This window comes from Choloepus didactylus, chromosome 18, assembly GCF_015220235.1.
Source record: "Choloepus didactylus isolate mChoDid1 chromosome 18, mChoDid1.pri, whole genome shotgun sequence".
Taxonomy (NCBI): domain Eukaryota; kingdom Metazoa; phylum Chordata; class Mammalia; order Pilosa; family Megalonychidae; genus Choloepus; species Choloepus didactylus.
Window position 1 is genome coordinate 47078567 of NC_051324.1, and position 132472 is coordinate 47211038.

At 51.9% G+C, this 132472-nt stretch overlaps 9 protein-coding genes and 2 long non-coding RNA genes across 20 annotated transcripts; 9 read left to right on the forward strand and 2 right to left on the reverse strand.

Moving 5' to 3' along the window:
• Nucleotides 1–23260: 23260 nt before the first annotated feature.
• Nucleotides 23261–26740, forward strand: HOXB9 (homeobox B9). The gene is made up of 2 exons (XM_037809292.1): nucleotides 23261–23777; nucleotides 26487–26740. Exons 1-2 carry the CDS (start codon nucleotides 23261–23263, stop codon nucleotides 26720–26722), a joined length of 753 nt encoding a protein of 250 aa, XP_037665220.1. The 3' UTR covers nucleotides 26723–26740.
• Nucleotides 26741–34851: 8111 nt separating this feature from the next.
• HOXB8 (homeobox B8) lies at nucleotides 34852–37314 on the forward strand. 2 transcript variants are annotated; one of them, XM_037809128.1, is made up of 2 exons: nucleotides 34852–35343; nucleotides 36200–37314. In XM_037809128.1, exons 1-2 carry the CDS (start codon nucleotides 34920–34922, stop codon nucleotides 36505–36507), a joined length of 732 nt encoding a protein of 243 aa, XP_037665056.1. In that variant the 5' UTR covers nucleotides 34852–34919; the 3' UTR covers nucleotides 36508–37314. The 2 variants fall into 2 exon arrangements, with proteins under 2 accessions (XP_037665056.1, XP_037665057.1); XM_037809129.1 differs by having other exon boundaries at nucleotides 36203–37314.
• A 1464-nt stretch (nucleotides 37315–38778) lies between these two features.
• On the forward strand, nucleotides 38779–41901 carry HOXB7 (homeobox B7). The gene is made up of 2 exons (XM_037810162.1): nucleotides 38779–39231; nucleotides 41405–41901. The coding sequence occupies exons 1-2, from the start codon at nucleotides 38832–38834 to the stop codon at nucleotides 41656–41658; spliced, it is 654 nt and encodes a 217-aa protein (XP_037666090.1). The 5' UTR covers nucleotides 38779–38831; the 3' UTR covers nucleotides 41659–41901.
• A 2819-nt stretch (nucleotides 41902–44720) lies between these two features.
• On the forward strand, nucleotides 44721–53412 carry HOXB6 (homeobox B6). 2 transcript variants are annotated; one of them, XM_037810159.1, is made up of 3 exons: nucleotides 44721–44923; nucleotides 51012–51504; nucleotides 52526–52918. In XM_037810159.1, exons 1-3 carry the CDS (start codon nucleotides 44747–44749, stop codon nucleotides 52783–52785), a joined length of 930 nt encoding a protein of 309 aa, XP_037666087.1. In that variant the 5' UTR covers nucleotides 44721–44746; the 3' UTR covers nucleotides 52786–52918. The 2 variants fall into 2 exon arrangements, with proteins under 2 accessions (XP_037666087.1, XP_037666086.1); XM_037810158.1 differs by lacking the exon at nucleotides 44721–44923 and adding an exon at nucleotides 51690–51864 and having other exon boundaries at nucleotides 50775–51504; nucleotides 52526–53412.
• HOXB3 (homeobox B3) lies at nucleotides 44795–100364 on the forward strand. Of its 7 annotated transcripts, XM_037810151.1 has the most exons (6): nucleotides 44795–44923; nucleotides 45351–45645; nucleotides 75235–75412; nucleotides 93548–93635; nucleotides 96580–97176; nucleotides 98005–100364. In XM_037810151.1, exons 5-6 carry the CDS (start codon nucleotides 96729–96731, stop codon nucleotides 98847–98849), a joined length of 1293 nt encoding a protein of 430 aa, XP_037666079.1. In that variant the 5' UTR covers nucleotides 44795–44923; nucleotides 45351–45645; nucleotides 75235–75412; nucleotides 93548–93635; nucleotides 96580–96728; the 3' UTR covers nucleotides 98850–100364. The 7 variants fall into 7 exon arrangements, with proteins under 7 accessions (XP_037666079.1, XP_037666083.1, XP_037666078.1 ...); XM_037810155.1 differs by lacking the exon at nucleotides 45351–45645 and having other exon boundaries at nucleotides 44802–44923; XM_037810150.1 differs by having other exon boundaries at nucleotides 44878–45645.
• HOXB5 (homeobox B5) lies at nucleotides 55015–57930 on the forward strand. The gene is made up of 2 exons (XM_037810160.1): nucleotides 55015–56053; nucleotides 56730–57930. The coding sequence occupies exons 1-2, from the start codon at nucleotides 55492–55494 to the stop codon at nucleotides 56975–56977; spliced, it is 810 nt and encodes a 269-aa protein (XP_037666088.1). The 5' UTR covers nucleotides 55015–55491; the 3' UTR covers nucleotides 56978–57930.
• Nucleotides 70753–72573, forward strand: HOXB4 (homeobox B4). Its single transcript, XM_037810161.1, has 2 exons — nucleotides 70753–71352; nucleotides 72265–72573. Exons 1-2 carry the CDS (start codon nucleotides 70896–70898, stop codon nucleotides 72552–72554), a joined length of 747 nt encoding a protein of 248 aa, XP_037666089.1. The 5' UTR covers nucleotides 70753–70895; the 3' UTR covers nucleotides 72555–72573.
• LOC119514416 lies at nucleotides 95506–103702 on the reverse strand. Of its 2 annotated transcripts, XR_005212819.1 has the most exons (4): nucleotides 102573–103702; nucleotides 100183–100848; nucleotides 98844–98937; nucleotides 95506–96450 (listed from the first exon to the last, which is right to left on the reverse strand). It is a non-coding gene; the product is annotated as an uncharacterized LOC119514416 (long non-coding RNA). The 2 variants fall into 2 exon arrangements; XR_005212818.1 differs by lacking the exon at nucleotides 95506–96450 and having other exon boundaries at nucleotides 97997–98937.
• A 486-nt stretch (nucleotides 103703–104188) lies between these two features.
• Nucleotides 104189–106569, forward strand: HOXB2 (homeobox B2). Its single transcript, XM_037810157.1, has 2 exons — nucleotides 104189–104706; nucleotides 105459–106569. The coding sequence occupies exons 1-2, from the start codon at nucleotides 104322–104324 to the stop codon at nucleotides 106139–106141; spliced, it is 1068 nt and encodes a 355-aa protein (XP_037666085.1). The 5' UTR covers nucleotides 104189–104321; the 3' UTR covers nucleotides 106142–106569.
• Nucleotides 106570–106959: 390 nt separating this feature from the next.
• LOC119514417 lies at nucleotides 106960–114290 on the reverse strand. Its single transcript, XR_005212820.1, has 3 exons — nucleotides 114215–114290; nucleotides 109932–109972; nucleotides 106960–108015 (listed from the first exon to the last, which is right to left on the reverse strand). It is a non-coding gene; the product is annotated as an uncharacterized LOC119514417 (long non-coding RNA).
• Nucleotides 114291–115943: 1653 nt separating this feature from the next.
• On the forward strand, nucleotides 115944–117267 carry HOXB1 (homeobox B1). Its single transcript, XM_037809439.1, has 2 exons — nucleotides 115944–116520; nucleotides 116939–117267. Exons 1-2 carry the CDS (start codon nucleotides 115944–115946, stop codon nucleotides 117265–117267), a joined length of 906 nt encoding a protein of 301 aa, XP_037665367.1.
• The last annotated feature ends 15205 nt before the right edge of the window (nucleotides 117268–132472 follow it).

Genomic DNA, 132472 nt, shown 5'->3' on the forward strand with positions numbered 1-132472 from the left:
AGCATCCTTGATCTTTAAAAAAAAAAAATACAGAAAACCTACCATACACAAAATCAATAATTACACATTGGGGGAAACATTTGCAATGCAGGTAACTGATAAAGAGCTAATACTTAAAATACTCAAGGATATTTTTGCAATTTTCTAAGAAAGATACAAACAGCTTTGTACAAAATAGGGAATTTTTTAAAAGAAAATATGCAAAGAGCACATTCAAATGGTCAATAAATGTATGAAAAGATGCATAGCCTTTCCAATATTTGGGTAAAGGCAAATGAAACAAAGAGAGATAATTTTTGTCTGTTATACTGGCACATACAATAAAAAATAATGGAAATGAGAATTATTGAGCCTTCTGAGAAAGTTATCTGGTAACTGCTGTTGAAAATTTAAATGTGAATACTATTTGACCAACTCCTAAAAATAAGTTGGCTATAAAGTAATGTAGATCAGATTTTTCTATCTCTATAAAAACAGACAAGAAAAAAAATTCTATGTATGTCTATGTGTGCATATGTTTGTTACAGAAAGAATATGAAAAAACACACCAAGCAGCTAGCAGTGGTTACCTATGAGAAGTGAATATGGATTAGCTTAACTTTTATTCATCTTTTATGTTTTTTTTTGTTTTCACTTGTTATAACATTAATTATATAACTTGAGAAAAGAATAAAGGATTTTTTAAATAACACACATGCAAACTTTAAAAACTTTAAAAAGGCATTATGTATAATGTAGCAGATGTTCAATAAATCTGTGTTGAAATAATAAATATATTTTGAATGAATGAACAACTCCCTTCTCCTGCCCCTCCCCCAGGTAAAGACCCTCCCCCAGGTCCTTAAATATGTTCCTGATACTTTTCACAGTGTTTTCTGGCTTCCTCTCTGTCTTCTCCAGAGTTGTGTTCTCCTAGGTAGACCCTGCCGAAGTCTTACTCACTTCTATACTTCCAGAACCTAGCAGTTAATAATTTCTGAATGAATGATTTCTTTAATGAAAAAAGAGGATATCCAAACAGACAATAAACGTATGAAAAGATGCTCAAGTTCACTAGTCATCAAGGAAATACAAATTAAAACTAAATCGTGAGAATCCTATACACCCACCAAAATGGCTAAAATAAAAAAAAGACAGATGATACAAGGTGTTGGAAGGGATAAGGAGCAACTGGATCTCTCCTGCATTGTTGGTGAGAGTGAAATTTGGTCAAGCACTTTGGGAAACTGTTAGTATCAAAAAGATAAATATTTCCCTACCCTATGACCCAGCATCTCTACTCCTAGGTGTCCATCAAAAGACGCATACAAGAATATTCATGGAAACTTTCACAATAACCACAAACTGGAAACAACCCAAAGTTCCCCAAAAGCCTAATATTTAAATACATCTGTGAGATAATCACCCAATGAAATATTAAGCAGGAATAAAATAAAACGAACTACTGCCACACAAGGCAGATGAATCCCACACATGTAACATTGAGCAGATGAAGCCAAACACAAAAGAATAAATACTTCTCACTTCATTTATATGACATTCAAGGACACACAAAATTTATCTATGGTGACAGAAGACAGAATAATGGTTATTTCTGTGGTGGTATTGACTAGAGGGTTATTGCCTGGAAGGAGTTACAAGGGAGCCTTCTGGTATACTGGAAATATCTTGACCTAGGTAGTGGTTACCGCTATGTAGATAACACAAAAATACATTGAGCCATACACTTAAAGTGCCCTTTACTGAATATATGCTACACACTGATAAAAAGTAAAGAAAAGGAAAATAGACTGAAGAGACTCATCTGTGAAAGTAAAATTCAACATTGTCATATTTCTATATTCATTTCAGCGGATATAGAATAAAATCACCCTTTGGGTGTCTTTGTCTCTCAGCAGAGCAGCACAGGCTCACCAGGACCTGGAAATGGGAGGAGGTTACAGAGGTGAATCACAATCACCCAGCCTGCCCCTCCCATTTTACAGAGGGAAAAACTGAGACCCAGAGAGGGGAATGGTGGCCTGAAGTCCACTTAGTGGCAGAGCCAGGCCTCGGACTTAGATCTCAGACACACCCGGGTCTCTGTCCTAGTCAAGGACTTGCAGCAGAGGGCCGGCCGGACGAGTCTTTCCCCAGCCGGGTGCTGGCTGAAAGGGAAGGGGCTCAGGTGTCAGATCTCAGAGCAGTGGGGGAACTCCTGGAGACCAACCGGCTGGCAGTCTAGAATGCTGGAACTCAGACTGGCTTTCTGCCTTTCCACTGATTTTAGAAAATTGAGAAATCTGTTTGGGTCTCTGCAGAAAACACAGAGAAGCACCTTCGGTTTTAGGGTGACACTCTAATAACCCTAAGGGCCAAAAGGCAAAAGGGTCCTGAGGGCTGGGTTGGAAAGAGAAGCGTCTAAGCTCTTCCTTTGATCTTGGCCAAGGTCGTTCCCTCTGATCTCACTTGTCCAATTCATTCAATGGGGAGAACTCCATTTAAGGCCCAGGAGAGAAAGAGGGCGGGTAGAGAGGCAGCGTTCAAGCCCTTGGTGCCGCCCCCCCCAGGCGGGTCAGAGCTCCAGTCGGGCGGGGCAGCAGGAAAGGAGTACATCTGCGGTGGAGGGCGGGAAGTCTCCCGGTTTGCAGCGCCGAGCGGGAGAGCTAACCGCTGGGGGAGGCGGTGAGGAACGCGGCAGAGGGGGTCCCGCGAGCTCTCCTTCGCAACGGCTCGGTCATAAAGGCCGGACGGGGTCACCTACAGGCTCCAGCCCGGCTGAAGGTCTGCATGCCCCCTCCTCTTCTCAGATTCCTCCATCTCGCCCCTCCCTCTCACAATCCCAACTTCCAAGGACAACTTGTCGCTCGCTTCAGACGCCCGAGGCTTCTTTCTGGTCCCTTCGGACTCCACTTTCTCCCTTATATTCTTTTGTCTATTTCTCCTTTCGTTTTACCATCTGTTCGTATCTCCTCTACGAGACTCTTCTGCGAGATTCTCGTGGTCATGTTTCTAAATCTAATTTTAAACAAACACTCTATCTCTCTACTTCTTCCCTCTCTCTCTCCCCTATCCTCTCTCCCTCCCTCTCTCTCTCTCTCTCCCTCCCTCCCTCTCTCTCTCCCTCTCTCTCTCTCTTTTCTCTCTCCCGGCCGTATTGGCGCCTTTCCTCCGCGGTTTTGGCCTTCAGAAGGGCCACAGGCCCATTCTTGGACCCGCTGTGTCTTGATCCGACGGCGCCCAGGCCGGGGCAGGTGAGGTTGGCGCGGGCCCCGCACGGCGCATGTGGGGGAACGAGACGCGCGCTCCACTCCGCCGCGGCTCTGTCCTCGCCCCCGCGCCTCCGCGGGCGCCAGGGCCACAGAGGACACGTGAGAGCCCCTTGGTGCCCCCAGCGCCGTCGGCGCCGCCGCCCCAGACGCGCACACATGGTGCCGAGGGGCCGCAAAGGGGCGGGAACAGCGTCCTGGAGCCGCCTCGCCCCGGGCGCCATCACCTCGGTCCCTGGACTGCGTCGCGGCTGACGCCCGGGCTTCCTGCAGCCGAAGAGGACGCGCGGGGCACAGCGCGGGACCGAGAGGTAGGTAAGGTGCTCCCCGCCCTGCCTTTCGCCGCTGGGACCGCGACTACGCAGATCAGAGCCGCGGCATGAAAGGCCTCTCTTGGGGCTGGGCATTCCTGGGGCCTGCGCTTTGAGGACTGGCCGGGCCATGGCGGTCGTCGACTACCTGGAGTCAGCAGCTTAACCTTGAGCTCCGAACCGATTCAGGCCCCCGGGTGGGGCCTTGAGGCGCGCCCGCAAGGTCTTGTCCTCCCGGCCCGCTCCAGGCGGATCCTCCAAGGGAAGGTGTGTGTATGGGGTCAGTGGGCCGCCACCCCTCGTTCCACCTGGAATTCTGGCTCCCTAGAGCCCGGTGCTGGCTATCCCAGCCTCAGGCCCTCTACTCCGGGTCTCCCACTCCCAACTCCGGATCCCATGGCCAGAGACACAGACCAGCTGCCTCTTGTTGGGGGGTGGCTGGGTGGGTGTGTGCTCGGAAAGGGACGGAAGCCCGTTCTTCCCGAGGGGAATTAGAAATTGGTCTGGAATTCTGGGTCTAGACGAGAATCCCCAGGCGCTCCAGGTGCAAAATCCGCCCTCTGTAGCTGCCCCCTGGAGGAGGGGGGTGGGCCAGAATGCTTAGGGAAGCCTCTTGCTTCAGAACCCTTTTCGTGCAACAAGAGAATCTAGGTTTCTTGCCCCCCAGACTGTGCTAGAACTCCAGCGGCCTCCCGCCTGAGAGAGAATGTATCTGAATCCGAAGGAGGCCAGGCGCCGCCATCTTACTGCCAACTCACAAAAAGGCTGCATGCGCGTTTTTGCAGTGGGGCTTGTTTAAGGGACGGAGGAAGAAGGCAGGGAAAGAATCTCCACCTGCATTTATGGACTGAAGCCATGAGTCAATACAAAAATTACTCCTTTAAAATAGCATGGAGAGGGCAGGTATGCCTCTCAGAATATTTCGGCACTGTGCAAAGATTGAGGATTCATGCAAACATGCAAAAAAGACATGAAATTATGTGCTCCCAATTCTGTTCTATAATAAAGGTAGCTGATGGGAAATTCACAGCTGCACCTATGTCGACCCTCCGTCTCCCCTCTCGGGAAGTAGACCAGTATACAGTGTATTTCACACAGTCTACAAATGCTAAATGTTGCAATGTACTGCACAGAGTTGTACTTCTTAGTATAAACAGAAGCACAAAGACCTATAATGGAGAGGAGGTACTCCTGAAAGTGCATTTTTTAGGACTCTTCCCTGATCCTGATATGGTTTCACGTCCCCCTTCGGAGCTGCAGCTCCTCTGCTCCCCCAGAGTCTAGAGCACTTGGCTCCAAGTACAGAGAGATCTCCCCACTCCCCCAGCACCATAGGGGTGAAGTCTCCCTCCACTCCTAGCCAGCTCTCCACTCCCAAACATATCGCCCTTGACCACCTTCGCTTTGGTTTAGAAATAGTCCCCACATCCCCAGCACCACCACAAACACATACACACTGCACCAAAAGAAATGTAGCAATAGACAGTACTTGCCCTAGGCAAAGTGCTGTCCGGAGACCTCAGAGGCTCGCAGGAAGAGCCTGCACCTCCACACTGCAATTCCCAATGCCAGACTCCCACCACCACCCGGGGCCCAACAGTTGGTTGACTGTTCTACCTCCTCTGAAGGGACTGGCCCCATGAGCGGAGCAGTCAATGGGACTGGGAACTTCGTCTCCCACCCACCCTGCCTCCAACTTCTCTTCCCAGCTGGATTTAAATGGGCTTCAAATGTTGTTGGATTAGAAAGAGAGTTTGATTAATTTAAATTATTGGATTTCTCTCCCTCTTTTTCTCCTTCTTCATTCTCTTTCTTTCAGGTTTTGTCCTCATTTTCTCTCTCTTTCTCCAAACATAAAAAGACAGAAAATCTGTGACTTTTCTGGGCTTGGAGAGAGGGAATAGAGAGGGAGGAAAAAGACAGAATACTTTGACCCATCCAGGCATCCGCCAGAACTGTAATTGAAACCACCCAGTCACTAGTGGGACCCTGCCCTCCCAGTTTGAGAAGTTATTTGTTTCCATCAATGGCCCAGTGGCACCGTCTTCCTCAAGAGGAACTAAGGATTTGGGGCTTCTATAGTTTTCTGTAGTTTTCCAAAACAGGAAGAAGAAAAAATGCCTCAGGTATTCAGGCAGCCAGATATGGAGAGAGCCTGTAGTTTGACCAAGAAATTAGTCCTGAAGGGCTGAGGGGGCTGGGGCAAGGCCCACCTTGGGCTGAGCCTTGGACCCCATTGGCAGGGAACCTTCGGCTGTTCTCCAAGGGCCCCAGGTCCTACTCTGGGCCAAAAATCAGGAATAGTTGAAACACTTGAAAACATCCAGATTTGTAATCTACTTAGACACCCAGACCCATCCGGAGAGTGGTAAAGAAAATCTGTCTCCTTGACGTGCTTGCACCTTCCCCTTCTTCAACGTGCCAAAATGTGGATGGTTCAGCTTAGGTTTCAGATCTCAGACTTCAGAACTCAGTATCTAGGGAGTGAGAGAACAGGGTTTTGGGCATCTCACCTTTCCTTGCACCTCCCCTAGCTTCCTTTCTCTCCCAGGGCTTCACAGAAGGTGGCCTCTGACTTTCTTGTGAAATTATGAATTCCCACAAAAATTCTAAATTTCAGAGGGTTTCAGACTCTTTGAACCCAGATTAAGAACTCTTGTTGGGATTGACAGGAGAAGTTGGTGTGTGTAAAATGCTGAGGCCAAATAAGGTCGGTTGATGTAGGTCTTCACTATTTTCCCTTTGGCTGATATCTTGGTTCTTGCCAGGTCAACCGTCACCTTTAAAAGTCCCCGGCTGCGGCAGGGTTCCTCTTCCCACCACTGCCTGTAAAGCAAAGGGCAGAAGCCATGGACTGAGCCTGGGTCTCAAAGGCCTGCCGCATCTTTCTGAAGAAGATGTGAGTGGTCACTCTCATCCCATCTACCATCCTTAGAGCCCCCCTCCCACCCAATATCAGTTACTGAAGTGACAGCCTTTACCTTGAAAGGATAATTGAGACAAAAAGGCATTCTTGCCCCACCACCACCCCACTGCATGGCTTGGGACCCATCTGAGTCCCTCCTTCCCAGTTTCCAGCTTTCTGCACGCTCCCTGGCTACTGTTTAAAGCCACATTCCCGCTGGAGTGAGGTGGAGGCTTAGTCTGAAATAACCTGGGTGTCAAATACGAAGAAAAATAACCATGAACTTCCAAACCCCAACAATCCAAAAACGTTCGCCCTTAAACTATATCCAGGGCTAGTGCTGAGGCCCAGACCCGAAGCGACTGTCCAGAACGCTGGAAACTTATTTAGAGAGAAAAAGGCAAAACCCGGAGACCTCGCACTTTCAAAAAAATAAAAAGGTCCAATTTCTACTCATTAAACCTCCTCTTACCTCTTCATCAGTCTGTCCATCCGCTCATTGGCCGGAGGACCGGAGCTCCTGGTCTCCGACGGGAACCGAAGGGTAGGGGACTCCCCGCAGAAACCTTCTTCCCCTAGGGTCCCCCCCCACACACACATACACACACGGGGCTGACAGGTCTATGCCTTGCGGCTCCTGGGAAAGATCGTGCCGCCACCGTGGGACCAAGTTGCGGTTGCACAGGGGTCGGGGTAGTCGGGAAAGACCTGAGTGTTGGAGTCCGCTGGGCCTTTTGGGTCCCGGACTTCGAACCTCCTAGAAGCTGCGCGGAATATACTCAGTTCTCAGTCCAGGATTCCCTTGCGCTGGGCCTGCGCGGCGGACCCCGACGGCGCGCATGCCGCATTACGGCTTTACGGCTGGGCCCCTTCGCCTGGGACAGGGCACCTAGTGAAGATCTCGGCGCCAGCCACTGGCCTGCCCCGCGATGGCCTCCCGGCTGCGGACTGGAGACGGGAGTGGCGCCCCAGCAGGGAGTCAGAGCTCAGAGGTGGCGTCCAGAGACTCAGGGGCACGTTTGCATTCCGCACGCTCCAGCCCCTTCCACAGACAGCCCCGTGGCAGGTTGGCGCAGCAGGGGTGGAATCTGGAAGTCCAGGGCCTAGCTCAGAGCCAAGCCCCAGCAGCCAGGAGAAGGGAGCCTGGCAGAGGGATTAGAAAAGGGGGCTTTCAGCTCGTCTGGATGTCGGAATTTAGAGGGGAAGGGAGGTTGCAACTACACTCACAAGTGGGCCCTCAGACGCGGCAACGCCAAGGGCCTCTCCACCCACAGCCTCCCCCTTCACGATTGGGATGGGATGGGGAGGCTCTGCCCAGCCATCAGCGCAATGAGCGACTGTAAACGCTGGTCCTTCGCCCTTTCCGAGTGAGCTGAGTTCTAGTCTGTGAGTCTTGGGGCCCCACACTACTCTTGGCTGCCCCTAATGAGCAGTTCATTTCTCCCTCCCCGGCCACTGGCGTTGGCACCGCTCTCGCCCATTTCTCAGCCCCGGATTTCCCCTCCCTGGATTGACCCACCTTCCACCAGATAAACGATCTACTGACACCTCGCAAGGTCCCCGGAAGAGGGGCACCTCCATCCACCCGAACCTGTCAATTAACCAGGCAGCATTAAAGAGGCTGAGGAGTCGTAATCGGGCGGTTTGGAACGAGGGGACGCTGACAAGGTCATACCCAGGGTAAAGATGGAAAACGGAGACGCACCTGCAGCAGCGGCTGTCCTGGACCTTTCTCAGCACGCGGGTTTTGGCCGCTCCACCTGCCCTCTGCGCCCCAGCTCCCGCCTCCTGCCTGGCTATTTCGCTTCTTCCTTTGCCATTCTCTGTCATCTCTCTGGCCGCCGTTGAGGGCCCCTTTCTCTGTAACTGCTGCTGTCTGCCTTTCCAGCTGTCTCTTAACAAGCTTTCCAAGTCCATCCGGGGCCACGAGAACTTTAAAGTCCCAACGAGCGGCGGGGCTTCGGGGCGTCCTGTCAGATGCTGCCTGGAAGGGCTGACTGGTACTGAGGGCGCTGGAAATCTGCAAATATCTCCCTCCCCCAAGAGTGAGGTGGTCGGGCATTTACACAGGGAAACGGTTCCTGAGACTTTCGGTTCTTCTCTATGGAGCAGCTCAGGATTGGGCTGCAAATCGCAGAGAAGATCTAGGCCACAGTGGAGAAAGCCCGTTTCTTTTAGATTAGAAACACAGAGACCTTGCAAATTCCCCCGCGTGGGCAAGTGGGTTGTGGGCTCCATTGTTTAAGTTCTGGATCCTCCGTGCCTCTGAGCAGGTGCGGGGGGGGGGGGGTGGGTGGAGTGGAATTGAGGGGACAAGGGTCATCGTATCCACTAGACCTTGTGGTATACACAATTGTTTATCATCTCTTTTTTGTCCTGTCGAATGCCCGAGTCCATTTTGTTGCTTCCCTCGCATCACATTTGCACTGTTTGTTTGTATGTGAATGGGAGGTGAGAGGTTCTTAACATTGTTATGTCCCTCACTGATGTTTTAAAATCTGGTGAAAGTTATTGGTTCCTCCCTGCTCCAGAAATAAAAAAAAAAAAAAAAAAAAAAGCACTTCGTAGGACTCACTAAATCCTATATTTTCAGAGGGTTTCAAACCCTTTGAACTCCGGGTTAAAAACTCCTAATTGGATTGATCAAAGAAGTTGGTGTTTGAAAAATGCTGAGACCAAATGCAATCAGTTAATATAGTCTCCCTTTTTTTTCCTTTGACTGATAGATATCTTGGTGCTTACCAGGCACCCAGGCAGCAGTGTTCCTCTCCCCATTATTGCCTGTGGGGTCTGGGCTTCCAGTGGGAGACAGTCTTTCCTCTCTGGGACCTGAGGACCTGAGAAAGTTCGAAAAGCTTTGCTGGGGAAAGCTGATCTTGGACTGAGCAGGGGTGGAACGAGCCGCTGGAAGGTAGTTGGGCTCCAGCAGCCTCCGGAGAATAAAAAACCATACTGACTCCTGCAAAAAGAAGCAATAGCCCTCCTAGATAATGCTGTCTGTGAACCAAGCAAACTTGAGTGGGGCTATGGAATGCTCCTTTGTGACCCTTATAAATCCATTTATTCAGTTTCCTTGGGGACTGCAAGTCTGCTTGGTCTGAGGACCCAGACAAGGTTAGAGGCTGGATAATACCTAACTCTGAGCTAGAGGGGGGAGGATTTCCTCCCAAAGATTTTTTCATTCTTGTGTGTTGGAGCCAAATAGCAGGTGGCCCCTGACCAGCCTGGAGAACATCCTGTTTTCACCCAGCCTCATGTTTGTGGCTTGTTTAGACACAGAAAGTGAAGAAGGACTTAATTTCGGGATTAACACTCCCTCCTCTACTAGTGAAATCTCCCTGGTCTTCTCTCCACCCATGTGAACTGACTGCTCTGAATATAGATCTCCCAGGAGAAAAGCCAGACTTCTTTGGGGTCTCAAAAGTGAACAAACTTCCTTTCTTTCTAGGACTGTTCAGACAAATTATAGGAACTGGAAATTATCTGACTTATTGCATACACACCCTCAAATACAAACACTCCAGGCCTCTCCTGGCTGCTCCTCAATTGCCAACATATTTCAAACAAATGTGACTTTGAGCATGAAAGACCCCAAACCATTCTTGGTTGCCCATCTCTGCGCTGGCACACCTACCACCCACTAGCTTCAGCAATTCTGGGCTGTGACAAGAAGCCAATGATTTGGTTAATAGTATTCAGATCCCTGCCTGAAAAGAAAGAGGAAAAAAAATAAACAATTTTCTGCTTGGGACAGCTTAGACTGAATAATTCTGACTGTGAACACCTGACCTAAATGCCTTTAATCAGAGCAGAAGAAATATATGCCCATTTGCTTCCTACTTGACTAATTAAAGAAAGCTAATTGGTGTTCTCAGGAACTTCCGACTGAGGGTCAGGAGCCTGGAGTCATCTCTTCACCCCTCTTTGCTCCTCCACAGCCCACCTCCTCCCCCCAGAGCCCTCCCCCCACCGTGGAGTTGCTCTCTTTCTGACAGACAATGGTGGGTGGTTGCCTGCTGACCCTCCAGCTCCACCCCTGCACCAGGGCTTTGGCCCTGAAAAGGCAATGCTGTCATTGGCCAGAAGTTCCTGCCCGGCAGGGTCATCCCCCTTTCCCCGACCCTGGACTTGTTCTGGGAGCAGAGAACTCTCACTGGCTGCCAAGTCAGCACTGCCAACTGGTGGAGTGCCGCTCCTGCTGGAGCCCCGGAGCTGGGCCCTATGCGAAAGGCGCTCTGGAAACATTTGTTGAATGCTGAAGCAAAGGTCTCTGGCCAGGTGCCCAGGAAATAGGCAAGATCTAGTTGTTCTCTAGTGTTTCTCAGATGCTTTCTGAGGCCCCATTTCCTTTCTACCCATTCACTAAAGCAGGTCCTTGCTCAGCCCAGCAAAGGGAGAGGGTTCATTGAGAAGTCGAATGAGAATGTGCCACCACTTTGCCCCAGACCTTTCCCCCAACAAGATCCAGATACTGCAGGTTAAAGGGAGTTTGAAACTGAAATGAGCCAGATAATTGCCCCAATTCTCTGTTTCTTATTGAAGAGGTAGTTACAGGCCAAGGGCTTCAAGGGGCCTCACTTTTATGGACATTGCTCTAAGTCAAAAGAATACATTATACATATACAGGCTGAGACCCCTCCCCCCCCCAAAAAAAACTACACTGGTTCTCTGAAAACAAAGCCCACTTCCTCTTCCCTTTCCCCCTTCTCCTCCCTTACCTCTTTCCCCTCTTCCTCCACTGCAGCTTTCTCCTCTCCTCACTGTTATTAATACCAGTTACTATTTACTAAATGTTCCCTTTGTCCTAGGCATTGTATTTAATCCTGGACACACAGTATAGCAATTAGTCCTTACAACAACCCTTAGAGTTAAGACTTAGCTGATTTTTTTCAGATGAGGAAATCAGGAGTTGCTTTGGAAGCACGAAGCTTGTATGTGTGTGTTTGTTCAATAACGATGTGATAACGCAAATCTGAATACTCAAGTGGTACAGGCGGAGGCAGGAGTAGAAATAAAGAAAATTGAAACTAAAAAGATCTTAAAGAAAGTTTAAAAATATAGAATACTTTAATAGAACGCAGATAGTTTCTCCTGCCCTAAAGTGAACAAAGAAATGATGCAATTAGCTAGCTAATTCCAAGCCCCAAATGCTTTCCTTTGAAATGAGCGGATAATGAGGCCGTCAGTATGTTCCCAGTTGAAATCGCCTGATGTTGCTTCATTTTTTTTTCACTAACTTTTGCGAATCGATTGGGCCATCACAGTGAGACACACAGACGCCGGCAAGTTCGTGGCGCACACTCACACACACACACACACACACACACACACAGGAATGCTGACACTCACGGGCCCAGCTTTGCACTGCTTTACACTGCCTCCAGAGTCTTTATGACTCAGCCTCGGGAATGAAAATAGGGTTTGAAGAGGAATAGTCCGCCCGAGGCCGGGTAGGACGCAGCTGCTCCAGATGCGCGCACAGTAATTAGACGTCCGGGAGAGACCGTTCCCGGCTGGGAAACGCGCTGTCATTGCAGGGCCGCAGACCCGGGCAGGCGCCGCGCCAGTCTGTCCCATGGTAGGTGCGGGCCCTTTGCTGGCCCCGGGTCACGGCCCCCTGGACCCTCTTCTTCCGATCCTCCCCCGCAGAGGATTCTCTGGGATCTCCGTCCCAGGAATAACTTTGGAGAAACTCTCGCCGAGAGCTCCGCGGTAAAAAAATGTCTTCCCCGCCATGAGGAGAGGGGAAGAGGAACCCCAAGTCCCAGGACCGAGACGTCTCGGATCTCAGACTCAGAGGGGCTGGTCCCAAACAAGGCCTCTTTTTCCTGTTCCGCTCTGGGGAGTCAACAGAGAGGCCCATTCAGGCCAAGAAGAGTCCTGCCCTAACCTTCCCTCCCTTTTGGGTTTATGAAGCAGTGGTGTATCCGACGCCTTCTCTTTGTACCCGAGGCCTCTTGCGCAAAATGCTTAAACCTCACAAAATCCCTGTCCAGTAGGTTATTTTCATCAGGGCTTCTGATGGCCTGAGGAACTTTCCCACAGGCACACACACAGCTGGGGAGCTTATGATCTGGTGTGTTCTGGGAGGAAGGGGGAAAGGTGGACTTATCTTGGTTTCCAGTCCTCGCGGAGCTTCCCCTATATCTAGCTCCAGTTTCCTTATGCCACCCCACAAATCCTAAGTCCAAAGAACTTCTAAACTTCCAATATAGAAATCCCCCCTTCCCCCCCAAAAAAAAGCTGCTGTTCTGGAAATTAATTTGGCTAACAAGAATGACACTTGCTGGGGTGGATGGTCGTGGTAGTTTGGAGTAAGAACATTGGATTCTGAGTAGAAGACATCTTCACCACTGTTAATAGCTGCTCTGATTTTGAGCTAACCACTTTACTTCTGAGGGCGTCAGCCTCTTCTTTTGCAAGTTGGGGGAGGGGTCTAAAGATGCTGGCTCTGCTCTCGCCCGCTGCTAGGGAAGATCAAAGGAAATTAGGGCTGTGGAAGGCTCCTTCGAGTCGAGGGGGATGGGGGACGGGCCGGGGGCGGATCGATTCCTTTGCAGCGCACACTCATTTAACCGTGTTTCTCTTGCTTGGCAGAGGGCGCCAAAGGCGACGCGCCGGCTGCCTGCTCCCGGCCGAGCCCAGCGCGTCGGCAGGAACCGGCCTCTTCACCCAGCGCGAGACGCATTGCTGAGCGACGATCTTGTTCAGCGCGGACTCGACGCCAGGGCGCCGCCTAGAGGTCGGCCGTGGCCTCGGCCTCGCCGGCCCGCTGTGGCAGAGCTGCTTTGGTTGCCGCGGCCAGAAATTCAGTTCTGGTCTCAGGGACGCGGCTCCTGGTCTCAGGGACGCGGCTCCTGGCCCCTCTGATTTCACTGAGACTGCCCCTCCCGTAATTAATCCCGGGAAGGGAGAGGGGGCCAGGAGTACTCAAAAATCTTTGTTCTTGTGATCTCACTGAAATGGAAAAGGGTCTCCACGCGGATTTCTTTGAGGATCTTGTCTTCTGTGTCTACACTGCTTTCTCACCATACGAATTGTCCAGCCCCCTCCAATTATGCTAGAACTCTGCTTTATGTTCAAAGAGAAAAGGAAGTGAGAAGTTGCCCCTAAATCTTACAGCTTGGTGATCTACATGGTCCAACTTTCTGGATAATTTGGAGATAAATGTGCTTTTGGAAAAGTATTTGCAAAACTTTGGAAGGGTGGGTGGAAACAAAAATTGTTCAGATGGCATTTAACTGACTGAGTTACATCAATTCAACTAGTTATTTAAGTGACATTCTGGAGGGTGCTTGTTGGCACCAGCGCCCCTGTCGGTGGGTGTCTGTGCTGTGCATTTGAAAGTTGGCTTCTCTTTTGGGGGCAGGAGACCTCAAAATTACATGGCTGCATTCACGGGAATGGGTTTGAGGTCCAGGATTGAGGTGACCTTCAACCCCATGCTTTGTGCCTGGAGAGATTTTTAATTTTTTTAGGCTGAGATTTATGGCCTGGGTTCTGTAGGGAGGGGGCAGAGGAAGCCATGAACACCCTGAAAGTGTCATGCAAAATGTGTGTGCACAGGTGCATCATTCTAAGGCTGTGACCTTCTCAGGTTTTCCAAAGAGTCAAAGTCTCAAAAATGGTTCAAGCCCTTTTCTTTGTCTCAGGAAGAGCCCTATCCAGCAGTAGGCTGGAAGCCAGCACCTGGATGTGCCTCCTGGAGTAGATTCCTGGGGGATGGGATAGGGGGTGGGTAATAACAGTTTGGAATGGTCTGGAAACTGCTGACCCTTCCATCCCGCCAACAGCTCCCAGAGGCGAGTCCTCTCAGAAGGGGCAACTGCCAAAGGTGAGCATAACAGTATTTTTAATAAAACTATAGCGTGATAAAGAGCTAAAAGAGGGAGTTCGGGACCATAATGAGGAGGGGAGATGGAAGGGCCTCCTCTTGCTTATCATGGAATATGAATGTTGGAGCAGAAACAAGCTATTTCCTGTCCTTGGACTGTAAATGAGCTCCCCTTCCTCCCAATTAGTACCGAGGAGGGGACCAGAAGCACCCCCCTTCCTGGGACCGCCTTGGAGCACAGTTAGCCTCTCACAGTGTTTGGGAGGTGTAGACCGTAGCCTAATGGTTTCCCTGTTGGTTCCATTTTTTAAATCCATTTTTTCTTACCCCAGCATCGCTTTGGCACCTATTCCAGGAAGAGAGGGTGGAGTTGGCTGGGTCAGAGCTGCACCTGCGTGTGTCTAAGGGGGGCGGGGGGGGGGCTGCCGTCAGTGCCCCCACCCCTTCTGGGCCTGCAGCTGGGTGGCAAGGCTGTAGGAGCCCTGCACTAACCTTAACCTCCAGGCCAATGCCTCTCAGACACAATCCTAGCTTTTTTAAAAACATTTTTATTTTTGGTGAATAATTGTCAGGAACGTCTGAATCCCTAACCAGACCCTCCAGGGAAACAAAGGGAGCAGGACCCAGTTTTCCAGGTCCCAAAACAAAAAGAGATTTTTCTTCGTTTTTGTTCACAGTGGCATAATAGTGATTCTGAATCTCTATTTCACAAAGTTTTGGGGGGGAAAAAAAAGAAAAGAAAACGGCCCAGGGCAGATAAGAACTATGGAGAGAAAAGTGGAGGCCCAGGTAGTAATTGGTTCTATTTGATTTTGAGGTTCGTAAGGATCGGGTGGTTGAGCTCGGCAGAGGCGGATTTAGCCGTTGCTCAGCGCTGGCGGCCACTTCCACACCGGCGGAGACCGGCCCTCCGCCCCTCAGGTTTCTTCTCTGGGACCGGCTGACCCCATCAACCCTCTTGGGGCCCTGGCAGTTTTCCCGAATCTGACCCCCTCCCCTTCTCTTAAATACCTTCCAAGTAAACGGGTGGGGCAGGCCAAACGTCCGGCCGCTTGAGACGCGGAAAAGGGGGGGAAAAAAAAAACCCGCTTCCTGCGGAAAGGTGGAGAGAATGGAGGTGACGGGGGTGGTTGGCGGAGCCAGGACTTTAGCCAGGAAGGACCAGGGCGCCCAGCTCTGAGCGGAGCTGCGAGCCGAGCCGGTGGATGTGCGACGCGATTTGTGGCGTTTGGGTTAAACCGGAGCTTCCAGTCCCTGCCGGCGGCCGCCTGGACTGCAGCGCGGGCCGGGTCGGCGCCGACGATTCCTGGAAAAGAGAGCGCGCCCGGCGGTGGGGACCGCGGGGGCCAAGCCCCGAGGGCCGAGCCTGCTTCTCTCCACGCGGACGAAGTCTGTCTACGCAAAAGAAAGGGACCGAGGCGGGTGCTACTGCGGCTCAGCTCGTAAATTTGTTTCCCTTTCCTTTTAACCCGCCCCCCGGCCGTGTTTCTTTTCAGGACATGAGGGGATGTAAACCTTTTGAAGTTCATCAACACGGTGAAGTTTTATTGTATTTCCGGTCCCCGAGATTTATATGTCGGCCCCACCCCGGAGGGGGAGCGGGCGGCGGGCCCGGCTCCCTGCTTCCTCGGACTTCCCGGCAGGACACGTGGCCACTCGGACACTGGCCTCCGGGGCGAGGGCTGGAGGGCGCCGGACAGGAACGCTCGCTCCGCACCTTCCGACGGCCGCCGCCGTCCAGGTGAGTCCGCCGCCTGCTGCCCGCGGCCGCACGGTGTGTGTGGAGGGGTGAGGGGTGCGGTGCCCGATGTGTGCGCGAGCACGTGCGAGGATGCGGGGTGTCGGGAAGGGAGGAGGCCCGGGACTCAGGGCCCGGACTGAAGGTCAGGAAGGGAGAAGCAAATTTGTTCTCGGAACTTCACCCAAGCCAAGTCCTCAGCCTCCCGGTTCCAGTTGTGAATTCATAACGGATTGTTTTACCTGGGGCGGCTCAGCCTCGGTGAAGCCACCACCCCCGGACATTTCGGGCACGGTGGCTTCACGGGGATCATTCAGGTCAACCCGCGTGCCCCTCCGAATCACAGTTTGTTTGTTTGCTCCCCTAGTCTTCCTGATACTTTCTGACACTTTGCTTTCTGCGTCTTTCTGTCACTTTCTGTCTCCTCATTGCTCCCCGCTCTGTCTACACCCCACTCTCAAAGCTGGGGTTTGGTGTAGGGATTGAAGATTTGTCCTCCTAGAACTACCCTGGAAGGCTGGGTGACCCCGGAATTTAGGTGCTGTGGAGATGGTGAGTGTAGACGCACCATGATAACGGTTTGAAGTTGAAAAAACCTTGTCTGTGGAGACCTCCAGCTGCGGGAACCAGAGGCTAAGAGGCGGTGACCAAGTAGGTACATCAGTGAGGCCCTGCTCAGGCCTGGGGCTGGCCTAGGGTGTCCTCAGCCAGGATCCTGGAAAGGAAAAGATGTTCCTGGAATCCGAGCTGCCAGGACGAGCTCCAGAATGGTTTTGCCTGGAGTTCCGGCTCCAATTCTTTGGATAATGCTGTTTACTAGCAACTGGGCTCTGTTGGAGGAAGAAGTGAAGGAAAATGAAGCTAGCCTGCCGTTTGGGGAAGTTAAACTGCCGTTTTGGCCCTCGACATGGCTGCAGGGGCCTGGCCCCACTGAGCCTTGACCTGGAGCATGAACTGGAACTGCTGAGTGAATTAGGTAGTTTCGTGTTGTTGGGCCTGGGTTTCTGAACACAACGACATTAAACCACCCGGTTCATGGCAGTTACTGCTCCTTGCCTAGCAGGAGGAGTGGGGGGTTGGGGTGGGGGAGACAGGTGAAGCAGAATGAGGACTAGTGTATCACTCTTGGAAAAATGGTGGAGAGTTTTCAGGTCACTCACCCAGGAGCAGCAAAGATGTTCCCCAGAGAAGAGATCTGGGAAAGTGTGGAGTGTCTTCCCACTTCTGCATTTCTTTAAAGTGTGTGTTTGGGAAGGCAGGGGAGAACTGGGAGCATCCAACTCTCCAAAGGCACCATCTGGGCAGCTGTGGAGTGGCTCCGCCGAGCAGGAGGATAGCAATTAAGGCTTCAAGCTTCCTGCCTTTGGGCCTCAGGCTCCATGTCTACATTAAGAACCTTCCCGAGAAAGTCTTCCCAACTTACACCTTCACAAATGCTTGATTCCAACAGGGATGCAGGGGGTCCTTGAGGTCTTTGTAACCCTTTGGAGAACAGGGCTTCAGCTCAGCAGGAAGCTTAAGGTCCTTGAAGAGGGCTCAGTAGATCCCGTTCTGAGAGGGAAAGAAACATCAGAGTTCCTTGTTCTTTCAGCCTACAGCCTCCCAGGGTTGCTCCTAGGGTCCTGTAGTGGGGCAGAACTTCCTGAAGGAGTCAAAGAGCCCTCTGCTTTCCTAATTCCCCGTTGGCTTCTCCCACACAGACCCTGGGGCTGGGCTGCAGAGTGGGATGGGTTCTTAGGGCTACCCCCAGGGAGAGGGGCCTGACTGCTGGGCTAGCGGAAGCCCAGGCTGCTGAGCAGTTCCCTGGCTCAGCTTATGGAGAGGCAGGGGATGGAACAGGGGGGTGGGCAGCAGTAAGATCATGATACCCTCTCTGACCCCAGCCCTCTGCAGGCTGCTGGCGGTCTGCCCAGGAAAGAAATAACTAGAAGTGCTGGCGGAAGGAGGGGGGCATTCCGAAGCATAAGCTAACTTTTGTTCCCAATCTTTTTCCCCCTGCTTGAGGCAGAGGAAATGTGGAAAGGGGCCCAGGAACGGGGCCCCACAGGATGGGGCTCCGGCGCCGGGCTGACTTGGAGAGCAAGGGGGGTGTGTCTAAACAAGGAGCCTCCGCTAGGGTGGAGGAGCATTTGGGGAGACCCAACCCCAGCCCAGGAGAAATATAGCCTTCAACCCATGGTCCTGATGAGCAAAAGACAACAGTGCTGTCCCTTTGGGGTTTTCTTGTCCTCTTCTCTGGGTTAAGATGGTTTGGAGTGTCCCTACCTCCTTACCTTGCCTGGGCCCCTCAAAAACCTGCCCAGCCACTCAGAGCCCAACTGTCTTCCATCCCTGGCGTCCCTCGGCCACCCCCTCCCAGGAAAAGTACTGTAAAAAGAGAAAAGGGGGGGGTGTTAGAGAGAAAGGAGGAAATAAAGTCTTTGGAAAGCAGAGAGTTTTACAACAGCCACAGGTTTTATGGAAGCAATTCTGTAATAACCTTCTACCTGCTCAGCTCCTTTCCGCCCGCTTGCCGCCCACCCCATTTGGCCTCCTGGACGCCCCCTTCCAAGGAGTCAGCCACCCCCATTGCCTGATATCCCTGATGGCTGAGAGTTGGTAAGAAGATCCCGGGGTCTACTTGGGCCGCTGACCTCTCCGTCCTTCCTTTCACCTCTGACATCCTGGGAGGCAGATTTGGTAAAAGATTTCATCACTTTATAATTAAAACCCCCACTCAGGAAGTTTGAACTCATGTGAGCATGATTTGATTTGATGTAATCCCTGTTTTGGAGGCTGTTTGTGTAAAGGTTGAGAGTTCTGGGGACCTTGATTCTCTCTCCGTGAACAAGTGTCCCCACTCCTCACTCCTTTCCAGAGTGGGTCTGGATTCTCATCCTGGGTCAAAAGAAATACCTCTGGGTGCTTGGAGATGTAGATTTGGAGGTTTTTCTAATATTGTTGTACCCAGTGGTGCTTTTGCATGACTTCCACAGTTACTCGAGGGCTTTCACACCAGCTCGTCTCTATCCGTCTCCGGTCCACACTACCCTGAAATAAACATTACCCGATGCACACAGTCCCTGCAGTTTTGGGTAAGGATGTACAGAAAAAGATTGCACGTTTGGACAAAAAAAAGTCATCAAATTTCATGACCTCTTCTGGGCCAATATGAGGCATTTCCTTCACCATCTAGAGAAATGTTTTGGGAAGAAGTTGTAATCGAATCCAGCGTTGTCACATGCATTTGTCCAAGGTTACAGTGTATATTCCATTGATTATCAAGTCAAGGAGCAGATTTTCAAGTCAGGCTTCCAAATCAGCTAATATTTTAAAAGCGCAATCAAGTACGTGTATACCTAAGTTTTTGTCCCCTTTATAAGTGTGTGACGGTTATAAAAAATAGACACACAAGTCCTTTGGGTTGTAGATCATATATAAGCAGAATCTTAAACCAACATCACTTAAAGGGTTACATACATGATTAGGTCTCATATACGGATGCTCAAGCACATCCACTGTTGTAGTTGGGCATATTTATTTATTACATATTCTATACATAATATAGAACACAGCACCTTTGCACACTGGGTTCCCCATAAAGAAATAATGACTCGAAACATATGCACAGGATATACTCATCTATTCAAATATAGCATGCTTAAAATTCAGATTAGTTTATTAATTAAAAACTATTTTCTCTCTTTAGCCATTCATTTTTCTTTCTTTTCATTTTTCTTCTCTTTTTCATCTCCTCCCTTTCCTCTAGATTTTCTCTCTCTTCTCCCCAAGTATTGACAAGAACGCTTCCAAAAAGCCGCCCCAAAGCACAGTCACTCACCAGCTGGTCCTCTGCTCTCCCCACCTTGGCCTCGTTTTTGGTTGCTCTGGGCCCCAGTGAGACCAGGGAATGCCGCTTTTCCCTGCCTGCCCTTCCCGGAGCTACCAGCCCCAGTTGTGCTCAGGCACAGCTCCTGCGCAGGAAATGGCAAGAAGCTGCAAGGGGAGGAAAGGCAGAGTTTTCCTTCTCTCCTCTTTGGGACTGGCGGTGGGGTGGGGTGGGGTGGGGGTGGGGATGGGGTCGGGTATTGACCCCCACTGAAGTGACCCCTCAACTAAGCAACTTCAGAAGCCAGGCTTTAGGGTCTGCAACCCTATCCCCCCCCCCCCAATCATGATAGATACCTTTGTCTGGGGAGAAAACAATATCTTTGGGGAGGAGGGTCCACAGGCCCTCAGAGCGCCCAAGGAAGGGGCCCCCATCTCAGCCTATCCGTTAAACATTTGCCAGAGCTGAGGCTGAGCCCCAACTTGGGACAGCAATGCATTTTAGGAATCCCAGTTGGGCTGGACACATTACTTGGTGCATCTGCAACCCCACCTGGAGGGAGATGAGTTCTGGGGCAGACTCCAGGGCTTGGGGGCAGTTGATTCTCTTCCCTCCAGAGTCACCTCCCCTGAGAAGACTGAGACCTTCAAAACCTGTCATTTTGAAATTGTTTCCACCAGCCAGCTTCTTTGTGTGCAGAGACTAAGCTCTGGTCTCAGAATAGAGATCCGGGCTCCTTCCTCACCCAGCACACAGGGGCCACCAGAGGCAACTCTCCAGACAGTCAGCAACCCACAAAACTCTGTCTTCTGGGACATTTCTGCCTGGTAGGGCACAATCCTTAAGTCCAAATGTCCTTCTCTCCTAACCGCTTCCCTAAACTAAGAGTTCCTCTTGGCTTCCCTTATTGCAAAGAGAAGTGGCCAGAAAGCCAGGGTGGGGGAATGGGAACCTGAGGGGAGGCTGTTAGAGCCCAGTTTCTGCCCAGCCTTGGTCCTGAGAACAGCACAGCGCTGAGACTTTTCCATAAATAAAAAAGGGCCAGCCCACAGTTCACACGTCCTTTTGGGCCCTAATTTATATACTACAGAAAATCATATACTCAGCCAGCCATGCTTCATAATGCCGTTATTTATGGGGGGGGGGGTTCTTCCTAAAGGATATATTTATTACAGGTAATGCTGACAGCTGACTCCATGCGTCTGGCAAATCAAGAACAGGTGCTTTGCCTTAACTGTGATTCATTCGCTCTGCTCCCAGCTTTCTTGCTGGTGAGGCTGGGGAGCTCCCCCGACTTTCCCAAGCGTCCAACCACTTCTTAGAAGAATTTGCATGGATTTTTGTTTCCCCACTTGGGTCCCATGGAAAAAGCAGATCTTCACGCTGTTTGGTTCCGGATCTGCCGGGCTATCGCCCTCCGAGAGCGTGGGTGGAAAAGGAGGGAGCCGGCTGGGCGCCGGCATTGATCTTTAAAAAATCATTTTGAAATCGCCATAATGTGAAGAAATACGGCGCTTGGCCCTCGTATTTCACACATAATGACACGAGATGGCTTCATTTGGAAAGAAAAGCTGGCGGGAGTGCGTCTGTGCGTGTGAGGAGGTGATCTGCAGCCTTCTGCATGGCCGAGGGGTGCGTGGCCAAAAGGATACAGCCCCAAGTTAGAATGGCTCCTGGTTTTGTTAAAGGGAGAGGGCTGGGGTTGAGGCCGGGACTCTGGGAGCCGCCTGCCTTGTAACAACCCAGGGTCAAAGAAATACCGGAGATAATCGGCCCCAACCCGCCATTAAACCCAGCTGAGGAGAACTGGGTCTACCCAGGGACTGCGCCTCCCGTGCACCACTAATCATAAGAGGTGGTGCACCAGAGAAGGGGCTGGAAGAGAAAACGGCTGGGAGAGGAGCCACGAAGCCAGCCGGTGGCCCCCGTGGCTCCCAGAGCAGGGCCGCATAGTAGATGCCAATAAAACCCGTTATTTGGAAGCTCCACCACGGGGGTCCGCGGGAGGGCAGGCGGCAGGAGGGCAGAAACTGTGACCTAGCCATGCTCCTTGTCTACCGCCAGTGCCGTAAGTCGAAGGAGCTGCGATCCCCAGCGAGACAGACGGACCGAAAACTCGGCCTTCACTCCTTCCTCACTGGGTGGAGGTGGAGATAACTCGGGACCACTTCCCATGCTGGTTGGGGTCCCTTTCCCTGCCTCCGCTCTGGTGACACCTCAGAGAGGTTCCCTCAACCCTTTCTCACGTTCAGCTCCGCCATCTGGAAAATTTTCGGGTCTGGCGATTACTCAGTTGAGGAAAGGAGAAACGGCCGTGCCCTACCCCACCCCCCAACCAACCGTCTGTCCAGGGTCAGAGACCGGCCCAAGAGATTTAAAGGAGCCTTTGGCTAGTTGCATTAAACTCTTTGGGAGGCTCAAGTTTCCGGGCCTTCATGAATCCCTTTAACCTTACTCAAGTCCTAATTTCAGGATAAATGGTGGATCCTGGGCACCCATCCCTTTTTATTCCCTTTTCTCCTTCTCCCTCAGCTACTGAGGGGTCAGGGGAAGTGCTGAGAGCGAGGCCTGTAAACCTCCCAAAATAGTGCGCAGAGAGCTCCCTCCAAAGCCGATAACGTCCCATAGAATCCCAACTACTCCCCTATCCCCTTTACTTCATCTCTAGCGGATTGCTGCTGCTGTTGTTGTTTAATAAACATCTTATGTCAAGGGGACAGAAGAGAGGAAACGGGGGCTTGCGGGATGGAGGTGGAGGGGTACAAGACCACCTCCTCTTTAATTATCCTGTCGGGTCTCTCTAGCTGCTCCTCCGGCTCAGGCTCTCTCCCTCCCTCCAGCACTTGCTCTCCCTCCCTCCCTTCCTCCCTCCCCTACCCGCCTGGGGAGAGGGCTCCACAGCCAGCGTCCCTCCCGAGGCAGCCCGCTGCTTTCCCTCCGCCTCCCCTCCGCCCCCGCCGCCCCATGTCGAGAACTCTCCCCCTTCCTGGAAGGGGGGGGGGCGGTGACGACCGGGAGGCCGGCAGCTCGGGCTGGGGTTACGTGTCCGCCGGAGCCCTGACGTGATAGCACATTGCATCAGCATAAAACAATCCATCCTCGATATGGAATGCGGTGCGGACGGATGACAGCGAGAGCGCAGCCCCCTCGCCCGATTGATTTATGTCGGAGCTGACGCTTTATCAGGCAGTCGGAAAAACTTTGACCAATCATTTTGCAAGGAGCGCTGAGCCGGGCTGCTCCACTGTACTTTGTTGGCTGAGAAGTTGATCAGGGGGTGGGGGTGGGAGGGTGGGGGGCTGGGGGGGGTCGCGTCCGAAAGCCCTCACACCGGTCCGGGTGCCACCTCTCCCTGCTTGGGCGCCGCCGCGCGAGCGCTTCCCTTCCCCCTGCGAGCGTCCGGATAATGTCTGAGAATGTCCATTTCTGGGACGCTTAGCAGCTATTATGTCGACTCGATCATAAGTCACGAGAGTGAGGACGCGCCTCCAGCCAAGTTTCCTTCCGGCCAGTACGCAAGCCCCCGGCAGCCGGGCCACGCCGAGCACCTGGAGTTCCCCTCGTGCAGCTTCCAGCCCAAAGCGCCGGTGTTCGGCGCCTCCTGGGCGCCGCTGAGCCCGCACGCCTCCGGAAGCCTGCCGTCCGTCTACCACCCCTACATCCAGCCCCAGGGCGTCCCGCCGGCCGAGAGCAGGTACCTCCGCACCTGGCTGGAGCCGGCGCCGCGCGGCGAGGCTGCCCCGGGGCAGGGCCAGGCAGCTGTGAAGGCGGAGCCGCTGCTGGGCGCGCCTGGGGAGCTGCTCAAACAGGGCACACCCGAGTACAGTTTGGAAACTTCGGCGGGCAGGGAGGCCGTCCTGTCTAATCAAAGACCCAGCTACGGGGACAATAAAATTTGCGAAGGAAGCGAGGACAAAGAAAGGCCGGATCAAAGTAAGTTATAAAAAGTGAGGAAATGCCCAGGCCGAAGGCCAGGCAAGGGGGAGGGGAGGGGAGAGGCAATAAACTGCGGACAATGTGCAGGGAAAAGGCGGCGGTGGCCCGAGAGCGAGAGGGGGAGGAGGAAAATGGGGGGAAGGAAGGGAAGAAGGAAGGAAGGAAAGAAGGGAGGGAGGGAGGGGGGAGGAAGGAAAGAAAGAAGCGGGGAGGGAGAAAGCTGGGAGCCCCAGAAGGGAGACTGAGCCGCTTGAGGAGTACCGCCCCCACTATTCCAACTCCTGAAGGGAACTGGGGCGCCGGGACCAACTCGCGGCTCTCTCGCCCTCCCTTCCCCCTTTCTCCCGGAGGCCCCAGCTGAAAGCCGGGGAAGAGGCAGGCGACAGTCGCGAGAGGAGCTGGCGGGGGCCGGGGCGGTCGGCCAGCGAGGTCGAGAGCCCGCGCGGCCGGGGAAGGAGCACGGAAGCTACCCCGGACCGCGCTGCTGGCAGAGCTCGCTGCGCCACGCGCAGACAGTAAAAGCCGGCCAAGGGGAAGGGGGAGGGGGCTCATTAGGATTTTATTTGCGATGCAACAGCTTGGCTGAGGATTGTTCCTAGCAGATCTCGCGCAGTAGCCGAGAGGTCCCGAGCCGGCGCCGGGAGGGGCGGGGGCAACCCAGGACGCGGTGACTGAGCCCCCTCCCTGGATGCGCCGGCCCCTCCCCGGGAGCCTTCCCTACGGTCGCCCCCTCCCCTCCGTGGCATCCTCGCCGGGTGGCCGCTTCTTTTTCTGAGGCCCCCGCTGCTGTCCACCAGGCTTCCTAGCCCCAGCTGGAGCTGTCCGCTTTGCGGGGAGCCGGAGAATCGCTTCGGAACTCCGGGGTTGACCGCCCTACGGAATGAGGAGAGATCCCGAAGGGCCCCTGGGGAAAGGAGGAGTGAGGGGAAGAGGCTAAGCGGAGAGGCAGAGGCGGAGAACTTTACTCTCGGTCGGTAGTTCGGTAGTTTCTCGTCACCTCCCACTCAGCCAAGAGCACCCCTGCCGGGACCCCAAGTCTGACTAATTTCCAGGAGGTGGTGCTGGCAGAGGGGGCAATCTCGCTCCCCCCCCCCTTTTTTTTTTTAAGGCTAAGAAAGGCAAATCGGTTAGGGACTCAGCTCCAAACAATAAACCACAGGCTGGCGGGGACAAGTCCTCCCTTCTTACTCTTCTTAGGGAGTGAGAGTCAGGTTTTTTAGCCTCTGCTTGCCCTGCCTGATTTCCCACCAACACAGAGGCCTTCCCGCTCTTTGAGAAATCCTTGCCTGCTGGAGGGTAGTACTGCCCGGTTCCCTGAGGTCCCCACAGGGATCTACCACCTCACACCTGCTAGGTTGAATCACAAGAGCCGGCGTTTGAGGGGGACACGGCTCTTCCCAAACCCTCCCACACACACCGAACAGACCCCACACCTCAAACCCCGGAACTCTGCCTGGAAAGCCCATTATTGCAAGGCAACTGTTTGGCTAGGATCAATTATTAACAGTTTTTTCCCCCTCTTTCATATTTAATGCCACTGCGGGTCCCATCCCAGGCAATCACACTAAGGAAATAGTGCTGCAAATTGGTAAGACACGGTACTTAGTGTAGGATGATCCGGATTTTTTTTTTTTTTTTTAATGGTCAGTGTTTTTCATTTGGGGAGAAGAAAGCTAGCAGAGGGTGTCTGTTATTTTTAATTGGCTCAGTTTTTAATTGGAGAATATTCTGAGTTCCAAGGAGGGGAAGAAAGTAAGAAAAGAAGTCTGTATAAATTTTTGCTTCCTCCTTTCTTCCTCTCCTCCACTCAATTACCCCTTTCTCCCCCTCTCCACACTTGGGGCCAGTTAAGGCTAGGTGTGATGTGAAGGGCTGGCTCTCTTATCATCCCTGGCTCCCTACCTTGGGACTGGAGCAATCTTGCTCCCCAATTACCCTGAACTTGCGTTAACCAAACTACGAGTTGAGCAGGCGTGGAAGAGAAGAGACTATTGCAACCATAAGTTATCCATGAGCCTCCGGCGCTCCCCTGTCCATAGGCTGGAGTTGATAAATGGTTGCAATTGGGTTGCTTGTGAATTGGAGTGTGCTAGATGTTTGTGTCTCTAAGTGCGGACCCATATTTGTGATGTGTGTGTGTGTGGGGGTGTATCTACACAGACACACATGCCTGCTGCCATGTGGTCAAGAGATGGAAGCTTGTGATCTAAGCAAGTTTGTATGTGTACTGGAGGGCTTGGCAGACTTTGCTTGCGACTGAATGAAAGGCTCCCCTCAACCTCTCTGCTCCCCTCCCATACTTGGGGCTGGGATCCTTCAGGCCAGCCACTCACCCCTAGCCAGTCTGGTGGTGCTGGTGATGAGGCTTCAGCCATGCTGGGCTCTGATCTGAATCCTAACCAGTGAGGATCCAAGTGGAGAGGGGGATTGAGAGAGAATTTGAGGCAGACAAGGCTTTGGCAGTGCTGGGAAACCTGGGCACACATTTGGCTCCATCATCTCCAAATAACCCCTCATCTGGAGGTGTCTATACTGCTGGCCCATGTCTGGGAACTTTTCTGGGAGCTTGAAGGCCCAGGTGACCCTTTCTCCATTATGAGCTGGGGCATGGAGAACAGGGGTGCACCTTCTTGGAAAGAGAACACTGGGGCTGCTTCACACACACCCCCCTTCCTTTCTTTGATTCTATTGCTGCTTCTCTTTCAGCCAACCCCTCCGCCAACTGGCTACACGCTCGCTCTTCCCGGAAAAAGCGCTGCCCCTACACCAAATACCAGACGCTGGAGCTAGAGAAGGAGTTTCTGTTCAATATGTACCTCACCAGGGACCGTAGGCATGAAGTGGCCAGACTCCTCAATCTGAGTGAGAGACAAGTCAAAATCTGGTTTCAGAACCGGCGGATGAAAATGAAGAAAATGAATAAGGAACAGGGCAAAGAGTAAAGATTACCCCCAGCTCCCCCCTTCCTCACCTCACTCTTATTTATAAGTGATGGCTCCAAAGCCAGTGCTGTCTGGGATGTATTCAAGTGAGTGGGGAAGGGGGTCTTTCTCTTAAAAGTCCTTTTCTGCCCTAGAGCCTCCCTCCTTTCCTTTGCCTTCACTTGTCCCTCTTGCCTTCCCGGCCCCCAGGAGGAAGTTTTGTTGATTTAGAAGGTAGAAGTAGTTGGTTCCTTAAAAGATGACAGGCCACAAGGAAAGAGAGACCCTAGTCAAGCCCCTACCATCCCCTTAACTTTTCTGGGAAACCCTGACCCCTCACTTCCAGTCTGCCTGTTCCCTCTTTGCATTTATCTGAAAGTCACCTAGAGACAGACACTCAACTGCACACAGCCCAACTGACACCTGCATCCACAAAACCTGGGGCTCACATTGATAAAACGGAAGGCTCACAGCCAACACTTCAGACAAATGAAGTGACACCCCAAATGCAGACCTCGCACCCCAGAACAGCCCGCAGACCATCAGGCAAGTCCATCAGGCATCTACGCCTGATGCAAACACACACCAGGAAGATGTCTACAGACACACTGCTGAATGAGGAGACACAGCCCAAAGGGCTTGCCATCACAATACCATACCCGTGGAATGCCCAACTATACCCTGGCACAGGCCTATGGGCAGGTGGGGGCAAACCGAGCCCTCAGGCCAGGTGGACAAGGAAGGGCAAGGAAAGACAGGGCATGGTTTTGAAGGTATCTTAGGTGGAGCTCACACACACACATTTTGTTGCAGGAAATGTTTAATTATGCATGATGCTTTCCTCTCCCTCCGACAAAAGGAAGTCAAACCTGGGGTCTTAGAGCCTTGACAATGTCCTCCTCCTGTTCATCTGTGCCCCACTTGACAGACTGCAGCTTCCCTTGCTCTCCACTGGTCCTGCGTTCTTCGGCATCCTCCCCAGCTCTGAAATTAACTCTTTGTTCGACCAAATTCATCTTGCACCAACCAGTCGTTCACCCCTTGTAGAAAAACCCTTCCAGCCTCTGCTAGCTCGCTGGCGGCAGGAAGGTCGGGTCAGGAAAGTCCGATTGAGAATTTATTATGAATCGATTCCCGAGCGCTCTTTCCGGATAACTTCGGGACAGGAAGGAGCAGCAGCCCCAGCGCGCGGAGCCAGGCACGTTGCTCCCCGTCCCGCCCGCGGCTGGACCCACGCGGACGCGCCCCGGACTCAGCGGCCGCCCTCCCCAGCGCAGAAAGCGACCGACCCCAACGCTGGGCTCTGCCTTCCGCGACTCGCGCCTGAATGGCGAGCTGCGTGGCTGGTGTGCGCGCACCCTTCCAGGGAACAGTCCCGCATGCAAAGGAAAGAGACGGAGTGCCACCCAAGCATCAGGCTGAAGCTTACTCTCTGTTTCCCTTCCTCTCCCCTGCTCTCCCACCTCTCCAATCCCCTCCAGTTCCGTGGACTTTTGCCCCTGCTTCTCCAGACCCTGCAAAAGGGCATTACTGTAGAACTTTTTGCTTCGTCGGTGGCTGTCGTGAAATTGTGCTTGTGTTTTGTGATTTCTTTGAGGGTGATTGTCTCGCCTGTTCATATGTCGCTGATTTGGGTGGGTTGTGGGTGGGAGTGGGGAGGGTGAGTGATCTAGAGCTCAGATTGTTCGTTTTGGAAGAAAAGAAAAAAGACAAGAAAAAGAACAAAAAAATATATATCACTAGAAAATAAATCTCTCCTTGTGTCTTATTCTGTGTTGGCCATCCTTGCCTGGCCAGAGTAAAGATTCTGGTTGCCAGGAAGACAGCTAGGAATAAAAGAGGGAGGCTCCTTTGCCCGGATGGTTCCTCTTTAGACCTTGCAGAGCAGATTGAGAGCTGGTCCCGAGACCGCTGCTTAAACTATAAAACAGCCTGCCAGGACAAGAACCGGGAGACTGAGGCAGGCGTGGGAGGGTGGAAGGAAAGAGTAGCAGTTGGTAGAGGGGTCTGGGTCTCTCAGACGAACAAAGGGCCTTCCTGCAAAGAAAGTTGTGCGGGGCCCTCCTCACCGGCTCTGGAACCTGTTCTACCCTCAGTGGGCTGAGAACGTCCCTCAACTTTGTCTGGCCACCTTAAAATGCCACGGAAGCGAGGAAGGCAGCAACTTCCCTCGATCATTCCTGGCATTTGGTCTGCTGCTGTCGACAGAGGCCTCAGAAGGGACCTACTCTCCTTTCTTCCGCTCAAAGCGGGTAACCCCCTTGATGCTCTTGGCCCCCACCTGGGGTTTGAGACTCCAGTTTGAGCCACAAGGTCCCGCAGCCTTACCCCGAGGCACCTTGGGTTTGTCGGGGCTGAGGCCCAGGGAGGCAGCTCAAAGGTGGGGAGAGACGATTGCGTGTAGAACAGAAACGTCTCAGGAGAAAAAGTCCCCTTCCTAATCGGACCCCAGAACTAAAGTCGGTTTTGAGAGGCACCTTTCTGTCCCTCCCAGCCTGTGTGTCCCCACCAGAGCCTCCTTTCTCGGCGGCCCTGCCTTTCTCAGCCAGGCTTTGGGATTCTGCCTCTGTGGGGCGGGCGCTCCGGAGCGATGCTGCAGCCCGCGGGGACTCCGCGTGTTAGGGGAAATGTGGGGACAAAGCATGGCTCGACAGAGGAGCCTAGAGATAAAAACATAAGGCCTACCCCCCTGGAACAAAAGGATGGGTTGATCGGAGAGAGAGCAAGAGGCAGGAGAAAGCAAAGCTCGGGGGGGAAGGCAGGCTCTTGACCCGCACCTTCTAGGGAGGGTTCCGTTAGGGATACAAAATGCATCCCGCATTAGAGCTTGTGTAGACTAGGTTCTCTCTCTCCATCCTGGGTTCCCCGGGCCCAGCCGGGAACTGAGCGTGAGTAGAGAAGTGGATTCCACCAAAGGGAACCGTAAAAAGTGAGGCCGGGAAGGAGACCGAGCGCTGCCGCCTGGAGAGCGCGGGCTGCAGGAGGGGCCTCCGGTGGTGGCGTTTGGGTCCCGAGCCCCGGGGGGGCTTCTTTAAAGACAAACAAAGGCGACGATGCGGAGGCTGGGAAGCCGGAGATGGGGGCATCAGTTGTCATAAAAGAGAGGGCGATTCAGAAAGAGAGAGAGAGAGATCGCGAGAGTGCGAGACAGAGAGAAGCCGGGAGAGGAATTCAATGCCGTGTGCGCAGCAATAAAAGAATATGACCGCTATAAAAGTTTATAGCGTATAAATTTCTGAAGGTTAAGAAACTAAACAGCAGCAAAGCAAACAGTGAAAGGAAACTTTCCGGAGCTGAGAGAGCCGCAGCTGGGCGCGGGCTCCCGACCTGGCGGGGTATGGATAGGCCCCGGCTCCGGCCACCCCCACCTCACCCTCCGAGTACGCGGGGCTCGGGGCTTCCGGGAGCCCCAGGGGGCAGAGGGGGAGTAGAGGGAAGGAGGGGGAGACATTTTGTCGCAACAGCTTCAGAGACCGCAATTCGGACGGTTGTCTTTGTTCTTAATCCCCCCTCCAGAATCGGGCGTCATAAATAAGAAGGCCCCTGTGCATGCACACGCACACACGCGCGCACACACACATACACAGGTCCAACCGGGCCAGACGTCTGGGCGCGGGCAGCCTCTTTATCCTTTTACAGTCCCATCCCACCCTCTCAGGCCCCAGGCTCCCCCACACACACACACAAAAATTGTCTCTCCTCAGAATTTAAAACAATCGTGTGGGGTTTGAAAAGTACTCGTTTCCCCCTTTTACGGGCCATAAACGGCGCGCTGCTTGGCGGCTTCAGTAAGAAATTACGGACCGGGGGGAGGGAGGTGTAAATACGAAAGAAAAAAGCTAATGGCTCCTTTTTTCCTCCCCTTCCCCGCCCCCCTAATTTTTTGTAGCTTATCTGAAAATGTTCATGAACTGTTTCCTGATTCCGATGCCTTTTCTCTCACTCGCTGTCGTTTCCCTCCCCATTTTTTGCTAATAATGAAAGTTTCTCTCGCTTGTAGCGTTGGCGGCTCGCTGTTGGAGAACCTGGCCCGGCCAGGGACGGCAGCGCCTTTTCGTAGGGCGGCCGCTAGATGGCACCCTTGCTCCACGTGAAAATCCCCGGTGCGGCGGCTGTAGGCGCAAGCGGCTCCATGCCGCACCTTGATCGGCCCTTTATCTACGAACTGCGCGCCACCAAAAAATCATGAATAATTTGCACGTAGTAAAAATATAGGGTTCATTATGGCAGCTTTTCCCATTTTATAGATTGCAGATACAGTAGTGTTTCCCCCCTCCTCAAACGGTCAATTTTCTGAATTTCCCCACGAGGAGGGCTCAATGCTTCTCACCCAGTTGCTGTGTTCCATGAAGCAATAAATGCATGAAAACGGGGAATGATAATAATAATAGGATTATGGGTCCAAATAAAAGAGGAGCATTGATTCAGAAAAATGAGATTTTTCCGGGGAGGGGTCGACAGGAATGTCCTCCTATGCGCGTGGGTCAGGTGAGCGGGGCAAGCGGGCAGGAGGTCGGATGGAAAGGAAGTTGCCCCAAGACCGGCTACCGGGAACGGTTGGAGAAGGGAACCAGGGGAACAAGCCCAGAGGTCCCCAATTTTAGGGGAGTGGGGCGGTGGCTTTGTGGGGTTGCCTAAAGCCGGCGGAGCGGCTCTGCACTGGCGGAGGCTCCGGAGTCTTTGTACGTGCCTGGGTGCCCGGCTGAGCGCGCGCTGGGAGGTTTGAACCGTGCATGAAGCAGGGGCTCTCCAGAGTGGCGAGGTGCGGGAAGGTTCAGCAATCTCCTCCGGATGCGATGGGAGGCCCAATTTGGGCTGCCCCCACCCTCCAAAAATGCGCGTTTTCCGGATGGGTGCGGGGAACCGCCACGAAGGCAGGAGCTGGAGCAGGAGCTCGGTTCTCCCCGCGTTCGGCGACTCCAGGTGAGAGCTCCGATTTCCCGTGCGCTTCCGGCCCCGGGCCCGGGCCCCAGGCAAACCTGGGAGGCGCAGGTCCATTCGCAAATGAGTAGCTGGATGCCGGGACTCCGGATACTTTTGGTTCTGAGACCCGAGCGCTGTTCGGTTCACAGCTCCTGTGATTCCAAATCTCCATTTCCTCTCGGCCCAGCCAGATCTATGCCCCTATTCGGACAAACCTATGCAAGAAATAGACACCCCCCCCCCCAACTTACCCTCAAAATCACTCCCACTGCAGCCTCTCACCTCTTCCCCCAGGACCGGGTGCAAGAGGCAAGAGGAGTTTCTCCTCAACTTGAGTTTCTCTAATAAATCTGCGCTCCGCTGGGTATTTATAAATTACCTTCTGGCTCTTTCTTGTTTTTCTTATAATAGAAACATTTTCCTTCCATCAGAAATTTCTGGCACGGTGTAGGGATGATTTAGAACAAGCCGTTGAATTTCTACCTCGCCGGTGAGTCCTCAAATCATGACCATAAAATCCCCTGCACTTGATAAAAATGTTTGCTTCGCCAACAACCGAACTCTGCCTTCCGCGGCCTCACTGCCCGCTCAGCCACACGCTGAAAATTCAGGACCCTGGCTTCTCTCGCCTCCGTTTCTCCTTTCTTTCCCTCTCCCTTTTAGCCCCTTTCCCATCCTCCCGATTCACTTTTGCAGGGCCGAGTGGTCGATAGCGCGAGTGCTTCCCCTCGGAGATGATAATTTTATTTTTACAAAGGTTGGGGTCCCCAAAAATCTCCCCTCCAAAATCAAACCACCGTCCCCTGAATAAACAATGAATTGAACATATTTGTAAAGCCTCCACTTTTTTGCGAGAAATTTTCTTTCTTTTTCCCTTCCTCCCTCCCTTCTTTCCTTCTTTCCTTCCTCCCTCCCTTCCTTCCTTCCTTCCTTCCCTTGGCAGATCCACCCCTGCAGGATGCTGTTGGTTTTGTCTCTTAGACCGTGGCCTTCCATAGCCTGGTAGCCTGGCCTCCACCGTAGCTAGGCCTGTAGGCAGGGAAGGCAGCGGGCCTGCGGAAGGGGTGCCCAGTCAGCTCACTCCCGCCTTGTCTTTCAGGACTCAGGTCCCCAGGTCTGGAGGGAGAGCCAGGTTAACTAGCGTCTCCCCAAGGGGAGAGGAGAGAAAATGGGAGATGCAGAAGTCTTCCTCCACCTGAATCCCTTCCACCCCAAGGTCAGTTCAGGAGGTGCCAGTGATTCAAAGGGCCTTGTGGACACTGAGAACTAAAAGGCATCCCCTCCATATTACACACACCTTGCCCAAGGCAGGGAGGGTCCAGGGTGGTGGACACTCAGGCAAGGAGCCAGGGCCCTGGTGCCCAGCAGTGGCTTCCATGCCCTGCCCTCTATTTGATGAGTTGATGGAGTTGGCCTCTTCCCCCAGGGCTCAGTGGAAGGCAGCCAGGAAGGTTGGGAGTCAAGTGGGCTTGGCTACAGGGCCCAAAGGCTGGGACACTGGGTGGGGCAGCTAACTGGGTGTCAACCCACTGGTGGCATTAGATCCCTCTCCCTGCATACAAAGTTGTTCCCCCAAAGCGTTGACTGGGCTTGAGCACCTTCTGGAGACACCCCCTCCCCCATTCCATCCACAAGCCGAGACTGTGCAAAATTGCAGAATCTGCAGTTGCAGGGCGAACTTCGCTCCGTGCTTCACCACTGCCCATTAACCAGAAAGTTTCTCCCCCATCCCCCTCCAGTCGCCTCTCCACGCCCTTCTGGACCCCCTTCTCCATAGAAAATCCTTGCTTATTTGTTTAATGGGGGAAAGTTGAGTGAGTAGCTTGGGCGGGGCAGAGAGGGATGGTTTGGGGTCTTCGGGGAGGGGGGTGGGGGGCAGGTGCTTGCCACAGCTGAAGGAGGTGAAAATCTCGGAAAAGTCACCGTTTGCGCCGAAAAAAAAACCACAATCGCTCTCATTTCGGCTTCGTCACCCCCACCGTGCTGCAGTCGGGCAGCGGGGGCCGATCGAAGCCGCAGTTTTATAGCTGTAGAGGAAAGAACTCGTAAAATGCTAACAGCTTTTATGCGCTGCGGCATAAACAACAACAGACTCCGGCTTTATTGCGTTTTATAGTTTGTTAAAGAGTTTACAGCCGTTTTTGGGGGCCGGTTACCCAGCCAATTCCCTCCGCACGATAGTTAAACCTTTATCAATAATAAGGAAATTGATCATTAAAGCTTTAAATATGACTACCTCGTTTGTTAGAAAATATGTTTAGGAGAGAAAGCTGTATGATTTGATAACTTGTATTAAAATACCAATTACATTTATAGGACCTTTTAAAACTCGGTGCAATTAAACCGTGTTCTTTTACATTTTTCCGAAGCGACCCTGACATTTAGAAAGACTCCAACTGCCTCGTTAAAATCGCGAAATTAACAGCGTGCCTACGCCTGGCGCGTTGTGTATGTGTGTGCGTGTTCTCCCGTGACTCCCCCACATCAGTCTTTGGGGGTGGCCTACGAAGGTATTTGATTTGTTGTGAGGCGAGAGATATCTCATTAATGTAGGTAGTTAAGCAGATTTAATCTGTATTCATTCTCTCTCTCACCCCCCTCTCCCTCTCCCTCTCCCCCTTTCTCTCCTCCTCTCATTCTCTCCCTGGGTGTTTTTTTCTTCCCCTCCTTTTTTTTTTTTTTTTTCCCCGCTCTCTCCTCACTGCCTGGCGCTCTCTCGCTCTAGCTCTCTCGCTCGCTCTCTCTGCTCTCACCCTCGCTCTGCGTTCTGTCCGGGAGGAGTACGGAGAAGCCAATAGGATGCGGGGTCTCTAATGGATGCAAATGATCATGAAAAGACAGTGCAAAATATGAAACAACTCATTTGCAGGGAAGTAAATCACCGAAAACTGTTTATGAACTGGCATCCCTTCTTCGAAATGTAAAGCGAGGACCTCTTTAAGTGGCGGTATATTTTTGTTTGGGGGGTGGGGGGTGGGGGGAGGGCGAGGGAGCCGCGGCTGCCATGCAAGCTTAGACTTTTGGAGGCTTCTCTGTCCTTTTCTATTCCTGGAAATCACAAAAAGTGTGGCAGCTTCGAGATCTTCGCTTTTTCTTTCTTTTCTTTTCTTTTTTCCCCCCCTCCTCCCTTTCCCTCTCCTTTCCTGGCGAGGGTGACTAGGAGCCGGCGAATCCGCGTTTTTTTTTTTTCCTGTCTCTCTCTCTCTCTCCCTCCCTTTCCCCCTCCCCACCCCCTCCCCAACAGCCCCCAACTACAGCCGCCGCCGCCGCCGCCGCCGCCTCAAAATTCAATAAAATGAGCTCTTATTTCGTCAACTCACTGTTCTCCAAATACAAAACCGGGGAGTCCCTGCGCCCCAATTACTATGACTGCGGCTTCGCCCAGGACCTGGGCGGCCGACCCACCGTGGTGTACGGTCCCAGCAGCGGCGGCAGCTTCCAGCACCCGTCACAAATCCAGGAGTTCTACCACGGGCCGTCATCGCTGTCCACGGCTCCCTACCAGCAGAACCCGTGCGCCGTGGCGTGCCACGGAGACCCGGGCAACTTCTACAGCTACGATCCGCTGCAGCGCCAGAGCCTGTTTGGTGCGCAGGACCCAGACCTGGTGCAGTACGCCGACTGCAAGCTCGCCGCCGCTAGCGGCCTGGGCGAGGAGGCCGAGGGCTCGGAACAGAGCCCGTCGCCTACGCAGCTCTTTCCCTGGATGCGCCCGCAAGGTGAGCTCGCGGCGGGGCCGGCCGCTGCGGGAGGGGGCCGGGAGGGCCCGAGGCCCGACAAGGCTGGGCAGGCCAGAGCGCGTTTCCTCCAACTACCCCGAGACTTGCAGGCTGAGTTCCGATCGCCTCCCGCTTCCACCTTCCTTCCTTCCTTCTTTCTTTCTCTTTCTTCCTTCCTTCCTCCCTTCCTTTCTTCCTTTCTTCCTTTCCTTCATTGCTTCCTTCCTTCCTTCCTTCCTCCTTTGTGTCCCTGGAAGGGGGGGTCGCTCAGCGAGATTTCCTGAATCCATAAACCCCTCATTCTGTCTTACTGTTCTTCTTTTCCTCCTATTTTTCTTCTTTTAGTGTTTTATGGGGGGCTATGGAGAGAGGGTGGTGGGAGTGGGGACGCTCAACTTTTGCACTTCTCAATTGCTTTATAGTTTAATTACCCTGAAGAAACTTTTCTTCTGGGGCAGAGGCTCTGGGGTCTTTTCAAGGTGGGTCCATTCCTCCCCACCCCAGCTTTTTTTATTCTTTTTTCTCCCCTCGGTCACATCCTTCCTTCTAAAGTTTATGGCGCTTTTAATGAATTTGAACCACCCCACACCCAACTCTCTGGTGCTGTTTACCAGGGGAGGGGGCTCCCCCTTTCCTGCTGCCCTTAGATTCCGTGGTGTCTGATCCCCCCTCCTTCACCCCTCCCCTGCGCTGACCGCGGCCTCCCCGAGCCCCCGCCCCCGCGCGGGGGTAGAAGGTCCCCTGCCCTTATTACACTGGTCTTCTAAGCTGGTTCACGAATCTTCCAACCTTCTCTGTCTCGACCCCCTCCCCCATCCTCCCCTCCCTTCCGTCTCGCCCTTTCCCCCATTCCCAGCAGCCGCCGGACGCAGGCGAGGCCGACAGACCTACAGCCGCTACCAGACCCTGGAGCTGGAGAAAGAGTTTCTATTTAATCCCTATCTGACTCGCAAGCGGCGGATCGAGGTATCGCATGCGCTGGGACTGACAGAGAGACAGGTCAAAATCTGGTTCCAGAACCGGAGGATGAAGTGGAAAAAAGAAAATAACAAAGACAAGTTCCCCAGCAGCAAATGCGAGCAGGAGGAGCTGGAGAAACAGAAGCTGGAGCGGGCCCCGGAGGCGGCGGACGAGGGCGATGCGCAGAAGGGCGAAAAGAAGTAGGCTCCAGCCTGAGACTGCCAGGGCCGGGGCCCCCGGCCCATCCGCAGGTCCCCCGGCCGCGCCGCCGCCGCCGCCCGCCCCCGCCCGAGCGAGCTCTGGCCCCGCGAGCGGGGCAGAGAGCCGGGCCTCCCGCCGCAGCGTCCCCTGCCGCGCCAGTCCCCGCTAGTGGTAGTATCTCGTAATAGCTTCTGTGTGTGAGCTACCGTGGATCTCCTTCCCTTCTCTTGGGGGCTGGGGGGAAAGAAAAGGATTTTAAGCAAGGACTCCCTCGCCCAGCGAGGGTGAGCGCCCACGGCCGGGCTGAGACCCTCCCCCCCCCGCCCCCCTCGCCCCTTGTAAAAAGCTTCCTTGTGCAATGGTCTTTTTTCCTTTGAACGTGCTTCTTTGTAATGACCGAAGTACCGATTTCTGCTAAGTTCTCCCAACAACATGAAACTGCCTATTCACACCGTAATTCTTTCTGTCTCCCTTTCTCTCTCTCTCTCTCTCTCTCTCTCTCTCTCTTTCTCTCTCCCTCCCTCCCCCCCTTTCTCTCTCCCCCCCTCTCTCCCCCATCTCTCGCCGCGTCCTCATTTCCCCCTCCCAGGTCCTCTATCCCCGCTGCTCGCTGGTTTTCTCTCTCGCTTCTCTAGCCACCCCCCACTTTGGTTTGACAATTTCGTCTTAAGTGTTTCTCAAAAGAGATTACTTTAGTTAGCATGCGCGCTGTGGGCAATTGTTAAAAGTGTTCTTAGGTTTACTGTGAAGAGAATGTATCCTGTATCCGTGAATTGCTTTATGGGAGGGGGGAGGGGGGCTAATTATATATTTTGTTGTTCCTCTATACTTTGTTCGGTTGTCTGCGCCTGAAAAGGGCGGAAGAGTTACAATAAAGTTTACAAGCCAGAATCCGAGAGCGGCCGTCCCGCGCTGCCTCATTTGCTCCTGAGCGACTTGCAGGGCTGGGGGGAGCTGGTCGCCCGGCTCCTGGCGTCCTCCAAGGCCAGGCCCGGGAGAGGAGGGGGCGGGGGCTGGAGGCAGGTGGTGCGAGTCCCTCGGCCTAGGGGCGCAGGGGGTGAGGGAGGCGGCTGCGCGTGATTGGAGGAGAAGGAACGAGGGTGGGAGCCTAGAGAAACCCCCTCCTCTCAAATTCCGAGGCCGTCAGGCCGGGGAGACCCGGACGCCCAGCAGCGCGGGGAAGATGCGCTAGGGCTGGTGGCTCTATCCCCCGCCACCTCCCCCTTTGTTCCGTGTGTGTCCTCTCGTGGTGGGGGAGGGTGAATAAAGGTAGAATGCAGGGCTGCTGAACAAGCTTATGTTTTTATTTTTCCTGGACTCTGGTGGGGGTAGCAGGAGGAGGCAATGACTGTTCTCCGCTTCTCTTTCCCTGGGACCAGGCCACTTTCGCCCAGCTCCTAGGCCTCGCTCTCCGCCTTCCTTCCCTCGTTGCTTCTGCTTCTCCAGCAGCCACGGTCCGCGGAGGCAGCCGCGTCCCGGAACCAGGAGAGCGGTGTGCCCTGGACAGCCCTCCTCCCTTTCCTTTCCCTCCTCAGCCACCCCACCCCCTTCCTTTTTTTTTTTTTTTTTTTTTTTTTTTAATCTTCAAACCTTTTTTTGTAGCCACCAGAAGCCGCAGTGCCCAACACCGGTGGGCAGGATCCCGTCCGTGCCTCTGGGAGCACCGAGGCCAGCAGGGACTACGAAGCCTCGCTCCATCCCCGCCCTTATGTCTGGGGCAAGGAGAGAGACGGGTTCACCTCCTCCTTCACCTGGGGAGAACCTGAGTTCCCCCAAAAGTCCAGTCGAGATGAATTGGCCCGGGTTAATAAATACCTGACCAGCATCCCCTCCCCACAGAAACCCAGTTGCGCACATTCAGTCCCTGCATTTGTCTCTCGCTCCCTAACGGGCTGGGGAGGAAGGGTGTGCGAGTGTGTGTGTGTGTGTGGGGGGGGTGACAACACGGATCGCTCGGAGGTTATTTATTTTCCCTTCCACTCATTCCCTTCTTCCCCAAATTTCGCCTGCAAGCTGCCTCCAGCCCGCGGGGGTCAACAGAGGCCCTTGAGCCCCCAGCCCCAATCCACAGGGCTCGGCTTCCCCATTCATTATTGATCACATTTTATAAATCCAACGCCACACAATTTTTTCCACATTACCGGGAGCCGTGGGGAAGCTGCCGGGCAATTGGCGGAGGGGGCGTCACGTGGGCGGGGTCACGTGGTCCGGAGAGGAAAAAGGGGGTCCTTTTTGGTGTAAATCTGGACTCTAATTCTGTAATATATCAAGGAATCTCGTAAAACCGACACTAAAACGTCCCTGCCTACAAATCATCCGGCCAAATTATGAGTTCATTGTATTATGCGAATGCTTTATTTTCTAAATATCCAGCCGCAAGTTCGGTTTTCGCTACCGGAGCCTTCCCCGAACAAACTTCTTGCGCGTTTGCTTCCAACCCCCAGCGCCCCGGCTATGGAGCGGGTTCGGGCGCTTCCTTCGCCGCCTCGATGCAGGGCTTGTACCCCGGCGGGGGGGGCATGGCGGGCCAGAGCGCGGCCGGCGTCTACGCGGCCGGCTACGGGCTCGAGCCGAGTTCCTTCAACATGCACTGCGCGCCCTTTGAGCAGAACCTCTCCGGGGTGTGTCCCGGCGACTCCGCCAAGGCGGCGGGCGCCAAGGAGCAGAGGGACTCGGACTTGGCGGCCGAGAGTAACTTCCGGATCTACCCCTGGATGCGAAGCTCAGGTAACGCCGCGCACCGAGCGGTCCGGAGCCGCAACGGCCCGGGAGCATTCCCCAGAAGGCGCCCCCTTTCCCGCCGGACGTTCCTTCCTGTGTCCAGAGGGCTCTCGGCCGGAGGTCGGCCCTGGGAACGCGGCACCCTCTCGGCCGCGACCCGGCGCGCCGCCCCCACCCCGTTGTTGCTCGGTGCTCCCAAGCTCGCTCTTCTTCCCAGGCGGATCTCTCCCCGCCGACGCCGCAGCGCTCCAAACCCCCAGCCCGCTCCCCCACCTTTCCTCCAGGCCTTTTAGCTTTAAATATTTATCAGCCGCGCCAGCACGGGCTGGAGACGAGGCCGTTTGTCTTGCGGAGGAAGGCTGGGGTTTGTAGAGAATAGCCATTAGGGTCTCCCCCCTCCCTCCCTCCTTCCCCGCCGGGGATCTCAGCTCTGGGTGTGTCCCCCAGCCCCAGCTTGGATAGGGTCTGGGGGAGGGGGGGCTCAGCGCTGAGCAACACAGCCCTCCCCCTTCCTTCTCAGCCAACCCCGCTCCCCCATTATTCCCATCAGGACAATTAGAGGTGGGCTCTAGAGGCCAGGCGGTAGGAGGGGGTGCCAGAAGAGATGAGGACCCAGCCAGGGACACAGAGTGCAGAGAGACAGGTGGAAGGAAGGGGGGCAGAGGCCAAGAGAGATGAGGCTCCTGACCCCCCAATGAACTTGGGGGGCGGGCTGAGGGATAGAGAAAGGAGCAGAGGCCTCCTGGGAGTACAATTGGCCTTCTCAGGTACACCCTGCAAAGCTTCTAGGTGCCCCTGGAGAACTGGCCAACACGTTTGAAGTTGTCATTCTAGAAGGGTGAAGTGCCAGCTTGGGGAGAGGGGATAGGACTCCATGGAGCCAAATCAAGACTTAGAGAGTGCAGGCCTCCCAGGCAAGCTACTGCAGGAAGCCTAAGAGGCCAGGGACTGCATGGAGGTCTATCTCAAACCCAGGTCCAGACAGCCTTCTTGAAACTGACCCTGAGTGGACATGGGGGACAGCCCCAGGGTCCAAAAGGCTCCAGACTAGTGATCAGAGCCTCACAACCCAGCCAGGGTGGGGGGCCAGGGGGAACCCACTCCCACACCATCAGCATTGGTGGTCACAGTCCCTTTTACCTGCTCCATAGTTCAACCACCTTTCCAGTTGATTTATCAAAGTCCAAATTTTTCTGCTTGTAAACATTTCAGCTTGGCTTTTATCTGACTTGATATTGGGGCCCCTAACCCCGCCTCTCCCCTGTCTCCTTCCCAGGAGGCTGGCACCAGACCCTCCCTAGCACAACCCTCCCCCAAGCCTCCTCCTAATCTGGGCCTAACCTGAGACAGTCCCTTTGCTCTGCAGCCCCTACCACCTCCATACTTCATCTTCCACCCCAGTCCAGGCTGCTGTCTCCCCTCACCCCCTGCACCGTCCTGGAGGCTCAAAGATTGCTTTGGAGAGCTGAGCAGTCTGAGCAGGTGGGCAGGCAGGACAGCCTGGCTCTGTCTGAGCCCCGGCTACTCACTGGAAAAGAGTCATAAGAGGGCAGTTGCTCTCAGACCAACTCCAAGCCCCAAAGAAATCAGCATGCTCCTCATCTTCTTTTTTCACAATAGGCGTGGAGGGGTGGGGGGTTGGGGGAGGTTGGGGGAGAGTGGGCCCATGAGGCCTCTTTGTCTCTTTTTCTTCTAGGGAAATGCACCCAGGCCAGGCCCAGAGCCCCACTCCAGAGTTACTTGCATGGTTCCCTTGCCCCTACCCCAGAGATCATCAGGACCAGCACTCAAAAGTGAAGGCTTGGGGCTTCTGATCCCAGATGGTCACAGGAAGATTAACCTTCCCTCATCCCACATACAACCCTTAGGAGTAGAGGGAGGCTAGTAAGAGCCTTCAAGGGTCAGTGGGTTGGATCTTCCCGGGTTCAGAAACGTCGGAGTAAAAGAGACTTCCTGGATGGAAAATGGGGATGTTTGCCTTGGGAAGCCCGCAGAAAGGCCTGGGCATGGAGGGGTGAGGGCAGGATAGGCTGGGGTATGGAAAGACTTTGTTTTCAGTGGGAAAATGGACTTTTCTACTCCCCAAAAATCATACAACAGGGTCTAAGAGGGAGATAGTCTCTCTTCTGGCGTTTTCGAAACACGGTCACCGATTTTCCTCCCTGAATAACGTGCGCAGGGACCGACCGCAAGCGAGGCCGCCAGACCTACACCCGCTACCAGACGCTGGAGCTGGAGAAGGAGTTTCACTATAACCGCTACCTGACCCGGCGGCGGCGCATCGAGATCGCGCACGCGCTCTGCCTCACCGAAAGACAGATCAAGATTTGGTTCCAGAACCGGCGCATGAAGTGGAAAAAGGAGAACAAGACCTCCGGTCCCGGGCCCACCAGCCAGGACAAGGCCGAGGCCGAGGAGGAAGAGGAAGAGTGAGGGCAGAGAAAGGGCAGAGGAAGAGAGAGAGAGATGAGAGTGGGAGAGGGAGAGGGAGAAGCCCAGCTCTGGAGACTGAACCAGGAAACTTAATTAAATAGGGGGAAAAAAGCCTTTTTTAAATGGAAAGCGGTTAAAAATTTTTAAAGGAGAGAGGACGGTGAATTTTGGTTTCTTAACACTGAAAAAAAAAAACTACCTATAGGAAAGTCTGTTGGGTTGGTTTTTGTACAACATGGGAAGGACATTATCTACCTGCTGTGTAGCTTTCTGGAATTTGGCTCCCCTTTTCTATGTGGCTATTGTAAGGTCTTTGTAAATTTTTGCTGTTTTGTAACCCCCTTTTGACGCTGTCTTTGTGGACTGTGGGTCTGGACTAACTCGTGTGTGGTTCTCCGCCCTCCTAAGCCTCCGCCTCCCCGGTAGCGGCTGTCTAAGGGGCCTTAGCGAACCCCACCGACCGACCGAGTAGCTAGCGTGTCCTCACTGTGTGCCTGTCCGCTGCTCCTTGTTCCCGCCAGCCCCTGTGCTCCTCTTTACATTCTACGTACATATAAAGGATGGAAAAATAAAAATAAAAAACAATTAAAAATAAACAGATGCCCTATTTTCTGAGTCTTGGGAGGGGCCCAGGTTACGGATGGGGGGCAGTGTCCCAGAGCCTTCTCTCCGACTTCTGCCACAGGCTCTTTTTATTCTGTTTTTTGGGGTCTGCTTTTTTCTCAGGTGCTTCCTGCTCTAGGTGCTGCCAGCTAGTGAACCCCTACATCACACAAACCTTTTACACACATCTACACACACGAATACACACAATCCCACATATCAACAGGCTGATATCACACACAAATATACACAGAGTCACACACAAACACCCGTATTCATATGTTCACAAATAAACATACAGGCATTCACACACACCCACATATAAACACACATTCACACTCACTCACACATTTATACAGACAAATGTAGATTGAAACATTGACTTATAAACACACAGATTAACATTTGCCCCCAAGTAAACACATCCATGGGCCCACATGCTCAGTCACACACACTGGCAAAACAAAACAAAACAAAACAAAACAAAACAAATCTACAATTTCACAAACCCTCTTCCCCAGCCAGGTCTTCGGACCAGGCTGCTGGCGCTGAGAGCTCTGCTCTGCCGCCGGCGCACCAATACAGAGTCCAAATCCTAAACGCTCAGCCCCATAAGACAGAAGAGCGGAAGGAAAGGAAAGGTGAACACCCAAATACATCTCTGGCTCGCGGACGGCATTGGTTAGAGCAGGCCGGAGAGCAGAGGCCTCATGGCTCACCCAGAGTAGCCTCCCATGCTAGGGTTCTCGGGGCTTCCCGCTTGCTCTGCAAACATTTTCGGCAAGAGCTAGGTTCGGTTATTTTCTTCAATTTATTTTACTTCAATTTATTTTAATTTATCTCATTCTAAATTAACACTGATGACCCAAATAAAACTTAAAAATGGAAAAAAAATTGAGTCCCCAGAGCGAAAACCTGAGCGGAGCGAGTTTACCGGGCTAGTGTGGATGCGGACGGCTCTTAGCCGGGCTGTGCGCCCACCCGAAACTCCGCGGGTTTCCTCCGAGCCTTTCTTCCAGCTCTCCGCGTCACCGGCATCCGGGAACCTTCTCCGGAGCACAGAGAAAGAAAGGGGGAGAAAAAATATTTGGGGGGGGGGTATTTCGTTTCTTACACTCTGGCGCTAGCACCTGAACTCCAAGATATGAGGATATTTCAAGTAACTGGAAAACAAGGGATGATTTTTTTTTTTTTTTTTTTTTTTTTTTTACTCCCAAAGATCTCCTGATTGTGGGACAAAAACCTGGAGAACAGCGTCTACACTACTGGACCTACAGAGCCCAATTTTACTATTTATTCGAGGATAAGCCCTGGATTATTTAAATTTGAAGAACGGGCATCCGGATGAAAGCAGGAGGAGGGTTAGGAAGGGAAGCGCGTTTTATGAGAATCTGTTTAATCCGAATTTGCAAGTAAAAGGCCCCTAAACCTGCAGTCTCCCCCATTAAGGAGTGCAGTACCCCGTGGAGAGCGCATGGAGCTATCTTAGAGAACCTAGAAAGGTTTGGGCCAGAGATGCGGGGATCCGATTTTACCGCTCCCCCCCACCCCGATTTCTGGGGTGCGAAAGCGAGAATCGGGTTGCTAGACTGTCCGTCTTGGCCCCACCCAGGCCACCTGTCATCCTGGGGCAAAAGCTAGGCTTGAGGGCAGCAAGCCTCACAGGTGGGGGTTCCGCCAGTTGTAGGGCTGGGAAGAAGGGGGCTATTCAGTGGGGAAGAAGGTACACTGCAGCTTTTTTTCCCTGAGTGCTGCTTCCACCTCAAATGCCTGAGAACAGTCCCTATACTGAGAAATTGGGATGAATTTTTACTGTCAGTGGTAGACAGAGCTCCTGCAGGAAATAGGGAGGGTCCAAAAAAATCCCCTTCCCACCTGGCTCCTTATGGTTCCTCTGCCCTGATTCTCTGTACCCCAAATCTCACCCCTTCTCCAGATTGGGGTTTTCCCAAAAAGCGAGAAGGAGAAGAAAAGAAGATGGCGACTGAGAAAAGGACTGCTGGTGGAGCAGCCATGAAGAAATGCAATAAATTCCTTGTTGTTTTATGAAAATTTACAACTTTGTGATAGAAGTTTATGAGTGGTTGAACCCAGCGATTGGCCGGCGCCGGTCATGTGGCCAGGCGGTCGTGAACATGAACTTTTTATCATTTCCCTGGTGGTTATAATGCAGCATTCTTTTGGACACCACACCTAGGTCGGAGCACTGTCGTCCTTCAGGGCTCCAGCCTCTTGATATTTTTATACCTCAGTATCAGCTTGATAGAGGAAAGAGAGGAAGAGAGAGGGGGGAGAGGGGAGAAGAGAGAGGGAGAGAGAAGGAGGGGAGGGGATTACACAAAAGAGAGAACCAAAAATAATTTTAACTCGTAAGTTAATTTGCTTGCTGATCTGGGATTTTAGTCATCATGGAGGGTAAATGGAAAATCTGCCCAGGACCACAGCTTGATACCATTTTTCAAAGCCAGAGCTTACTCCATTTTCTATGCAAATGTCAGAAAAGCGAAACACTCTCTCTCCCAAGTCAGAGAAGGGGAAACGACGGCTCTCAGGTTGGGACAATATTATCTGGAAGCTAAAGAAGAAACGGAACGCTCTTTTTTTTTTCCCCTTCCCTCTCCACCTCTTTCACCAGAGGAAAAGAATTCCAAGGTCTGCAAAGGTAAGGGAGCTTCTACAATTCTTGTTCTTTTGCATCGATTTTGTAGGGGGGTGGGGCTTGGGCTTGTCTCCCCCCCCTCCAAGATGGGGCTGAACCCCACCTCTGGGCATTGCAGGGAGAGGCTTCCCATGAAATTCGGGGCAGAGAGAGGGGTGGCTGCTTCCTGGAGGGGGAGCAAAGGCACGGAAGACCGTAGGAGGAACCGAAAGGGGCCAAGGAAGCGAGCTCTAAGTCGCCTTTTAAAGCTGGGAGGACAGGCTCAGAGGAGGGGGGTGCGAAACGGAGGATGGGGGTGTCCGGGCTTCAGCGGCGCCCGCAGCAGCCGGCGCTGTGGCCTCGGTGGGTTTGGCCCCCTCCCCCTCCCACCATCCCTCCCTTGACTGGGCCTCCCCCAATTGTCCCCTTGCACTTCCCTTGCCGGGTGCAGCATTGGCACGAGGGGCGGTGGCGCTGAGCGACGCCCTGGTCTCTGGAGGGCCCGGAATCTCCGCAGAGGCCGGTGAGGCCGAGGAGGCTGCTAGAGAGACACAGAAAGAACAATTCACAGAGAAATGCTCACTATCTCCCTTCGGAGACATTTCTGAAATTAAAAGGTTGTGGGTGGAGGCACCCAAAGCCAGGGTGACCCCCGAGGAAGCCTTGCCAGAGAATGCCTACGTCTCTGCCACTCCCGGAGGAGGGAGCCTCGCTCTGCAGGGAGACAGTTTTGTGGTTTTAACGCGGTAGGTTCCAGCATGTTGCTTTCTGTACCATATTGATTCTATTACTTGTGTTTTCTTGGTACCGAATGTGTGGATTTCCGTGAAGGAGAAAAACGTCATGTGTGTGTCTGAGGTGGAAACATTTCAAACTTTCCTGGGTCCAAATGTGGGTCCAAATGTGAAGAATCTGTTTAGCATGTTGTTTTAGGCTTGTAAACAAAAACAAAACAAAACAAACAAAAAGACGAGGACGAAGGAGAAAATAAAAAGAAAACCCACTCAAGGTACCTGAGGTGTCCGGACTGGAAAACCGCTTGGTGCTGAGCTCACGTAGCTAGTCCCGTCCCTCTGGCGCCTGATTTCATTTTCCAGCCAGGCCTCCCGGGAGAGGTGGGATGGGGAGAAGAACCATGGAGCGGGAGACAGATTCTTAAAGTAGTAGTGGGATGGCGCGGTGGAAGGAGGTGCAAGCTGTGAGGCAACGGCTAAAAAATGGGATGAGAGGGCTTCTGCAGACGCTGCAAGCGGAAAGATAAGCGATGTTGCATGCGGAGGGCAGGAAAGACTGCAATTTAGTTTGATTTGCTCGAATATGTTATTGCTTTTCTCTTTCTTAAAGACCAAATGCAGGGCGTTCAGCCTCGGACCTCTAGTTTCCCCCAGGAATGCAGGGTGTGGGGTGTGTGTAGGGTATAGGTCCTCTCAATCCTGATCTGGACGGAGAGGGTCGTAGCCACTTGTGGCGTGGGAGGGGAGCCTCTGGGGGTCCAGGTAGATGTCCTACATGTAGGCCTGGCCTTGGTGCCCCAGGGACCCTCCGCTGCGTAGCCAGAGTTCTCGGCCAGCACCCATGGCAGTCGAGGCCTATTCTAAAAGGAAAAATTCCCCAAACCCACCCGCCCTAAAGGTCTTTTTCTCCTGTAGTCTTGGCGGGTTATAAATCGTCCCTTAGACAGTTTGCTCTGACCCAAATTATGCGGTTTGCTGCCATCTACCGTCGGTTCTGAGACACGCGGCTTCAGCGCCGCCAGCCTGAAACACAGCACAAGCCGTGCGCGGATCCTGGAGCCCCGGCCGCGCGGGTTGGGCGGGATTCGGGAGATTTCGGGCCCAGAGCTACGCTTTCCGCTGGAGTTTTGTTTCCCGCCGCGCGGGTGTGGATTAGAGCATGTGTCCAACCCCCCACCTCAGCTCCAAACCTGAAGGCTGAGCACGGGAAGTGGCTTTTTCTGACATATTTAAAGAGGGCCGACACTACATCCCACGGGTAGTGGTCCCTGAACCAAAGGGTTGGAGGAGAAGAGCCAAGGGGCCCGAGCGGCATGGAAAGGGGTCGGGGCCGCTGGAGAGATCCGAGGCCAAAGCTGTTCAAGGTTTATTTGGTTTTCTTCTCGACCAAGGGAGGGGGCCGACAGGGGAGGCGTCGCCCGGCAGTTCCACTTGGTTGTCAAAAGACAAACAGGGTCTCTGTTCTCTCGTTTGACTGGTGAGTCTTGCCAGTTCCTTGGTTGGTGGGTCCATGGTGAAGGAATTTAATCGAGTTTTCTAGAAATCGTTGGTGTCTGCAAGCGAACGCCCGGCCCTTCCCCCATTCTCTATGGTCTTAAGCGAAATCGACGCAAATGCGCTTATGGAAAAAAGGGGAGCGAGTGGGGATGAATCATTAAGGAACCCGACCACTATAATTTCTGCTCCTGCCAGACTCCTCACACTCGCTTAACCTGCCGGCTTTCGCAGAAGAGGGTAGCGAGGGCGGGGAGTGTGCGCCTCTGCTGCAGCGTTTGAATATTGGCCCGGGTCTCACGAGTTACTGATTAGCTCGGGCTTTCAAGCCTCAGGAGGAAGCTCTGGCCGCTCCTTTCAAGGTGCAGTGGCCCGGGCTCCTAGGCGGGGATTCCAGGAAATTGCCTGACGTTCCTGGCAGGCCGCGGTGTTCCGAGGGTCTGACGGGGAGCTGGAGTTGCTGCGGAGGTCGAGAGTCCCTGCAGTGTTGGGAGCAAGAGTGAACGGAGGCTGCGGCCCCTGCTCCCTCCTCTGCCTCTTGAGTCTGGGCCGCAGGAGCAGCCCTTTCTGTTTTTCGGCAGCGAGAGTGACTTTATGGCGGCTAGAAGGCTCAGCCCAGCGAGGCGCTCTGCGGGAAGCCCTGGGAGAGCCGGCTAGCAAGGTTTTGGGCCCCGCGGAGATTCTTTCTGGTGGACAATTGGCAGGGCAGGTGGGGAGAGGAGGCCTGAGTGGTATAGAGGTTGAAACACTGGAGGCCTCTTGGGGTATCCGGGGACCTGGGGGGGGGAGGGGGGGAGGGACAAGGAGAGCCGGCTAAGCGCCATCGCCCACTCCCCCGAAGATCACAGACGATGCTGGCCATTTGCATAATGGAAATGAGGTCTTTGTACAGCTCTTTAGACAGAACGATTTTAAGGGAAAGGGTTCCATCTAAAGAGCACCCCACCCCAATAAAAATTTTGGGAGTGGCTCACCGTGGTAACATAAATGTTCCCAAACCAAGAGAATTAGAGTCCAGGGCTTGAGATGTTTTAATCCAGTCAGAGTTGGGGGTGGGGGCTTTGTAGTCTAGAAGAAATGGGAAGCCTCTGCAGTGTCTCAATCCCCCTCCGCCAACCACACACATGTAAAGGCAAATATCCCCCCCTGCGGTTACCCTTACAGGAGAATTTACTCCTAAGAGGAACACAACTTAGGAGACATTTCCCTGGTGAGTTGGAATGTGCATGCCCACAGGACCGCAGACTCGCAGCACAGAAAATTACAATTATGAATTCTGCCTGTAGGGTATCTGTTGTGTACTCAAGACTCGGTACACCTTCATATTCACCTCTCCATACACACGCTTCCTCATGGAGGCAGGAAGAGAGAGCCCAGACGGGCAGGCGGCTGTGCCTGCTGTGTATTTACATATTCCCGGGTGGAGACAGACGGCAATGGACGGAACCACAGACAGATTCGTAGACCTCTGGCTCCAGAAGTCAGGCGGCCTCTGGTCTGGCCCTGCCTGCCTGCTCCTTCTCCCAAACAAACGGATCAGATGAATAAACGCTCATAAATACCTCTGGGCTTAGATAAGAGCGATGAGGCGCTATTTCCTTTCATGCCCGACTCCAGGCGCCCAGCTCTGCCGTAATGGCTCCATCTCACAACAGGCAACCTGCAGAGGTGAGGTTAATCTGGAGCTGTGATTTTTAGGATAAGGAGATTATTTTCATGCTTGTATCACAGGGAAAGGCCCCTTCCTTCCCAGAATCTTATTTTGCTCGGACCCTACAGGAAGCCTACATCATCCAGTCCTAGGATGGGAGCACTGTGGCCAGGGAGAAGGCAGAGAGGACCGAGGCCCAGGGCCCAGCCTTACTGTCAGGGAGGAAGGAGGTACACTCAGGAATTCTCACCCACCTTGATCTCCAGCCCAAATGGTCCCCATTCCTCTCTAGGTGTGGGCCCAACTACAGCTAGATTTATGGTTTTCCATCATTATGGGTTTCTTTTCTTAAAACCTTATCAAAACTCCACAAAGCCTGGCTAGGAAGTAGTGGAGGAACATCCAGGGGTGGTCACTTGGCCACAGAGGAGCAGTCTAGAAGTTGCCCTGAGCTCAGGGAGCCTGAGAGGCCACTTTGCAGACTACCAAGTTCTCACCCTTGGTCTCCCCAACCTCAGCGCTCTACTACCTTCTGTGTTGTTTTGCACCATCTTAGATGGGCAGAGCTGGCCATAAAAATGCAACCAAAGAATGAAGCAGAAATGGGGCAGAACTGGCCCACAGTGGGCTTTGCCCCACATCCCTCTTCTTGTCGCGTATTCAAAAGGCTATCATTCTGCAATGCTGGCCTCCAAGTGTGTATTAGACTATTGGAAATGCATCATCTCCAAGCCTAGCTACAATGTTCATTTTCCTGGGATGGGAGAGAGAGCCAGGGACATACACTCTCTCTCACACCCAAGCTTGTATAGCAGCAAACCTTGTGATACAAACATGGGAATATGAGGAGGAATTGTAGAGAGTCTGAGAGACAGAGAGAAGAGTTGTGAACGTCTGGAGAGGGGATGGGGGCTGATGGTTGGAGGCTGCCTGCAAGGTCCCCCAGGAGGACCCAAACACCCCTCCCTCCTTATAAAACTAAACCAAAACCAAGACTTGGGAAAGAATTCACTTGAAAAAGAACTGCCATATTCTAGAGAGACCTGGAAAAGGGGAGAGGACCACACATGTCTCCGTGGTTTCTGATAGCCTCAAATATCAGGAATGTTCAAAGACCTGGAATTGAAACAGGAACAATTTCTTCCATGTACCCAGACTTGCAGGAACATCTCTGGTTACTAAGAAACTGTAGCTCAGGATATTCCAGTCTTTTGGGGTAGGAAGAGGGAGAGTGGAGTGAGGAGAGCAGACAAGCTAGGCACCAGGCAAATAAAACCACCTAGGCAGGGGAACACTTCTCACTCCTCTCCTCCATATTCCAGAACAGGGAAAGGGCTAGTCCTTTCTCCCTATGCTCCTTCCCCTTTGAGAGTGGCTGCATACTAGAAGCAGGCGGTATGTCTTGGGCAGCCACAGAAGCAGCCCTCCCAGAGGCTTTCAGCCTAGCCACAGAACCCGAGGGGAAGGTGGGTTCAGACCCTCCAGTTTCCAAGTCCTGGGTCATCTGGGTAGTGCACTCTGGCCTGTCTCCCTCAGACCACAAGAATTATGGAGAAGCAGGAATAATAAGCTTGGGCTTGGGGAGGAGAACAGATCTGATAAACAGAATAAATAATTTTCAAAACCTGGGATAGAGGTTGTTTCCTCTTCTTCTTTGCCTCTGTCTTTCTGAAAGTGATGCTAAGTAGGCAGCAGAGAACTCTACTAGCCTTCTGCCAACACAAAAACCTAGGAGAAAAAAACCTTTTCCTTCAGTTCTATCTCAACGAGATTCGGGGACATTTACCATCCTTTCCTTGAGGGAATGGGGCCCAAGCAACGCAGGGGTTAACTTTTCTGAAAACACAATTAACTTTTCCCTATACTGCATTGGGGGGGGGGGGGAGAATATATTTATTTAATCACTGGGGGGTGGGGTGGTCTCAATCCAAATGCTCCCTCCTCCCGCAAAGGCACAGGCTCCTCTTTCGCAGACCCTACGTAGGTGGAAAAGGACTCGTTGTGTTATTGGGGGAGAGAGAGGGAAAACGAAGGAGAAGGAGGGAAAAAAAAGGTTGATAGGTTTGTGCGCGGGTCCCTCGTGCGGGCTGCGCTCCTCCTGGGTGCTATTTGACAATTCCTGCCTCTGCCATTGGTCAGTGTTGGATCAGATGGTTGTATTTCCTTCTGGCCCTCACTGGCACCTCGCCATCCCCCCTCAGCTAAAACCCAATCTCGGATATACTACTAATAGGCGCGGCGCTCGGACTATAAAACACAACAAATCATAAACCCGGCGGAGCAGCAGCGGCCGCGCGCACCTCCCCTCCCAATGAGTTCCTATTTCGTGAACTCCACCTTCCCCGTCACTCTGGCCAGCGGGCAGGAGTCCTTCCTGGGCCAGCTACCGCTCTACTCGTCCGGCTATGCGGACCCGCTGAGGCACTACCCGGCGCCCTACGGGCCGGGGCCGGGCCAGGACAAGGGCTTTGCTGCTTCCTCCTATTACCCGCCAGCCGGCGGCGGCTACGGCCGAGCGGCGCCCTGCGACTACGGGCCGGCGCCGCCCTTCTACCGCGAGAAGGAGTCGGCCTGCGCGCTCTCGGGCGCCGACGAGCCGTCCCCGTTCCACCCTGAGCCACGGAAGTCGGACTGCGCCCAGGACAAGAGCGTGTTCGGAGAGACGGAGGAGCAGAAATGCTCTACGCCGGTCTACCCGTGGATGCAGAGGATGAATTCGTGCAACAGTGAGTGAGACTTCATGCCGCCTCCCCGACCCCCTGAGCCCCCACCCCGGGGAAGCACAACTAGCGAGTCTCGCCACCCCCACCCCATTCCCCCACAGGGTGCCGAGTGGGCATCTCAGTTAGGAGATAAGGGAAGACGGGGGGCGCCTGCGCAGGGTCTCTTGCTCTGTCCTCTCGCCCCTCAGGAGTTGCAAAGTTTGCAAAGTCCCAGTCACACTCGGAGCCGGCGAAGCGCCAGGCCAGACCGCGGATTTCCGATCTGGGAAGGGAGCAGAGAACACAGTCACTGGCTTTGCTTTCCTTTGCACTCCCAATCCTGGTCGGGTCCTCCACCCAAAGATCTCTCCATGAAAAAATCGAGTGCGTCGTGGGGGGGGGGGGGCGTGTGACTCCGGCAAAGGAGGGTTGAATCTGTCCCGGGCTGTGCTTCCGGCGACTGGGAGGGGGGGGGGGAGATGAGGCACCAGAAAAAAAGGGTGATAGTCAGAGGAGGGAGGGAGAATAAGGGGAAGAGAGGGAGAGGGTGGAGGGGGAGAGAGGGAGAAGCAGGCGCCTGGGTCTCGTGTAGGATTATTTGTGGGCCTTAAATCCCAAATTGATGTCCATTAGCGGGACACGAAAGTGAGGAGCCGTTAATGCCGACTGTGGATCGATCCACGTCATTACGGATTAAGGGCCGGAATCTATCACTGGGTGGGCGGGGGAGAGCTAGATGGATGGAAAGGGAGGGGAAAAAAGATTCGGCTAGGAAGAAACACACCTGGCCAGCACCTCTCCAGCCCCTCCCTCTAAACTCAGATAGGTTTTCAAACTGCTCCTCCCCTCCCCCACCAATAGTCTAGACAGAGGCTCAGGCCTGGGAGACCCGGAGGGAATCTAGAGGGGGCGCTGGAGGAGTGGGGTGGGGGAGGGAGGTGGAGGGCATCCTGGGACAGGCTGGAGTCCCTGTTTGAGGATCGAGTGGAGGAGGGGGCTCTGAGTTGGTGACCCCAGGACTCAGTGTCTCCTCCTTGCGTAACAGGTTCCTCCTTTGGGCCCAGCGGCCGGCGAGGCCGCCAGACCTACACGCGCTACCAGACGCTGGAGCTGGAAAAGGAGTTTCACTACAATCGCTACCTGACGCGGCGGCGGCGCATCGAAATCGCGCACGCCCTGTGCCTGACGGAGAGGCAGATCAAGATATGGTTCCAGAACCGGCGCATGAAGTGGAAAAAAGAGAGCAAACTGCTCAGCGCGTCTCAGCTCAGTGCGGAGGAAGAAGAAGAAAAACCAGCCGAGTGAAGGCGCTGGAAAGGGAGGGGGCGCGCGAAGGGAGAGGCCTGTGGGGAGCCAAGGGCGTCAGTGAGTCCGAGAGGAGGCTTTGCGGGCGGGGGAGCCCCGGACTTGCTCCCCAGAGCACGACAGGCGGGGCCCAGCCGGACGACCCCGCCCGCAGAGCTCTCGCTGGGGACACCAAGGCCATGCCGCCCTAGCCCACCCAGCACCCCGCTCTTCCCCTCCCTCCTGGTGGAACCTTCTCGGCCGGATCCTGCTCCACCGTGAGAACTGAGGACCTGACTCACTTGATGTTTCCTGGAGGCAGAGCAAAATGCTCTTGTCCGTGTCGTGTCTCATTTCGCCCATGTCCCCCCTGCACGGTTCAATGGTAGATTCGCGGTCCCGTCAGTGGGGGCCTCGAAGACTCCCTGACCCCAGCCATGTCTCTCCCACACCCTCCCCAAAGCCACTGGAAGGAGCACATACTACCTAGAAGTAAGAAGAGGAGCCTCAGAAGAAAACAAAGTTCTATTTTATTAATTTTCTATGTGTTGTGTTTGTAGTCTTGTCTTAGTTCTGGACGTGAAATACTTCGGTAAAATATTATTAATATTATTAATAACGATAATAATAATAAAGACGTGAAAACTCGCCGCTCAGTCACCTCTGCTCCTCCCCTGCCACTTTTTTATCTCTCTCCCCCACCGCCACCCAATCGGTCCCGGTGCCGGAAACTCCGCAGCAAAGGCGGGGCCCCTGGTCGGCCCCGGGGCCTCCCCAGCGTGCCCGCCAGACATGACTCGGAAGTTACAGTTGAGATAAAGGCTGAAGCGGTCCCGCCCCGGCCGCAGCGCTGCGCCTCGCGTGTGCTAGGCTCGGAATGGCCTCTCCAGGTCCAGACTCGGGGGACGGAGAAGGAGACTTTTCCCTCGTACTCTCTAGGTTTTCCTCGTTTGTCCGCGGCACGAGGGACGCCGATGAGCACCCCCTAGCCCTGATCGCCTGCCGAGACAGAGGCGGGCGGATCCCTGCTTCTCCGCTACGCTTTTCTGTCTTCACTTGCTGCCGCCCAGGCCCCTGGCTTTGGCCCGCCCACATGGCCGGGCCTCCGCTGTCGCGGTCCTCGGCTCCCGGCCTGTGGCTCTGGAGACTGAGTCAGTCCGGGCTGCCAGAAATCCCCCGGCCCCTCAGTTGAAGGCTCTGGAGCCCCTTCCCTCCTCAAGCAGGAGCTCAACGACTAGTCGCGGTGTCTGAAGCCTCCAGCAAGCGCAGGGCGGAGGGCATGACTTTCCCCTGCTCCTCGCAGACCCGAGGGCAGGAGTCCAGGTGATGGGGCAGTTTGGCCTTATCCCCTCAAACCAAAATGGCCCATTTTCTTCCCACCCTCACCTTCACACTGGCGGCAAGCTGCGGACACTGTTTTCCTTTCTTCCTCCTCCCTCTCTCTCCCTTTTTTATTTTTAAAGAAAATAGCCACCCCAGCAGAAGGAGCCCAGCTGCGGCGGTCTCTGGCCGCCCAGCGCGCTCAGCAGGGCGCCCAGCATTCTTGGTACCCCTTCTCCAGGAAGGCGGTGGGCCGCCAGGCAAACTGCGCAACTGCCCAACCGCCGAGCAGAGGGCCGCGAGTGGGGTTTCCAACTACAGTAGCCGGCATCTGGAGAGGAAGCGAAGTCCCGCCTTGACTCCAAAATCTCAGACACATATTTCCACCAGAACCCCAGGCGCCGGCGCGGTCACAATCGCGGTCTTTCCCGCAACTAGGCCGCTTGGCCCCAGCAGGGCTTGTCCTCCTGGGTCCCTATCTTGTTTTGTCATTTCCCGGGCCTGGGCTAAGGACAGGGAGAAGATCTGAAAGTGTATTCCAAACTTGAGAGGGGCCCAGGAGAAGTGAATGCTGCTTCTTCTAAACCTCCGACTCTGTCCTGCCGGCTCGGCCTGGGCTGGGTGGACCCACGACTGCAGCTCCGCCAGGAATCACGCCCGCCCGAGCTCGCCGGGACAAGCCATTGCAATAATTGTTTTTCACACACATCTTCCAGCCCCCCTCCCCATTTCCGTCCCCAACTCAGAGACTCCCAAAGCCGAGTAAAGGAAAAGCAACTCATCTCATCCAGAGGTAAATACAATAATAAGGGTAGGACACAGATAAGGGGAAGGACGCAAATAGAATATCCCCCCCCCCCGCCCCGCAAGAAAGTGGATAAAAAGCTCAACCGAGTCCATTCTCTAAAGGGCTCAACACTGAGGGTGAACCTCGGTCGGGTTTTCTTTCTCGCGGCGGTTGCAGTGAGCCAGTGGCAGGGCGGCCGCCTCCGCCGCAGCCGCCATGGCGGTCTGCGGCCCGCGCTCCCGCCGATCGCCGGGAGGTGGCGCGCTCTGCTCAGAGGCCGCCGCCAACCTTCTCGCGGTTTCTCCCCCTTCTCCTTTTTTCCCCCTCTCTCCGAGGCTCGCATTGAATCGGTCCTAACGATTCTCGGATCGTCATTATTTGTAACCATAGAGCATGAATTACCTCTTGAGGTCATCAGCGAGAATTTACGACTGGTCAACAAAAGCACGTGATTCCCTAACGCCCCCCCATCCCCCTTCCAACCCCCCCCCCATATTTGGCCGCATACATAGCAAAACGAAGTACAGTGCATCGCTATAATTCATTAATACATCATAAATCGTGAAGCACAGGGTTATAACGACCACGATCCACAAATCAAGCCCTCCAAAATCACCCAAATGAGCTCGTACTTTGTAAACTCCTTCTCGGGGCGTTATCCAAATGGCCCGGACTATCAGTTGCTAAATTATGGCAGTGGCAGCTCTCTGAGCGGCTCTTACAGGGATCCCGCTGCCATGCACACCGGCTCTTACGGCTACAATTACAATGGGATGGACCTCAGCGTCAACCGCTCCTCGGCCTCTTCCAGCCACTTTGGGGCGGTGGGTGAGAGCTCGCGCGCCTTCCCCGCGCCTGCCCAGGAGCCCCGCTTCAGGCAAGCAGCGTCGAGCTGCTCCCTGTCCTCGCCCGAGTCTCTGCCCTGCTCCAACGGCGACGGCCACGGCGCCAAGCCCTCTGCTTCGTCCCCCTCCGACCAGGCGACCCCGGCCAGCTCCAGCGCCAATTTCACCGAAATAGACGAGACCAGTGCGTCCTCGGAGCCTGAGGAAGCGGCGAGCCAGCTAAGCAGCCCGAGCCTAGCTCGGGCGCAGCCAGAGCCCATGACCACCTCCACAGCCGCGCCCGAAGGGCAGACTCCGCAGATTTTCCCCTGGATGAGGAAGCTTCACATCAGCCATGGTAATTCTCGCTTTCTCTCTTTCTCTCTCTTTTTTTGTCTTCTCGGTTTTCCTTCTCTGCGTTTGGGGTGGGGGGAGGGCGAGGAGAGCTTGGCTTTTCCTCAAATACGGATTTCTTTTTTCCAGAGGGGGAGAAGTCTCTAAGAGGGTCCTCACAGCTCCAGGGAGAGAAACAGAGAAGGTCTTTAGCTGGTGTGTGTGTGTGTATTTTTAATAATTTGTTCCTAGGTCCGACTTAGGTTTTATTCGCCCAGCCTTACTAGCTTTAGGGTGAAGGACGATTTACACAATGTGGGGAAGGGTTCTTCCTTCCCCTGAAATTTTGTCACTGCCGCTGGCAAAGGAGGGATGAGCAGTAAAATGAGCTTTCCAGGGCAAAAGTGCTGTCGCTCTCCTCCCTCCCGAGGCGAGCGGCCGCCTGAGCCCCGCGAAAGGGTGAGGCATAGGGAGAGAACAAGAGACAAAGCCGGGCGCATTCGCTGCCGGGAGAAGTGGGGGCTGCAGGAGAAGGGGGTGCTGAAAGAGAGTCTGGATGAGGGCGTCTGGAGAGGGGAGGATTGGAGCTGCGGTGAGCTGGGTGCTGAGGGCGCCTGGGTCCTGCTCCCCACCCCCTCTCACCCAGTGCCCTCCCTTAACCGGAATAACGTTGCCTCATGGCTCTGCTCTATCTGCTGCAGATATGACCGGGCCGGACGGGAAAAGGGCCCGGACCGCGTACACCCGCTACCAGACCCTGGAGCTGGAGAAGGAGTTCCACTTCAATCGCTACCTGACACGGCGGCGGCGCATAGAGATCGCCCATGCGCTCTGTTTGTCCGAGCGCCAGATCAAGATCTGGTTCCAGAACCGGCGCATGAAGTGGAAGAAAGACAACAAACTGAAAAGTATGAGCCTGGCTACGGCCGGCAGCGCCTTCCAGCCCTGAGCCCGTCCAGAGTCCCGGCCCCTCCAAGTCTCCCTGCGCTGCCGCCATCCGCTGGGGACCGGTTCCCACCAGCCTGCCTCGCCCCAGCCTTGTGATACGATTTTTCGTTTGGTCTTAGATCTTCTTGTGACTTCCTCTCTCCTGGACTGGTTAATCTTGTTATTATTGTTAATAATAATGATGATAATTATTATTTTCCCTTCAATGCTCCCCACACCCCTGCTCATCCCAAATCTGCCAGTGTTTCTGAATGTTCGTGTCTGTGGTTGCACTCCTTCCCCCAGGAAAAAAAAAGAAAGAAACTCGCATGTTTAATATGAACTTTCCCCTCCCCATCTGTGTTCTAACTTATTTATAAAAGGGTGATGGCTGTATTTTGAGTTTCAGCTTGAAACTTCTCTAAGGGGCAGCAGTTGAGGTGGGGTGGTGCCGCAGCGCCGGGCCCAGCTGAGCTGGCCTCGGAGTAGATGCAAACCACGGCTGTGTCTTTTTGCTTCCTCTTCCTCTTCTCTCCCCACTCTCCAGGCCCAAGTCTGCCAGCGGCTTGGTCCTGGGGTGGGAAAGGGCCAGTGTGGACCAAAGGGGTGACGTTGAGAAGAGGAAAGGAGGTCTAGTGAGATATAAGTTCCTGCTGCCTGGGTAGGCCCCACAAGGCCTTGTCTGGGAGTGTACGGAAACAAAAATAATCCTCAGCTTAAAAATGTCTGGCGTGTTTGTCTCTGTGGATCCATGGGTCTGGCATAGAGGGCCCAAAGCTTGTAAATATGGGGACAGTCTGGTTCAGACCTATCCCCTCCCCCCTCCCCATTTCGCTTCCAACACCATTTGTAGTGAGCGAGTGGAAGCTGTGCTACGTGTGAAATCTGTCTTTGCCGGGCCTGTCTCAGTGATTTGCTTTTGGTAAATGTTTGTAGCTTTCCTTGAAGTCAAATAAATGTTTCCCCCACTCCACTGCCCTTCCAATTGTCTTTTCTCGGAAGGCCTGCCTCTCCCCTCATCAAAGCACACCCCAGACCGTTCTAGATAGATTTGGGGTAAAGGGAAGGGAAGCAGGGTGCCAATCAGCAGCTCCTCTCAGCCACTTAAGTGTCTGGTTTCATCAGTGGCTCTTGGACCAAGGGACAGGCTTCCAGGCCTGGGGGACTGAGAGGCCCAGAAACCCCACTTGAGGCTGGGGTGGAGGAAAGGCTGCTGCTGGGCTCCATCCTGACCTTCCACCAGCTGGCCAGGAAGGCCTCTTGAAACCTCTTCAGAGAAAGTAATTTGGGCCTAAGTCCTGAGTCCCAGGCTCCTGGCCTTTTGGGAGTGATAGAGGCCTGCCCAGCTCCCTGTCCCGGTGCCAAATCCCAGTTCAGCTCTGCCACCCACTAAGACAGAAAAAATCAGGTCGATTTCAAAGACTTCCTCTCACACTCAGCTTCTCTACACTTATCAAGGGCTCCTCCCTCTCTCCAGTGGCCCAACTGCCCTTCCCTTTTGATTAGGAGTTGGGGTCCCTCCTGGAAGACCCCTGGTCCCCCCATCCAGCTAGACTGGCCCAGGGCCAGGGCCCAGTCCTCCATCCAAATCAGCCTCCACCCTGAGCGCAAGAGTCAAGTCTGGACACTTACCGGGTCAATCCCTTCCAGCTTGGCCCAACTTCTTACAGGACTTGGGGGGAGAGGGAGCTGGCAAGGAGGCCGCCGAGGGTCGTGGAGGCTCTACTGGGCCCTCTTTCCCCCTCACCCCTTGACTTTGTCCCCTTTTGTCGATAGCAAACTATCCCAAAAGTCGCTATGACATTTAGATGTCAAATGGATAGGGGTTTTATCTCCAAGTTAGATCGTAAAAATCGCCGAGAAGTCAGACAGATACCCCTCACTGGCTCGAGAAAGTCACGTGAGGTCCATAAAGTTAGTTTTATGGTTTTGGGGAGTTGACACCGCGCGGTATATTTCACATTCTCTAGAATGTTAAGTGACACTTTAACTGCTCGCTGTGGCGGGGAAGGGGGCAGAGGTAGGTGAGCGCTCTTCCTTCCAGCCCAGAGCAGCCGGGCCAGCCAGGAGGCGGCGGCGCAGCCAGGCCCAGCACTCCCCGCAGTAAGTCGGCTCCGGCTTTCACTTTCTCCCCTTGAAATGTTGGGGCTTGAGACTAGGGGAAGGAAATCGCTTCTGGCAGGGTTGTGGGGCTGGCGATAGGTGGGAAAAATTTAGCCTCTATTTGCACACAGTTCTGACAAGCTGGGAGTCTGAAGGGGGGCACTCCGTTCCGTAAGGCCCTGGCAGTCCGTTTTTGTTTTGTTTTGTTTTGTTTTGTTTTGTTTTTTTGGGGGGCGTGCCTAGTTTTTATTTGCAGCAGCGTCTGATCCTGCGTGGGGAAAATGGGTCCGTGTGGAATCCACATCCCTTCCATACCCTTGGAAATTTAGGGGGCAAGAAGGAAGAGTGAGTACCGCTGAAAGAAGGGCCCCGTGTGCGTGTGGGGGGGGGGGCACTTCACTGCTGGATATCTTTAGACAGACATCTCCCCACCCCCAGGGAAAAAAAAAAACTTTATGACATTCATTTGTCAGGGGTGTGTGTGAGCGCACCGCTGGGCACTTTTATCTGGATAATTCTGAGTGGAGAAAAAATACTGGGAAGGGCGGTTGCTGTGGACTGTCTCACACTGGGGCACTCTCGGCTTTCAGAGCTTCAAACCCCATGAAAGGGGGTCCCCTCCAGTTCTCTACGGCCTCATCAGGGTCACCTAGGATGGAGAACGCAGTGCGTTTGCACCCAACTTCAGCCTGTTGGTCCCAAGCTATCCCTTCTGCTTGACTCTAAGTAGGGTCCTGAGGTCAGCGTGGAGGACCTGAACGGAATCCCCTTCAATATAAAACCTAATTCTTGACCAGAGTGGGGGAAGGGGAGAGCTTTTTCCATTGAGGAGAGGGAGAGGAGCTAGGCGTTTAAGTAGACCCCTAGCAACCCCTCCATAAACAAAACTTGCTGAAGAACACAGACCTCAGCTGTCAGGAAGGAAAAAAAGAGACCCTGGAGCTGGGAGATAAAATTGGAGAGATGCTCTTTTTTGCCCCTCCTCTTCTCTCTCCCTTCTCTCTCTGCCAGGACCTTAAAGGCCCCTTTGTTTTGTGGCACCACAAACCAGAGGGATCCAGGATTTGATCCCCAGGGGGCCTGCTGTTTTCTAAGGAAAAGTCACCCCTCTTCTAAAAGCCAGAGATCCCTTCCCTACCAAATTGCCCCCCAATTTTAAGACCCATGGGACCAACCACCCTCATTGTGCCTGCTTTGGCCAGCCTGCCATCTCTGGACTCAGCTCACCCATTCCCATGTATAGTCCTTGATATCGGACATGTGGCACCTTAATCTTTGGAAGAAGGAGGGGATCACAGAACTGTCTCCATTTCCCATTAAGGGATATCCAAACTCTTTCTCCATCTCCCCCTCTCTCCTGTAGTCCTTCTCCATTCCTGCACCAAGCCTGCATTACAGGAGACCCTTTCAGGCTGAGAGGGCAGTTAGAGGACAGACTGCTTGGGATCCTTGCTCCAATTTGAAGACACAGCTCCCCGAGAATAGTGGGACATTTGTGTCACTGGGAAAGAAGGAGACTCCTATCAGCTTCCAAGGGGTCATCTCCACCATTTAAAATATTAATAAATTGGGGGGGGGTATAGCTTTCACAGGCTAAAGATGGCTAAGGAATTGAGGGGCAGGGGCCTGACTGAGAGAGGGGCAGGGGCAGAAACCCACCTGGAGCCTCCAGGGGAGCCCCATTCTGACTGTGCCCCAGGCCATGCTCTAACACTGCCTCCCTCAGAGCCCTTCCAGGAGCCCAAAATCCCAGACCAGCAGGCCTGTCCCTGAAGATTTTTTTGGCCCCCCTCTCATGTCAGTTCTGCAAACCCTGATAAAGAATGCTTGGGGCCCATGGCCCAGGGACATCTGCCGGGCATATCTGGACAGATTTTCCGGAGCGGTGAAGAAAAGTCCCAGGCTGTGCTGCCCACTTCCACGGAGGAGGCCTCAGAGAAGCCAAACCCTTGGATGGTCTCCTCCCGCTCCAAGCAGATCCTAGAGAAGACGCCCCAGCTAGGCTTTCCTCTTCCTCATCTCCAGGCAATGGTACCCCTGAATCCCAACAAAGATGCGTTGGGGGATGGCATAGGGGTGCAAAGGCATTTCAGGTACAGCCGAAATTTTTCCTTTACCTCAGACCCAAGCCCACTCCTTCCATCTTCCAGAAGACTTCCTCTATCAGGGAAAGCTGCTCTACCCTCTGGAGGAGGCTTCTGCCCACCCACCCCCACCTCCTTACCCTTCCCCCGCTGGTTGCAGGCCTTAACCTCCCTGGCTACAAGCCTGCACCCTGTCGCCAAATCCTTGCTTGGATCATCCCTGGCATACTCGCAAAAGCTGGGCTAGTGCCGGGGAGGCTCAACTGGAGACTGAGGCTGCAGTTTCCCTTTTCCCTCTGAGGCCAGCCTGGTTTACCACTCAGTGGACAATTTGATTTTGATTTTTTTGTTTTGTTTTATTTAGTTATGTTTTGTTTCTCCACGGCTGCGGGGCGGGAGGAAGTATAAAGAAGTGTAAACAGGAAAGCCAGCCGGGCCTGGAGTTCCGAATGCCCATATTTCATCGGCTTCCTCTTCATAACTGCGGCGGGGACACTTAACCCTTCCCTCTCTGTGAGAACTTATTCACCGGGGGCTGATGGGGGTGGAGTGGGGTGAGGGGTGAGGGTAATCCAAGAGGAAGCGCCTCTCCCTGCTTAGTTCCTTTATCCCTGGGGTCTGGATGCTGGGACCGGAAGCCAGGGATTTGGAGCGAAGGGGAAAAGGGATGGTTTAGCCCAGTCCCCCAAACTCACTCCCTTCCGGGACAGATTTTGCCTGTATGGGCTCCCCAGCTCGGTGACCAACCCGACTATCCAAGGAGGACAGGGCTAGCAAGAGACTTCTTGTTTTGGAAGGAGGGCCCTGATCATTTTAGGAGTTTCTCAGAGTAATCGGATTTCGAGGCTGCGATCTGCCCACAGAGGGATTTATCGATTGCTGCAGCACTGTTACACATCTATATTAATTAACCCAGACACCCGCCTGGAAACCGAGCTGTTTGGATTGGGGGAGGAGGGGAGAAATAGGGACCCCTTAAGAAGAATGGACATTTCTCCCTAGGGGCCTCTGGGGTCTAGATTCAAGAGTTGCTCCCCACAAAAAAACCTGTCACTGTTCCCAAGCTGGGCTTCCCAGCAGGCTTAAGGGGACTTACTCCCCACAGTCGGATTCCCCACGGGAGCCTCCTGGGGGTGGAATTTAAACTTCTCCCCGCCCCATTCAGGCAGGCTCCTGCGCTACTCGTTGTTTGTCAGAATTAGGTTTCCCCAGCTCTCAAGTCTCTGTCTCCAGTGGATGTTCCCAATACGACCTTTCTAGAAGGGTTAATGCTCCTTCCCCACCTTCCTTTCAACTTCCCAAAGGTGGAAGCTTTTGAAGGCTTCCGGGTTTGTTTTGTTTTGTTTTAGTGTCCCGTTTGTTGTCGGTGGCAGTGATGGTGTTATGGCCTTCCCCTTCCTCCCACTCCTCCCTCCAAAAAGTGATTAAAATCTGTTAAAGGATTTAATTAAGAGAGTTAAATGAAAAGGAAGGAGGCGCAAATGAGTTGGGGGGAAAAACACACCAAAGCTATCCTCAACGATTAAATCGCCGTTTTAACAATATAATGGAGGTTGCATCCTGAAAGGGGAAATCAACGCTCATATCTCATCAATAATTCATAGAGTCCGGGATCACGCCGAGGTCAGCAGACGGGGGCCGGAGCGCCGGCCTACGTGGGGCTAGGAGCCGCTGCCGGTTACGGCATACATTACCCGCCGCCGGCCGCACCGCCGCCGCCACCTTCTCCGCTCCGGGCCGGGGCGGGGGCAGGCGCAGGGGGTTAGGCGTATTTTTCATTCTTTCTTTGGCGAATCCAGATTGCAGGCTCCAGGAGGAAGTGGGGGTATGGGGGCTGAAGACGTGGACTTCAGGCAGTTTGGGACCTGTCGGACCCGGAATGTCAGCTCGTACCTAAGGTTTAATCGCTCTCCCTCCTTTCCTGGGTATAGGGGTTTTCTGTCCTGTCTCTTCTCTCCCCAACTTCCCTCTTAAAGAGGAAAACGTACACCCTCTCTCTCTGCAGCATCTTCTAGCTTCTCTTGTCTCGAACCTGCTCCCAGGCTCCCCTAGCGCTCTGGCCTTGCTCTCCGAGTGGATTCAGGCCGAGCACCCCAGCACCTGCTTCGGCCGTGGCCTCCGAGAGCGGCTGCTGGCTTTTGGTTGCAGCGATCCCTGACCTTGGAGCTGTGTGGGGTAGGGATGAAGGCGTCGGGGAGAGTGTGTGTGTGTGTGTGTGTGTGTGTGTGTGTGTGTGTGTGTAGGGTGGGAAGTACCTCACAGGCCGCAAGCCTGCTTCCGAGGGCAAGAGGGCCCAGGCCAGGTGGAAAGGAGGGGAGTGGGCCTGGAGAAGCATTTAGAAGAGAAGTGGAGGAAACGTCTGAGGATGTGGAGGCCTCTCCTCTTCAGGCCTTGAAGGCTTGATGGAGATGATCCCTGTGTACCACCACTTCTGCAGGCTTGTTCCAATCTCTGTCATTCTCTCTAATACACACTCTCTTTGTGTATCTTTTTTGTTTTCTGACTCACCAAAGGCCCCTAGGGAAAGAGAAATGAAATTCTTCCCTGTGAGAAGTGGGGGTCTGGGAGGAGATGTTTGGGCGGAAAGGAAACCGAAAGCGCAGCGGGTCACCCGCCCGGCCGCTGCCCTGGCCGAGAGGCAGAGGCTGTAACGTCCCGGAGCTGCCAGTAGAGTCCGCTTTAGACCAAGTTCATAGCCAGGCTGGGGCCTCTGAGGCGCCAGCGAGCGGGCGCGCAAGGTGGCCCCGGGCCTAGCTCGGCCTGGCATTGCCTGGGAGTGCGCTCCTTCTCTCCCCAGTCTCGTGGGGATAGTGCTCCTCTCCCATCTGCCTCAAGTTCTCCCCACTGTTCACCCCAGAAATATTCTTCTTCCCGGTGAGCCCATTCTGCTGCTCCCCAAGTTTCCCTAGCCCAGCAACAACAGCCCACTTCTTGGGGGGAGGGGCAAAAATGCAGGGGGTCAGGTCGTCCAAAGCCCTTTCAGATATCCCAGCAAGAGAGACCAGTGAAAAGGCGATAAGTGGGGTAGGTCAACCTCTATGTCCAAGAAGTTATTTAATAATAAAAAAGACTCCTCCGGATCTGAGGCCCATAAAGGGGGCGTTGGGCGAGGGGGGAGGGGCAGGGAAGGCGTTTTGCGCTGGGGTTTCTGCAGCCGGCTCAGCAGAATGAGACCCAGGGCGGTGAGGCCAGTGTTATTGCCGGAAGGGTCGCAAAGTTGGAGGGTCAAAAGTTTACAGCGTGCGTGAGCGGGCCGCGGAGGCGTCTAGCGGCGGAGGTGGGGGTGGGAGAGGGGGAGAGGGTTCTGTGTGTGGAGAGAAGAGAGAGCAAGTGATGCGGAAGGTAAGGAGCGCTTCTGGACTGGGGGAAGTGGAGGAGCAGAACTGGGGAGGGGGAGAGGCAGAAATCTCGGAAAGGAGAAACTGAGGAAGAAACCGTTCTGAAAAAAAAAAAAAAAGCGCTGCTGATAGTGGTGAATTGCACAAAAGAAAGCGCTCTGGGCGTGGCGAATCCTCCGCACAATTTTCTCTCCCAAAGATAACCTAACCTTTGAGTCACCATATAAAATTTAATTAAAACCTATCCAGTCGCACACATTTAAAAAATCCAATTACCCACACGTCCTTGCGGTATGTTCGCTGGGGCCAACGAAGGCTTCCAAGATGAAGACCCGATTCTCACAAACATGGGCCCCACCCTGCTTGCCCTAAAGGGGCCACAAGGGCTGAGTCTGTCACTCCCCACCCCACCTGGCGGGTTTGTTTTTCAGGGAACCCTAACCTTTTACTCTCTCCCAAACCTCCACTTCGATGTTCATTCCAACTCCTGTTCTTCCTGATTGGAGGAGGGAGGGGAAATGCGAAGGAAAAAACCGAATGGCCTCACAGAGATCTTTTTAACTGGAGTTGAAACAGGCGACCTGAAATGAACCTGGAATCCATGCATTAAGATTAGCTCATAAGTAAAATGCTTAGAGAGCCTCTGTAATTATAACACCAGGGTATATACCTATTTTGGGTCTTCAAGTGATTGTTAAAGCGTTTTGAGATGTCATCATATTCTCTCCCAAGCATTTAATATAGAAGGGGCACTGTTGGTTCCTGCCTTGCCAGAATAGAGATAACCTGGGAGTTTTCATAAATACACCTTTTGAAATATGGCCGGAAGAGGCAAAGATTAATGTCAGATTTCAAATAGATTTTGACCTGCTTTTTACTAAACCAACTGGGAGTGAGTTCTCATTTTTATTCAGTCGTCAGGCAGGTTTCTATGGGGAGTCAAGGCAGAGAGAAGCCATCTCTGTCTATCCCCCTCGGTCTCCATTTCCTCCATTCCAGGACAGAATGTTAGCAAATGTAGGGCTCTGAGGGATAGACTCCAAGGTCCCTGGGCTTGAAGGGCCCCTGGATGAGGAAGGAAAAGGCCTCTGCCATCCCAGACCAAGCTGGACACCTTAGGGCACTCTCTCTGGACCTCCCCATGCTGCCAACGTTCTCCCTGGACCTGAGCACTGGGTCTCTAGACTCGAACTGGGTGTGAGAGGAGTTGCCAGACCTATGGCTGCTGCTTCCTTGGAGGCTGGAGAAAGGGGAAAGTGCTTGCAGGCGACCCACCCTCCTCTAATCAGGAGGGATGAATGCAAAGGAAATCTCTGAATATCTTAAACCCCTCTTTAATTTGTTTCTGCACCTACTTATGATGGTGATGGGCAGGAAAAGGAATTACCATATGGTTGAGATTTGTTTTATAGGAGGTGGAAGTGGGGAAGATATTGTTTTCATTTTAAGGAAAACTAAAGCCTCTGAAAACCAAATTCCCAGCTTTGACTGGTGCAGCCAAGCCCCTCTCTTTGTTCTCTCCATCCTCCTCAAATGTTCTGTGGCCCAAAATCTCAGACCAGGGAAGATGTAGGGGTCATTCCTGAAGCCCTAGAGCCTCCAAAGTTTTGGTAGAAATGGGGGTATCTCTGACATTGAAAGAAGAAATAAAGTAAGGATGCAGTGTGCAATGGCGTGTCCCCAGGCCCTGCAGGTTTGGGCCATTCCAGGAAGAAAATTGAAGGAAAGGGTCTGTGAGCTTTGGCCTGGTCTCTGGGGCCAGATACTCAGGTTGCATTTCTACTTCTCCTGTGCCAGGTTCATTCTGAGATGGCAAAGGGACTCACCACGGGAATCCCACCCTCTCCCTCTTTGCCCGGGGAACCAGAGCTGACAAAAATATAGGAATGATGGAAAATCAAAGCGGGGGCGGGGCCGGCTCATCCTATCCGAAAGGGACTTTTGGGGGGTGGGGTGGGGTGAAGGGGAGAGAGACGGTTCTGGCGAAAAGTGGAGCTGGAGAGGATGAGCTGAATCAAATTCCTGCTCTGTCATTTTTCTCCCAAGTAATGACCTGCGCAAAATTCAATATGACCGAGCGAACTGCGCGAGCATATTATAGTAACTGCCTGCTCGTGGGGGAGGCCCGCAGAGGGGTGAACCGCAGGTCACGGCGTCTAAAAATTATTAAAATGCTCGAGAGCCTCGTGACGCGCCTAGTTGTTTAACAAAGACTGCCAAAGTACGAGATTAATACGAAAACTTGCGCTTCAAAAACAAAAACAAACCAAAAAAAAAAAAAAAAATAGAGAGAGAGAGAGAAAGAGCCAGAGAGGGAGAAAGAAAGAAAAAGAAAAGAAAAAACTCTTGCTCAGCCCTCGGAGGGGGCCGGTAGCGACTCTGGCCGCAGCCGCGGTTCGGTTTTCCGGACACTCAATAGTGGACACGAGCGAACTCATCTGCTGCCTAGGGGTTCTGCGGGCGGGTCTGTGGCTGGCAAAGCCGCCCGGTGAGTACTCTTGCCCGCTTCCCGCTCTGGGCCTTCCTGTGGGCTGGGAGCTTGTCCCCGCTCCTCCCTTCTGTTTCCCTCCCTCTCTCGGTCCTTCCCTCTCCGCCAACAAAAGGTAGATAGTTCCGAACGGGCCAGGCCCGCCGGGGACGGCGGAGGGGGCTGGGCAGTGAGAGGTCACGCTAGCAACCTGTGGCTGCCAGGAGAAGGCTGCAGAGGAGGCCGAACTGCCCGGGAGCGCTGGGGAGTTGGCTCCGAAGGCGCGCGCGGCTGCCCTTGCTGGTCCTTATTTTTATCAGGATGCGACTGGTTCTTAAGCCTGTGAAGGGAGAGCGAGGCTCCTGCTCTGGTGAAAGCCGTCTTGGGAGTAGCTGACAAACCCTATCCTCCACTCTCCCGCGGCTGCATTGGGCAGGGGGTTGGGGGTGCGGCGCTTCGGTGAGACGAGCAGGTGGAGGCACCCAGTGCACAGAGGAGAACATCTCCGCTTTCTGTCCCTGGGGTCAGCTATCCCCAGCCCCGTGGGGGCTTTGTCCTCCCCCATCCCACCCCATTCCTTTCTCTTGAGGTGCTAGGGGTACCTGGGCCGCATCCCTGGTTTAGTGTAAAGCAGCAGAGAATAGGCGGCCTGTCCAGCGGCCCTCCCAAACTTCCGAAATGCCCACGGGTTGGATGGGTTTCCGAAAGTGGGCTAGTTGACAACGGAAGGTATGGGGTGGGGGAGGGGCCCGGCCAGTTGGAATGGGTCCTGGAGCCCCTGGCTAAGTGGCCTTTGACAAGACTTGCAAAGGTCCCTGCTTGATGCTGGGGATGTTGGCGGTCGGTCCTCTCAGGGCGTTTTGTCAGTGGGCCGGAGGCTACACCCATTTGCCTAGGAGCCCAGACAGGAGTCTGGGGTTACCTATCAGGACAGGAGTCTTGGTCCTGATAACTACAATGTAACAGCTTATTACTACTACTACTGTTATTATTACAACTGTGTGTGAGTCTAGTCTGGTTGGGAGAGTATTGGTGTGAGAAACCAGGCCCAGCGGCCAACATTAGCAGCACCTAGGTTTGGGATAATCAGAGGGGCAGATGGGAGTTCTTCCCCTACACATCTGCAAGGATCCCAGAATTGGGGATGGGCAGAGACCTTTGAAGATACATTAGGGCCTGGTGTGTGATGGTTAGAAGGTGGTTTTGTCTGTGTGTGTTGCATTTGCTAATGAAATTGTTATTTTGACTTGCTCAGGAAGGGATGCAAATATTTCCCAGGTCTATCGAGATTGGAAAGGAATCTGAGTGGGGAGGAGGCATCTTTCGCACCCTCTTCCCCTTACCCTGTAACGCTGGGGGACTCAGCTTCCCCCAGCTCCCCCCCCCCCCGTCTCCCAGCTTAGTAAGTTCAGCAGTTTTGGGAACCCCACGAAGTTCCAACCCAGCCCAGGAAGCCCCAAAGTCCCCGTTTTGGCTCAACCGTCAGCAACCCAAGCAGGTGGCTGGGCCAAGTCAGTGTGTACATTTATCTGGAGAGGACCAGCCTGGGGCTAGGGAGGTGGAGAAACAGGGCTCCTCCTTAGACCTCCTGGGGATTGTCCCCCTCTTCTGGCCCCCAGGAGGTGTGGGAGGCTGGGAGGGGCTGGGCGTATCATCTGGCTGGATCTTTTATGGTTCCTCATTGCCCTTCATTCGGAAATGAAACGCCTTTGATCTTTTTCTCAGGTTGTAAACAGAATTGCCCATCATTAAATATCGGGGCCCCATCTGCTTGGTCTCCCAGCATTTTTCTTTACAGCTGTTTCTCTCTCTTTTTACCACTGACTTTTTCCGAAAGGACTTTTATGATACCCCCTTCACACCCACCTGCCTCTCCCTCCTCCCTTCGCTGAGAGGCTACGTGGAAAATATCCAGATATTCGTTTGATCGCGAACTAAAGGTTGCGAGTGGCATGGAGGCGCCGATTGGGGTTTTGTTTTTCTTTTTTAAAAAATAAAAGTCCTTTGCAGAGGGGAGGGGAGCGAGGGCAGCCAGAGGGCCTGATTCTGACTTGGCGGCAGCCTCCGAATGACCCTTCCTCCTTTTGTGCTTAGCTAATGTTTACATCTCATAATTCATGCGCCGGGAGAATTCGGCGGCCGCGGGGTTCGCGTCCCTTTGCAGACCGGCTGCTTCTATTTCTCTCTAACAGGAGAAGTGAAAATCTTGTAATCTCAACAATGGCCCCGTAGTGCCTTTGCCTGTTTCCAGAGCTCAAAACTAGAATAAAACGAAATAAAACCAAAGCACTCAAACCACACCCCAAACGAAGAACATGCGGAAAGTAGGAGAACTGGAGGATTTCTGGGCCAAGAAGATCTGTCTGTCTTCTGTATATACCCTGTAGATCCGAATTTGTGTAAGGAATTTTGTGGTCACAAATTCGTATCTAGGGGAATATGTAGTTGACATAAACACTCCGCTCATTTTTTTTTTCCAGAAGAAACAAAACCTTTTTTTTTTTTTTAAATAAGGACGAGCCGGTGACTGACCGCACGAAGACTCCTTTCTTTTCCTCGCTGAAACGGTTAGAGGCGAAAGGGTCATGTACCCGAAATCTCCCCATGCCAGCCCCTAGGAGCCTTGACCTTTTTCACTTCTCTAAAGAGGTTAATGTTGTTGCTGATGATGTTTTTAATATGCCCTCTGGCCCCAAGACCACCTACCCTCTATTCTGGGTTCAGGGAGGCTTTATTGATAACCTCGAAATAATGACTTTTCTTTAGTGTGCGAGGGCAAAGAAAATTCGCTTTTCAAACGGATGCTCAGGTCGCCTCTCCATTTGGATTCAGAACAAAATGCCCTGGAAATCTGCGATTACCATTGGGCATTATTGTTGGGGGGGGGGCACCTCAAGGGCCCCTAACCCCAGCATCATAAGGATGTGAGATTTCTATTCGCCGCGGCGGCGGTATTAGCAGCGATTAGAACATCTCCGTGGGCGCCGCGGTTAGCATTGTTCCGATGGTTCAGGAATTAGCGAATTGCTATTCAATTTCCTCTCAGAAGTTGCAGGTTTTTGACTCCAGCCCTCATCTTCCGTGTGAGAAACCGAGTCGCTTCTCCTGGTTGGGCCACACGGGGTAAGGGGAGGAGTGGGTAGGAGAGGGGGGCAGACGGACTGACTGACACAAGCAAGCTAATACCTCAGCTAAATGCGATTTGGAAGGCGAGGTCTCCCCGAATTAGTGCATGAATTTCCTATCGATCCGCTCGTAGTTCCATTCATCTCTGACAAGACCCTCTGCACACCCACCCGCTTGCTTCCAACGCCTCCTCTGTCACCCCCTACCCCTCCCTATCCGGCTGCAGAGAAAAGCCCCCGTGCCTAATGCCCCTCGCCCCGATATGGGTTCTCCTCTCCAGGAGAGCCCCCGGCCGCGCCTCACGCAACTCCCCACACAGAGGCAGGGTGCATGGGCCCTCTTCTGCCATGGGGAGGGGACGCGGGGCTATGGAGGGCAAAGAATGCTGGACGGAGGTGAAGCAGGACAGGAGGGAGCTACACCAGGAGCACAGGCTTCTAAGGGAATCCAGGGGTTGCGCTCTGTCCCCCGCCCCAACAGGCCCTCCAGTCGCAAGCTGCCTTCTCTCTCTCTCTCTGATCCCGGAGAGAGCGAGGCGAGGAGGGGATCGCCCCCACAGGAGCCCTGTGTAAATCCTGGTGTTGGGTGGGTGGGGAGGGGAAAGAGAAGAAGGGGAAATAAACCTCTTTGGCTGGAGTAGGGTCCGGGTGAGCAGATTTCCTTATCCGGGAATCGCAGGCGGGGCGGCCATTGGTTCCGAGGATCACGTGGGTCCCTAACTTTGTTCACTTGACAGTAAGTAGGAGGGCTTTCGGAAACAGGAAAACGAGTCAGGGGTCGGAATAAATTTTAGTATATTTTGTGGGCAATTCCCAGAAATTAATGGCTATGAGTTCTTTTTTGATCAACTCAAACTATGTCGACCCCAAGTTCCCTCCGTGCGAGGAATATTCTCAGAACGACTACCTACCCAGCGACCACTCGCCCGGGTACTACGCCGACGGCGAGAGGCGAGAGAGCAGCTTCCAGCCGGAGGCGGGCTTCGCGCGGCGCGCGGCGTGCACCGTGCAACGCTACGCGGCCTGCCGGGACCCTGGGCCCCCGCCGCCTCCGCCACCACCCCCGCCGCCCCCGCCACCGCCCGGGCTGTCCCCTCGGGCTCCTGCGCCGCCGCCCTCTGGGCCCCTCCTCCCGGAGCCTGGCCAGCGCTGCGAGGCGGTCAGCAGCAGTCCCCCGCCGCCTCCCTGCGCCCAGAACCCCCTGCACCCCAGCCCTTCCCACTCCGCGTGCAAAGAGCCCGTCGTCTACCCCTGGATGCGCAAAGTTCACGTGAGCACGGGTGAGTGCGTGGGCACCCCTTCCCCCTCCCACCCCGGGCGCTTTACACCGAAGGGACCTCCAAGGCATGGGGAGGGGGGAGATGGGGGAAGCCAGTTGTCCCCGTTATAAACTCGCCATTGCGGGAGATTTACGGTCGCCTGTTTTCAGAGCCACATAATTACATCCCCCATAAATTTTTATGGCCTGGTGGGCCCCGCGCCTTTGAAGTCTGTTCCCCATCCTCTTCGCCATTCTCACCAGCGACATTTTCGCCGGGGAGATGCAGTCACAGTGAAGTTGGAAGTTGGGGAGGGGAGTGGGACGTGGAGTAGTGGGGGGGGGGGGAGGAGGTAATTTGTATTTAAGCGGAGAGTTCAGTCAATTCCCAGTATTCATTTTTTCCTTTCTTTCATCTAGTCTGGTTTCTCGGCCCTGGAATAGGCAAAAGTTTTTTTTGTTTTGTTTTGTTTTGTTTTTTTAACTGGGGGCAGGTACTGCTTTGAATCTGAGCAGTAAGGATGGGAACTAAACAGAAGAGGAAAGGTTTAGGAAAGCCCCCTTCCCTCCTCCACTTTCCGCCCCCTCCCATTTCTCCCCTCGGGGGCCACGGGCTAAGGGGGGGGGGTGGCGATTAAAACCTTGTGAAGATTCCTGACTACCCCCAGACACCTAAACAACAGCAAAATGCCAACACAACCGTCCCAGACTTTGAGGTCTCTTTCTCTTCCTTAGGTTCTGCTTTCTTAACCTTTCCAGTCCCCACCCCACCCCACCCCCCTTTTCTTCTTTCCTTCTTTTTTCCTCTTGGGGAAGAAGAGGTGGCAGGAGAGGGAGGGAGATACCGTGTTGTTAGCTGGAAGAAAGGGCTCTCCCTCCTCCCTTTCGGGGGCAATAAAACTTTCTCTTTCTCCCTCTCTCTGTGTGTGTCCAGTAAACCCCAATTACGCCGGCGGGGAGCCCAAGCGCTCTCGGACCGCCTACACTCGCCAGCAGGTCTTGGAGCTGGAGAAAGAATTTCACTACAACCGCTACCTGACCCGGCGCCGGAGGGTGGAGATCGCCCACGCGCTCTGCCTCTCTGAGCGCCAGATCAAGATCTGGTTCCAGAACCGGCGCATGAAGTGGAAAAAAGACCACAAGTTGCCCAACACCAAGATCCGCTCGGGCGGCGCCGCAGGAGGGCCCCCTGGCAGGCCCAACGGAGGCCCCCCCGCGCTCTAATGCTCCCGGCGGGGGTGCTGCGAACCTCTGGGGGTGGGGGTGGGCAGCGAGCGTGGGGAAGGGGACGGGAGGGGGCGCCTGGGTCTGGGCCCGGAAAAGCCTATCTGCCCTCCCCCCACTTAATCTATATAGGAATAAACGCGGGGGGGGGAGGGGATCTTTATTTATAGAAATGACAATAGGGAGCCTGGTATGGCCCCCAAGAAGCAAGGTTCAAGTCTCTTGCATTCTTCCTTAAAAAAAAAAAGAAGAAAGAAAAAGACAGAAAGAGAAATAGGAGGAGGCTGCAGCTCCTCGTTTTCAGCTTTGGCGAAGATGGATCCACGTTTCATCTTTAATCACGCCAGGCCCAGGCCCATCTGTCTTGTTTACTCTGCCGAGGAGAGGACGGGCCTCGGTGGCCACCATTACCTCGACACCCGGCTAACAAATGAGGCCCGGCTCGGCTGCCGCCGCCTCTGCTGCTGCTGCTGCTGCTGGAAGACGGCCTGGATTTTCTTTCTTTGTCCCCTACGCCAGCATCCAGCGAAAGCACCCCTGACTGCCAGATAGCGCAGTGTTCTGGCCACGGTAACACACACACACACAACCTCCTTCTCCCTCCATGCCTGCTCACGGGGACACTGACTGCTCGCCCCCGTCCAGCGCTGGGCTGAGGCGAGGTGGGGTGGGATAGCAGGAAGGGGGCAAGAGGGGGTGGGGGCGGCCTTGGCAACGCAGGAGCGGACAGGGAAATTGAGTCCCAGAAACCAGAGAGGCCCGAGACTCCGCGAGGACTTTCCTCTGGAAGGCAAAGCCCTGGCTGGCAGAATGAGGGGCCAGTTGAGTTCTCCAAAAACTCTCTCGCCAATCCCGAGGCAGAGGCCCTCTCTCCTAGACTGAAACTGAATGTGAAACTAGGAAATAAAATGCTACGCCCCTCCCGGTCTGGGAGGAAGATGTTGCAGAGCCCTCTCCCATAGTTTATCTCGTTGCGTCCGTTGTTTATTGCTATTATTATTACTATTATTATTATTACTATTATTTTTTGTCTTGTGTGTCCTCTCCTGTTCTCTTTCTGGCATTTCAAACCAGATGCCTTCCTACCTCTAGGGTTTCCTGAATCTAGAACCCTTCCTTGGCCTGAAAATTTATGTCCTGTACGAGTGACAATAGAAATAAATGTTTGGTTTCTTGTGACCAGCACAGCGTGTTTTTGTTGAAACTTTATGTAAAGATACAGACAAATGCCATCCAGCTTATATGTTGAGCACCCCAGTCGGTCCTGCCTCACACTGTATTTGGTTGAAGATGTTTTCAAACGGTCCGCCGGGAATTTCTATCTCAGTGGACTCCAAATTGCGGTAGCCGGTTTGTTTTCTTTTGGGGGTGGGTGTGTTTTGTTTGGAGCTTTTAATTTTTTTCCCTCCAGTCCAAAAATGGATTGAAAGATTGGGAGGACTGATTCCAGTCCCTAATGGGGGAAAAATGTTTCACTGTAGGACACAAGAGGCTTAAGTACTGCAAAGCCTTTCATATCGTGATTTATTTGTCATAAGCAAATAAAATGCGGTTAAGCTGTCTCCTTCTAGACAGACGGCTCTTTGGTTATTAAAGTTCCGAGAGAGGATTCCACGAGGCCAGCCTCTTTCCTCCCTGCATAAGAAGGTATCGCTTTCCTCTGAGGTGTTTAAGGCTTTAATGAGTCTAATTTTTTGCACAGATGTTTCTGGGTGTTTGCAGGTTTTCAGAGTATTTTTATATTACAAAGGAGCTGGCTGGTGCTATAGCTCAAACTCTGACAAGCAAATAGATAATCAAGAAGACAAATGGCCTCTTTTGTGAAGCCCTGCTCCTGTATTAATTTTCATTTTCTTTCTCATAGAAAGTATCGAAAGTACGACTGGGGACCAAATAGCTTTCTGTCGCTGAAGTCCCAGTCACCCCTAGAATGGGGTGGGGGAAGGGGACGGAGGGGCTGGATGACCCTCAGGAGCTCTGTCGGGCTTGGACCCCTTTTGTGCAGCACTGGGTAGAAGTTCTAAGGTCTGGGGTCTCCGGCCTCGGGGTCCCTTGTCGTGCGGTGGTCCAGGGTCTAACCACCCCACCTCCAAAAAGCTCGGGGCTTGGGAGAGTATATGCAATTAAAAGTCATGTTTTGGTCCCACCTCTCTTCAGAAAATAAAAACAGCCAATCCCACCCGCACGTTTTATTTTGATTTATTTTTTATTCTCTTGGCTAGAAGCACCGGTAGTTTGAGGCTGGCTAGGGCTGGAGAACCGCTGGGGCGACGTCCACAGTGCGGGAAAGGGCGGTTGAACCGTGCGTTTAAATGCCGCGGGGAAGACTCAGAAAAAACCACCCCGGACCTGGGGGATGAGAGGGGCGAGCTTTGTCTTGGTCGAATTGCGGTGCGATGTTTAGCTGCAAGGAAATGCGGCAGCCCTTAATAGAAGGGGAAAAAAGCAGTTCTTAAAAAGCCTATGCCCCCCAGGAATGTCTCTATAGAACCAAATCAAAGCTGCCTGTTGGAAGGTATGAATAGAATTAAAAAAAAAAAAAAAGATTTCTATGGAGCTTAAAGTTCACAGCCATTCTGTGTAGACAAGAGCTAAGAAAAATGTGAGAATTATACAGAAAACCATTAATCACTTCTTTTCTTTAAATACGTATCCTCTCTCCTTTGTTATTATTCAACAGCAAATCTCCGCAGACCGGCTGTTGGGGGAAAAAAGTGTTAGCCGTCTCTCCGGGATCCGCGAGGGGGAAAAAATTTGGAACCATAAAGTTGAAAACTTTTTTCTCTCAGTTTGGAAGAAGCCGTTCGTCATGAATGGGATCCGCGGAGCTCGGGCGAGAGGAGGCGAGAGGCGCAAAGGTAACAAAGCCCCGGCTTGGGCTAGCATTTTTTGATCGTTTTATGAGCTCTTTTCACAAGTGAAAGAAGAAACACTCTCTCGCCTCCTCTTTTTTCTTTTTTTCAACTATCTTCGAGGGGTTTTTATGGTGGACCTTTCGTCAGGTTTGTTGTCTTTTATGATGACTGATGCCTTATGCTTGGGTCAGAGAAAGAGAGAGAAAGAGAGAGAGAGAGAGAGAGGGAGAGAGAAAGGCCCTGACACCTGGAGAGTGTTTGAACTGGTTGAGGCAGAGGTGTCAGGGCCTCTGAAAAATCCCAGAGAGGAAGTTGTTTTGTTTGTGAGGCAGCCCCGAAGTGCTTTTCTGGTTTGGGGAAATGCAGGCAGGCTGGGAGCTCCAGCATGTGTGTGCATGCGTGTGTATAGTGACGCACACATGTGGCTGGTGTGTCCCTGTGACTTGTGTCTTGTGTGCCTGTTTACCTGTGAGATATTGTCACTGCCACCTCCTGGAAAAACTGAATCCAGTTCTTGGTTGGGGCCAGTTCTTGGTTGGAATCCCCCAGCCTTGGAGCTGGGGTATACAGGTGGATGCATTCCTTTTTGCTTTTTGTATCTAGCTTGAGGATTCTAGACAAATATTTGCTATGCTGGGGCAGGAAACTGCTCAGTTAGCAGGCGAGGTTCGCTGACGCCGGAATCTTCCTCTTCTGTTCTGCCCCCCTCGCCTTCCTCCCGGAGGCTGTGTTTGGTTTAGTTTCCTTTTGCGCTCTGGTTTGGGGGCTCTGTTCCCCCTCTGGGGCCCTAATTCTCTGGGTGAGGGAGTCAGTGGGCTCTGCCTCAGACCTGAAAGCGCTGGCCCTTTTTCCCTGGGGCTCACTGAGGTTTTGAAGGCGGGGGGCTGGCAAGAGAGAGAGTTCATGGAGAGGCCACGTTTTCTAGGCGATTAGCTAAGTATTAGAACCACGAAATGACCTCGGAAGCCCCTTGACCTCTCTGAGACTGGACATTGTGCTGGCTCTTGCCTCCTGCCCAGGAGAGAGAATCACACCTCTGCAGGGAGGGGTCCTTGGGCTGTCGTGTGTCCCCTGTTCTCCATCTCCCACTAGCCCCCATTCCCTTCTTTGCTACTGTGGCATTTCTGGATCATTTTTCCATTACTGGCCATTAGGAAGAAACGGAATACAAATTTCAGCCCAAGGGTCCAGCCAGGGGAGGGAAGCAGTGTACTGGGTTGTCTCTATGCTGCACCACTCTGTTAGGCCAGACTCCTATCTCCAGCACCTTCTTCCAACCTTCCTTCTCCCCTGTTTGGCTTGGAGGGAACTGAGGGAAGAAAGACAAAGGGAGGTGAGAGAGTTTGGACAAGCTCAACCCACAGGGCTTTGGAGGGCCAGAGGATCCTAAGGAGAAAGCGCTCCCACCATGAACATGCTGTCTCTTGTGCTCTGATTTCCAAATCCATAGCCTCTTGATTGGTTTTTCGTTTCTTTGTTTAGGACATCTTTCCCGTAATGACTCTCATCCCCTCTTCCTAACCCCCAATCCCACCTCAGCTATTCACGGAGCCCATGGAGGAGAAGAGAAGTAGGAGGAGGGTCAGCACAGGCTGTCCCGACCACTTTTCAGGGGCCAACTATGCCTCATCAACCCAAGTTTCCAGCAACTTTTTATTTTAACAGATGACTGAGGAGTCTGCTAGGAAGAGGTGAACCCCAAACATGGAGCCTTTCCAAATCTGTATTCTATTTGTTGTGTCTTAAAAATCCACACCATCAGCCATCCTCTCGGGGGAAACATGAAGAGAAAGAGAGAGACAGATAGACAGAGAAGTTAAGACTGAGAAGAGGAAATGTTAAGACTAGGAGAGACAAAATCTTGCTGGGATGTGTATGTGGTATTGGTTTCCATTTTGCAAATTGTTTCCTGTAATTTGGAGGATTCTGTCTCAGGCATGAATTAAGGAATTTGTTGTTATCCTTTGCATTGTCCCTGATAAACAGAGGAAGGAAAGGGCAAGCAGCAAGGAGAGCTGAGCCTCTGAACTATAAATCCTTGGGGCTCAGGGGAGATGTGCACCTATCATCCATAAAAGCAGACAGGAGTTGTAGACCTTCCGTAGGCCCCACAAAAATTTAGTCACTTGGGACTTTACAGGCAGCTCCCTGCAATGTGAGGGCTAGGGGTCCACCAAAGGGAGAGAGGAGGTGACCAGTGAAAAGGGAAGGTTGGGGACCACTAAAGCATTTCAGCCTCACAGGCTGGAACTGCAAGATGTGCCCCTTTCCCTCTCTCCCAGACTCCAACCTTTTCAGAGCTGAGAGCTGCTGGGCAGGCTCCACACACAGAGCTGCAGTGACCTCAGCCCAGTGGCGGCCAGTGGGTTCATCTTCCACGATTCTAGGGGCCACTCAGTTCTTCCAGACTTTTGACCTCCCCTACCCCACCCCCGTGCCCTCTGCCCTCCTGGCTCTCCCTTCCTACTGCCACCCCACTTTCCCAACCTCACAAGCCAGACAGGGGCTGCCCAGTTTTGCCAGAGCCTGCTGAGGTGGCCCCAGTGCCCACGGTGGGTCTCCCTGGGAGGCGGCGGCTGGGGAGGGCGGTCTGGTTGGAAAACGGAGTTGGGAAGTTTCCCAGCGTGAGTTGAGCGCTGACGGATTTGTGATCGGCCGTAAAACCGGCGCGTTCAGATTCGTAAATCAATCTCGCCTTTCTCACAGTATAAAGGTTGGCTTTATCGGCAGCGAGAAAACGCTTAGCCCTTGCTCGGGTTCTTGTTTATTTGAACATGGACATTCTCAGGAATGAACAGAGTGTGGGCATTTTAACAGAACCTGCCTGGCATGCTTTCGTGTCACTTTGCTGTTCTTTTCCTTGTCCTTAAAAAATAATTTCTAGGTTTCAGAGATTGCTATCTTCCCATATTCCAGCATATCTCCTCCCCTACCCCCCCCCACCTCCCACCTCATGTTTTTCTTTCAGACCTTAGCCGAGTGTTACCTTTTGGGGGATCATTTTTAATAGATTTGTGACCAGGACCTTGCACGGAGTTGCCCTTGCAGGAGCTGCGAGCCGAGCCACATCGGATTAGGCCGAATTCAATACCAGTCTGTGTTTTGTATCTGGATGATCAAAGTTGACCACCCGCCACCCCCACAGAGTCTGGTCCCTGCCGGCGCCCCTGCTCTGCGCGGCGGGCAAGATTCCGGGGAGGCCAGGCTGACCAGAGCCTTCTGCAGGGGCCGCTCTGCCGCCACAGCAGGAACATACCGAGGCCGACGCCAGGTCTCTTTGGGGTTTGTTAAGGCAACCGGGTCGTCAGCTTTCTCCCTGTCAAGTTACTTTTGGTTCAGAGTCCTCCAAACACAAAAACAGGCCCCTCAGCCCCGCGCGCCTCTGTCCCACATGGCGTTTGTTCTCCCCGAAATACCCTGTCCACACAGGCGGTGGAGGTCAGTGGCTACCCCGAGAGCAGCAGAAGATAAGGCTGGGAATGTGCAGCGAGGGGCTTCTTTAGGAATGTCTTTTCTGCTTTCTTTTGAATGTCCAGGCCACGGCCAAGGGCTTCAATTCTGGATGTAAGGGGTCTGCCCCTTCTGGGACCAAGTTGTGTGTGGAGGTTGGGGAAATTTGGGGTTTTGTTTTGTTTCATTTACTTTTGAGATGAAGGCATCTGGATGTGCTGCTCTATCTGGACTTAGGGATAGGATTTCTCCTATTCCTGGTAGTTGACCCTTTCGTGTGTATACCCCCCCCATCTTTTTCCCTTTGATCAGTGTCCACTGACTGCTAATTAGAAGCTTAGGAGTCCTAACACCTGGGAAATAGGGACCAGGCACTGCCAGGCAGACTTCAAAGCCTGTTTCTTCCTCCTCCTTCCCTTGGAGTTCAAATCTGCAGCTGTCTTCACTGGTGTGTTGGGGGGGGGGGGTGCCGAGAAAGGGTGTGACATAGGTAGAGAGAGACTGTGTGTCTGCATCTTTTGTGTAGAAACCATAGTCCCGGTCTTTGTCCCTGAGCCTATTCTCAAATGGTCAGTAGAATTTGGTTTCCAGTAGCACTACCAGCACAATGGGAGAGAGTCCCCTTTGCAGTTACTCTCAACTCTGGAAGTTCTGGAGTCTTTTTTTTCATCCTGTCCCCTTTCTGCACTTTCAAGAGGTACCACAAACGATCAAAAAGAGAATTAACACCAGAAGCCCAATTCTTTACACATATATAGCATGGACTTATGAAGTGTTTGTTTTCAAGCTGGCTACTTTAGAAATTCTGCTGATTCTGTAGGAAGAGGGGAAGTGGGTCCTACTCAAATAAATGCCCTGGGAGTAGGGGAGAGAATGGAGCTGGGGAAATCTTAATTCTAAAGGATGCAGAGAGAAGAGCTGGAAGCTGAGAAATTCAGGGGCTTGGAGAAGGGCTCCGCGCCCACCCCACCCCCACCCCCAGACGCCCCTGCAGACTATTTCTGCACCTCCGTGAACTAAGCAGAAGCAGGAGAAGAAGGGTGAGAGGAGAGTTGGGCTGTGGGTAAGTGTGTGTCTTGGGGGTGGGTAGGAGCTGTAGATAGAGCAGATATAGATGTGGGTGTGGGAGAGAGGAGACCTCGCTACTATTCTATGGGAGGGTTAGGGGGGCTATTTTGCAGAAAAATTTCTCCTCCTGAAGGGGAAGGTCATAGTGGTCCTTTGAGCCTGAAATTGAAAGACCCCCTTCCCCCTCCCGGTCACGTGATTCATTAAATAATTAATGCCGAGGTTGCAGAATAGATATGTATTCGTCAGGAAAATCGCAGGCTTGGTCTCCCTGTTTCTGACGTGCAATTCAACTGTCCTTTGAAAAACAAGCCTGTACCCCGAGAAAAAAAAAAAAGAGAGAGAGGGGGAGAGAGAGAGAGAGGGAGAGAGAGAAAAAGAGAGGGAGGCAGCAATAAAACAGCCCCGCAGCCGGAGCCACACCGCGGGCTGGGGTATTGTAAGTAGAAGGGATTTCTCACTACCTACCGCGTCTTATATGTCCATGTAAATTTATTGTTTGTTATTAATGTTATTGTCGTAAAATGTGACAAATAGCCATCTTCATTTCCTGCCATTTCTCTTCACACGGTGCTCTGTGTGTTTATACCCATTGAGGCATTGCATAGAGATTTTAGGAATATTCCTCTTCTCTCTCTCTCCTTTTCTCCCTCTCCTCCAACCTTTTTCTTGATTTATAGCAATATGGGTGTCAGCTTCTCAGCCGGCATGCCAGCCATTGTGTGTGTGTGTGCGCGCGCGCGTCTGCTTGTGTTTGTGAGCGAGTTGTGTTGTTTATGGCCATGTCTTCGATAAATCATTTCTCACGGAAAATGATGGGGAAGCTGGGCTGTTTCTGCAGCCGGGAGAGAGTCGCTCTCAGAGGCACTTCCTCCCTCTCTGCACTGTTCCCAGGAGTTGGTTATTTCAGACGATTTACAGTAATATATCAGCAGTTAATATGAAAGCTCTATAGCTGGAGGTCTTAAATTACAGCATCTGTGATTATCAATTAAGGCGAGATTTGTATAAATTTGGTAAACCAGAAATGCCTCATTGGCATATAAACCCAGTCAAAGACCACGACCTAATATAAAAATTATATTTGCAAGCCTGATAGAGCCAACATTCCTGCAGCAGCAGGCAGAGCATCATTTTTCAGCGGTTTGACTTCAGGAGTTGGGCTTCTCCAACTCCAGCCCTGGGTGACCAAATTCAACTCTAGAGGCAGGAGGAATCTCTGGGCAAGAGACATAAAGGAGAAGGAGGGAAAAATTACTGGAGTTGAAGGCAAAGACTTTTATAATCGATTGGGATCAAATCGAAGTCCTCTGTGACTGCAAGGGGGCAGGAGGGATTCAGTTATAGTATTAAAGCTTAATTCATAGGACTGATGTGTAGGCGGCGTGGTGTTAAGTGTGGAAAAGGAGCTACTCAAGTAGGGGGAGGCAATGGAGGCAGAGGGTGAAGGGCAGGGAGAGATGCTGGAGGCCCTGGCTCCCCACCTCCTGGCTAACAAAACAAGGAAATGAATTCACACCCCAGCAGTCTTCCTTCGACCTCCTGGAACAAAGAAAGTTTCCTCAGTAGTGAGGGAGTGTGCGTGCTTGGGGATAAAGGGGGGAGAAGTTCCATAAGTTTTCTTAGAAAAGAGATGTTCTAAGAACTAGGTGGTCCTGGAAAGTTGGAGAGTGCTTGAGGGCATAGGGTTTGTTCTCTCCCTAAGTCCCAATTGGAGGAGGGTGAAAATGGGGTGCTGGTTGCGGAAGGGGGAGCCAGTAAGTTCTCCCTTGGGTTTCATGTGGAGATTAAGTCATTTCCCCCACCCCCCCATTACGAAAGAGCCTGTTGGTCAAGAATGGAGCCAGAGGTGTCTTCTGGAGACGTTCTTCCCTGCACCCCAAAGCTGTGACGGATGAGGGGTGGAGGGCCAGCGTCTTAGCCAAATCCTGTCCCGGATGCTGGCCGCTCTTTCCCTGGCTGGAGCCCAGCCAACTGACTTTATAGCCACTATTAGCTGTGATATTTAACTCTGTCTGCTAGTGTAAACCTTTGAGCAGGGAAATTACAGCGAGGCTTCGCCGGCTGTTAATTATTCATGGCATCAGCCGCGTGGACTGCCGGCTTAGGCTCCAGTCCTCACAGCCACCAGCAGCTCAGTTTGCTCCCACGATCTGCTCCAAGTGGACGCTGAGCCCCATCCTTGCTAGCAGGCAGATTTGCCGGTGGGTGGTGGGTGAAGTCTCTGACTTTGGGAGTCTGGGTGAAAACAGGAGAGGGAGATGGCCAAGACCCTAGGCTGGGATGGGCAGGGGCACTGCCTGGCCTGTAGAAAAGAAATTGGGGAGAGTCTGGTTTCTGGGGCAGCTTTGACAGGACTGGAGGTGAGGAGGAGGTGTGCGGGTGTGTGTGTGGGGGTGTTGCTGGAGGAGGCAGCTAAGAGACCTGGGGGGGGTTAGGAGACTCCAAACCTTTGTATTTCCTTGCCCCCCCTTCTTTGAGTATATCACACACACACACACACTCAGTGTGGGAGGTGAGCATTTCCACTTTCCCCTTTCCTGGGAAGTAAGCGGGGAGCGTGAATGTGGAGGGGGTGAGCTCATTCCCAAACCAGTGCCCCACAGTTTAGGCTAAAGTCTGCTTGGGAATGTGTGACAGTAGGGAGAGGGAAGGATCACATCTTCCTTGGAGAGGAGGAAGGAGATGAAGAAGGAAGAAGGAGAATCCTTTTTATTGGCTTCTGAACTCAGTCTGTTTTGGAGGATGGGGAACAAAAGGGGAGGCTGAGGGATTTGCTCTTTAGGCAAGGCCATAGCTAGTGGGCCAGAGTTGGGAGCCAGTCCCACAGTCCCCCTATGCCCCATATTTCCAGCTCCTCTTCCCCCCACCTCTTCTCTGTCTCCCCTCCCCCAGCTGCCTCCACCTGTGACGTGGAAGTCTGATCCACCATCACCAGCCCCCTTTTCCTCTCCATTCTCTCAACCCCTCTCAGGTCTTTGTCTCCTCTGGCCATGGGGAGGGGAGCATGGATACCCCTCCCCTCCCTTTCCCCAGCTCACACAGACTCTTCCCCAGGAGACAAAAGCAGGAGACCATCCCTCAACACCATTATCTTTCATTCACTGGTCCCTCCTCAAATCCCCCTATGTGAGGTCTGAATGCCCTCCATCTAGACATCTTGGCTTGCCCCCCCCCCCAAATCAGCAAGTTTGAAAAGACTTTGTTTCTATATGTATTTGGTTTGTTTAGCCTTGAAGCACCCTGTCTCTCCCCATTTCTATGCCCCCATCACCACCTCTGATTTGCTTTTGTGCTGTTTGGAGAATAGGGGGAGAATGCATCTGATGGAAGGGGCTCTAGGAAAGCTGCTGGCTCTGTCTTCTCCCCCAGACCCTCTGCTGCTGTCCTCTTTCTCTATATAATTATAGCCTTTATTCCTGGGCCTTTAAGGAGCCAGCCTGCCTATGTTTTAATGACTGGAGGAGTTGGAGAGAAAGAAGAGGCATGTGAGAGAGCATGAAGAAAAAGGAAAGGGACCCAGAAAGAAAACCAACAGCAGAATCCCCTCCAGGGGTGGGAAGTAAAGGCTGAGCCCAAGGAGAGGATGACAGGGAGAGCAGAGACAAAGGCCGGTCAGAGGGGAGGGGAGTTGTCCTGGAAGAAAGAGCTGTACAACTCGGATGGACACACACACAAGCACACATTCACACAGACTCACAATTAAGTGAGAAGAAGGAAAGTGGAAAGGAGACCACTCAGAGAAAGCTGGGGCCTCCTCTTCGCCCCCTCCCTTTTGTAGAGAGTTTCTCCAGGACAGAAGATGGGTTTCCCCACAGAGGAAAGGGCCCAGAGGCCAAGGGCTCTGTGTTGCCTCAAGGATTGAGGAAGGAGAGAGGCAGCCTATTGAGGGAGCCCAGATGATTTCTGGAGACACTCCGAAGTCCTTCGCAAGGCTCAATTAATTCAAATTCACTTAAGACACACAGAGAGACAGAGTGAGGAGACAAAGGCACTGAGAAAGGGACAGAGACAACAGAGATGGTTAGAAAAGGCAGAGAGAAAGAGAGGAAAAGATACAGGCACAAACAGAGAGAGAGGTGTGGAAAGAGAGAGCCCAGACACCTGGGAGGCAAGCCCAGATGGGAGAGGGCTGCAAGGCCTGGGAGCCCCTCTCGACTCTGTGCTCCCTGTCTTTCCAGGCACACCCAGAGTTCTTTACAGGTAGAAGCCCAGAGCAGAGGCCATCTCGGAAGCAACTGCCTCTACAATAGCACTGGAGGGTGCTAAATCAGGTGTGGGGCAGCTCCGTAGGAAGGGAAGGGCCAAGATGTCTTGGACACTTTTCCTTCAGTCTCCTCCTCTACCACCACTACAAGGAACTTAATCAAGTTGGAACCTCCCCAAACAGAGTTCCACCATAGAGCAGGTGGGGCTGGGGTCTGTCTCTCACACATGAACCCTGAAATCCTCCCCTGGCTTCTCTTCCCCTCAGTGTTGTTGTCTCTTCTTATCATCTTTAGGGACCCGGGAGTAGGAATTGGTCTTACAGCTGCCTAAGAACTTTCCCTTTCACCTCCAATCCACATCTCTCTTGAACTCCCAGCAAACGGATGCTGCCCTCACTAATCTCCTCCCTCCCCCATTTTTCAGGAAAGAAAAGGGAAAAAGAAAAGAAAGTTCCTACCAGACTAAGCAGCTCTAGAAAACCCGAGGGAAAATGGAAAGCACAAACCTTTCTCCCCCCTTCACTCCTTCACATACACTCTCGCCATCGCTCTGCTCCTTCCGTCGTGCCCCCCTACCCTGTCCTGCCTAGAACTCCCCTCCCTTCCCCTCCTTTCTCCGCCCGGCCAGACATATGGAACCCATTTCGCCGGTGACATTGAAGAGCCGCCGGTGCGCCCGCCTTCCGTCATGGCGCCCCCGGCGCTCCCCACGCCTAGCCGTGCCCCCTGCCAGTCGCTGCTCTCCTCGCCTGGCAATTGGGCCCTCTCTCAGGTCCGACCCCAGCTCGGTGCCAGACCCGCTCCGGCTTCCCGCAGCTCACGCGGCCCTTAGCGGACTGGGAGCCCGGCCTTCTCAGGAAAGGGGGCGCCGGTCGTGCCCTAGTGCGGAGTCCGCGCGCTCCTCGCGGCCCCGGCGGCCTCGTAGGCCGAACAAAGCCGGTGGCGGGGGCTGGGGCGGGGTGGGGGCTAGCGCATCCGGGCCTCTCCCCGCTTGGCGGGGCGCTCCCGGGCTGCTCGGGTTTGAATGACCAGGATGAGGCCGGCCGCGACCGCGGAGCCCCAGCTGGGACTGAGGGACCCAGGCCTGGCAGTCGGCTCCCGCGCGCGCCCCGCGCCCTCCGCGCCCTCCGCGCCCGCGGCGCCCGGCCGCCCGCCTCTGCCCGCACTCTAGCGGGAGACCGCACAGGTAAGGGTGGGGGGTGCCGAGCCTGGCGCTTGGAGCCTAGCTTGGGATGGAGAGAAGGGGTGCCTGAAACCCCTGCTCTTCAGGCCTGTCTCCTGGGTCAAGAAAGAAACTGAGGTCCGAATCGTGGAAGAAAAAGAAGAAAACAGCTTAGAAGAGGGAAGTGGGTGCTAAGAAGGGGTGGACGGTTCCTGGTGTGTAGAGAGTATGGAGGAATGTGGCGCTGTTTGTGTGGTTAGGGACAGGGTTAGGGTATGGGTATGTGGGAGCTCTCTCGGCTAGGAAGGGGGTTGCAAGCCGTGGAGGGTTTGCCGGCAGTTGGGAGCTGTGGGTTCACAGGGAAATGTGAGGGGCATCTGCTGGGGGTGGGGGAGACTGGGCTCTGCTCCCACAGTCCAGCTGCCCCGTTGACGGAGCCCTTTAGCACCTAGTGGGTTATTTGAAGCTGATACTACAAGGGGCTGAGTGAGGCTGGGTGTTAAGCTGAGAAGGTAGGAGAGGGGGTGATTTATGGCTTCGGAGAAACTGTGTTTATTCCTTGCCTGCTCTGGAAACCCAAAACCAAACAGAGCAGAGGCAGGAGAAACCCCTCTGCTAGGAGTGGGAGGCAGGTTGATGCGCTGGGATTTATTTTCCCAGATGTGGGGAGATGGTGGGAACTGTCCCTTTGCAGGAGCAGGGTGTGATATGTCTGTGTGCCATGCAAGGGGAGCATGCAGCATGCCCCCATGTAGGTGTGTTTGTGTATTTTGGTAGTGTGCTTGCACACCGGGGCATTTGTGCTCAGGTCTGGGTTTGTGGGATGGGTGTGCAGCATTGCTTCAGGAGGGGGCACACTGAGTGGCCGGGAGGGAGATGTGGTGTTCTCTGGTGCCGGTGCTCTGGGATGTGGTGGCTCTGGACACACTCTGCTGCCCTGGGCCCTCTCTACGGGGGTGGTGTTCGCTCAGCCTGTGCTTTCATCCCTCCCACAGCCACATGGAGCAGAGCCTACTTGGCCCGGCTGCTGGGCCCTCCACCCTTCCTTGTGTGCCCTCTGCCCACGCTGCCTGATTTTCACTTTGGATCTTTAACTCTGCTGTGGGAGTCAGAGGAATTAGTGAGTCTGGCTGGGTAAGGAGGAGAAAAAGGCCTGGGGTGGTAGGGGAGATCAGTGACTGGGCCTTAGCAAGCTGGGGTTTCCACCATTACTGCTGATATCCCCCCAGGTCCCTGCTCGGGAATGGCATGCAGGGAAACAGAAAGGGAGTCATGTAAGACGAAGGGAGTAGGGGCGGAGGAAACATTTTGACCACCAGATACTTATTTCCGCAGGCCAACTGGTGGCTCTTGCATTTCTGCCTGGACGCCCGGCTTTGCCTGGAAATTGTTTTGCATTAAATTTTCTCAGCCGCAGAATTATCTTTCCTCGCCTCCAGCTAAACTTGCATTTTCCAGCAGACACTTGGGCCCCGCACCAATGAAATCTGAGAGGAAGCGGCTGGGCCCTAAGTGGCCGTAATTTAATTGATTTTATCATAAATCATCAACTTGATGAAGAACCCGAGGTTTCAGTGAAGTAAATTGATATTAATGGGAGTTTCTTGAAATGCAAACTCACTGCATTGTTGGGCATCTTGGTCTGGGGAGGTGGATCACATGCTTCCCAAGAACAGAGAGCCCGGACCTGGAGCCCGGCACAGCTTTGGGAGATGGGGAAAGCAAGCTGCGAGGTGCAGCTGCCGGCAGACCACTTTCTGTGGGGAGCAAGGCAGAGAATAGAACTTTGTTGGGTGGGGAGCAGAGTCTGGCTTCAGAGACTCTGCTGTCCATTTTGAAAATGCTGGTCTCCAACTGGGGGGAAGCAATTGGGGAGGCTGGTGGGTGTGTGGGGAGAGGAGGGGGTGGGGTGAGAAGGCCCGGCGGGTACAATGGGAGCATTGACTTCTTGTTAAAAATTGCCAGGTTGAGGCTTCCTCCTCTAATTATACAAATTAATTATTTACTGCTCAGGTTGCGTGTCCAAAAATAGCACTTTTGATTTGGTCATGAGAGTAGAAAAACTACCTACCCCACTCAGGAGTGCGGTTAAAACCAGTGAGTAACATGTGCTTCTGTGTGTTTGGGGGGAATAGTCCAGGAGTGGGGTTTGAGCTCAGTGATGGGGGTGCAAGCATTTAAATCCCAAGAGGAAATATTCTATGTTTGGCCACAATATGAGAGGGTGGGAGACCCAGCCACCAGTCCCCCCAGTCCCACCGGCTGAAGCTGTCTCACATTCACAGCCCTGCTCCTTCTTATCTTCTTAACTCTGTTCACCTTTGTCTTGGCACCAGCCAGAGTGGGATTTACCAGGCCAGAACTGAGCTTTTAGATGGGGCAGGATCCTGATTCCAAACGCCATTTATTGGTGTTTATTGTTACGTGCTTTTACATCAGCTCATAGAGAACCACCAACTGTGAGTCCAGAAAGGAACCTTAGAGATCATTTAGTCCAACTACTCCGCTCCACATATATGCCCTGGCTTTACAGAAGCGGACACTGAGATCCAAAGTGTGCTTTGCCTCAGGTCATACAATCAAACTGGAACGGTGAGCATCCAAGCCTCCTGAGATGCCCAAGCCTATTAGACAATTCACTTTCCAGAGCAGACCTCAGTTTCCCTAAATGTAAAAACGGTAAGGTCGCACTGGACGCTCCCTGAGTTCTCCCTAATTCTAACCTTGGTTAACTCTCTCTACCCCTCCCCCACCCCATATTGTGTATCCATACTCTGTGGGGCAGGGTTAGGGCGCACATCCCTTGTGTGTCCTGGAGTTCTGTGGGCATATGGGTATAAAAGTTGGTGCATGTGCATTTGCAATATAAAGGGAGTTTGTAAATGCCCAGAGCAGGGTGGTTATTCAGACTGGTTCTAGCAAATCCACTGGAAACTGGACCGTTCCTCCTCACAAAGGTGTCCTTATTCTCAGCAGCAGATGAGCCCAGGCTGAGGGCAGAGGAGACAGAAGGCAGTGGAGGGGCACTAGGTGGGTGGACCGGGATGGGATTGATGTTAGGAGGAGAGCTAAGGGAGAAAAGACTCAGCTTCCCTGAGCAAGGTCCTTTCGCTGGGCTTAGGCTGGAGTCATTCAGAATGAGGCTTTTGAGGTCCTACCCCCTGCAGCCCCAGGGCTGAATTGTGGTTTCAGAGTTTAGATTCTTTGACAGCAGGTGCCCCTACCAGCCCCAGTCCCTCTCTTCCCACTGTGCTGGGCCAGGTCTCCACCAAGGCAAGTCAAGACAGAAGGCCTGCAGTGTGGATGAACACCTTTCTCCCATCCTTGCTCTTGTTTTCCATTTCTCCCCACAGCTGGGAGAAGATAAAATTTGAAAGGAGAGGAGGCTTCTCAATTGCATGGGGCTGGTTGTGGGAAGGGGGTGTTCTTGTAGAGTCAGGGATATGAGGAGGCTGACAGGTGAGGAGAGGTTTCCACACTGTCTTGAAAAGTGTGGTCTGGGATGTGAATTCTGGTGGAGGAAGTGGGAAGAGTTGAGAAACAATCTCATCTTTGGGGTCCTGGAAATCATAGTCTCTGACCAGGTATTCCATTTCCTAAAGCTGCACCCCAAACCTCATTTTGAGAGACAGAGTAACAAAAGGCCTGGAAGGCCCAGACTCTGCCCCTATCCTATCCTGACTTAAGAGTTTTATATTTGAAGGCAATTCCAAAGGCCTTCTGCTGATTGGTCATTAATCTGGTGAGTTATTGTCTGCTAAACAGGGGTCACTGGGAGAGAGACATCCAATCTGTCCGGAGAGACCCACGCAGCCACTTGCAGGGGACTGGGCCCTGTTTCTCTCTTGCCTGCTTCTCCCTCCCTTCCCCAGCAACACCCCCACCCAAGCTGCCCAAGATTTCGCAGCCCTTCTCCCTCCTGCCTTCTGTACTCTGACCACCTTTGTTTCCACACCCGTGGGGGCGGGGTTTGCCAGCCAGGACTTTTGAGGCGGGACCCCCGAGTCAGGATGGGCTCAGTCGCCAACGTGGTGCCGTCTGCCGGCGGCTCCCAATTCCGACTGCAGAACCGCCATGGCTTCATGAGAGCGTCCAGGCGACTTCCATAGTCACTTTAGTAGACTTTGCAGACCCTCGTGGCTGCCCTGGTTTTTCCTTCCTCCCCCAAAGCGGACTTGGCCCAAGAGAGGGCAGCCATCGCCACGCCTGGGGTAGGGGATCTGTACAACTTGGAATTTTTTCCCCTCCAACTCTAGCGGCCTTTGGTTTTTTTCGCCCCCGCTTTTTCTGAGCCACGTCTATGCGGGCCTCCGTGAAGACGTCAAGCTCTCCTTCCCCCTGCCCCTTTGTTCCCAGCCTGCTCGGGCATATTAGAGAAGTGGGGGGTGGGGACTGAAAGCCAAGAGCTGTCTTCATTAGCAATTCCCATTTTAAAACCCCCAGCTTTGAAATTTTTATTGATATTTAAAAGGAGATGGAGATTCAGAGCGTGTGTGAATTTACAGGGCTCTGGCACACGAAGTTGGGGGGCCAGGAACCCAGACCAGACCAGAAAGAAAAATCACTAGACTCCTCACCCCAGGCCCCCAGGTCCCAGCTTCCCAGCAAGCCCGGGGAGCCGGGCTAATTTTGCACTGGATCCTTAGCCTCTCCAAGGCTGAGATCAGAAACCAGTTTTAAAGAAGCCCTCCGTTTTGCCCTTATTAAGAGGGGAATTTTCGTTCGCTCTTTGATGTATTTGGTGGGGTGTATGCAGGCCTGATCCTGCCAGTGCCCTGAAGAGTGGACAACCAGCGATTGCTCAAGGGGGTTTAAAATGCTCCTTGTTCCAAGGGTACTAAGTAGAAATGGAGGAGGGGGGTCAGTGCTCTGGCTGGGGGAAAGAGAATAGGAGGAAGGGAGGTCTACCAAGAGGGGCGTTTTCCCATACCTTTATTATTAAATTTTGCCTTTATTGTTTTCCACTAGAGTCTGTCTCTTAGTCTTCCAATTTTTTTTCTTTTTTGATAACCTCCCCCACTCCCCCCCAACCCCGCCACATACGCACGTACGCACACAGCAAATTGCCGAAGTTTCCCTTTCCAAACCCAGAAATTGTTCCCTCTTCTCTATCTCTAGTCTGCTCTGAAATCATGACTTCACTGTCAGGAATGATAAACACTACACCACCTCTCCTCCTGGACCCCAAAGTCTTCCCTCAGACCCCTCAGATGTTTCTCACCCCAAGTTCTCTGCTCAAGCTCCTCGCCAGTCAGCCTTTGTCCTGTGAGGTTTGAAAGGGTGCTCACCCGCAGCAGCACTGCAAACGAAATGGGGGCTCTTAGGGGCTTCCTGCTCTACCGTTCACCCCTACCAACCTCCAAGCCCCAATCAAGGGACAACTGGCAGCCTGAAATCTCTGAGAAAGGAAAAAAAAAAAAAAAAAAAAGGAAAGACAGAAAGAAACCAAACTGGATCTAATTGCTTCCCAAGCATTTCAAAATAGGTTGTGCTCTCTAGAATTCAGAGGCTTCCATTCCATCTCCTACCGCATTTGGGGGTGCATTGTCCTCTGAAAATTTTCTCCAGGTTCGTTTTCTTGCTCCCCGGTCCTCCTTTTCACTCCCACCCCCCCTACCTCCCACCGCCTTGCGTAGCCAGAAGGGACAACAAGGGGTTGAGGAGGCTCTGGGAGGGGAGAGGTCCAAGCCGAAGTCTCTGGAAAACTCCTTCACCCTCAGCTCAGCTCCAGGCCCGCTCTGCCCGCAGCCTCATCTCGCAGGCAGGCAGCTGGCTGTGCGCCCTTGTGGGCTCTTTTTATTCCTCAAGGCAAAGCTTTGCAGCTCCACAAGCCACCAGGTTCTCCTCTTCTTTCATGGTGACCTCCTGTAGCTAGTGGTAGCAACAGCCAGGAGAGCAGGAGGGTTGAAGTCAGAGTCCCTGACCCACCGGGCCCAGAGCTACATAAGGTCTAACCTTTAGGTCTCTAACCAGGACAGTCTCCTTGCAGCCAAACACCCAGGCGGCCCTAAAGTTCTCCTGACTTGAGCTCCAGCACTTGGGCTGGCTTGGGCATTTCCTTCTCTTGCTACTACTAATAAACACAGCAAAATGACTCCCACCCTCCATTTGCACTTTTTTTCTCTCTTCTCTCCCAGATAACTAACTGCTCTCTTGCAGGCGGTAGGATCCTGAGGACATCACAACGGAAGGCTCTGTATACGGCTCCTGTTGCTGGAGGGTAGGGAGGTGATGGGATCCCCCTCTTCAGCAGGGCCGCAGGAAACCAGCTGCTCCAGCCCACCCAGCCTGGCCCAGGGTATCTGGAAGAAGTGGGGCCAGAAGCCAGGGACCACCCTTAGGAGAGTAGGACCTTTTCTCAGCTCAAAGCAGATCCTCTGAGTGGGGAGGAGAGGGTGTGAGGGAAGTTTTGCCAGACATTGCCACCTTCTCCTGGAGGGAAGAAAATAGCTGGAAACCGTCTCTCACTTTTGTTCTCCCCAGTCCCATCTCCCCTCCTGGGTGCATCCAGATGGAAGAGGGCAAAAGGCAGCAAAGTATTTTAACCAGGAAATCACAGGGTAGTGGGTGGCTCTCTATATACAGAGTTAAGAGTACCAGTTTTCCAAGCTGCCTTTATAGAAAAGAGACACTGCTTTCTATTTTATCCCCTAAACCTGGAGTCAGCAGTTAAGCAGAGTTGCAAATACTCCTGCATTTGGAAATGTTTTGTCTTTTTCCTCCACTGGGCATGGCTCATTTCCACCCCCGCCCCAAATCTGCAGACACCTACATTTTTTGCTCCTGTCTTCCGCCTACAGGCCTCCTCCTTGCCTTTTCCTGCCCTTCGCAAACACACCCTAAAAAAAAAGTTTAGCTTTTGCAGCCTTCCTTACTTGTGCCACGAGTCATAAAACTTCCAGAGTAGAAAGAAACAAACAGGTTTGTTCTGAATAACAATAATAATAACCATCCTCCATCTCTTCTGCCAGTGCCATCTCTCCAAAGCCATTTCGCTAACTCGTCTCATCTTCTTAGAAGTACAAATGTCCTTATCACCTCTATCCCCCTTCTGCCTATCGGGAGGTGAGAATCTTAACAGAAAGTATTGGGTGAAGTTCCTCCAGCCCCTCTGCTGCCAGCCTTGCCTGAAGCTCAAGCCAAACACAGGTCCTCCTTTTGTTAACCCCCTACTCCCCCTACAAGAGGTTCTGGGTTTTAAAAATCATCACTCACCGCTTGTTGTCTTTTCTCAAAAACAAAAACAAAAACAAAAACAAAACGGGGGGGTGTTTAAGAAAAAAAGTGTCCAGCCTTCCTCCCTCCCGCAGTTGGAGACTTGGCCTGGAGGCTTGGGGGGAGAAAGGAGGAATAGAGAGAGTGTGGCAGAGAGAAAAAATGAAACTCTGGACTCAGAAGGAAGGAGCCAGAGCAAGAGGGCAGAATACCCAGCCACCAGTCCCGGAGAAGAGAAACTTCTTAAAAAAAAAAAAAGTCCTGGAGTTGCAACTGCAAATGAGCACAGGCACCCAGGACCCCCACCCCCAGGGAAGGCCAGCGGCTTTGACTAGGCCTCTAAATGCCACTTCTCAAATTAGCATAATGGCTTACTAGTGAAGGGGTGGGAGGGCTGTGAACTCCAATGGCTTTGCCCTGCCTTCCCTCTGCCCTGCATCCCCCCCAAATCTCAAAAATTTACCTGCTCTTAAAAAAAAAAAGAAAAGAAAAGAAAAGAAAAAACCTTTACTTTCCTTCTTCACTTTTTTTTTGGGGGGGGATGATATAAAAATATTCTCCCTCCCCCATCACCATCACCTTCTGTCCTTATCAGGCATCTAAGCTTGCTAAAGGGGGAGAGGTGGGGGTGTGTGTGAGCTGGTGAGTGTGTGTGAGTGAGTGTGAGTGTGTGTGTGTCTGTGTGGTTTTTTCCCTGTGCAAAAGCAGAGGCCATTGTTACGGAGAATAGGGCGTACCAGTCTTATAGGGCAACCACACTGTGGCGGCTTGGCCGAGCGGGAGCCCGGAGCTGGATTCCGGGCGAGCTGAGCCGCCCGAGAACCTTTCGGCTCTTCTTCTGTTTTTTTCCCGCTCCCCCACCCCCGCCCTCCTGCGCACCCCCACTCCTAAGCCGAGTGATTTGAAGCGGACGCCGCGCGGCTCCTCCGGCCGGCCGGTCTGCCCCTCGGGCTCCCCAGCCGGGGTGGCTATTGGGGCGGGGGGGGGGGGACGGCGCAGCTTTAAACAGTGGTCTTTTTTTCCTTTGCCTTCAAGGAGGGGAGATTTCTCGCCTGCCGCTCGCGCTGGGGCTCGATGTGAATATATATTATGTCTGCCTGTTCTCCCCTCGTCGGTGGCTAAGGTAAGCTGGACTGAAATAGGCTATCAGTTTGTGAATGGCGGAGAGTATGTCTCAATGATTTATGGCCCATATGACTCCAATCTCGGTTCAAGAAGAGTTCACAAGCTTTAAGCTTCCTTCCACGCAGCGACTCTCTCTCTCTCTCTCTCTCTCTCTCTCTCCCTCCCTCCCTCTCCCTCTCTCTCTCCCTCTCTCTTCCTGCTTCTCTCCTTTTCTCCCCTCTTTTCTTTTAACAGCCAGATGCAGGGTTGGATTTTGCCCCGCTGCTAAGAAGAGTATAACCTTTCTCTCTCTTCCTTTCTTGTTCTTTTATTTTTCTTCTTTCTATTAATTTTATTTTAAATCCTGAAAGGTAGCCTATCCCCCCTCCAGGGTCTTTGACAATTGTTACCCTCCCCTGCTCCGGCGGGGGTGTGCCTTGCGAGATGGGGGTTCCTGGAGGGGCTCACCTCCCTTTCTGCAGCGAGACCCCGGGAGAAGCTGGGAGCCACGGTCTCCCTCCCTCCCTCCTCCGGAGGAGCCATATGGAGCCTGAATTTTTCCAACATGGAGGCAAGGGAAATAGAAATGTTTGGCTGGGTAGAGCTGCTCCCCACCTCCTTTTCTCCTGGATCCCCAGATCTAGGAGCGTCCCCTCTTCTCACTGTCCCATCAGCCCGCCCTCGGCGCCCTCCGGCCCAGACCCGGGCTGGGCAAAGTCCCAGAGCGGAGTTGCTAAGGCGCCTTTGAATTCGGTTATCTCCGGCACCCAAACTTGCTGCCGCCCGCGGGGCTTGGCCTTCGGCCGGCCCCATACGCTTGGAACCTGCCGCCGCTAACCGGTTGTTTCGGCATCCTGACGGTTTTCTCGTCGCCTCCTTGGGGCAGCATCGGCGGCTGGTTTAGCTCTTCGCCAGCCACCGCGGCAGCAGCGGCCGCGACAGCCCGGCGGCGGTAGCAGCCGGGGGCGATCCCCGTCCACACACCCTCCCGGTCCTGTCTCGCCGCCGGCTGCGTCTCCATTATTTTCTATCACATCTCTGGTCTCTGGCTCCTTCGGTTCCCACACTAGCCTGGCCTTGGTCCTGCGATGGTTTGGGGTTTATTGCACGGGGAGCGACAGGAATTTCGGCCCCAGGCGTCTAGTCAAATTATTGTTTTATCATCATCATCATCATCATTATTGCTGTAACAATCATCCAGACTAAATAAAGCCGGGGCCTAGCCAGCCAACCCCCTCCAACGTTTTTATTTCATTCTCTCCTCTATCTATTAATAACAAACTCAACTGATGCCTGTTAATTAATTCCCCCTTCAGCCAGGGCTGCTCAGAAGCTAATTTTGGTTAAATCATCAGAGGCTAATGGTAATAATAATAAAGGGATTGGGTCAGCCTGGTCAATTGAACTCCAGTGCTCCTCCTTGGAAGGACCTGCTGCTTTGCAGACCCATGTGTATTTCCCAGAAACAAATTCTTCCCAGAAACCAATCGGAACTCAGGGCTACTCTGGCTCCCTTTTCAGTATAAATCTGTGCCATTAAGAAGGGGATTTATGTGTGGGAGGGACTTCCTTCACCTGCACTCCTTTTATTTTATTTTCCTATTTTCAGTTTTCTTTGGAATTAACCAGCTGGACTGAATGAGATATAAATATTACAAACACACATGCAGAAGCCAGAGTCAGTCTGGAGGTTTATTAAAAGTGGTAGTGAAGGGTTGGGGAAGACAGGGAGAAAAAATGCAATTAGAAGTTTCTGAACAAATACAGAAAATCCATCCACAACTTGAATCTTAGTTTCTCTGGCACATTTAAAAAAGGCTGCATAAAAATACTGATTTTATTTTTTGCCTCAGAAAGCCTCAGTAAACAGGGATACTCTCCGTTTTCAACTCAGAGAATAATGTTGTTTCTTGCTTTGTTGACTTTTTTTTTTTCCTGGGGAATAATTTGCTTTTCTAGAAAACACTTTTTCTGTTTCTTGGTAGAAAAGTCCAGCTGTTACACAATTCCTTTCTTCTTTCTTCTTTTGGAGAAATGAAAGAAAGCAGACTGCAAAGAAAGACTGGGAAAAACTTAAGTCTGATGAAAAAAAGGTTGTGCATGTGGGGTGGTGGTGGTGGTGGTGGATCGAGGCCAAATGGTCAGTCACAGCACCAATCGGCCAGCCAGGAAAAGCGAAAGGATCCGGCTCCATTTGGGTGCCCCACTGGGACCTCTGGCTGCTGGGGCCCAGGCGTGGCTGAGCAAAGACCCTCGGACTGGAGGTGGTGCTACCTGCAGCCGGTCCAGAGGAGGCTTGGTTCTGCCAGCCAAAGGTTACAAATCTTCAGGGTTTCCAGGTCAGGCTGCTGTTGATGTTGTCTTCCTGAGGTGCTAGGAGGGGATCCCTCAGGAGAAGGTCCTGGGCTGAACTTGCTTCTCCCTCCTGTCTCTTTTGGAGATCCTCTAGGCTAGACTTTGCTTGGGTGAAAGAGACCTAGATGGATATGGAGAGAGCACAAGGAGAGAAGGAAAGGCAGGAGGCGGAGAGTCCTCTCAGCTGGAAGGAGGTGTTGATGACGCTTTTATTTTGGAGTCTCCTAGCCCCCCTCCCCTTGGGCCACCCTATCCCAAAGTTGGGTCGTGGAAAGGGAGGAGGAGAGGTCAGGGACTAGTGCGCAGGCAGAAGAGAAGCAGTGGCCCTTGTAGTAATAAAAATCTTCACCTAGGGGTCCCCAAAGGAGTATATTCCTTGTTTTTCAGTTGGAAATGAAAACCGGCAGGCTGTTTTCTTTAAAATTAAAGCGTTGAAATAAAGAACATCCCGTTTAGGTCAGCTAGCCTCAGCATCTGCTCTGGAGATGTTGGGGTGGGAAAGAAGAAAAAAACTCTATTGATGTCAGTTCCCTTTTCAGTTCCTAAGATGGATACGAGCGCGCCCCAGTCCTCGTCTCCCCCCTTGTGTCTCTTCTCTCGCCCCGCAGGTCAGCCGCTTCGAACAAACCCCGGGAGGAGGGGGGCAGAAAGGGGAGGGGGTCCGGCGCGTCACGTGACCCCCAGGGGTGCCAATGTCCGGTCGTGAGGGTATCAGGCCCTTGCAAGTTGCCACCTACTGCCCGGGCCTCGCCCAGCGATGCACAAAGCCACCTACTACGACAACGCCGCCGCTGCGCTCTTCGGAGGCTACTCCTCGTACCCTGGCAGCAATGGTTTCGGCTACGACGGTCCCCCCCAACCCCCCTTTCAGGCGGCCACGCACCTGGAGGGCGACTACCAGCGCTCAGCGTGCTCGCTTCAGTCCCTGGGCAACGCCGCCCCACATGCCAAGAGCAAGGAGCTCAACGGCAGCTGCATGAGGCCCGGCCTGGCCCCCGAGCCCATGCCCGCCCCACCCGGCTCACCCCCGCCCAGCGCCGCACCTACCAGTACCACTAGCAACGGCAATAACGCGGGCGGGCCCAGCAAAAGCGGCCCCCTCAAGTGCGGCCCCAGCTCCAACTCCACCCTCACCAAACAGATATTCCCCTGGATGAAAGAGTCGAGGCAAACATCCAAGCTGAAAAACAGCTCCCCGGGTACAGGTACCAGCTCTCTGCCTTCCTCGTCCCCCAGCTTTTGTCCGGGCCAGGAATGTCACTGTTATTCTAGCACCCAGCCCCGAAGCGCCCCCGTGGCGGCCTGGGGCGCAGGGCTGGGAGCAATATCAGGTGGCGGAGACAGCGGTGCTTTTCCCATCCCACCCCCCCACCCCCCCCACCCCCACCCCCACCTGGTGACCTCTGATACCGACAACACCCTTTTCCTCCTCTGGCCACCCACCCCCTGAATTTCTGAGAGCTCCAGGAAGCCAGGCGCCCGGCTTCAGAGCCTTTGGCAAGGCCGCAGAGCCAAGAGACAGCTGCCGGGAGGACGCAGCCGCCTCAACGAGTGATTATTATTAAGTATGATTACTGTGGGTGTTAATCACTATTAATACTGCCCACGAGTGTCTAGATTCTCCCCAAGGGTTCTCCTTAGCCACCCACCCCATCCACGGGATAGGGGTGTCCTCCCAGACCTGGAATTGGGGATAGGGGGAGCAAACGCGCGCCAGAAAATCCAGCCCTAAATTAATGGCCATGCAGCTCTGTCTGCATGACATGATCAAATTTTCATAAGCTGGGGCAGCGAGAAGAGAACAGGTCTCTTAATAAATGCCACTATTATAGAGTGTCCACTAATGCGACGGGCGGGGGTGGGGTGGGGGGCGTAGGCTGAGGAAGAGGCGGGGACGGGAAGGGGAGGGCGGCCGGGGCTCCGAGTCCAGGCCTGGATTTATTAAGAAACGATGCATTCAATTTCGGCGTGTTCAGTAATTATCTTTTATTTCATTTTCTCCCCTTCCCACCCCTCCCCCTCGGATCCGGCAGAGGGCTGCTGCGGCGGCGGCGGCGGCAGCGGAGGAGGAGGAGGAGGAGGAGGAGGCAGTGGTGGCGGGGGCGGCGGGGGAGGGGACAAGAGCCCCCCGGGGTCGGCGGCATCCAAGCGGGCGCGGACGGCGTACACGAGCGCTCAGCTGGTGGAGCTGGAGAAGGAGTTCCACTTCAACCGCTACCTGTGCCGGCCGCGCCGCGTGGAGATGGCCAACCTGCTGAACCTCAGCGAGAGGCAGATCAAGATCTGGTTCCAGAACCGGCGCATGAAGTACAAGAAGGACCAGAAGGCCAAGGGACTGGCCTCGTCGTCAGGGGGCCCCTCGCCCGCCGGCAGTCCCCCGCAGCCCATGCAGTCCACCACCGGCTTCATGAACGCCTTACACTCCATGACCCCCAGCTACGAGAGCCCGTCCCCGCCCGCCTTCGGCAAAGCCCACCAGAATGCCTACGCGCTGCCCTCCAACTACCAGCCCCCTCTCAAAGGCTGCGGCGCCCCGCAGAAGTACACTCCGACCCCGGCGCCCGACTACGAGCCCCACGTCCTCCAAGCCAACGGGGGTGCCTATGGGACGCCCACCATGCAGGGCAGCCCGGTGTACGTGGGCGGGGGCGGCTACGCAGATCCGCTGCCGCCCCCTGCCGGCCCCTCCCTCTACGGCCTCAACCACCTTTCCCACCACCCCTCGGGGACTCTGGACTACAATGGGGGGCCTCCTATGGCCCCCAGTCAGCACCATGGACCTTGCGACCCCCACCCCACCTACACAGATCTCTCCTCTCACCACGCGCCTCCTCCTCAGGGTAGAATCCAAGACGCGCCCAAATTAACACACCTGTGATGGGAGAGGGAGGGCGGAGGGGCCAGGGGGCTTATCCGGTTGTGGCGTTCTGGGAGGGCGAACGGGGTGGGCAGCTAGTCTTGGAGGTCTGAAAGAAAAGGTGGAGAAGTAGTAGTCAGGTTCTCTGGGAAGAATGGGCTTGGAGCCCCTTCTCCTCTCCCTGGCCTGAGAGATTGCTTTTAAGTCTTTAAGTTCCTTGTTCCATCTGCCTGACAACCCATAAGAAAAGAATCCACAGCAGGTTGGAGATGACCCCATCCACCCCAGGGCTCCAGCCCTACCCAATTGGAATTCCACACTTGGGAATGGGGTAGAGGAAGAGGAGGTGACAGAAAACCAAGGCAGATAAGCACATTAAAAAAAAAAAAAAAAAAGAAAAGAAAAAGAAAAAAACAGACAAAATGGCTAGGCCATCACCAGACAACCAACTAACCAACCTATCTTCCATCTCTATGGGCAATTCCCCCAGACCTTGATTTTTCCCCGTCTAGGTGAATAGACATTTCAAACCTAAGGGCACAAAGCACGCTCCCCTCTTGGCTTCCCTGAAGCCTCAAACTTGCTCACATCTATTTGCGATTTATTGCCTGTCTTCATTTCTAGCCCCATATTTTTCTGCTCTAGAACACTAATATCTACACCCCAGCCCACTGATTACAGTTGTCAGAGGGCTCAAGGATGGCAAGAGATCCTGAAAGTTAGAGCTGCCTACATTATAAATACATATATATTTTTTTCTTTTATGTATAAGTTGGGAGGCAAGGGCAAACAAGTTGTCAGGACTAAACTTTTGCCCATTCTGCCACCTCCCATCTTGTCTCCAGGTCCATCCCCCTCTCTCCACAGAAAGCAATTGGTGACACGAGGTTCTACACTTTTTCTTTTCTTCTGTTGCTCTCTTGACTTAACGTGAAAACAGGGTATATTTGAACAAACTGTCCCAGGCAAGGGCTGCAGCTGGGCCTGTGCGCCTTGCTCAGCCTCTTGACAGGACACTTTTGTTGCACTTAGAGTTTACATTTTAATGGATATAAAAACAACTGTGAGAGATGCCTGGACCCTGTAGGAGCCCAGCATTGCTCAAAAAGCGTGTGTTCTAGTGAATATTTTCATATATATTTATTGGTTATAGCCTGTTAAAATATTTTCTTTTTTGTATTATTTATCCCCCTACATTATGTATTTATGTGAGGGAAAAAGGAAAAAAAATTGTACTTTTTTAGTATTTACTTGTTATAAAGAACATTGTGTTTCCTGTCATGCATAACCAGTTATTTTAGTTATTATCGTACTCTAGAAAAGAGCTGTAGATTTATGTTAAACTTGTACTTACGAGCAATTGTAATTAGTTCTAAAAGGCATGAACTCAGCTCCTAATTGTCGCTGTATAGTCCCAGATTTGTAGAATTAGAGGTATTCCCTCTTGGAAGTTTCTTTGTTCTTTGTAGTTACTTTCTTCCTTGCTTAAAAAGGTTGTCTGTCGAACAATTCTTGAATAAACTTTCTGTTACCAATTTTCTCTTGTTCTAGTGGTCCAAATTAGATAGCAGAGCAAGGCTGCTGACTGGCAAATTTTTTCTGACAGAAGGGCTTTGAAGACCCTAGCCTGGCTTTCCTGTCCACCGCTCAAGTCTCTACTTTTCCCCTGCTGTGTCTAAGGTTTAAATCCGTTTTTTTTTTTTTCTCACTCACACTAGCCTGGAACACTCTGCCAAGTTTTTTAGCTAAGGTTTAAGTAACAAGTCGGGGTGGGGGTGGGGAGACTCTCGGGCGCTCTCTGTAGGTCTTTCTGTTCCGCCTCTTTGCCTCTAGGTTTCTCTCTTTCATTGACCTTTTGTCTGTTCCCTCCTTTGGCCACAACTTCTGTCCAGTCCCCCACCCCCCAACAACAAAAAAATCTGGCCGATTGTTGCTTCTTCCATGCAACCTAAACTTCCCAGTCCTCTTCCGTAGCTACAAAGAAGCCGTCACGTGACCCGAAGCCCAACCACCATTGGGTCTAAAATGAAAACAAAGGAAAATGATTAATCTAAACAAAATAAAACAAACAAACAAAAAAACCACCCCCCACACACACAAAAGAAAAAAGAAAAAAATCACTTAGGCTTCTCGGGTCAGACCTTAAAACTTAAGTGAAATTAAGTCACTAAATAAAACTCGGGGCGGAAGGAGAGAAGGCAGGTCTGATTTCCCCTGCCGTGAAAGGGGAGCTGTTAGCTCCAAGCGTAAATAAAATGGTCCCCAGGCTGATGTGCAGCTCTGTTTCCATGATCCTTGGGAAAACTTCATTTCTTAGTCGTGATTCCATAAAAGTTTTATCACATTGGAGCGAGGATAGAGGGAGTCTGTCAAAGATGAAATGTCACCGCTGCGACGCTGGAGACGATAAGAGCGAGGAGACAGGGCGGCTGAAATATGGAGCTAATTCTTTGGAATAGAAGCGATGGCTGCTTGCTGAAGAGTTGCATAATTCTAATTGTAAGCGACGCACCCGCATTGCTTAATTAGGAGCATATATTTGGTGGTAGTGATGGGGGGGGGGTGAGAATTGTTCCAGGCCTTCAGCCTTAAAGCGAGGGCTGATTTTCATTTTTATGCTGCATTCTGGCAGTCCAAGGTTAGTAATTACAGTCTTTATGCAACAATAAATAACAATAAAAAAGCAACCTGAATTCTACACCCTCATCTCCCCACCCCCACCAAGTAGGATTTTAACTGGACTCTGTGCATCCAAGCAGCAAGCAATTTAGCATTGAGTTAGACTATAACTTAAAGGCGTAAAGACCGTGCAAAGTTTGATTGGGTTCAAATAATGCTCAAGGGTTTTTCTATTTCTTTCTTTCTCGCCCTCTCTCCTTCCTCTTCCCTGCATAATATTTTCTGGATGATGTAACTAGATGAAGCGCCATGTTTGGCTCTGGGGCTGGGGTGGATTGATTATCTTACAGGAGAGAAGCAGGCCAAGAAGGAGAATTTAGCTCGAGTTTGAAAACCAGAGCTTTGGCCTGAAGCTGGAATTGCAGACAAGAAAAATAAGAGCTGACTTGGCTTGATGTGCCCCCCACCCTTGTTTTCGGGAGATTCTAGGTGCCCCGCTAAGCAGCCAAAGATGCGTATAAATTATCTGTGCTGTAAGATTCGCAGCACAACAGGGGTGGGGGTGGGGGTGGGGGTGGGGGTGGGGGGCAGAGAAGAGCTGCCCCTAGGAAGGAGGTCTCTCTTGGCCCTTTTAACACCCAAGTTTTCCGCTGTTCTCTAATCTGGCCATTAAATCTGTCAGCGAGAGTTAGAGAGAGCTGTATTTCCTGCAGGTCCAGTCCCAGCCCGAGTTGCTCAAAGAAGCTCTTGACCCTGCAGCCAGCTGAGCGAGGCTGTTAAAACTTCCAGGACTTCTCAGTGTTGGGAATGAGGTGGGGGATGGGGGGAACGGGAACCCCCGCTCAGGCCTCTCCGGTGCTTGCATACAACTGGATTCTTCTGTGCCCACCCTCCATTCACATAGCCAGAAAATCTCCAAATGGCAAAAACTGCTTCGTTTGGAGCCGAATTGAACACAAACATCTCTGACCTGCTTGCCCGGTTCAGAGCAGCTGTCTATTCTGAGCCATCCGGAGCTTGCCTCTTCCCTGCCGCTGCAGCCCCACCTACGACTCTCCTTCTTCCATGCCGCCCCCCACCCCATCCTCGCCTCACACTTCCCTGCCCTTCTTTTTAAATACTCACCACCACCCACGCGGATGTTACATTGACAGAAAGTTTCTAGTTCCAGCGCCCGCCTGGCTGAGTTGCCATCTCTCTGCTAACCGGGCTTCTTCTCTTAACTGGACTGCAGAGAGCCGGGAGGGGGAGGGGAGGCCAGAACTGTGGGAGTTCTCCAGACAAACTTTCCACCCAATTTAGCACCCTTTCCTCTGTCCCCATTTCCCATCTGTTTCCCGGCTCTCCAAGAATCACCTTTCTCTTTTGCTAACCGTCTCCCCACCCCCACCCCAGTCCTTATTAAGGGATGTGGAATTTCGACTGTTCCTCTGCTTTCCCAAAGAGCCAAATTCTTTGATGCAATGGGAGGGAGCTGTCAGGGGGCTAAGATTGATCGCCTCATCTCTTCTCCATCCCTCTGACCCACTTATTTAAAAATCTTCCCCCAGACTGACTTTTCATTTTCTGCTGTGAGGTCTAGTTTCCCACCAATTTCTTGGGCCTTGAGTCTTGTGCCGCTCTATCCCCAGTAAATTACAGTAATCCCTAAAGTTGAAACTATCTTGGTCTCAGGAAAAAAAAAAAAAAATTCCCAGGGGCCAGAAGTGGAATATCATCTCAAGTGTGGTTGCTTCTACCTCCTCCATCTGTAAGGAATTCTCTTTCTGGTCTTCCTTTCCTTTCCTTTCCTTTCCTTTCCTTTCCTTTTCTTTTCTTTTCTCCTTTCTTTCTTTCTTTCTTTCTTTCTTTCTTTCTTTCTTTCTTCCTTCCTTTCCCCTTCCTTCCTTCCTTCCTTCCTGCCTTCCTTCTTTCCTTCCAACAATGGCAAAAGTGGAGTGGGGAGTCCTAAGGGGAAAAAGCACCCCCACCCACATACTGACCTGAGATTTTCGAGTGCTCTAAGTTAAATCAGTGACTCTCTTGGTTCCTGTTTATGCTCCTGAAGGTACATGCAGATACAGGATTGAGGCTTGAGTGAGTGCATGCACATCTAAGACACTGCTGGTTGGGGCGGGGGGAGGTTGGGAGGAAGAGGTGAAGAAGCAGGTGGACACAAGGTGCCAGATCTGTACCACAAACACTGGACAAGGAGGGGAACCCTGCCCACACAACCTTTCCCAAAAGGGGGAAACTTCTTTCAACTCCCTCTTCCTTCCATATTGAGATCCTCAGTCATCCATTTTTTGGGGGGTGGGCTGGGGTGGGGAGTGCTGCTGCTTATGTAAAGAAAACACTAACTTACTCTATTTAAAAATGCTTGGAAAAGATATTCTCCCTTAGATTTTTCGTTTTCCAGGCCCCCAGAACCTTCCATCCTCTGAAGGGAATGGGGGAGAGATTCTTCTAGCTTTTCTGGAGAAAGGGAGGCATTGGGGGAGTGGGAGTGTGAAACTCTGGGGTAAGAATGAGGGGCTCATGTTGTCCAGGTCGTGGTCCTCTGGAGTTTTTGGATCAACTAAAGCAAATAATGCTCTCTGTTTTCCACCAGGCCCAGGCGAGCGATTGGCCGAGGCCAGTCCCGTGACCACGAATTCCCTGCAATTTCGCCGGAGTCCTGGGTTTAATAGAGAGAGTCCCCATACGCTTGTATTTATCAGCAATATACAATTATAAAGGCCCAAAATTTAAAAAAGGAGAGCGCGCGAGAGAGAAATCTCCCCCTCCCAAAATCACTGCATCACATAAACGAGGGGGGTGCCAGGAGGGGGGGTCCCTTCCGATCCTCCCTCCTGACACCCCCCCAGCAGGCCCCCTCCCCCACCATTGAAAGCCATGAATTTTGAATTTGAGAGGGAGATTGGGTTTATAAACAGCCAGCCATCGCTCGCGGAGTGTCTGACTTCCTTCCCCGCTGTCTTGGAGACATTTCAAACTTCATCAATCAAGGAGTCGACATTAATTCCTCCTCCTCCTCCTTTCCAGCAAACCTTCCCCAGCCTCCAGCCCAGCGCCTCCACCCTTCAGAGGCCCGGGAGCCAAAAGCTAGCTGAAGATGGGCCCACTCTGCCGCCGCCGCCGCCGCTCCCCGCCGCCCCCCCAGCCCCTGAGTTCCCCTGGATGAAAGAGAAGAAATCCGCCAGGAAACCCAGCCAATCCGCCGCGGCTCCTTCCCCGGCCGCCTCCACTGTCCCGGCCTCTGGGGTCGGATCGTCTGCAGGTCGGTAAGCGGGGTGAGGGATGGGGTGAGGGCAGCGAGGAAAGAGGGGGAGAAAGATCGGTGGGGGAGGTTAAAAAAAAAAAAGGTGGAGAATCTGTTGAGGTTCCCTGTCCCCCTCGATTCCAGGGTCAGGGAAGCCGACTATCCCACTGGGGTTCAGGCCTGGCCGCTGCCAGCAATTTTTTTTTTTTTTTTTAAACATTAGATTTTGGAAGCTGGTTGGGAAGGAGCTTTTTCTCTGCTAGAGGAAAAGGATTCGATTGGGGTTTTCATCCATACCTGTGTAGGGGAATGAGCGTGTTGTTCCTGGAAAGGAGTCTGGGGACAGGAAAGGATGCGGTCCCCCCTCCCCCAACCCTAGGGGTAAAGGGGGAATTTGAGATCTAGGGAGGAAATGGGGGGAAGACCAACCTTTAAAAATGAACCCTCTCCCTAGGTTGAGTTGGAAAAGTGCTGAATTGAGGGGTCCACTGGGAGGACTTGGGAGGGGGCTTTGAGGTTCTGGGGGCGAAAGGCGCCCCCTGCGCCGCCCGTGGGCGGCTCTCTCAATGCTTTGCCCTGACCCCGGCCGGATCTGCCCGGCAAGGGAGAGAGGGGAAGGAGCCGAAAAGCAGTGAGAGCAAGCCGTTTTGGCGAGGGGCAGGGATGAGGGCTCTGCTCGCATTGTTTTAGCGGATAGGCTTTATCACAGCTGGGCTGAGGGTGGGCTGAGAACGCGGCCGGCTTTGACGCCCAGCTTGCTTCCCCCGCAGATGGCCCGGGACCGCCGGAGGCCGCCGGCGGCGGGGCGCGGAGACTGCGCACCGCTTACACCAACACGCAGTTGCTGGAGTTGGAGAAGGAATTCCACTTCAACAAGTACCTGTGCCGACCGCGCCGCGTCGAGATCGCGGCCTTGTTGGACCTCACGGAGAGGCAGGTCAAAGTCTGGTTCCAGAACCGGCGCATGAAGCACAAACGGCAGACGCAGCACCGGGAGCCATCGGACGCGGACCCAGCTTACCCGGGCGCCTTGGAGGACACCAGCGACCCCGTCGAGGAGCCTGCGACCAGCCCTGGAGGCCCCTCCGCTTCGCGGGCGGCGCGGGAAGCCTATTCGCACCCACTGGAGGTCTCCTCGGGGGACCGGGGTGTCCCGCGCCCCCGGCCTTTGGGGGCTCGTGTGGAGGGTGCGGGCGTACCAAGCCCGGGCTGCGCGCTGCGCGGGTCCGGCGGGCTAGAGCCCGAGCCGTTGCTGGAAGACGCCTTCCCCGAGCGGCAAGATTCTCCTTTCCTGCCCGACCTCAACTTCTTCGCGGCGGACTCCTGTCTCCAGCTCTCCGAGGGCTTCTCCCCCAGCCTGCAGGGCTCGCTTGATAGCCCGGTTCCCTTTTCGGAGGAAGAACTGGACTTCTTCACCAGCACGCTCTGTGCCATCGACCTGCAGTTCCCCTAACCCGTTCCCTCCTCCCCGGCCCTTTTGACCCCCGCCCCTTGGGTCGTCTGCTGGAAAAACCGAGGACCCCCCCTTTCCCCAAGTCGCATAGACTTCTTTATGTGTTTTGCTGACATTCAGGTATTATTGAATTAGCATTTAACCCACTCCCTTTCTTCTCTTTCTAAAATATTGGGCACTCGGGCTTCTTTTAAATATCACACAAAAAAATTCCGTTTGGTAGACTCCTTCCAACGAAATCTCAGGAATAATTAAACTGGGGGGGGGGCTTTCTCAAAAAGAACTAGAGGGACCTATTTTCTCTCTCTCCCTGTTTCTCTTTCAAGTTTTAGACTGTAGATTATTTATTAAAATTCTTTAATAGGAAAAGGGGAAAGTATTTATTATACATTATTTTCATAGATTAAATAAATGTTTTTATAATACAAGAACGAGTGTTTGTGTTGGGACCCAGCTCCTTCCCTCGCAACCCCAAGGCTGGCCCGCACTCTTCCAGGACCCGCCGCAATGCAGCTGCAAAGCCGTCTGGGCCAGCGAAGTCCGGGTGGTACAAAGGTGGTCCCACTTGGCAGCCGTTTCTGTGGCCGCGACTCCGGAAAAAATCAGGGGTTTTCTGGAAGCTTGGTCGGGCGCCCATCTTTGGTCCTGAGCAGGTGTTCCCAGGGCCTCTGCTTAGAAATAAAGGTGGGTGGGTGGGTGAAGACAGTGTGCCACCGCAAACAGAAGTGAATGCAAAGAGGGAGGCCTCGGGGACAAACTTCGAAGTCTGGTGGGGGACGTCAGGGTTCTGTTGAGTTGGAAGGTTTTTTTCCCCAGGTTTTTCCTTTTAGTCTCCGAAGCGGGATGGAGGAGCATTTGCAAAACTCAGGAAACCTGGGGACGCGAGGCCTGTGGGCAAGGCCCGGGCCTTCTGAGGGCTGAAGGTAGCAGAGAGCTGGCGTGGGGGGTTGGGAGTTTCCACCCGCGGCAGAGCCGGGTGCCCAGGGACGGGAACTGGCCCCCAGGTGGTCGAGAAAAGAGACCGGCTGAGAAATGTGGCGCTGCCGGACAGCAATGCTTTTCGGTCCCCCGCAATCACCCTGGGGCTTCAGGGGTGGGGAGGACGTCCGAGGAGGCCTGAGCAGCCTGGTCTGCAGGTTGGGAAGGAGGAGCGAGGAGAGCGGGAGGAAGACTGGGAATCAAGGAAGATGCTCAAAATGGCGCTGGGGCTGGGAGGCGGGGAGCGCGAAGGAAGAGCTGGTGGCCGCCATGACAGCCACTTCGGGAGGCGCAGGGTCTAGTCCGGGGGATCTGTCCCTCCTTCCCCCTTCCGGGTTTTCCAAACGCGAGGGAAGAAAGGGAGCCTGGGGGCCTCCGTTTAGTTTTTGTTTTGTTTTTAAAATGAACCCTACAGTTGCGGAGGATGCATGGGTGTGCAAAGGGAAGGGGGCGAGCGGCGGGTCTGGGGCCCGGGTCTGCCTCTCGGGATCTGTCTTCAGAACCTTCGCTCTGGGATCTGAAGCCCGGCCACAGCTTTCTCCAAATGCAGACCCGCCTGCGTTTGCCAACGACTTGGTTTACCATCCCAGCACTCTCTCCAGTCCCCCCACCACATCCTGCCCGGCTCCTTGCAAACCCGGTAAGCGGGAAGCAAGGATCTATTTCCCCCATCTGCTTCGTGGTTTGTTCCAGGGGAACGTGGAGATCTAAAGGGCCCCAGAAAGCCATCCATCCTCCTTAGGTTTATTTATATTTCTCAGGCTCAGAAACAGACACGGCCGGCCTATCTTCTCGGCAGATGCTGCTGTTCTGTAAAAGTAGTTTATTTCCTCGACCTCCCAGACCTTGGGCCATCAGGAAGGGGGTGTGGAGCAGCAGGCACTGAGAGGCAGCACCTGTCAGGATAAGCCAAGAGCCAATAAATGTTGTGACATATAGGACTAGACAGGCCCCTGCATATTTTTTTTAACGGGATCCCTCAGCGTGGGAAGTACACACATCTTATTTAGCTGAAAGTTTAAGAACTGTCTTAATATAGAATTCATCTCGTGTATTAAATAATCTTATGTCATGTTACATTGCACTTATTTCTCTCATAAATAAATATAGAACAATTAGACGCCTTAGCATAATAACATCGTGTATCTTATTAGTTTATTTTCCTTCATAAAATATATAGGTATGAAATAAATTCAATATATTAAAGTAATAATACACAGCTTATTGGCTTGTATGTTTATTTTCCCCATAAATAAGTGAATATACAATATATTAAAACCACACTATACATCTCATTGGGCTGTGTGTTTATTTCTCCATAAAATATGCCCAAAGGCCATGTTTAACATCTTAAAAATCACAGCACATAAGCTATCTCTACACTAGGAAAATGAAACAGACATTTCAGCTGGGGACTTTGATTTCTATGGAGAGTCAAACTGGATAATTTGGTCTAATTAAAAATGCTCTTTCAGCTATACCAGGGTATTATGAAGATCAAGGATACCAAACGGATCTTGCTAATTGCCCACCTTCCAGCTTTTGTCCCAAAATGCAGGTTCCTCTCACCTGGGGAAAATTAGCACCCTGGGATCATGGCTTGGTCTGCAATACTCCAGGGCCCTGGGGACCTCTGAGGCTCCAGTTCTCTAAAGCTTTGCTACTCAGAGTATTGGTCCATGGACCTGTGGCAATAGTACTAGCTCCATGAGCTAGTTACAGATGCAGACTCTCAGGTCCCACTCCAGACCTACTGAATCAGAATCTGCAATTTAACAGATCCCCAGGTGATATATATGCACATTAAAGTTTGAGAAGCACTGCTAGATTACAGTGTCACCTTGCTTCCTGCCTTCCTGCCAGCTTAAAATTCTTTTTATCCCCATTTACCTGTCTAGTGTCTTCTAATCCTCTCCTACCCAGATCAGTGGCCCGAAGGGCAGGGAATCTCAGTTCCTGCCTGAGTTTGCTTCTGACCTGATTCCTCCCTGCCAGAGTGGGTGGGGAGCCAGGAAGCTCCTTCAAAGGATCAGTCAGGAAGAACACAATGTTTAGATTCAAGTACTTGGGTTTCCTGGGGTGAAGCCCCCAATCCAGGGAATCAGGAGATCCAGCATTCCCCTTGTTTGACTATTGGAGGGGAGTTGAACTCTTTTCACAGCAAATACGCCAGCATTTCTCTTGCCCTCCTTTCCCAGATCCACAAAACTCACCATCTCTGATGCCACCACAGCAACAAAGAGCATTTCCTGAGGAAAATGACTCCCTTCTTCAATCTCCCATTCAATTTTAAATTCAAGGGAATGCCTGGAAATTTGGGATTCATAAAGGATTGGGACTCAGGGTGCCTGTGTCCCAAATTAGCTCCTTTCCCTCCTTTCATTTCTGGGGTCATCTCCTTAGCCTCAATTTCCCCAGCTGGCTGTGGAGGAAAAAAGGGGAGAGGAGTGGTTCCCAGGCAAGGCAGTAGACCTCCACTACCACCCCCTCCAGTGGTGGCAGGTTACAGGGCAGTGCCAGGTGGCTACACTCACTTATTGGGTCCTGATCCAGTCAGCACTCTTCCTGTGTCAGCACCAACTGTGGGCGGTCTGCAGCAGAGACTGGTTATAAATTGGCTGTGGTTGAAGAGCGAAAGTTTTTAGTGCAGCCCAGAAGGCTGCTGGTCAGTCTGCCCTGTTCTTGGTGAGTCATTCTTTTAAGAAGAATGGCTCATTAATATTATGGTGAAAGCAAAGGACCATTAGAGTGAAGAATTATTTGTAATCATGATAACCCTGAGTTGTTAAAAAAAAAAAAAGTTAACTTATACCTGGGCAAATCCCTTCCCCTTCTGGACCTCAGTTTCTCCATCTGTAAAATAAATGGAAAAACTAAATGCCTCTAATGTACTTTGCATCAATATATGCCAAAAAGACGTTTCACGTTAGTCTTCACAGTGTATTCAATATTTATTATGGCTGGTGTTATTGTGCTCTTATATCGGGGTGGTGACTCTTGGTGTTTGACAACAACCCTCCTCCCACATCTTGGGTGGGGCCACTTTAACAAATGTTAATTTGTATCTTTACACCAACAACCATGCCCCAATCATTATTTAAATGAGTAGGAAGAGAAACCTTCAACAAGCATGTGTTGGGTACAGTGCTGTATGCCAGGAACCAGGCATTCAATAAATCTGAGTATTAAGAAGTACACTAGCCAGGGTTTCCTCTGGCTTTCATCCTCTGCCACCTTCCCCAGCATTTGGTTATGCTTACTTTTGCTTTAAAAAGTGTTGGCCATACACCTCGGTGGGTGATCTTGCTGTCCTCCCCCCTACGTGGGACCTGACTCCCAGGGGTGTAAATCCCCCTGGCAATGTGGGATATGACTCCCAGGGATGAATCTGAACCTGGCACTGTGGGATTGAGAACATCTTGACCAAAAGGGGGATGTGAAATGAAATGAAATAAAGTTTCAGTGGCTGAGAGATTTCAAATGGAGTCAAGAGGTCACTCTGGTGGACACTCTTACACATTATATAGATAATACTTTTCAGGTTTTAATGTATTGGAATAGCTAGAAGTAAATACCTGAAATTATCAAACTGCAACCCAGTAGCCTTGACTCTTGAAGACGATTGTATAGCAATGTAGCTTACAAGGGGTGACAGTGTAATTGTGAAAATCTTGTGGATCGCACTCCCTTTATCCAGTGTATGGGTGGATGAGTAGAAGAATGGGGACAAAGACTGAATGAAAAAGAGGGTGGGATGGGGGGGATGATTTGGGTGTTCTTTTTTACTTTTATTTCTTATTCTTATTCTGATTCTTTCTGGTGTAAGGAAAGAGGTCAAGAATGGATTGGGTTGATGAAGGCACAACTATATGATGGTACTGTGAACAGTTGATTGTACACCTTAGATGATTGTATGGTATGTGACTATATCTCAATAAAACTGAATTTGATTAAAAAAAAAAGTGTTGGCCATAGCATACAAAAAAAGGCACCAAACTTCTTGGGCATAGTGTTCAGGACTTTAAAATTCCCCTTTAGTCATGTTTATTCAGTTGTTGGGGCATCAGTGCATAGGCATAGATACCAGGTATTCCTAAATTGTCCTGCTTCCCAAAGTCTCTGACAAGCACTCACTGGCTCCACTGCACATCTCCTGGAAATGTGCTCTCAGTCAAATTCATATCCATGTTATGCAGAAGGTGGCTTCTAGGGCCCCACATAATCCCCTCTCTGTCTGCTCTAGCTGGTGTGGCCTAGATTTTCCATTGACCTCTCCAGCCCAGCTCTGCTCCTCCCAACCCCATCCCTCTTTCTACACTCAGTGGTGAGGCAGATATTTAATGCCTAGAGATCTAACAAACTGCTTCCTCTTCAGAGGAGAGAGTGAAAAGTGAAGGAACTTTCTTAAAACCTTCTCTAACTCTCCAACACCACAGAAAAACCACATCTGGACAAGCCATTCAGATACAAATTCTGTTTGATCAGTGTCCAATAAGGTTTCCAAAGTGGATATTTTGGCCCCAACTATCCCACTTGCATAAACCCAATTAATCAGAAAATTATTTTAATTCTTAACATCACTCTAATCATTTGTTTTAGGAAGATTCCCAACTCTCTGACTTATCTTTCACTACAGATGAACGTTAACATCCTCTTGATCTATCTGGATCACAGAAATCAGGTTCAACCCCTACCCCTAGGAAGGACAGTTTCTAAGCTAAATCCTTGAAGGAAGGAGAGACAACATCCTCCCTAGAAAAGTTTTTCCAAACATTTGGAAAATCAGGAAGTTCTTTCCAGTATCTAACCTCAAGACTTTCTGTGGCAATTTTAATCATTTGGGTTCTTTTATAGATATAAAAGATTAGGCTTTAGTTTAAAAAAAACAAAAAACAAAAAAAAACCCTTTGGCTTAGAAGAAATCCTTTGCCAAAACAGTCAGCCTTTCCAATTCCCAAAAAAAATTGCATATGATAAAGTACCTATTGGGTAACATATGTTCATATGTTACATGAAAATATAGCATATATCCTATTCTACCACATATTTTAGTACGCTAGTTAAATTAAAAACTGAAGACTGATATGCTGTTTCAGAATGTGCAAATGTTAATAATGTTAATACTATGTATTTGTAGAGTTCTCTACCATTTATATTTTCTTGTTTGCTTTTATCTTACTAACAATGCAATGAAGTATTACTCAGAAAGCTGATACTCACAGGTGCCAGGAAAATTGCCCAGGATCACAGAGCTAAGAAAAAATGGCCAAGCAAGGACTTGAACCCCAGCACCCTGGCTCAAAATCTAGTATTCTCCTTATTACAATGTGCATTGCTCATAGTCTGAGGTTCTGTACCAGATAAATAATAGCTTAATTACATGCTCTAAAAGAAACACCATTGAATTAAGACTCTAAGACTCCCTGCACCCCCAAACAGCAACAAGGAACCATTCTCTTATGGAGAAAAATTATAACCCTGCATATCCTTTGACTTCTTAAGCTTCAACCTTTGGTCTTGAGTTTGACCTGCAAAGGGATCCCAGAGATCTGGGGAGAGCAAGGCAGAAATACCTAAGAGCTTAATGAAAGAACTGTTCAGATTGCTCCTGCCAACCCCTAGCTGAAGGAGCATCCTCCATGGAGAAGGCCGGAGTCTGAGGTGTACATCCCCACTCTGGTTAGTATTGGTCCCCTGGTGGTATTCTCATTATGATAAACAGCAGCAGCCCTCAAAGATAATTTCAGTTCTAAACATGCCTATGTTCTCCTTGCTCCCCTACATATATAAGCAGATAATAAAAACCCGGAAAATGACTGTATCTCACTTTGGTGTTGGGTCCACCCAAGCCCTCTTTGGTGAATTTAATTTGGTCAACACATAATTTGGAGAAGCATGGATTACTCAAGATACGGATTTTTTTATCCACTTTGATGTGGTTTAGCAAGGATCCAGGCTCTATAGACTCTCAGGCCAGAGGCCACTGAAGCTTCTTTCCAGGAGGAGGAGACTAGGGAACCTAGAGAGCCAAGCTGCTTTGTTCTTCCAGTCCTTTCTTCTGGGGCTGGGAGACTCAGTGTGAATTGTGGAAAATTTTAATGTATCTGCTACACAAAGGAAAGTGTCAAGACTCTGGGATGACCTGGAGAGCATGGCAAGTTTGGAGAACTGAGGCCAAAGCAATCACTGCAGGTGACAGTATAACTTGAGGCATTTTTGCCCATCCATTTCTTCCTGCCATAATAATATTTAATATTGGTCACTACTGCTATTACCAGCATGACTGAATTTTCCCAGCTCCAATGCAGATTTGTGCTGTTTTATTTAACTGATTTGGAATTTATTTCCTTTTTGTACCTCAAATTGTTCTCTTTACTAGGAGGGCAAGAGATGGGGTGGAGTAGGTGCTCCCTGGGCTGAGGGAAGGGTAGAAAATGAAGAAATCTCATCTCACAGAAGCAGGGCAGCCAGGTCAATATACAGGCCTTGCTCAGATTTGAGGTTGGAAGAGAAACCTTTATTCTCTACCCACTTCTCCATTCTTCCCTTAATTTTCTCCAAAGGTCTCAGCCTCTAAAGAGGACATCTTAAAGTGAGCTTAAAAAGTTGGCAGCATCTACAAACCCAAAGAGAGAAAAAAGAAAGAAATACACTTGCTCCCATCTCAATACTCCTTTTCACAGGCCATCCCCCCATTTCAATTCTCCTTTCCTTTGTCTGCCCCATCCCTTTGGCAGTGAACATTCTCTCACCCTCCGCCGTGCATCTCTCTCTTTAAGAAGTTACCAGCTGGTCCCACACCCCCCCCCCCTCGTTCTGGTCTGAAGCAGATTCTGAAGCAAAGTATGTGTGAGGAGGGGGAGGGGCAGGGGTGTTGTGAAATGCTTTGAGCTCTTTCATAGATGGGGGTAAGCAGAGCCCACAGTTATTAGAGAAGAGAAAGGCAGTGTGATTCTGGTGATAGAGATAGAAAGCAGGAGAGGCAACCACAGAGGACAGACAAAAAAAGAAGGGGAATGGGGGACAGAAAGATGGAGAGACACAGAGACCAAGAGAGACAACTATGGAGCCCCTTGTGGAGGGATGAGTACTCACCCTGCCCTTTTGAGGGAGGGAAATCTGAGAAGTTGAGAGGGTCCTCTCTGGACCTGTCGCACCTGCTTCCCTTTCGCCTCCTGAGTTCAGTTGTTTACAGAGATTCCTCCCTGAACTCTTGCCCTCCTGGACTTGCCCTAGCCCCGGCCCCAGGCCTCTGGCCAGGCAGACACCCTGACAGGTTACAAATGAGTGTGGGTGTTGGATTGCGCCAAGCTCTTGTCCGCGGAATCCGGAGGAGGGAAATCAATGGGTTCTACCTAAGAGCTTCCCTTTTAGTCCCATCCAGGGTCTGGGAGAGTGAAGGAGGCACTTCCTGTTCTCTGCAAACCCCCTCCCCAATCTTAATGCAACAGACACACAGAGCAGGAAGGGGTGGGACCCCACTCCTGAGCCTTAGAATTCAGAGTCTCAGGACCTCCAACTAATTCTCCCTTTCTCTGAACAAACACCCCTTATCTAGTCTGGAAATTTCATTGAAAAATTTTTTAAAGACTTAACTGGTATTGAGTTTATGGATTTGAGGCTTTGGATCCTCTCTCTCTCTCTCTCTCTCTCTCTTTCGAAGGAGATGGGAGTAGTGAAGGAGAGAGGGATAGAAGGGAATCAGAAGAATGCAGAGTCTATACCAGTTTTAAATACTTGCGAAAGAGAAAAAAATTTCACCCCCTGTAAGCATCACCTAGCTCTGTACTCATTGTGGCTCTCAGGAGAGATATAGGGAGTTATTTAAGTCTGAGTGAGTGAGTGAGCCACAGCTATGGATGACTAGAGAGAGGATAAATACATCTAGAGAGATGAGTTGATGGATAGGTAGGGAACGAATATAAATATGGAGAGAGATGAACGAACAGAGAGATGGATTGAGACAGAGAGAAAATAAAGAGGCCGAAGGAGAGAAATGGATGTGTGAATGAGGAGGGAGCATTTATGCAGAGAGAGGGAGAGAGGGATGGAGCATTTCTCAGCCTCCTCTCCACATATCTGCAGTCCTGCCTTGCTCACTGAAATGCCAATTTCCACCCAATTCATCCAGATCCTAGACCTTGCCTTACAGCCTTAGGTGTCTTTGCATCCCCCACGCCCTCACAGCCATCCATTTGGCTCAAGATAACATACCTCACCCGGCCCATCACCCCCAAGACAAATTTGGGAGAAAAGCATGAAGTGGGTGTTCTGAACAAAATAAGGAGGCTGAATTCCCGACGTCCAGGTCTGCAGCCTTGAGGAGAAGTTTCCTTAGGAGTGGTGGGAGAGTGGGGGATGGGGCAGCTGGGTTGAATTTGTCCAAATCTAATAACCCAGGAGCCTCAGGAAGGCTTTGGGGGTTGGGAGGGGAGGAAAGCCTTGAATATTCTTCTAACTTTTCCCCCTCTCCCTCTGGTCCCTTCTTTCCAAAAGTCTTTGAAGAAAGATGTTTTTGACGCTTCCACGTCTCTCTCAGATGGATGGGCTGCCGGTGATTGAAGTGTCTTTGTCATGCTAATGCTTGGGGGGTGATGGATGGGCGCTGGGGCTGCCAAACTCTGGCCCACTACGCCCATTGGCCTGGGAGAGATCACATGTGCCCCCCCCCCCCACTCCCTACCCCCTTCCTAGGGAAGCGCTGGCCCAGGCGAGCTGGGCCGGGCCATGGATGCAAGCCTCAGCGCTGTGACATACTGCCGAAAGGTTGTAGGGCAAGAGGGTGTCTCCCCAAAACGGGCCGACCCTCCCGCGGCCTGGTCGCATGGACTATAATAGGATGAACTCCTTCTTAGAGTATCCACTTTGTAACCGGGGACCCAGCACCTACAGCGCCCACAGCGCCCCTTCCTCCTTCCCCTCTTGCTCGGCTCCAGCCGTTGACAGCTACGCAGGCGATGCTCGTTATGGCGGGGGACTGCCCAGCCCCGCGCTCCCGCAAAACTTCAGCTACCCTGCGCAGCAGCCGCCGTCGGCTTTGGGGGTGCCCTTCCCCAGCCCGGCGCCCTCAGGGTACGCCCCGGCCGCCTGCAGCCCTAGCTATGGGCCTTCTCAGTACTACACTTTGAACCAACCAGAAGGAGATGGAAGCTTCTTTCATCCCTCAAGCTACGCGGCCCAACTAGAGGGCTTGTCCGACGGCTACGGAACCGGCGCAGCCGGCCAGGGGCCGTACACTCCGCCGCAGCCCCCGTACAGAAACGAGCAGATGGCGAGCTTTGCCCCGGCCTATCCTGATCTCCTCTCCGAGGGCAAGGAGCCGCTCTGCCCGTCAGAACCCAGCACCCCCACGGCCCGGACCTTCGACTGGATGAAGGTCAAGAGGAACCCACCCAAGACAGGTAGGACTCAGGCGTGGCCACCCCCTCCCGGGGAACCAAGGCGACTTCTCCTCCCCTGCACTGGGGGTGTCCTGGGTCCTGTGTTATTCCCTCTGGGCCGCCCTGTTAGAGGTAGTTATGGCACTCAGCCCCCTCTCAGGTCAGGTGGGCTCCCCCAAACAGCAAGTGCCTGTAGTAAGTCTTCACACACACACACTCATTTTCTGTTCCTAGGATGCGTTGGGGGTGGGGGTGAGAGGTGGGAGTTGGCTCTAGATTGGATGAGCACCTTGAGGGTTTCCTGGTGATCAATGGGAACTCTGGGAGTGGAGTTGGACAGAATGGTGAATGGGGATGCAGAGCTGGCCGGGGAAGAGGGGAGGGGAAGGAGAAGGAGGTGAGAGAATTGACGTGGCCCTTCTCCCCGCCCCGCCCCTAGCGAAGGTGTCGGAGCTGGGCCTGGGCGCGCCGGGTGGCCTCCGCACCAACTTCACTACGCGGCAGCTGACCGAGCTGGAGAAGGAGTTCCACTTCAACAAGTACCTGAGCCGAGCCCGGAGGGTGGAGATTGCTGCTACCCTGGAGCTGAACGAGACGCAGGTCAAGATTTGGTTCCAGAACCGGCGCATGAAGCAGAAAAAGCGCGAGCGGGAGGGAGGCCGGGCACCCCCAGCTCCACGAGGCTGCCCCAAGGAGGCAGCCGGAGATGTCTCGGACCAGTCGACGTGCACCTCCCCGGAAGCCTCGCCCAGCTCGGTCACCTCCTGAACTAAACCTCCCAACTGAAGGGGCTTCCGACACCCGAGCGCCCCACTCTAGCCCTCTCCTAGTCTCTACCCAACCGCGGTCCCCCGGTCATCCTCCCCAAGGCTGGGGCACCAGCTTAGAACAGCCCTTGGGAAGAAGAGAACAGTTTTCTCTGGTCTAGGCGGGGAACCTATAGTACCAGAGACCTGGGAGACACCCAATCGGTCAAATGTAGAGGGAGGGAAGGGTGTCCACTTTTGAGGGGGATCTGCTCACTGTTAGCACGTGGGTGGGGGTGAGGGGCAGGAGCTGAACTTCCTCCTCCTGGATTCCCCTTTCCCTTGAACTTCCTTTTATTCAGTTCAGTGCCTTTGAGCTGTGAGGACTCTGGCCAGTTACTGTCTACTACACCCCCCACCCACCCTCAGGCTGCAGACAGACAGAATTTTCTTGGGTGGGGGGAAAGTATTTGGATGCAGGAAGATTATTATCAATGCTTAATCTCTCCAGTCACCACAGACCATACAATAGCACCAGCTGCCTTGTGACAGACCAAAAAGCCCCCCAGCTAAGCCTATTTTAACCCTTTCCCTCTCAGCATATTTGTATTGCACTAATACAGCCTCCAGAGGTTGTTTTCTGAGAGCTTCCTCCTCCCACCAGTGACATAATCACCAAGCCACCAAATTGTTTTGGAACTTGGGACTCCGGAGACTTCTGGAATGCAGTTCAAGGCCAGCCCCTCTTAAACCTGAACAGGGAAGGCGCAGGCACGCCCCCACCAGTTCCTCCTCTATTTATTGCCTCCTGGGAAACCAGGGACCCTCTTCCCCATCTCCACCCCTACCCCTGGGAACAGCCCAGGGGGGCCAGGTGAGGTGAGGGCTCCCAGCAGCAGGGAGCATTTCTCTGAACCTTGGAGATAGATGAGGTGTTTCTGGTAACCTGAGCCCCAAGCAAGCCAGATTCTCTCTGTACCTCTAACTACCTCATTTCAATAAAGTATGTTTTCCCGTCCTCCCTGCCTGCTTCTGCTCCTCCACCTAGGGGTGGGGGAGGCCTCATTTTTCCTGAGCCCTGGGGAAGAGGAGAGGAAAGAGGTGGTGATGGCTGGTAGGACTGGAGAGAGTGAAGTTTTAAGATTTCATCTGGATAAAGAGAAGGACTTACTAGGTGCAGGACAGTGGTCAGTCCACCCATCACTGGGGGAGCAGAGAAGGACATGAAGGGAGAAAGCCAGGGGAGGACTCAGTCCAGAGAGGGTCCTAAGAAGAAGGAAGGAAAACAGAGAAACAGGGAATTGTCCGGAGAGAACAGAAAGAGGGTGGGAAAAGAGGAGGAAGGGGGAGGGGAAAAGGCAAAGGGAACTCCACACCCTCCTCATCACCCCCACTCCACCCCCACCCCCCATCCCTGCCTTGCCCAGAGCGGCGCACTGCGTGCATAGTAAATAGGAGTGGGGGGGGGGCTGTATAATGTCTTCACTCCTTCCTCAGAGAAAGTCCGACGGAGGGCCTCTGACAAACTCCAGATTGGCGCGCACAGGTTTCCCGCCACCCCCCACTCCCCACCCCAGCGCCCTTATACGCAGCGACTCCAGGGGGGCGTCGCGAGCGCGAGTTGCTGGGAGGCTGGGCCGGGCGCTTCGAGCCTTCCTGCCCTCTGCTCCTGCCGCAGCCCGGGGCTCCAGGTGAACGCCCTGGGGTTTCTGGCGCTGGATGGCAAAGCAGGCAACGGAGAAAGGGCCGAGTGGGGTGGGAGCAGGGGAGAGCAGCCGGAGGAGGGGAGAAAGGAGTCGAAGGGAAGCGGGAGGACAGTGGAGGGCCTTGGGACGGGCGGAGGAGACCTAGGTAAGCCCAGATACCGCGCTGACCTTTTTACCTCGAAGCGCCTCTGGGCTTTCCAAACAAGCCAACAGCGCGCTCGCGGGGGCAGCTATTGTCTCCCGGCCCGTCCCGCTGACAAACCTTTGGTCGGCGGACGCGGGGGGCCGGGACTCAGGAAGCGCCACCGCGGCCACCAAACCGCCATCGCTCACCCGCCCCGCAGGGCCGTCGAGAAGACGCGGTCCTCCCTGCTCCGGCCCCAGTTTATTGATTCCGCTTACCTGGGGAGTGGGGAAGCGCCTTAGCCCACTCCCTTCCCCATCTGTTTAATTCGTGACCTTCCAAAGAAAAAGCAGCAGCAAAAAGGACTAGGAGTGCATGTAAGAAACGCTGAGCATTTGCTTGCTAATGAAATTGGTACCATTGTACGGGACGCAACGTTAATAATTGCATAGCCCAGATGGAGAGGGAGAAGCTTGTGGCAAGGGGAAGTTTAGCTTTCCCAGTGGCTGCTGTCGTGCCCTCTGTCTTCTAAAAAAAAATCTATTAACTGTTTTTCTGTATGTAATTGAAATTGCCACCAAGGTTGGCTCCCCCAAAGAAGTCACCTTGACAAGGGGGACAGTGTGTCTCTGAAAACAAAACTCCCCTGGCTTGGAGAGATTCAGCGTGAGCTAGTAGAGTCTTCTGGTTGGGGTGCTGGTGGATTCTCTAAGCTTTTGGACAAGTGGGAAGGAAAGCAGGAAGAAGGGAAGGAGCAATGGTTAGAATTGGATCACCAGGACGGTGGAGCTGGGCCTCAGACTGGACCTGACAGGTCCCGAGGGAGGGGTGATGGAAGCCAGGAGGAAAGGGGAAGGCTGGCCCATTTGATTTTTGGTCACAGCAGAAGGAACCATCAGATTCCCCCAGGGAGATGTGAGGGGGAAATCAATCCTCTGTTAACACAGGGGCAGGCTCAAAATAATCCACAATGAATCTGAGCCCCCTATCTCCTTAGGTGCAAAGATCCTCGCCCCTTTTCCACTTTGAGATCTCTCACTTTGAATCTTAGGCCCCATACGGGTCTACAGGGAATGGCATTCTATGGAGAATGAAAAGATCACTGTGCATTTTCCTATAATAAATGACAAAGGAGAAAAAAACCAAAACATAACAAAACCCACAGTTTGCTCCAATAAAACTAAATTGATGGTTTTCATTGTCAAACTTCACAGAATAGATGCCAAATTGCTTTACTCATAGACACCCTCCCTCCATGCCTTTCAGATAGCCGTTTTGTTTGTTTGTTTCCTAGCCCTTAGGGGGAGAAATTGTATTTATCATGAGACCCAAAAAATGCATTTTCTGCAAAGTTTGAAGTTCTCCACCCCATATCTCCATTTACCAGATCTCATAAAATATCTCCAGTTTTGAAAAGAGATTTTTTTGGTCTTGACTCTTCAAGGGAGAGAGAATTCTCCTCAGGCTGGTGTGAAGTTTGTCCAAGTTTCTGGGGAATCACCCACCCCCTAGCTGGCTGGTTGTGGGGGCAGTCAAGCCACCACTCCGCCCAATCCTCCCCACCATCTGTTTCTCAGCCCACAGTGTGAACTTTTCCTTTTTCATTTGCCTTTTTCCTCAGCGTTTGTTCTCCCAACATGAGGCTCTTTGATCTGATCAAGAGGGAAAAAGGGATTTAAGAAACCCTGAAGTTCTTAATTTAATGAGGGTCTCTTTGTTATGAACATTCCTTATGCCAACCTGCTGGGCTGCTGGGAGGGCAGACCTGGACCAGGGTTGGCAGGATGGGGAGTAGAAAAGGATGTAGGTTTGGGGTGGCGAGATGGAGGGGATTGAGATGAGCCAGAGAAGAGGGCCCAAGAGTTGGGGAAAATGTCCAGGATTCCTGGGTTCAAATCTGAGCTCTGCCTCTCAGTAGCCGTGTGGCCTAGGGCAAGTTACCTAATTCCCAGTTTCATTATCTGCAAAATGAGAATATAAGAATAGTACCTATATCATAAGATTATTGTAGGGATTAAATGAGTTAATGTGTGCAAAACATGCTTGGAATAGTCCTCAGCTAATCAGTGTTAATGTTACCTATAACAACAAATATCATTATTAAAAGGGGCAGTTCTCTCACCTTTCCATAGTCTTCAGTCTATTCCATGGCTCATCTTGACTCTTTTGTATGTGCACACACACTCATTTCTTACACTCTTACTTGTTTGATCCCTGGCAGGTGTGCAGGGCTAGAGACAGAAGAGATTTCCTCCTTAGCAGTTGAAAACATCTCAGGTATGTCTGGCCTAGTCCCCTTCCTTTTTTTTTTTTCCTGTCCTCAGCTTACCCATCTGCAGAAGAGATCCTGGCTTCCACCCCACCCACCACTCCATTATTGGAAGGTGGAAAAGAAGAATTGAAGGAAGATGCTTTGAATTTCTAATTTATAACGGTTGAGAGCAAGGGTTCTGGAATACAACTTAGTTTTCAACGTGGTCTACCTCTTACAAGCTTATGGCAGTATTCAATTTCCCTGAGCCTCCACTTCTTCAGATATAAAATGGAGGACATTGAAAATAAATTAGCTGATACATGGCAAGTGCTTAGTAGCACATAGTATAGCACATAGAATTCTGTAGCTATTGCCTATTTTATATATTCAGAGAAGAAAATTTTCTAGTACTTTCTTACATTGTGTTGTTCTTGGTTTGGGCCTAATGGAAGATGACACTCAGCCTTTGTGCCCGTGCACTGCACCAGCAGACCCAGGCACCATAATCTTAGGAAGTCTAGCCTCCCCAGCCTGCCCCTGCTGGGGATAAACTAATTATAAACGGAAGGGTTTAGGGGTGCCCGACAGAATATCAGCTTGGCTTACAGTTCAGCATCACTATGAGATACACCCTTGGCAGGATAGCCTCACTGCATAACTTTGGGGGCATATTCTCACTGTGGCCTGTGAGATTGGCGCCCCCTGGAGTTGTACCAGATTTTTTTTCCTGATGACTTAGTACTCTCTCTAAGGACTTCCTTGCATGACCTTCCTTGTATTCCAACCATAACTATTCCAGATGCTTCAGCTTTTGCTATTTCCTTGGCTCTCCAAATGCTTCACACAATCAGAGTGAGTCCTGGGTAGGGCAGGTGTTGGAGAAGCAAAGGCTCAAGCAGCCACAAACTTCGGTTCAGAAGCCTGACTTCCTGTTCCTGGTCCACTGCCATTGTCTGCATCAGGAAAGAAATGGATCAGATACTTCAGAGAAGAAAGCATTTCTTACAAAGTCAGGAGACCCAAGTTTACTCTACCAAGAGCATCCTGCATATCCTTGGGTAACTTATCCTCTCTGTGCCTGCTTTTCCAGTCTTTAATGTAAGTGGAATTATCCCACCACAGCCTGACTCATCCTTTCCTCTGAGGATAGAAGAAGATGTGGGTATAAAAGAATGTCAAACTTGGCTGGTGGAAACGAGGGCGAGCATCCAGTTGGACGCAGGAGGTAATCTACTGGCCTACTTAGAAGTAGTTAGAATCACTCTTTCTTTTCTTTCTTCCCCCATCCCCCAGGCCCATTTCCCTCAAGCACTCAAGATCACTGGGCTGGGTCCAGATAATTCCGAACCCTGTGGCCCTTTCTGTCTGGAGAGGAACCGAGGAGGGAGGGAGCCCCACAAAACAAGCACCCTCTGCTCCTCAGGGGCCTGATGCTCCTTTCAGTTTATTCTGGCCTGACAGCTTCATTTCAACCCCCACCTTGGAGATGAGGTCGCTCAATATTTATTCAGTCAGAGAGGTTTGCCCAGAAGCCTGGCCTCCCCAGCCTGCCCCTGCCGGCTCTGCTCTGCTGCCCCCACCCTCTTCCCTTCCCGGTTCATGGAGAGTTCAGCCCTGACATGACTTGTCCCCCCCACCCCCGCCCTGGTGGAGCCTCTGTCCAGGGGATTGCTGAGGCCAGAAGGGCGGGACAAGGGCCCTGGTGTCTCGGGGTCATGCCCTGGTCTCTCCATTCCTGCTGGACCAGTGGCCTGGGCCCCCGGAGGAGGAGAGAGGACTCAGCAAGTGATTGTCTTTTTGGGGGAAGAGTTGCGTGGAGACTAGCTCAGATGGAACTGTTAGGGTGGCGAGCAGATCCAGGACTGCAGAGGTGTCACATAGCTGCATATTATTAGCATTATAATAATGTTTATTTTGAACTCTCCAATAATACTAATAAAGAAGTGATGCTCCACAATAAAGAAATGACACTCTCGTTCCCAGCATAGGAAAACCAATCTCCCATTTGCTGACATTCTAGAATATAAGGTCCATGAAGGGGTTTTTGTCTGTTTTGTTCATGGCTTCATTTCTAGTGTCCAGAATGCCAGGTGCTTAGTAGGTGTTCAATAAATATGTTTTAAAAAACAAACATTGGAGCAAAAATTCTCCTGTTTAGAAGACAGGCACCCCAAATATGGCATTATGAAATATCAGTTTCAAATGTTTGATGAGTCCAATATTATTATCATAACAATGTATTACTATAAAGATAATAGAGGTAGGGTTAGAGATGGAGGGGCTTTGGGAAGCATGCTCCTCATTCCCACCTTGTTAGATGTCTCCATCTCAGGCCAGTGACAGAGAGTTCATTTTATGGCTTCAGGGCACTTCTGATCCAAGGGTTCTCCCCAAGTGTTTTTTTGTTTATTCGGGTTTCCTTTTCTTTAGCAAATGTAACCCCAAGAAAGAACTCAACTTTGGAAATTTAAAGGATTTGAAGGCATAGATGGAGGTTTAGGTTGGTAGAAAGTGGATCAGGGAAACTGTCCTTCTGCAGAGAGAAACAAGTGAGGCACGCCCCCTCCCAGACAGGCCTTCCTCTCTCCTCTCCATCTCCCAATCTGTTCGCAAAGGGTCCTGTGTCAAGGCTGCCTTGTACACCAATGTGCCAAGGTTTCATTTGATCTTTTCTAAAAAAATTTTGGAATGTCTTGCCCTTCTAGGGCTAATAAGGTGGATTCACCCAGGGATGTGTGTGTGGTGTGTTTGTTTGGGATCAGGAAGGGGACAGTGAGGGGAAGCATTATTGTCAATGCTTGATGGTATCCAAGGCAGGCTTAGCTACCTGTTGGTAGTTTCACAGAGCCCTTGGGAAGATCACCGAGCCCACCTTGGCCCGTTACCATCGTTGGAAACTGCTGGAAACGGTTGGGAGTTGCCGCCATCCTTCTGCTATAGACGGATCCTCAGACCGCGGAAACAGGAGCCTGACTTGAGTCCGGCGGAGAGAAAGGAAGAACCGTCAAGGAAAGGGAAAATTCTCCTGCCTCTTTCCTACTCCACCCGGAAGTTAGATTTCCAGATCAGAGACCTGTTAGGGAGAATGAAATTGGGGTGGGAATTCCTCAGTAGCTGCTTGAAGGAAAAGCAAAATTTTGAGGGGCCAGGGTGTGACTCTAACAATTTTGGCCCGAGATCTCTGAGTCCCCATTTCAGAGATGCTGGAAGCCTCTGCCGGGAGCTGTGGCTCTCCAGGGTGGGAAGTGTGGACTGGTGAAATCTGGACAACAGTTTGTTCAGGGGAGAAGACTTGGAGGTGGATGTGAGGAAACACAAGGCTCGCAGATGGCAGGAAGACTTATTCCATGTTCTTCCCCAGCCCCGGTCTTCCTTTCCCCTTCTCCGCTGCCTCTAGTTACTCCACTGTCCATCCTATGACACTCAGCCATTTCCCAGAACTCAGTTTTCAATCCCCACACTCAGGCTTGGTGGGAGAGACCTTACAAGGGAGCTTAAGCAAACTAGAAAGAGTAAGGAAGGCAGGAAAGAAACAATTTCCCTGGAGGGTGAGTGGGGTGGAAAGGGTGAGTCGTGTATTCAACATGGGGTCTCTATTTAGCACATTCAAATTCAGTAGTTCTGGGGCTTACAAATGGAGAATTGCAAAGATGCCTTTGGAAGAGTCTGCGTGTTTGCAGGCTCCCACCTACTGTGCAAACATTTCAAAACCCATTGAAAATCCATCAAAACCCACATCTTAACATATTCCCGCAAACACATTGGCCCCTTGAAACCCACACTTTAACATATTCCCGCAAACACATTGGCCCCTTCCACACATTCACAGACATCTGTAAACAAATGTTGTTACTTGTGTTCTTGACCAGAAAACAAACTGACCTGATGCACAGCTTTGTAGATGTGGCTGTGACACAGCCAGAGAAAGCAAGTTAGGGAGACAGGTATTGTTAACTGCTTGGAAAGATGCTCTCTTTTCCACTCTTTGGAATTTGTATTTTGACTGTACATGTTGGAAAACAAAACTCTGGAAAACAGAAGGGTTCTTGGCATAGAGGTAAAAAGGGGAAAAGACCCTTTGCTAAAATCTCGCCTAAATCTATTCTATGCCTTCAAGATTCTAAGAATGGAAATAAAAAGGGGTGTGATGATGGTGGAGAGAAATTTATCAACTCTCCACATTGGATGGTATAGTGCTAAACATTGAGGAGAAAATCAAAAGAAAACAAAATAAAAACAAAAGCCCCAAACATGATCAGTCTTCTACATTTTCTCTGCAGAATGCCAAATATCTAGCTAGCTGGGTTCCCCCCTCCTCCCGGTGTTTCATTTGAGTGTTTTGGGAAAATAAGATTTCTGCTTTAACCGAGTCCTCATGTATTGAGTAGTAAAATAAAGAGTTTGTTTTTACCTCTAGAATTAAATGGTGAAGGACAAAGGGACAAATTTAAAAATAAAACTGGCATCCCGTTAGTGCTTAATATCAATCTTAACTTTGGGTTCTTCAGTATCCTAACCTATTTTGAAAAAAATCAAACCTTCAAACATGGTCTAAATAAATCTACCAAAAATCATCCCTGAGGGTCTTCCAAAATCCTTCCTTTATGAAAAACTCCCTTTATTTTTACTAGAGAAAAGTCTGTTTTGTAAACTATGTCTTTTTGAATAAGAAGAAAGGGTTATCTGCCATAGAGACAGATCTTCCTTCTGCCTCTTTGTTCTTTCTAAGTCAAAGGGATATAAGAGACAGGGAAAAAATTCAGTGCCAATGTTACTTTACTTTTTCTCTTTCTCCAGCACTCTTGTACACAAATCCCCAGACCAGACCCTTTCTTCCTTCCTTCCTTCCTTCCTTCTTTTCCTTCTCTTCCCACAATTCTTAAGTTTAGTTCTTCACTATTTTTTTTTTTTTTTGGTGACAAGTGTAAATGTTTGCTCAGTCGCCGAGACATAACTCAGATTCTTGTCTTGAATTACATCGAAGCCTGGATGGAGCCCTTTTCCATCCTCTCCTTTCAACTGAGCCAGGTTTCAAGACTCAGATGGTTTTCCTGCAATCAGAAGGTCTAACTCCACACCCCTAGAGCCCCTTCCCATTCCAGCCTGGAACTAGTAGTCACAGGGTGCACTTCCCTTGATTGGAACTGGAGTGAGGGGAGCAAAAGGCTCACAGGCTCCTGATGAGTCTGAATAGCAAGTCTCTTTACACTAGGTGTGTCTGGAAAATAAGGACTTGCCCCCAGCCCCCCACCCCACCCCACCCCACCCCCAACCCAGCAAGCTTAATGGAGGGGTTTGGTTTAAGAGAATGGAGGCAGAAGAGGTGTACAGTGGCTTGTATGTCTGCTTCTAGTAACAGAAACACGTGTTTTTCATCTAGCTTTGGGCAGATGTGGAGGGAAATTTCCCTAAAATGAGATGCTGGCCCATCTTTCAGATCAGCATTGTCCATGCTTCCCTTGGATATTTCAATGACCATCTAGCTGCTTCTTACCTCATAGAAACAACAGAGAAATCGGTATTGCTAAATTTTCTTGTATTCCCTTCCCTCTTTCCTCAATTTTATCCCCCTCCTGCCCCTCTCCAGAACACAGCCCAAGAGGTTTTCATTTCTTCTTCAGGTGAACGAATTTCTCAAGGTATCTCAATGTTGAAGGGGACAATTTCTGGGAGTTTCCTAACTTCCCTAGTGCACCCCTGAGATGGATTCAGAGCAAAAGAACAACCAAAAGCTTGGAGATTGAAGGAACCATTAGGGCCTTATCCTTTATACCCTCACCCAATTTTTTCTACATCTTGGGCTTGAATACCTCCAGAGAAGGAAAGATTGCTATTTTTAAGGAAGTCTCACCTAAGGCTGAACTGCTGTAAATGATAGAAAATACTTCTTTATGTGGAATAAACATTTGCCACCTTGGGATTTGCACTCATTGATCCTACTTTTTTGCTGCCTGCTGGAGCCAACAGAATGACCCTTATTTCCTTTTCCACATGCTACCTCTCCAGATATTGGAAGATAGCTGTTGTAAATGTCCCTAGACAAATTCACATTCCCAGTTCCTTCATCTGTTCCTCCTAAGACCTGATTTCCAGATCTTTCCCCATTCTGGTTTTCCTTCCTTAGGTAGTTAATACTTTTGATAAAATGAGGTGTTCAAAACTGAACACAAAATACAGGCTTGATTGGATAATGTCTAAGTAGAGTGGGACTATTATATCCCTTGATCTGGGCCACTGTATTTCTATTGACCCAGACAGGATAACCTGGACAGTGACGAAGAATCGGACAGGCTGGTGGCTGTTGAGAAATGGGAGGAGTTCTTTCTTGCAAATCGTGTCCGTCTACTTGACCTCCAGGACTGCATCAGTCACTGAAACCACAATCCACACAAATCCCCAAGCTCAGGAAGAGAGCTGCCAGATCGGCAGCCATTTGTGGGGAGTAAACTGAGCAGAGTCTGTGTAATTCGTATGAAGGGAAACAAGAGTCAGTGTAAAGAATGATGTACACAGGTGAGAAGGAAAGGCCTGTTATCTCAAGGGAAGAAGTGCATGTGTCCTAAGCTAGTTACTCCACTTCTACTCAAGGTTGTGCAGGTAACTGTACTTTTTCCACAATGCTTTACTCTGATCTCCCTTCTTGGCAGAATTTGTTATTTTTGTTATTATCGTTACTGTTATTAACATTTAAATAGCATTTTGCTTTTAGCCCATCCTTCTCACCGTATCTCTTTCAGGACGCCTCTTCCCAAATTCTTCCAGTGGGTGTGGAGATGCTGTGATTTCCCAGGTAGTGGGAGTCATAATACAGGGATGTCTAAGCAGGCTGGCTTTTGGGCCAGGTCCAGAGACCACAGCACTGCCCAGTTGCCTGCTCTCACGTGAATCAGCCTCCTGCCACATCCCTTCACTGCCCACCTTGTTGGAGAGCTCCTTCATGGCAGACACAGAGGTCAAAGCTTTGTAGACTTTGGGGAATAAACAGATCAGAAATCCAAATCTCCAACCCCCTCCACATGTGAGCTTCTTATTCTTAGCCCTGGTCTGCAGAGCCAGGAGTGAGGCAGATGGAAGGTAGATACCTGGAGGCCACCGGCAGTTTCCTATCCCATAACTCAGCCCAGTTCCTGGGGGCTGGTAGAATGGTTCTGACAGCAGAATTGGCATGATGGGGACCCAAGAAGAAAAGAGGGCAGGGATGTGGAACCAGATTAGGGGCAACAGATCATTTGGATCTGGCATTGCTCTCCTGCTTTATGAAAGTGTTGCTTTAGCTCCAAAGAAGCCATATTCTGGGACTAGCTTGCTGTTTATTTAAAAATATGCAGACTTTGCAACCTGTCTGGAAAGTCTGAAGGGGCTCCTGATAAGGGCATCTCATCATATCCCAGCAGCAGGGCAGTAAATCGAGAACATGCAGAAACATCAAAAAAGTGCCCTTCCTTGATCAGATGTTGTAAAGAATTTGCCAAGTCTGCAGATAACGGGATCACTGGAGAGAGTGCCTGTGTGAGTCCCTCTGAGAAAGCCCATTTATTTTTTCCTTTCTGTTACCTTCTGCTTTCTAGATGAAAAAAGGCAGGCTCAACAAGGGGGAGGTGGGTGATCCACCAGTCCAGGCCCCATGTGGCCTCTCCTCACCAAGTGCTCCCAGGAGGCAATGTGGGGCCATCTTGCCTTTCCTTATCACGTTGGAAATACAATGCACAGAGACTTAGCAGCTGCCAAGGTAAAAGGCTATCACAGAGCAAATACCTGAATGAGGGAGACATATTTGAGAAAGAACAGATAACATTTTCAGCATATTTAGAGATCCCAGCCCTCATCAGGCTTCAGTATCCCTTCACCTGAGCTTTAACCAGGAAATGGTGTCAAACATTAAATAGTTTGTAGGAAAGCAAGAACCAGGCATCTTCATGTATTGGAGCCAGCCTGGAGAAAACCGTGCTGAAATAATGGGTCTTGGTAGTTTTCATGAACTAAGGAACTCCAAGCAAGCCATATTTCATTTACTTTGCAGACAGTCACTCATACCCCTGACCAAAGGGAATATCAATTTTTGCCAGAGAATCAGTAAAAATCACTAGGCAGCCGTGAGAGTATATAGGAGGAAAAGAAGTTCAGTGTTCCTTTTTATAAGGCCAACTTAATGCTTCTCGAGTCTCCTTTCTCACCCTGACTCTCATCCCTCCCTGATTGTTACCTAAAGAAATGGAGGCCAAAGGAATTTCAATCAATTGAAGGTGATATTGGAGGGACCCTAGGGCAATCCACACGTGACAAAATTGCAAGGAGGGTCGTGGAGGGGGAGATCCAAGACAAACTCATCAAAAGGTAGAATGAGCAGGTGGGTGTATTTTTAGGGGTCAAAAATCTGAAATTTACACCCAGGAAGAGACCAATGCCAGGTTGCTAAATCTGCAAATCCACTTAAAATGCAAGGTTCCTGGGAGGAGAGAAAACCCTAAAAACCTATAATGTGAATAAGGTCATCAGCCTAAAGAATTAAGAGATACTGGATTTTAGGAGGGGGGTTCTAAAAGTGGGAAAAAGAAAGAAAAGGCTGGAGTACTTGAGTGACTGTGTGTGTGTGTATGCATGTGTGTGTGTGTGTGTGTGTAAAAGTAAATGAGAGAGAAAGAGAAAGAGAAAGGTGCTCTGCCTTTAGAATTGTGACAAGTGTTCCTGGCTTCTCACATTTCCTTGATATCCAATTTTAACTGGCAATTTGTTAATCCAAAACATGGCACTCCTTCTGCCTTGACTTCTCACAAATTCTTCCATTCTCTTGAATGATTTGCTACCCACTGTCTGTCTAGAAAATCCTTATTCATTATCCAAGAAGCAGCTCAATTGGCACTTTCTCAAGGAAGCATTCACCACCATCCCTAGACAGAGTTAAAGCTCTGTCCTTTTACTCCCTACCCAGGCTGTATTTTTTTTTTTTTTTTTTTTTTTTTTTTTTAAATCATCATTTTATTGAGATATATTCACATACCACGCAGTCATACAAAACAAATTGTACTTTCGATTGTTTACAGTACCATTACATAGTTGTACATTCATCACCTAAATCAATCCCTGACACCTTCATTAGCACACACACAAAAATAACAAGAATAATAATTAGAGTGAAAAAGAGCAATTGAAGTAAAAAAGAACACTGGGTACCTTTGTCTGTTTGATTCCTTCCCCTACTTTTCTACACATCCATCCATAAACTAGACAAAGTGGTGTTTGGTCCTTATGGCTTTCCCAATCCCATTGTCACCCCTCATAAGCTACATTTTTATACAACTGTCTTCGAGATTCATGGGTTCTGGGTTGTAGTTTGATAGTTTCAGGTATCCACCACCAGCTACCCCAATTCTTTAGAACCTAAAAAGGGTTGTCTAAAGTGTGCATAAGAGTGCCCACCAGAGTGACCTCTCGGCTCCTTTTGGAATCTCTCTGCCACTGAAGCTTATTTCATTTCCTTTCACATCCCCCTTTTGGTCAAGAAGATGTCAGGCTGTATTTTTTTTTCCATTTTTAAAATAGTGAACTTTAACATATATACATAACAATAACTTTCGATGTACAATTCACAAGTAGTTAGAGAGCAAATCTCAAAGAATGTCATGGGTCATAGTTCCACCACTTCAGCCATTTCCATCATTGTAAAATATAACATACATACAGAAATGCGTCATCTCTCAATGTACAGCTCAACAAGCAATCACATAGGAAATTTCAAAAATTGTTATGGGTTAGTTCCACAATTTCAGTTCTTTCCTTATTAGCAATACAAGGTATATACAGAAAGGTGAAGCCCTTCAAGGCACAATTCAGTGAGCAGCTATAGAGCAAATTCCAAAGGATGCCATAGGCTACAGTTCCACCATGTCACTTACCTCCTTCCAGCCATTCCAACACCCCAGCATCCAAATATATGTATATAATTATATAAAGTTTCAGTATTCATAGACCTTTATTCAATCTTTTCTTGTTTGTTGCTACCCCTTCTTCTTACTTAATCTCTTTCTCCATCTTCAGGGGTGTTTAGGCAGTGAGCACCCTAACTTGTTCATATTAAAAGGGGGTATTGACAGTATGGGGAAGGGGGCTGCATCTGATAGTTGATCTTAAAGAGGCTGTTGCCTCTGGGTTTTAGGACTTGTTTGGCATAGGAACACTATAGCGGATTTAAGCTTCTGAAAGATAAAACTTAGTGAGTGCATCTTTTATAGAATATCAGATAGGGAACTAGGTATTTGGGGACTACTTTTGGTAAGGGCATGGCATGCTGTGGCCAGTTGGGATGTCCAGCTGGAGCTTGCAATAAGAGAAACCTCCAGGATAGCCTCCCGACTCCATTTGGGATCTCTCAGCCACTGTGACTTCAGCTTGTTACCTTTCTTTTTTTCCCCCGTTTTGGTCAAGCAGACATTTTCAATCCCTTACTGCCAGGGCCAGGCTCATTCTACCCAGGCTGTATTAATCCCACTGCTGGGGCACTTACACATTGCTATAAACTTGTTTATACATCCATTCATTTTTTAATCCTTAGTACTTAGAACAACAGGTGTCATAAACATATATGAAATATTGACAAGGTGAATGAATGAATGAATATGAGGGTAAAGATGAGACAGACCCAACACCTCGCTAAAGTGTTGCAATATTTAGTGGATAACAGAGATAGGGCAAATCTATAAAGATCTTTAAGATTTAAATAACAATGGTAATTATAATAAAGGAGGTATGTGTCTTACTAACTCACATCTGTATCATGGCATTCATTGCCAAGTACCATATTTTAGGAGCATCTTAGACTTTCTGGGTTGGAAGGGGCTATAAAGATCATCTGGTCCAACCTTCTTTTCATGACTGAAGCAAGGTTTCCATCAAGTGGTTGTCCAGTCTCTGATCGCAATCCACCCATCACCAGGGACAGGAAATGCACAGCTTCATGAGACTCTCAATTTTCTCTTCAAACCACTCTGTTTTCCTTATTTAAAATGAGATTTATTTTATTGAAATGTTTACTCTTTGTTCCTAGTGTTATTCTTTCAGATTATCAGAAGAGAGTCCCCAGGCCATCTCCACCCCAATCTTTTCCACTCCAAGTGAAAAAACCCCCATCCCTCTGCTGCTTATTATA

Bases quoted from the DNA above. Each gene is read 5' to 3' on its own strand.
- HOXB9 (XM_037809292.1), top strand. From the start codon at position 23,261: ATGTCCATTTCTGGGACGCTTAGCAGCTATTATGTCGACTCGATCATA. The intron at 23,778-26,486 runs GTAAGTTATAAA...CTTCTCTTTCAG, and splicing joins CAAAGAAAGGCCGGATCAAA to CCAACCCCTCCGCCAACTGG.
- HOXB8 (XM_037809128.1), top strand. From the start codon at position 34,920: ATGAGCTCTTATTTCGTCAACTCACTGTTCTCCAAATACAAAACCGGG. The intron at 35,344-36,199 runs GTGAGCTCGCGG...CCCCATTCCCAG, and splicing joins TCCCTGGATGCGCCCGCAAG to CAGCCGCCGGACGCAGGCGA.
- HOXB7 (XM_037810162.1), top strand. From the start codon at position 38,832: ATGAGTTCATTGTATTATGCGAATGCTTTATTTTCTAAATATCCAGCC. The intron at 39,232-41,404 runs GTAACGCCGCGC...TAACGTGCGCAG, and splicing joins CCCCTGGATGCGAAGCTCAG to GGACCGACCGCAAGCGAGGC.
- HOXB6 (XM_037810158.1), top strand. From the start codon at position 51,090: ATGAGTTCCTATTTCGTGAACTCCACCTTCCCCGTCACTCTGGCCAGC. The intron at 51,505-51,689 runs GTGAGTGAGACT...CTCGCCCCTCAG, and splicing joins GAGGATGAATTCGTGCAACA to GAGTTGCAAAGTTTGCAAAG. The intron at 51,865-52,525 runs GTGCGTCGTGGG...CTTGCGTAACAG, and splicing joins TCTCTCCATGAAAAAATCGA to GTTCCTCCTTTGGGCCCAGC.
- HOXB5 (XM_037810160.1), top strand. From the start codon at position 55,492: ATGAGCTCGTACTTTGTAAACTCCTTCTCGGGGCGTTATCCAAATGGC. The intron at 56,054-56,729 runs GTAATTCTCGCT...TATCTGCTGCAG, and splicing joins GAAGCTTCACATCAGCCATG to ATATGACCGGGCCGGACGGG.
- HOXB4 (XM_037810161.1), top strand. From the start codon at position 70,896: ATGGCTATGAGTTCTTTTTTGATCAACTCAAACTATGTCGACCCCAAG. The intron at 71,353-72,264 runs GTGAGTGCGTGG...GTGTGTGTCCAG, and splicing joins CAAAGTTCACGTGAGCACGG to TAAACCCCAATTACGCCGGC.
- HOXB3 (XM_037810151.1), top strand. From the start codon at position 96,729: ATGCACAAAGCCACCTACTACGACAACGCCGCCGCTGCGCTCTTCGGA. The intron at 97,177-98,004 runs GTACCAGCTCTC...CGGATCCGGCAG, and splicing joins AAACAGCTCCCCGGGTACAG to AGGGCTGCTGCGGCGGCGGC.
- HOXB2 (XM_037810157.1), top strand. From the start codon at position 104,322: ATGAATTTTGAATTTGAGAGGGAGATTGGGTTTATAAACAGCCAGCCA. The intron at 104,707-105,458 runs GTCGGTAAGCGG...CTTCCCCCGCAG, and splicing joins TGGGGTCGGATCGTCTGCAG to ATGGCCCGGGACCGCCGGAG.
- HOXB1 (XM_037809439.1), top strand. From the start codon at position 115,944: ATGGACTATAATAGGATGAACTCCTTCTTAGAGTATCCACTTTGTAAC. The intron at 116,521-116,938 runs GTAGGACTCAGG...CCCCGCCCCTAG, and splicing joins GAGGAACCCACCCAAGACAG to CGAAGGTGTCGGAGCTGGGC.